This window comes from Telopea speciosissima, chromosome 5 (assembly GCF_018873765.1).
Source record: "Telopea speciosissima isolate NSW1024214 ecotype Mountain lineage chromosome 5, Tspe_v1, whole genome shotgun sequence".
NCBI lineage: Eukaryota > Viridiplantae > Streptophyta > Magnoliopsida > Proteales > Proteaceae > Telopea > Telopea speciosissima.
In genome coordinates this window covers 44933728-45077906 of record NC_057920.1, presented here as the reverse complement: position 1 = coordinate 45077906, position 144179 = coordinate 44933728, and the positions used below count along the sequence as shown (strand labels likewise).

General features: G+C 41.9%; 1 protein-coding gene across 1 annotated transcript; it reads left to right on the top strand.

Moving 5' to 3' along the window:
- The first annotated feature begins 36590 nt into the window (after positions 1–36590).
- LOC122662427 lies at positions 36591–98503 on the top strand. The gene is made up of 9 exons (XM_043858056.1): positions 36591–36944; positions 54299–54508; positions 54658–54760; positions 58159–58238; positions 58315–58392; positions 58860–58951; positions 96357–96468; positions 96616–96741; positions 98118–98503. The coding sequence occupies exons 1-9, from the start codon at positions 36663–36665 to the stop codon at positions 98238–98240; spliced, it is 1206 nt and encodes a 401-aa protein (XP_043713991.1). The 5' UTR covers positions 36591–36662; the 3' UTR covers positions 98241–98503.
- The last annotated feature ends 45676 nt before the right edge of the window (positions 98504–144179 follow it).

Below are 144179 nucleotides of genomic sequence, written 5' to 3'. Positions count from 1 at the left end.
TATAACTACGTATTAATTGTGTTTAATATTTTTAACTTGAAATATTTTTATGTAAAAAAAATAAATAAATAAATAAAACTAAAGGTAAAGTGAGAACACGCAAAACCCCTTCAGTTCGCAAAAAGCAAAAAAAAAAGCTCTGGTCTTCTCTTCACTCTTTGAACCCTAGCCATTTGCTGCCGTGCAGCTTGATCACCTGCTTCGTCTCTGTCTCCGTTCAACGGCGGCCGGCGAGACTTCATATAAGGTTCAATACCCCCTAGCCCCTGCCCCCTTCTTATTCTCCGTCTCCATTCAAGGTTAATTGCAGAGGTGGAGTGGCGGACAAGCTCTGTTCCTCTTCCATTCGTTGCCCCTTTCTCCTCCTTTTGCTCCTATAAGTTTATACTATCTGCTGTGAATGTAAATAGCATTATTGAATGTTAAGCCCTTTGTTATTTTTTTTTTTTTTTTGTCATGTGACCATGTCTTTCTGACGATTCTTATTTCTTTACTCCCCAACCCCCCCCCCCTTCTTTTTTCTCTTGGTTCCATTGTTGTGTTAGTCAATATAACATCTTTTGTATTTTTCAATTCGAAACCCATAAGTGAAATAATGAAAGAACCCAAGTTCTGATCATCATTTCAAAGCCAATAAGTTCTTCAATCTTAAAATAGCTTTCGGTTTGGGGAGTTTGAAGCTCAAGTAATGGGAATAGGTGGTGGTGGCCAGAGTGTTTTGACTAATTTCTAATCAATTATGTTCAAATCAAGCACCATTGCTTTAGAGATTTGGAAATGGCAATTGCAGGTTTTAAGATTTATATAGAACAAATAACCCTGCTAAGCTATGCTACAAGACAAGGATTCTAGAAGAACCACCCACTTTAACCCAGAATAAAGGTGTACTTGCATTGGTTCGATTTGCTTCTTGTTTTTTTAAGTACATTGAATGTTCATCTGAAGATTTAAGTTTAGCTATCTAATTAAGGCTGTAATTAGTGGAAGTAACACACAAGTTGAGATTAGAGAATGATAGAAAATTCTGGTTTCCCAATGCTTCAATTATCTTGGAGATATGATGATCGTTTCTTATTTTGGTTAAAGATTCTAAAAGAACAACCCACTAAAATCATTGTGTATTAGGTGGTGAATGTTTGTTACATGGTGAATATATGCCTGTATTTTTGCTTATAGAGTGGTTGTATTAAACTCGTATTAAATGTGTATCGTATTATTGTCGTATGCGTTTTATTACTTCGGATTTTTAAAAATATTATTTCCGTCTACTCCGTTTAATTGCCGTACGTATCCGTTCTCATTCAATTGCCATTCTCGAACTTACTAAATAAGGTAAGAATCCATTGTCCAGGACATTCCAATTTAATGCCCTATATATAGACCATCTAATATCGATTATTAGAGGCCCACCATATAGCCCACATTAAAGATTAAAGGTTTAAAAAACACCCATCAAAAGTTAGGCCTGGGTTGGACCCTGGGTCTGGACTCTGGCCTTGGGCTGGACCCCTTGGGTCCCATATGGTTGCCCTTGGAACTAATGGGCTGGGTTGGGCGGTGGTTCGGTCTCAGCTCAGGCACATTTCGGTTTTTAAATAAAACTCAATTGAAATTGTAGAAAACAAAAAAGGGTCCAACCCGGGTGGTTTTTTTAACAAAAAAGAAACTAAAGGCCATATGATAGACAAAATTAATGGTCGACAAACACTAACACCTGAGAAGACAATGATTTTAGGAAAAGATTTGGAAAAACCTAGTGCCCGCTTGATAACCTTACGAGTGTTTCTATTCTGGTTATGTGCTGAGAAACAGCAAAACAGTTTTTTCATTTTTTTGTGCTGAGAAATCGTTTTTGACCCGCTTGGTAAACCTGTTCTTGGAAACAAGCAAAACCTTTTCTTTTTTCTTTTTTTTTTTAAATTTAACAAAAGGATATGTTTGGCACACTTTTTCAATTTTACAAAAGAGCATAGTGAATGAATATAGGAATTTTTATCGGGCACACTTTTCCAATTTTCAGCCAAGAAACGACAGAAGGATATGTTTGGCACACTATTTCTCGTAAGGTTATCAAGCGGGCTCCTAGTGTTTACGAATCTCTTTTTATGAGGAAATAGGGTAAATTTTTTTATCTAATTGAAGTAAATTGGGTTATGTGACGACATGCATCCCGGGAATAGGGAATGGTGTAGTCTTCACATGCGGAGATCGTAAGATTGTAAAGTCTCAACTAATATATTACATCATGCCATCAATATATATAGCAATCTCATATAAGACACAAAAATCCAGTTAGAGTGTGCATAACATCATCCGTAACATGTTATATGTAATATTGGTCTTCACCTAATTGCTTACATGGTTCTGTATAAATATACAAATAGTTCTTTACAAACCCACTTATATTCAACAACATAACCGTAAAACAAAAGCTTTTTAAAATAATAAAAAGAAAGCTTCTTCATCCGCTCCTCAGTCGGTGAACTCTTCACCTTCCTACTGTGAAGGCTCTGAAAATGGAGGTCCACAATGGGATGAGCTACAACAGCCCAGTGAGTAAAATCTACTCAAACTACTCACACCGATACACTCACACACACACATACACACACCAATATACCATGTTCTTACAATTTCAAAGGTAAAGAAAATAAACATTCTCATGCTCATTCATAAATAGAATACACAATTGTCGTTCCCAATACAATTCAACACTTCATATCAATGCCATAACCACACAATGGTGGAATGGCCTCCATGTTGAATCTCGACTCCTCTCCCGTTAAGTGAGAACAACTAGTGTACCCTCACTCCTCCCCCGCTAAGTGAGGTACACCAAATCCACTACTCATCACGACCCTCCATACCCCACTCCCACTAAGTAAGATATGCCATAATCCATTATCCATCGCATATACTCACTCCTCCTCCCCCTCCCCCTGCTAAGTGAGGTACATCACAAGCACCATCTTACACACACAAGTGCATACATTGCATAAGCTCAATAAATGCAATTCATGCCAATAATTCATGATTCATCATTTTACAATTTTCCCAATGTCACATCATTTCTCAAGGTAACAACCATAAATGCACTCAATTTCACCGCATAAAAATTTCATTCATATAATTCACGCTCAGTAAGAAAACCATTAACACACAATTCAAGAAGTAAATTTAAGTAAATCCCACTCACCTCAACATGCACGGTCAAGGATTGATCACCTACGATCAAGCAATTTAGGTTCCAAACAATCACCGAGATTGTGTTATTAATCTTAAAGAAGTCAATGATTTGAATCCCAATGGATTCAGCTTGTTAATACAGGAAAAATAACCAAATAGAGGTGATCGGGTCTTGTCGGATCCCTGCTGGCTTTGCCGGATCCCTTTCGGTTTGCAGCGTGCTTGCTACACCCGAACTCAAACCTGGCCTAATTTGAACTTGGTATATAGATCCGCTCCAACAACTGTCAACACCGGAGACTTGTGGGCTGTGTGCTTGTGTAACAATTGAGGCACCAGGTAGATACTTGGACTGTGGTACGGTGTTTGAGTTTCTCCACGTACCTGCTCATGGTGTGAAGAGAGTAGGAATAGATATCCAAATCCCTTTCCGAATGACTAGTGGTAAGTAATCTAACCATGTGAATTGAACCTACAAATGCATAGTAGGATACATCATTTTATCATGTACAACCTCTACTTAAACACCCTAAAGGAGAGGTAAGAGAACTGGAGAAAACCCAGTTTGAATTCAACATTTATGATCAGCTGATTGATCAGTACCGGCAGATCAGGATCTACCTGTAGTGATTTGCCGGTGAATCTGAACAGGCCAGAATTTATTTGATGTCTGTGGGGCACAGTACATTGGGGTAAGATCCTCACCCTCATGTCCCCACGTGTTGTGAAACCTATCCACAACTCCATACTCCATATGGAATCAAGGTGGTGGATCCACATGGATTAAATGAGTATTAATGTAATTTATGAGTTGTGAGGCCCAAGCCAAACAAGCCTTAGTTGCCTTGGCCTATAAATATGAGATATGACTTCACTCCTTCATTATTTACAAATCATAAAAGAAAGAAGAGAAGAGAAGAAGGAGAAGAAGACCTGGAAAAGGGGAAGGATCATCACCTATTGCTACTTATTTGAGCTCGAGTGACTTAGGTAAGTTTCATTTCCTCTTTCTTTTCATTTCTAAAAGAAGTTGTGACCTTGGGTTAGTGTTGTTGTTGGATTTTTTTTTGTAAAAATCCGGTAATATCCTAAGTGTAACCTAAGATGGGTGTGTGAGGATCCGCACTGGGATCAGGGGTATTTTCCTTCCCCTTCCCCTAGGATGTGGGTATATCGGGGTTCCTCTCGAGAGATGGTCCTCCCTTCTAACACCTAGACTAAAGGTAGAGGAGATTGCACAATTATTGAGGGTTTGGGATCATATAATATGAAAAATGGAGTCACCACCTAGGGTTAGGGCCTAGGACCCAATTAATGTAGCCCTATAAAGGGCTACATGATTCCATATGGTCAAAGATTCTGGGTAAGTGGCAAGGTGTAAAGCACCCACCTCGCCTGGTTAAATCGGTCTTCCTACTAGATGCTTGATTTCGAATATTCTCCCATAATAAGGTGTCCTATACCAACATGCATGGCTAAAGTGAGAGGTGGAGGGCCGGGGATGCTACCTAGGATGTTGTAGGAGCACTACACCTGACTTGTACGTTCCCTAATTGCATTTAGATGTATGTTGGTTAGGATGACACTATACCCATTGCTACGACACTTGCCAACAGGGGTTTATGTGTTGGATAATCCCACATGGGGAAACCAGTGAGACCGACGTGAGGACCGAAACCATGGTAGTGGGATTAGCTTTGGGGGTTTGTCGTACAGAACTAACATGTGTATGGCAGGCTCCCACCGCAACTCGAGTTTGACATTGCCGGATAGGCCATCCATGTGTGAGAGGTGGAGGGTCGGGGATGCTACCTTGGGTGTTGCAATAGCACTAGATCAGACTTAGGCAATTGTTTGTTAGGTGGATAATAATAAAATTGAACCCATGTGGCATGACTGTAAATCAAACAAGATGTACGAATTATCTTGGTGGTATGGGATGCTGTGGGATTCATTTATTATGTTTGATTTGCGTCCTTATGATTGCATTTATAAATGTTGTAGCCATTTGCATGATTTAATTTGCTCATTGGGCTCGGTGGAGCTCATTCCTCGTGAAAATCCTCTTTTTAGATGTTGATGCAGATATGGAGGAGCCGAGTGGCTTGGAGTACGTTGCCCCTGAGGGCAGTAGTGGAGAGGACTGATGGACCCGTGAAGAAGAGGAGTATGGACTAGACTGTTACTGCGAGATGTGCTACCAGGGAGAGTAGTGTTATTAGATACTGGGTCGTGTGCCACCTTTTGATATATTTTTATGTTGATACTTTATCATTTTGGGCCCCATCATGAGAGATATATTATCTAAATATTAAGTAATATATAATTCCTGATGGAAATGATCGATAATTGTTAATGTTTTATTGTGGTGGAACAATAACCTTAGATAAACTGCTACAGTTAATGTATCTATGTTATCACATAGTTTTCGCTACTCTGAATATGATTACATATATTTCAACTTGTCTTTTGATTTATCACGTGTGGTATGGATGAGTTGGCTTCAATATTGCATTAGTGATCCTGGTAGGAGTATGGAGTGTATTTATACGCTCTGATCATGGATTTTGGTGGTACAGGAATCTAGGCATGACAACTTGGTATCAGAGCACGATGCTCTACCTTAAGCTAACTCATGATCCAACCGATTTGATTTACTCTATGATAGGATTGATTAAAAACTTATAAAAACACATCAATTAATAATGAGGTAAGTAAAAAAGCGAGAACACTGAATTAAGTAAGTACTGAAAGATGCTAATCAAGATAATGTTAGGTTTGGGATTATGCCCAAGCCCACGACAAGTACAAGAAATAGAAGACTACATCACAAACTGAAAAAGTCAAGACAAATGTTTGGGGTTCTAAGCCGTATAGGTAGCAAAAAAAAAAGAAATATAGTTGTGTTGTCATCACTGCTTAGGTGGTGGCAGTGTATCGGGAGAATCGACACGCCTCGTACGACGATCAATGCAAACAACTCAGGGATGCAGGTCATAGAACATCTTGTGCATATCACGGTACATGTCCCTTCAACTCTGTCAGCTGACCAGCGAGGAACCGGAGACTAGGCTCAGATGCCCTAGAAGAAGTGGCATCGGCATCATATGCACCAGTGAAGTGAGCTTGTCCTCCACCATGACGACCAGCAGAAGGGGCAGTCGCTCTAATACATCGACCACTCTCCCAGGCGTGCTGACTACCCTAATGTTCATCGATCGTGGCACCCTCCTAGTTTCCTAAGTGGACATCCGCACCAATATCCCTTTGACTATCATGAGGCTCATCCTTAGTTGATGGCCCTCCCTCCTCGTCACTCTTCTCGAGAGCATCACCTCACCGCTCTCCTCGTCCTCTTCACCACTGTATTCAGGGTCTTCGTTACTACCCTCCGTCCCGTTCAATATCATCTTCAAAATGGTGGTCGTGTTGATTCTCTTCCCAAACTTGCCTCGTACATCATCATACTCGTACTCCACCCCGAGGTGTAAGAAAATCCATGTCAATAACCTCCTATATGGGAAATTACTCTCCTTAGGCTTATGGGCTTTGAAATCCATATTGTGCATGAGGATGTTTGGCAGGTTGAGTAGATGCCAGTGCATAGACAGTACATTATGTGTGCATGCATCAATCCAACCTGGTTGAGGTGACCCGTGATCGACAATAGGTTGACTTGCACCAACCTAGCTAACACCTTCGTGGTGGGATGAAATTTGGGAAACTTAAACCCTTTGCCAGCACCATCCTCCCTCAAAGTGTGGCTAATACGCCTATGCTCCACCAATGTTAGGCACAAGTGTGGCTTGGACTTGGAAGGGTAATACGTCTTCTCCCCATCATTAGAGATCTCAAGGATTTTTACTAGTTCCATGGATGTGAAGGAGAGTTCGCAACCCTTAACCATACTTGTAACGCGAAGGGTGCCATCATTAAGTTCTTCCGAAGAGAGATTACAATAGAAGTGCCTCACAAAGGCCCGGAATACATACTCTTCATATCACAACATGGATAACCAACCTTGATCTTGAAACCACTCATAGGCCTTGTACAATGAGAGGTCGCCGGCATCGACATCCCTCTCGCATAGCACCGACTTGTTGGCATACTGGTGCCACTTAGCTTCATACTTCGCCAATCGAAATAAATAATCATCAAAAGGAGGTGGTGGTGCATTCCCACCTTTACCTCACCACTCTCCTCTTCCTCTTCCCTCTCCTTGGGCTCAAGCCCTAGCTCAATGGCCTTTAGTTCTCGGAGGTATGGTGGCACCTACATACCAAAGGATAGAAACAAAAAGAATCCTAATGAGAAAATGAGATAAAATAGAATGGCATTATAGAAAACACCGAGATTATATTAAGAAAATTTTAGCTCTAAAATCGATCAGAGTATTGTATATATCAAAACCAATTGAATCCAATCATGGTTAGAACGAGTCGACCATATACAATGAGGATGCGTTCATACATATATAGGCACATATCAAAGCATGCATATGCAAAGGGTATGGAGGAATCAAATTTTATTTATGGCACATCAAATATGAGAGGCAATGTGATGGCCATCACACACTCCTCAAAGAAAAGAAAATTCATAACTAAAAAGAAGGGGAATGAGGGGTTTAAGCATAAGGACACCCATTTGGACAATTTCACAAACACCTTACATGCATAATTCCAAAATCATGTTATGAACCCAAAAGAGAAGGGGATCTTGGGCAAAATCATGAGAAGTTATTCACATTTATCTACAAAGCTAAATTTATGGTGAATCACACAAATTAACAAGCATGCATAGAACGTACCCATTGCAAGATATAAAAACCCCAAATTCCAAACCCTAGGATTGAATAATCAAATGGGGCAACTGGGAGATTTTGAAATGTTGTGTGGATAGGTGTTGTGTGATAGTTATGCAAGGCATAGGAACTAGTAAAGGTAGAAGAAGCATGAAGAATAGTATGATTCCATAGGCATAAGAAGAAAAATGGAATGGGTAAGGAGTGAAACCTCAAGAGCATGTTCAAATTTCAAAAGAATTTTTAGCTGTGGTGAAAGAACTCACCTTGGATCGGATGTAGGAGATGGAGTATGGTTGCAAGTGCTCTAGGAAGCCTTGGGGAAATAAGAAGTCCTCAGATTAGCACCTTAGAAGCACCCCCCACAAAGTTTGGTAGAGTTTTTAAATGGAGAAAATGAAACCCATAAGGGTATTTTAAGTGGATTCCATATAGGCAGATGCACATGTGTCTGTCAGTTCTCCCCTCATGTGCTTGTGTTCTTGGGTATACACAGGCACATGCACACAGGCATCTGCAATTGAGAAAACCCATCCTCCTGTCTGTGAGAAAATGCATGTGCCTATGTGTCTCTGTGTGAAATCGAATTGGGCTTGTGTGTGTTTTAATGTGGGACCCACCCTCATGGTATGGGACACATATTGACCAAAAAAAAGTTTGTGTTTCTAATGGGCATTGAACTAAACTTATGCATACATGATTATGGGGTCATTTCCCATCGTCATTGGGCGGGCGTAGGCAATGGGATTTATAGTTATGAATGAAAGAATGCACTAATGCCCTAAGCCTTCCCAAGTGCAAATACAAACGGAATCATGAGAAAATGACCCACATATTTATATGCAACCTAATTGGGCATTTTGTCCTTCCATGTAACCTTAATTATATCAATTATACATATGGATGTTTGGGATTGGATGAATTTGTACCAAAATTATTGACAACCATGTCATTAATCTGCACCTGAATCAAGTGCTAAAAATTGATTTTAAAAACTTCCTTTGAGTCATTCAGAATTTAATGAGAGGTTATGCATGCCTTAAATACTTATCGTGCGTAATACACAAAGGAGTGCGTATTACTTACGACTCAAGTACATGTGCTCATGTCTACATGGTTCCTCTCCAGGTATCAAGAATGGTTCACACTCAAAATCAAGCTAGTGGAGACCAGCCATCCCCACCAAAGGAGACAGTCAGGGTTTTTAGTCCTACCATGCCTGCGGTCCAACCTCCCCTCACCACACATGATGTCACCAACATAGTGGGTCATAGGATGAGGAGTTTTCGGCTGCAGCAAAATAAATATCTGAAGGATATGTGTGTTGACATGAGAAAGCAACAAGAAGAGATGGCTAACATGAACGCACGGATCCAAGTGGCGCAACAAACGCAAACCATGCCAGAGAATTCCTCTGTAGCTACTACACTACTTACAGTCGATACATTGTAGGTTCAGTCAGTAGTGCCATCTTGAATATAGGGGTCTAAGAAGAGACCTGCGAGTTCACAAGAGTCAGTGGAACTCAATAAGAATTCTAAAGGATCCTATTCTGATTTAATTACGATGCAGTCTAGGAGACAGAATGCTACTCAGCCTACCCGACTATCACAACCCACAACTACATCTCAGGCACATAACCCGAACATTCATTGCTTCAGCTGCAAGAGGCAGGGCATAGATCAAGGATAATCCATACCGTAGGCCCGTGTATGTACCATATTTATAGGCCATCAGTCCCATATAGCCACAGCTAAGCAGCGAGCCCCTGGGAAGCGTGGTCATCATACCTGAAGGGAATGCAAAGTCATCATCAGACACAGTGATAGATACCTTACTTAGCTTCCTAATGTCAGGCATGCACTATTTTTGTCACACCCCAAACCACCCCCTGGGAGGATTAGATAGGTGACCCGAATTGCACGGTAGCAATCCGCCAAACCCTAAGGATCCAAAAGCTGTTAATACCATTCACAGGCACACACATCCACAATAATGAATATGATAGAACTCAGCGTGCTACGGAAACTAATATTTACATTAAACATTTAACAAATATTTACATCATGGTTTTAGTTCATACTCTCTCTCTCTCTCTCTCTCTCTCTAGACATAACTTGGCAGTCCCAACTCTTCCAATCGAAGCTTTACAAAATAAAAAAAGGGCCAAGGCAACCCGAGCCCCAAACAAAGCTATACAAAAAAAGGGATTGGTTAGTAGATTCCTATCTACAACAAAAGAATCCCAAGTTCAGAAGAAAAGTCAGATGTCTGCCCATCACGGGTCCTCATCAACCATCACAGAAAAGACTCGCACTAGAGGTATGACCTCCGTTTGGGTCCACACCTACATAGTCATAATAATCATGGCCTGTCTCCGTGAGATGAGCCTCCCCGCTACTGAAACATCCACCTGTAAGATCATCTAACAAAAGACAGACAAGAGTGTGAGCTCCACCGAGCCCGTGAATGAAACATAACCATGCACGTACATGCAAGCACAACCAGATGAGTCCTACATCCAATGCAATTCATTTTATTTATTAGCCACCTAACATCACAACTAAGGCAGGTGAATGTGCTACTACAATGCCCAATACATGTATCCCTGGTGCGGGCTTCTAACCCCTTCCTGCGATATACCCATTGAGTTGTCGGAGAGGACCGGTCAGCTCCAACATGATCTCCATGGTCAGCCTGACCAGCCCTCTAGGATTAGTCTATGAGACACCCATCATCATTTCAATATAACATTTTCCTTTTTCTGGCATTAAGCCATATAATCACCTTTTCAGTGTAAAATAATTCTATTCCTTTTTCTCTTTCATATAGGTACTCCCACAGACATCCAACACCTTAACCCCTGTTGGCAAGGGTTCGTAGCACTGGTGATGATACTCTAGCCCAATGCACTCTATATGGCACTGCATCATCCATTCTACGAGCTACCACATGCCTCATTTCCAAGCCGGCTACGACATCTAATCTATCAGTTTCACATACAAGCATCATTGTCCATTCTCATTGTTCATCAGTCAAGAACTCAGTATTGAACAGAGTAACAATTGAAATAAATGTGCACAGTAAATAATATTGTTGTATTTGTCATGACTCGTTATTCATGTTACATTTACACACATGGTGTTATTCCACTCACCTTGTACTAGTCCCGCTTGCTCAGCAATCAGCTCGGTCCCGGCCGGTATCTGACACTGCACCTCGAGCTCGGGATCAAAACCTAAGTTAACCGGATCATTAAAGCTTGTCAAACAAAGTTCAAATTTATATTATTGTCTTAGGGTTGGTCTAGGCTTAGTTGGACTCAACTCTAATTGCATAAGTATCATTTACAATTCTTTGGGTCTTGCATTAGGTTTTTGGGTCAAACTCCCGTGCATCATCCAGAGATGCAAGGTTCATCTTTCCAAGTATTTTTACAGCAAGGTCTATCTATGCATGGCCCTACCAATCCCATAAATCAATACAAAGGTTCATAGCCCAAGAGAGACTAGGTCTATGTGTGGGTTCCTGGCTCTATGGGTCCCACTTGAGCACCCGAGGTGTGAATGATAGCAAGGACCAATGGGGAAGGGTTTTTAAGTCATTTTCATTCTCCCCATGTTGTACTAGACCTGTTGGTGAAGGTCCAAAAAGCTGGAATCACATCTGAGCCCAAACAGCAACATTGGGCATTTGACTGGGCGTTTGGGTCAATTGCCCAGTGCATCGCCCAGTGCCTGTTAAACACAAGATTTGGCTCCAAATCTTGATTTTGGTTGCAGGCTTGGACATGATTTCGATCAAGGATGATCCTAGGAGGTTTGTGGTCCTAAAATGGAGCTAAATGAACTGGTTCTAATGGATTTAAAGTCTGGTTATCCATTTGGAAGTTGGGTTGAGTTCTGACAGCACATAGAATGGCTGCCATGGCTAAGCTCAAGCTTTGGATTTCGGTTTTGGCTGCATACAAGGCATGTATCATCAATATTTACCTTTAACAAATATGGTTCTAAGCTAAGGCATGAGGAAAACCATTTGCATGCAAAGATCCATGCCCATACAGCATGATCAGAGTGCAACTCAGCAGTTCAGCTCATCTCTGAGACTAACATCCATTCCAGTATTGTAACAGCTTTAGATCCTACTTCAAATGACTAGATCTTGCATGCCATGCTCATGCATGCAAGATCCAGAGCCCCACTAGGCATCCAGGTGATGCTCTGAGCATTACTGGCTAGAGATAGATAGCAGTGTTAAGGGCTGAAACACATACCTATAAGCTTGTAGAGATGCCCAAACCAAGTTCAAACCCAGCCCTACTCTCTTCTTCCTTCCTTCTCCTTCTCTTTCTTTCTCTTCTTCTTCGTTCTCCTTCTCTTTCTTTCTTTCTCTTACTATAGAGGCATCAAACGAAATAAGAGGGCTGGGCCCTCCTATTTATAACTTTTAAGCTCTTAAGGCCTATTTGGCCATGAGCTCCCTCTTCCAAGAATGCATTTTTAAGTACATTCTGGGTCTTTCTGCTGCATTGGTGGGGTCCACTTGGTTCCAGAGGTGGGTAATGGTTTCTAAAATTCACATCTACCTCTACAGGGTATCCATAAGTTATATGCATTGTTCCCAGGTGTCTAGAAATACATGTTTCAGACACTCTGGGCGTTTCACTGGGCATTTGGGTCAATCGCCCAGTACATCGCCCAGAGAATGAAATTTATGCTGTTTTACCTTGGACTTGCACAGGGGTTGAGGCTATCACTTGGGCACTTCACCAATACCCTTTCTAGGACCAAATACACATCTGAATGGGTATGGCCCCTATGTATTTGTCACAGAGAAAGATTACCTGGGGTTGAAGTTGTACATCAGGCTGTGGGCTGAGCAGTTGCATGGGTCCCAACCCACCTTCTCACAGGTATACTGGATGACATCCTTGGAGGTTCTCCACTGAATTCAACCATAGGGGTGACACACCACAGTGTGCTTGGGTGATTGGTCACAAGCTCCTTTCCTTTAGAAAAAATTTTCAGTCAGTTTGGGGCAGGTTTAACAGTTTTCCTTACATTCTAATGTGACCTTAAGATGAATTTCATTGTGCCAAGTACCTTATGTCTATATCTATCATCTGCATGTGCATTGTCGATCTTAGAATTTAGGATTCAGTTTAGTCGACCACCACCATTAGTAGGAGTCCCTTAGTACATAATCTAACTGTCAGTGAGAGACTCATAAAAGGACTACTTACGTAGTCTAGTAACTAGAGGGATGGTATTTCTTTTTTCACGGCCTCAATGATTGACCATGACTTCCTTGGGAAACACCTAGAGATTCTGAGTTTTGGTTTCGAGTACTCTTTGGTGAACCTTTGGCCCCACGTGTCTCTTGGGAATGTCGTTCTTTGGACTTGATGGTAACCCTGCCGGGAATGCTGGGATTGGCTTGGTGTATGGGCCTAGTCCATGGACCTTATCCTGTAGGAAATCTCAGATTTGTATCTAAATTCTGGAGGGATGGTAAAAGACTATAGGTACGTAGTTGAATCTCGGTATGACTAAACACCCGCAAACCAATTGATATTGAGAAGCGACAAGTCAAGACGGACGCAGGGAGGTATGGATTATACCATGTAATTGGGAGTGAACAATAGATCTGGAGATTCAAGTTTTGAATAGTATTATATCGGGTGTTACTGTAGCCAAGTGTAGCCAAGGACTAAAAGGAACCGGAACTGAAGGATTTGACAAAACTTTGCTCAACAATAGGTATGAGTAGAGTAATGGGTCACCGAATGTCCTCTCCATTATTCGGAGTGAACAATACGGATTCCATCAATATTCCAATTCATTCTAAAGTTGAGTTAGGTATTGGAGAAATAGAAGTGAAAGTCATCATAGGAAAAGCTATATAGGCAAAAGTAGTACAATCTTATGGCATTCAACCCAAAATTTTAGGAGTATAGATACTGGGCGAATTATATGGAGATAATTGGATCTTTCAATTTTTTTGAGGTATATGCTCAAAGTTTGATTTTCACTAGGTCCTTATACATACTAAACTTTATATTAACGAAACCCAGAACTGAGTTATACCATTGTGGAAGGTGGATATTATTAGGGGACTGATCAATACAGATGTTCAAGCAAAATAACTAAGCATATTCAAAGTGGAAATTGAGCACAACCCCAAGTTTGACTCTTCTATCCGGCACAGAGGGGATAACTGTCTATAATGATGCATCCAAGCTGGGAATCGATTGTGTATTGATGCAAGATGGCAAGTAGTCGCCTACGTTTCTAGGAAGCTGAAGGACTATGAGAAGAATTATCCCACCTATGACCTTGAGTTTGCAGGGGTGGTATTTACATTGAAAACATTGCACCATTACTAGTATGGCGAGAAAAGTAAAATCTTCAGTGACCACAAAAGCTTGAAGTACTTTTTCACCCAAAAGGAGTTAAATATAAGGTAGAGAAGGTGGTTGGGATGTATGAAGGATTATGACTGCATCATCCACTATCATCCGGGTAAAGAGAATGTTGTAGCTAATGCACTTAGCTGAAAATCACATACTCTAACCTTAGCATCCCTGGCTATTAGTGAACAACACATCAAAGAAGCCATGAGAATAGACTTGGAACTATCGATAGAGGGCATCACTATGTCACTGGCAGTTTTTGTGATACAACCATCACTGGTGGGGAAGATTAAAGAAACCCAACCTACCAATGCAGAATTACAAAAATTGATAGATGGCATCCAGGAGGAGAAACAGCGATATCTAGACTTCACTTTACAAAGGATGGTATCCTTCGATTCAAGGGTGGATTGTATACCTAGTGATGATTAGAAGAGAAGAGACATATTGAGTGAAGCTCATTGTTTATCATACTGCGTACATCATAGTACATCTCGGCAGTACCAAGATGTACAAGGATTTAAAGTTACACTATTGGTGGACTAGAATGAAGGCCGATGTGGCAAAGTGCCTTACTAGCTAGCAAGTTAGGGCGGAGAAGTAGCGACCACATGGGCTATTGCAATCACTTTCTATTCCAAAATGGAAGTGGGAAGACATCACCATGGATTTTATCACTGGATTGCCCCATACAACTAAAGGTGTTGATGCTATTTGGATCATTGTTGACCGGCTTACCAAGTCATTACATTTTATTCCTATAAAGGTGACATATCCAGTGGCAATATAGTTCGCTTGCATAGAGTCCCAGTGAGTATCATCTCTGATCGTGATCCCAGGTTCACATCAAAATTTTGGGATGGTATCCAGAAGGCCATGAGTATACTGCTAGATTTTAGAGCAGCTTTTCCACCCTCAGACTAACGGTCAGTCAGAGAGGACCATACAGACCTTAGCAGACATGCTCAGGGTTTGTGCCATCGATATAAGGGGTAGTTAAGATGAGCACATGTCATTCATAGAGTTTGCCTATAACAACAGCTACCAGGCTACTATTGGCATGGCACCATTCGAAGCACAGTATGGTAGAAAATGCCAAACACCACTGTATTGGGATGAATTGGTAAGCGAAGAATATTGGGGCTCGAATTGATACAGGACACATGTGAGAAGGTAGACTTGATTCGAAACCGAATCAAGGCGGCTCAATCAACGTAGAAAAACTATGCTGACTTGAAGCGGAAGAACCTAGAGTTTACAGTGGATGATAAGGCATTCCTTTGGGTGTTGCCAATAAAAGGGGCATTGCAATTCGGTAAGAAGGGATAGCTGAGCCCTAGATACATTGGGACATATGAAATCCTAGCAAGAATCGGACCCATGGCGTACAGTCTGGCCCAGTAAGGATCCTTGAGAGGAACGAGCACAATCTTCGCAATCGTGTCATTTCTTACGTGAAGGGACAATGAAGGAACAACTCTGAAGAACAAGCATCTTGGGAACATAAGAGCAAAGTTTAAGCAAAGCACCCTCACTTATTTGATATGATAGATAAATCCCAATTTCGAGGACGAATTTCTTATAAGGTGGGGGGAATGTTAAACCCTTGCCAAAAACCCGATTTAAAATCCAATCTAATCGGTCTAGTTTGAATTTGTGTAGAATCGGCGGTGGCGTACTCTAGGGAACTGTGGGCAATGATACTTAAGCCATCTCATAAAGTCATCAACCGTAGCACAGATGAAGTCGTCGAGGATAAATTCATCAACAGAGATAGGGGAAGTTTGTCGATAAAGGAGTATGCTAGGCATTCCCTCTGCAGGCGAACCTGCAAGGTCCGTACTAGTTCCCTATACCACTTTACGATGATTCGGGTAAGCCATTATTCCCTTATTCTAGTATCATATAAGTGTTAAAGTTAGGCTTAGGACCTTATAACTTTCTTCTTTAGAACTAGTATCTAGGCTATAGGCTTAGGTGGATTAAAGGCCCAATGACTTAAGTTAAAGACCTCGGGTAGTGGCTCACCAAACAAGCCCCAACCCAATTGGACCTAAGGGTCTATTAGTAACCCTACACACCCTATTAGGCAAATGGGTAAAGAAAATAGGGAATAAAGCAAATCACTATTCACTTCTCATCCCAAAGACCCTAAATCTATTTGAGAAGAGGAAAGAAGAAGGGAAGAGAAGGAAGGAGAAGAAAGAACAAGAAGGAAAAAGGAGAAGAAGAAGAAGAAGAAAAGGGGAAAGAGGAGTTTGGAATTCTGTGAATACTGGCTTGATCTATGTGATCATAGCCCAGCCTTTATTTATAATATTGAAATCATATGACAAGCATACAACTAAGCAATGTGGGACTAAAACCCATATTATAACACTCTCCCTCAAGTTGGTGCATACATATCAAACATGCCCAACTTGCAAATTATAGGAAAAAATAACTTAGGACTGATTCCTTTGGTGAGAATATCAGCCAGCTGATCACTAGACTGAATAAATGGAATACAGATTAACCTTTGTTCCAACTTTTCTTTGATAAAATGCCAGTCAATCTCAACATGTATGGTACGATCATGTTGAACAGAATTGTGTGCAAAACTGATTGAGGACTTGCTATCACAATAGAGTCGCATAGGAAGATTAGTAACCATCCCCAAAGCTTGAAGAAGCCCCTTGAGCCAAAGAAGTTCACAAATACCCTGGGCTATAGCTCGGAACTCAGCTTCAACACTAGATCGAGCTACAACAAATCGATTTTTGCTTCTTTAAGTAGTTAGGCTTCCTCCACCAAATATGCAATACCTGGATGTGGATTTCCTATCATCAGGACTACCAGTCCAATCTGCATCAGTTTATGATTCTATCTGGAGGTGGTTATGAGGAGAGAAGAAGATTCCTTTTCCAGGAGATGACTTAAGGCAATGAAAAATTCTATACGCTACTTCCAAGTTAAAAGAGTGAGGATCATGCATGTATTGACTGACAAGGCTTACAACAAATGTGATATCCGATCGAGTATGTGAGAGGTAGATCAATCGGCCAACTAACCTCTGATAACTGCCCTTGTCCACCGGGTCACCGTCCTTACTCTTCAAATGTGTGTTGGGCTCAAGGGGGGTATCTGCTGGTTTACACCCAAGCATCCCTGTCTCTTGTAAGAAATCTAAGATATATTTCCTTTGAGAGAGAGATATGCCCTTAGCTGAATAGGCAACCTCAATCCCTAAGAACTACCTTAATCTACCCAATTCCTTGACTTCAAACTCGATGCCCAAATAAGCCTTCAACTTCTGTATTTCCTGTGTATCACTGCCTGTCATCACTATATCATCAACATAGACAATCAGCATTGTCACTTGCTGTCCTACCTTCTTCACAAACAACTTATGATCAGCATTGCTCTGCTTGTACCCATAAGCAATCATAGTCTTATGGAACCAACCAAATCAAGCCCTAGGTGACTGTTTCAGACCATACAGGGCCTTCTTCAGTTTACATAACTTTCCTTGAGTTTTTGAAGAAGTAAAACCAGGAGGTATCTCCATGTAGACATCTTCTTCCAGATCTTCATGCAAAAAGGCATTCTTTACATTAAGTTGCTGGAGTTCCCATCCTCGATTCACAGCACAAGAGATAATAACCCGTACAGTATTCATCTTTGCTATAGGAGAAAAGATCTCTTGGTAGTCAATACCTTAGGTTTGAGTAAATCCTTTGGCAACAAGCCTCGCCTTGTATCTCTCCACTGAGCCATCAACATTGTGCTTCACTACAAAGACCCATTTACAACCAACAGGTCTTTTTCCAAGTGGAGGACTCACCAAATCCCAGGTCTGATTTTTTTCAAGGGCATGCATCTCTTCATTCATCACATCCTTCCATTTCTGTTCGGCTATAGTCTCCTGCCAGTTGTTAGGGACGGAAACAGAGGATAAAGAAGCTATGAAGGCATGGAAAGCAGGAGTTAGTGAGTTATATAACATAAAGTTGGAAATAGGGTGCAATGTACAACTTCTCTTTGATTTCTTAACAACAATGGGTAAATCAAGATTGGGATCAACAGGGGGCTTACCAGAAATCTGACTAGGAGCAAGACTTAGAGCAGGAGCAGATGCCGATTGAGTAGGATCAGGGTGGTGGTCTCTTTGTATAGAGGGCTATCCAGAGGAAAATCAGTACCCCGAGTGTACACAATTTTTTCTTGTTGTAGCTGTCCCACTTCTTGTTGTTGACTAGTAACCCCTTCTTCGAATTCAACAGAGGTATCCTCTATAGGAGGTATTTCAAGGTCTAGAGGAGCAATCAGCGGGACCTCTTCACCACTTATAATCTCCCCCTGCAGAGGTTCCGGCTGTTTAAAGTAAGCTTCAAACTCCCGGAACACTACATCCATAGTGATAAACACTTTCTAGGTAGGAGGACGATAGCATTTATATCCTTTCTGGGTAGCAGAATAACCAAGAAATATGCATCGCAGTCCCTTGGGATCAAATTTTTCGTGTACATGATGATTCCTGGCAAACACGACATAGCCAAAGACTTTGGGAGACACAACAAAGGTTGATTTTGCACATAGCACTTCCAAGGGGCAGCGACCATCCAAAACATGGGAGGGAAGCCAATTGATAAGTTATGTAGCTGTAAGAACAGCATCACCCCAAAAGCGAGGAGGAATAGCCATAGTGAATATAAGAGAACGAGCAACCTCTAGAAGATGGCGGTTCTTACGTTCAGCCACCCCATTTTGAGCGGGAGTGTCAACGCAAACCGTCCATATACTCCTTTCCATTAGCGGACCTGAGAATCTTGACCTTGGCATCAAACTGTGTCTCGATCATCTTATGAAATTAAGTGAAATAGGTAAAGACGTCACTATTACTATACATCAAATATACCCAAGTCATCTGACTGAAACAATCAATGAAGGTGACAAACCATCGAAATCCAGAGCTAGACACACAATGGGCAGGGCCCCATACATCAGAATGTATCAAACCAAAAGGATGTAAGCTTCTATTGTCAGAAATTGGAAAAATGGTTGGAGTTTGCTTTACCAAAGTGCAAGCATCACAAGAAAAATTATGTTTATTACGTCTCTTCACCAAACTAGGAAATAAAGCGGACAAAACACTAAACGGTGGATGGCCCAAATGACGATGCAAATTATTTAATTCAAAGAGTGCATAATCAAAATCAGAAGATGTAGGCTAAGATGTCAAACCTGCCCGGGAATCGTCAAGCACGTATAGACCAACAACCACCTTACCACATGCAATCGTACTGTCCGTTTCCAAGTCCTGAAATAAACAATGGGTTGGAAAAAATATTACTTTGCAGTTTAAATCCTTAGTTATGCTACTAATGCAAAGCAAATTAGCAGTACACTTTGGAACATGTAACACAAATGAAAGGATAAGAGATGAAGAACACTGCACGGATCCCTTTCCTGAGATAGGAGAAAGAGACCCATCAGCAACTCAAACCTTACTATGACTAGATAAAGGAAAATAAGTGGAATAAAAAGAGGAAGAACAGGTCATATGGTCGGTTGCCCCTGAGTCAATTACCCAAGAATCGGGCAAGATCGAGGTGCAGTTCCCACCAAATGAAATACCTGCAGAAGGTGTATTGGGATTAGTAGGTAGAGACAGAGCCGAGGCAGCCATGGAAGGAGACACAGATGTCAAAGAAGACGAGTCCAAACGAGTCACTATATCCCGTAAATTTTGGAAATCCTCCATAACCTGTGATAGAGAATGATCAGGCTAATCCTCAGTAGTTGCCTGATGAGCACGGGTATTATTAGACCGATTGGAACCACCCCTACCACGGTCGTGAGTGTCTGTAGGGTGACCATGAAGTTTCCAACAGTGGTCCTTCATATGCCATTCCTTCCCACAGTAATCGCATTTAATGGGAGAGCGATCACCAGATTACTGATCAATGCTAGCAGAACGGGAAGAGCCCCCACGGGCAGACTGTGACCCAAAAATAAGAGCCGATCTCTCCTGAGTAACGGGGTGAACCATGGCTGTTCATCGACTGTCCTCAGCCAAAAGGATCGCATAGGCCTGTTCAAGAGTGGGGAGAGGTTCCCGATTCAAAATATTTAATCGGATATGATCAAACTCAATATTCAGCCCTGCCAAGAAATCAAAGACGTGTAAACAATCTTCCCTCTTGCAGTAGGCCGTGACATCAACATTAGTGGTGGCAGTGAGTGTGCCCAAAAATCCAACTAATGCCACATCGTACACATAGTATTGTAATACTGAGAAAGTGTTAACTCCATTTGTTTGGTAGAATGAATTTTTTGACGGAGTTCATAGCATTGGGCAGCATTCCCAACTTGAGAATAAGTATCTTTACTTGTCTTCCATATTTTCGTAGCCGAGTCAAGAAAAAGGTACCGCCCAGCAATGTCTTGGTCCATGGAATTAACCAGATATGACATGACCAAGAAATTAAAACTCATCCAGTGATCCTGTGCAGAACCAGTCTCTGTAGGCTTGACTGTGGCACCCGTGATGTAGCCAAACAAGCTACGGGAACCAATTGCAAATAAACAGGAACGAGACCACATAAGATAATTGTCTCCATTCAACTTGATGGTGTTCACAGGAAACGGAAAATGAACTATCAGATCCAGAAGAAGCAGAGGTGATCTCCGAAGCGTCAGGCATAGTGGCTGGAAAAAATCACAAAACTCAAAAAATAAGGCCTCCAAAAATAATTAAATTATACGGAGGAAAAAAATGACCCTTGGCGGGAGTCAACTCACCACCAAGGGTGGGAAAAAAATAATGGCAAGGTGAGGGATACCCTCTCGTGAGAAAGAAACGAAGGCGAGAGGTGGGGGGCTAGCGGTGGAGGCGAAAGAAGGGGGGTGGCCCTGGGAGGGCTGGCGGTAGTGGCGAAAGGAGTGGGAGGGTCTAGCTGGAGAAAAAGAAGGGCCGACGGAGGTGGTGGAGGGTGGCTAGTGGTGGCGGAAGGCTATCGATGGTGGTGGAGGTGGAGGAGGCTGGTGGTGGTGGTTGGCCTTAGGGCAGAAACACGGAGGAGAAGAGAGAGAGAAAAAAGAAAAAAAGGAAAAAAAATTTAATTCCCATATCCTCGGAATATTTTTTGCTCTGATACCATGTGGAATTCTGTGAACACTGACTTGATCTATATGATCATAGCCCAGCCTTTATTTATAATATTGAAATCATATGACAAGAATACAACTAAGCAATGTGGGATTAAAACCCATATTACAACAAGGAGAAAACACTTACCCCAACTCATCCTACCTTGGTGATCACTTCCATTCTCTTACCTCTCTTTCTTCCTCCTTGCTTATTTATGTTTTGGACTTAGAATGCTTGACCTTTAATGGAACTCACCAACTTAATAGAGGAAGCCATTATGGGATGCATTGATGCCATTAATGTAAGGCTAAGTGAACCCATGAGACCTTCATCCCCTTTTCAATCATCAACCAAACCCATTTATGGTGAAACCCTAGGTTTAGAACAATAGATTAAAGGTGATTCTTGAAGATTCACAAATGGTTCTCTTGTGGTGTTGTACTAAGCCACATTTGTGGAATTGAATGAGTCCTTATGCCTTTATGTTCATCTCGACATACTCATCTCCCCTTGATGTGTTAAAGAATCCATCAAAACCCTAGAGTTTATACAATCAAATGATTGGGACCCATTAAACCCTAGATTAAGGTGTTCCTCATGACTAGGAAGTCTCATGAAGCCATTAGGTATGACTCATTAGAGCCAAGAACCAAGGGATTCAAAACCAAAATGGGATTTAGAACTCAGCATTAGACAGGCTGATGCCATCAGGCTGACAGGCAGATACTACCCATAAGTGCATCTGCCTGTCTAGCAGCCTTCCATGTGCCTATGTCCTCGGGAAGACACAGGTACATATACACAGGCATGTGTACATCCGCCGGTCAGGGTGGAATCCATGTGCCTGTGTCCTCGGGAAGGCATAGGCACATGTGCACAGGTACATGTATATGTACATGTACACATGTAAACAGGCAGATGTACACATGCAGATGTGCATCTGCCAGTTTGTAATTGTGACATGTGCCTGTGTCCTGTTTTGTACTTATGAAACTTTGATGGTTTCCTCCATTTATGGGGACTTATGTATCGATTATTTACTTGCTTTGGTGTGTATCTAGGGCACCCCAACCATAGGGATCGTACCATATTTTAGAGCACCGGAGACTTATCGTAAAATCAAATCGAAACTCAAGGTGAGGAAATCAGATACCTCGACCTTAATTTGGAAATGTTGTAAATCTCATTGTGTTATTACCATACAGGTACCTATTTGTTTAATGGTCGAGAGTGTATGACTAATAATGCCTATTTTGTTAGAGATAATTTGGTAGAAATTTCTCATGTTGATTATAGATGCTAGGATGTATTTTACCCCTAATTTCTAATGTGATGAGATTTTGTATGAGAACATAGTTTTGTGATGAGACTGAGAATGTGAATGTGATTGAACGAAGAGATGGACATGTGCGATGAGAATATGTGGTGGATACAAGGAATGTGAGATTGATGGGATCCAAGTGCCGTAGTATGCGCCCGACTTAGGATCGATGATTGAAATTCACTCTATGTGCGCGTGTAAGCTAGAGGGGACGAGAGGATAGCAAGCCCGACGTGGAGGGACTATGGACTCAACCTCTGGCCTACATGTGTATGTATCGTAATATGCATTTAGATGCATATGGTTAGGATCATACTTCTCCAGTGCTACACCCCTTACCAACAGGGGGTAAGGTGTTGGGTAACCGGTGGTGACTCAGACTGGGGTGTCATTCTTAATAGATCGGTTCTGTAAGTGAGCGCCAGAACCGGGTGAGAGCTAGGGTTATAGCTGGGGTTTATCGTATAGGACATAAACGTGTATGGCAGGCTTCCAACCGTAACTCTGGTTTGACATCGCCAGATAGGCCACCCATGTGTGAGAGGTGGAGGGTCGGAGATGCTACCTAGGGTGTTGCAGTAGCACTATACCTGACTTGTACATTCCCTAATATGCATTTAGATGTATGTTGGTTAGGATGACACTATACCCACTACTAGGACCCTTGCCAATAGGGATTTATGTGTTGGATAATCCCCCATAGGGAAACTAGTGAGACTGACGTCAGGTACTGGGAGCGGCGATTCCAACGTGAGGACTAGAACTGTAATACCCTGATTTTGGATTAGGGGTAATTTGATCTTTTACCTAATGCAGGATTAAAGCAAACTGAAGTGTAAGAACTTGGACTAGCTGGAGGGGCATACATGCATGCATGGTAAGTAGTGTGTCCTAGTGTAACACCCTCATTTTGAGTTTATTCCTTGCCTAAGTGTAGAATTAGGGTTTTATTTATAACATATATAATCTGATTTGAAAAGTAATTCATAGTTAGTAACCTAGCCTAGTATTTAGACATTTAATCCAATTTGTTAGAGGTCTAAGGTTCTATTCTTTAGAGGAGCAATTAAATATTGTATTTTATTTTTTTAATTTTATAGGGCTTAGAATAGGCTTCCACGATTCTAACTTGGGAGGTCTTAGATTTTAATTAGGAAAGAATTATGGATTGATAAGGAAAGGTGAGGTGACAATCTCCAATTGGTTGGAAACCCAAACTTGAAAAAAGAAAGTCTTCATAAAATCAAATCCCAAAAAAAAAGAAATTTTAGCTAAAATTAAATTACCTAATCTAAAATTTTAATTTAAAAAATTTAAGTCAAGATTCCTTTTAAAATATTTTCGTTGGAGGGCAAGTAAATAGATGCAGTTAGAGACAAAATTGGATTCTTCCCACCTTCTTTCTTATTAGGATTAAATCCCCATAAATAAATCCCAATCCTCATTCCCTTTATCATAAATTTGAGAGAGAGAGACAGAGGGAGAGAGGAAAATTCATGCACTATAGAGAAGAAGAAGAAGGAGATTCAGACTGTACAGAATTAGAAATTTGGCATCCAATTTTGACTTTTTTTAAGCCGAATTAGAAAAATATTATTTCATAATAAAACGTAGCCCCATCTCTTATCTTCGCAACCCAACTTGAATCAGTCCAAACGGAGATTGGACCAGAGAGATATCGCTGATTTACTGAAGGTAGATCATTCTGTCAAAAATCTGTGTTTCCCAAATCTGAGTTTATGCAATATATTGACGTTGATTTCATCATTACCTTAATCATAGGACTCCATTAGAGTGGTTCTAAATTAAGAAGACATATATCAACATTATTGAAGCATTGATTTGAGGCTACTTATAGAAACCCTAGTCCCTTCACATAAGGTGAGTAGATCTTCAACCATTATACTTGATATTTTCTCTTCATATAAAAGTTGTTTTGAAACATTGTCTTAAATCTGAAATTTAGTTTTAGATTGAGATTTATCATGTCGAAAACATATTTTATTCATATTTTTACTCAATTAAATTGTTCACACATGATTGCTTGCAAGGAATGGTGATTTTCTTATGATTTAATTCACATATATGTGTGCAGAATTTTTAATAATGTCATGTTTATAGACAAATGAATCCAATGCCTATTTGTTGATAGTATGATGAAGGTCTATGAATGATTCTTCATGATTATAACTTAATGCACGATGTTTTTGGATGATGCATAAAAATCCGATTTTGTTTAGGATTTATTTTTAAATTTTCATTGATGTTATTGTTGAATAAGTGATTGGGAAGATTTTGCCCATCTTCCCTATTATTGTTTTTCACTTTATGTATTGATATGTTGATGAAAGTTACTGTTTTCAAATGTTATTTTTATTCTTTTTCAATAGTATGTGTTAGGGTGGAATTGAGGAGTCATGACCCTAAGTTCCGAACTTGGATGTATAGCTTTAAATTATAAGCAAACCCTTGATTGTTATTTTGTTGTTTATCTTACCGACATTGATGAATATGTTAGGGTAAAGATAAGTTTGCGAGTTTTTGAGCTACGGGCTTACCCTTATTGGAGCTATATGGGCTACTAGAAAGAGGAGTGATGATCAAAAACTCTCCAGGAGGGTTGGAGCAAGTTTGGTCACTAGTTTCTCCATTAGTTTCTTGATGTTGAGAGGGGACAGTGTTGTTATGGTTTATCATAGCTGGAGTTCATACGCCGCTATTATGAGGACCTTGACCAATGTATGGTAACTAGCTCACACTAGTCTATTAGGGAGTGATGTATTTATTTTTTTACATTCTTTCGATATATCTTTCATTGATTGTTGTCATATATACTTTTCATTACAGTAGTGGTGATAAGAAAATATGGTTATGATCATTTTGTTTTGTTTTCTCGGATCTATATATATATACTATTGTATGTCTTTACATTTTGTATTACTTGTGCATGTTTTCACACTTGTATAGTTTTTGTGGATTTACTTGCTAAGCTTTTCCTAGAGCTTACCCTCACCATTTTTTAGATGAACAACTTTATGAATGCAAACCTGAATGTGAGGATGTACTAAAGGAGGAGGTCCAAGAGGACGAAGCATTTGGATTAGAAGAAGACAACTATTATTAGAAACTTTACACTTTCTTTCAATTTTAGAAGAACTTATTATTTGTTTCAGTTTAATTTAATTTTGGGAATTGTAACCTTTATTTTAGAATTTTAAGTTTAAATTAGAAAGTGTAATAGCTTAATTTAATTACCCTACTTTATTTGAATTCTTAATCTATACATTTTAGACATGTGTTTGTTTTTTTATTCTACTCTGGTTCATATCTCCTTGACATAACGATATTGTGGACCGTCAATGTCCCTAAACCGCTAAGGTGATTTTGGGGGCGTTACAAGAGTCGTGGCTGTGGGATTAACTTTGGGGATTTATCATACAGGACGTACACGTGTATGGCAGGCTCCCACCATAACTCGGGTTTGACATCGCTGGATAGGTCATCCGTGTGTGAGAGGTGGAGGGTCAGAGATGCTACCTAGGGTGTTGTAGTAGCACTAGACCAGACTTAGACATCTGTTTGTTAGATGGATAATAATAAAGTTGAACTCATGTTGCATGACTGTAAATTATACCTGATGTACGAATTGTCCTGGTGGTATGGGAAACTATGGGATTCGTTTATCATATTTAGTTTGCATCTTTGTGATTGCATTTATAAATGTTGTAGCCATTTGCATGATTCAATTTGCTCATTGGGCTCAGTGGAGCTCATTCCTCGTGGAAACTCTCTTTTTAGATATTGATGCAAATGTGGAGGAGCCGAGTGACTCAGAGTACGTTGCCCCCGAGGGTGGTAGTGGCGAGGACTGATGGACCCCTGAGGAAGCGGAGTATGGACCAAACTGTTACTACGAGATGTGTTACCAAAGAGAGTAGCGTTATTGGATACTGGGCCATGGGTCACCTTTTGATATATTTTTTTGTTGATACTTTATCATTTTGGGTCCTGTCATGAGAGATATATTATCTAAATATTAAGTAATATATAAGTCCTGATGGGAATGATCGATAACTGTTCATGTTTTGTTGTGGTGGAACGATAACCTTGGATAAACTTCTACAGTTAATGTATCTATGTTATCACATAGTTTCTGCTACTCTGAATATGATTATATATATTTCATCTTGTCTTTTGATTTATCACATGTGGTGTGGATGAGTTAGCTCAAATACTGCATCAGTGATCTTGGTGGGAGTGGGGAGTGGAGTGTATTTGTATGCTCTGAGCATGGATTTTGGTGGTACAAGAATTTGGGCGTGACACCAACCTAGTGTTACTAGGTATGAAGGATTTTATTGTAATACTAGGGATGGATTTGCTGGTAGGTTATCATGCCAGTGTACTAAATTATGAGAAGTTGGTGGTACTTTAACTGATTGGAGAACCAGAATTTAAATTTTTAGGAGTAAAGATAGCAGTACCACCATCAATGATGATTTTAGTCTTACAGGCTAAGAAGTTGCTAAGGCAAGGTTGTTAAGGATTCTTGGCAGTTGTTCATGACACCACAACTAAGGATACAATGATCACAGATGTACCTATGGTGTGTGATTTCATAGATGTTTTTCCAGAGGATTTGCAAGGAATACCTCTAGTTAGAGTGGTGGAGTTCAGTATTGATCTTCTACTCGACACAACACTGATTTCAAAGGCATCTTATAGGATGGCTCCTATTGAGCTAAAGGATGAAAGAGCAATTACAAGAGTTATTGGACAAGGGTTTTATAAGACCAAGTGTTTCCCCCTAGGGAGCTAGAGTACTAATTGTAAAGAAAAAAGATGGTACTATGAGGATGTGCATCGACTATAAGGAATTGAACAAGATGACTTGAACAAGATGACAGCGAAGAACAAGTACCCATTACCCTGTATTGATGATTTCTTTGACCAATTGTAAGGAGCTAAGGTATTTTCCAAGATCGAACTTAGATCAGGGTACCATCAACTGAAGGTTAGAGAGGAGGATATTCCAACAACGGTGTTCTAGACACGGTAAGGCCATTATGAATTTCTTGTCATGCCTTTTGGGTTGACAATGCACCAGTAACATTTATGGACCTAATGAATAGAGTGTTCCATGATGTACTGGATCAGTATGTGATTATGTTCATAAATGATATCTTAGTTTATTCTAAGAGCAAAGAGGAACATGAGGAACATTTAAAAGCAATTTTGCAACCTTTGAAGAAAGAAATGTTGTTTGCAAAATTCAAGAAATGTGAGTTTTGGCTCAACAGAGTCATTTTCTTAGGCCATGTGATATCAAGGGAAGGCATAATGGTGGATCTAGGAAAAGTACAAGTAGTAATGGATTGGGCAAGACCAATATATGTTATAGAAATAAGGAGCTTTTTGGGTCTAGCCGGTTATTACAGATGGTTCATTGAGGGATTCTCTAGTATTGTTGTTCCATTGGCAAAGTTAACAAGAAAGGGAGTTTGTTTCATATGGTCTGAGGAATGTGAAAGGAGCTTCGAGGAAGTGAAGCACAAGCTTGTAATAGCCCTGATTTTGACTATTCCTACAGAATCAGGGGTTTTTGTTATTTACAGCGATGCCTCAAGGAAAGGATTAGGCTATGTACTTATGCAACATGGCAAGGTGGTGGCTTATGCTTCTAGACAGTTGAAGTCACATGAGTAAAACTACCCCACTCATGATTTAGAGTTGGCAGCAGTAATTTTTGCACTTAAGATATGGAGGCATTATTTGTATGGTGAGAGATGTGAAATCTATACAGACCATAAGAGTTTGAAGTACATCTTCACCCAGAAGGAATTAAACTTGAGGCAAAGAAGGTGGTTAGAACTAATGAACGATTATGACTGCAGTATTAACTATCATCCTGGTAAGGCTAATGTAGTAGCTGATGCCCTAAGCAGAAAATCTCAAAGTTATACAGCAGTACTATTGCCTAACCAGCCTCACATTATAGAAGATGCAAGGAAGGTGAATTTGGAAGTTGCACTATCCAATGCTACAGGGATGTTAGCTAGTTTGTAGGTACAACTATGAAAGGATTAAGGAAGAATAGTTCAAGGTATTCCTTGAAAAAGTAAAGAAATAAATTGGTGAAGGTAAGCGGGTCAATTTCCATATTGATGATGATGGAACCCTAAGGTTTGGAACCGACTTGTGTGTGCCCAATGACAGTAAACTAAAGTAGATTTTGATGAAAAAAGCACACTACAACTCGTACATCATTCACTCAGGTGGTACTAAGATGTATCACGAACTTAAGGAAGTCTATTGGTGGAATAACATGAAGAGAGAGATAGCGGAGTATGTACAGAAGTGCTTGACATGTTAGCAAGTGAAAGTTGAGCACCAATGATCTGTAGGTCTATTGCAACCACTCTCCTTATCTGAATGGAAGTGGGAGAGGATTCCTATGGATTTTGTTACAACATTGCCTAAGACTCTGCAAGGTTATGATGTAGTTTGGGTGATTGTAGACAGATTGTCAAAGTCAGTCCATTTTCTCCCCATCAAGATTAGCTACTTAATGGATAAGCTTGTAGAGCTATATGTGAAAGAGATATTGAGGCTGCATCGAGTGCCAATTTTTATCGTTTCAGACAGAGATCTAAGGTTCACCTCTCTCCTTTGGAAGAGTTTACAGAAGGCCTTGGGTACTCAATTACATTTCAGAACAGCGTTCCATACTCAAACTGATGGTCATCAAAAAGGACCATCCAGATTTTAGAAGATATGTTGAGAGTGTGCATGATCGACTTCAAAGGAAATTGGAGTAATCACTTAGCATTGATCGAGTTTGCTTACAACAATAGCTATCAATCCACACTCGAGATGGCACCCTATGAAGCACTCTATAGAAGGATGTGTCAATCACCTATTTGCTGGACTGAGCTAGAAGAAAGGAAGATTTTGAGGCTAGATATTGTGCAACAGATATATGAAAAGGTGGAGTTGATACAGAAAAGATTGAAGGTTGCCCAGAGTAGGTAGAAGAGTTATGCAGATTTGAGAAGGAAGCTCCTTGAATTTGAAGAAGGCAACAAGGTATTTGTAAAGGTAGCTCCAATGAAAGGAATTATGAGATTCGACAAGAAAGAAAAATTGAGTCTAAGGTACGTAGGACGCTTCGAGATTCTTGAAAGGTTTGGTTCAGTGGCATAAAGGCTTGCTTTACCACTGGAATTGTCCAATGTCTATGGTGTTATCCATGTATCTATGTTAAAGAATTTCTTCACATGTTTTGATTTATCAACTACTACAACTGAAGGAAGACTTATCGTATGTGGAAGAACTAGTGGAGATCCTAGACCGAAAGGATAAAGTGTTACAAAACCAAGTTGTCCCATTGGGAAAAGTCCTATGGAAAAATCATACAAGCAAAGAAGCATCATGGGAGCTTGAGTCTAACATGCAAGCAAAGTTTTTTCAATTGTTTTATAATCAAGGTACGTCAATTTCGAGGATGAAATCTTTATAAGGAAGGGAGGATTTAATACCCTGATCCTAGAATTGTCGATTTAATATTTGTTGTTGTTGAATTAAGAATGACTAGAGTAGACGGTAGGGGACCGATCGTATTGGTTGATATTGCTTAAGTATGGTAAGATTATCATGTATTTATGATTTTACATGTTTTATGATGATTTTTGGGTATATGTATGATGGTCCTATGTGCACATTTATGTTGGTTTATAGACCATGATTCTATTTTTATAGACTATGATGTGATTTTATAAACTATGATTATATTTTATAGACTATAGTTTATGATGGGATATATGTATTTTGTGACCTATGTATATATTATATTATTGGGTTCACTTATGATTATGGTTCAATGGTGGTTCTATGTCTTGGTTCAATCTAAGTGATTTGGTCTAGTTTATTATTAGGCTAGAGAATCAAGGACTTAATAGGAAAAACCCTAAGTAGATACCTTAAAGTGGTTCACTATTGGTAGAGGGATTTAGGGTAAAGATTATTGGTTTGGTTTTATGGGTATTCCCTTGAGAAGCTCAAGTATTTACAAGTTTGCTACTAGGTACAAGTATTCTTTATGGAAAGTTTAGTCTCACAACAAAGTTTCTTCTCCACTTACCAAATTAGGGTGAATGAGTGAATAGAGAGAGGAAATGGCCTGAAGATGATGGAATGAAGTTGGAACTGGTGGAATGAAGACTTATGAATGAAGATTTGTAATGAAGGATTAGAGCAAAGGATTGAGGAGGTGAAGCCATTCAAGGGAATTGAGGTAATAGAACCTTGATTTTTGTTTGGTTTTATCATAGGTAGCTTAAGTATGTTTTGGTTTCTTAGATTGTTACTAGAACAACTTAATGAAGAGGATTATTGGTTGTATTTATCCCATTTTTGGGAGGTTTTTGAAGTAATTTTCAAGGTAAAGGTCATGAAAGTTGTAAATTCATAACTTTACTTATCAAAAAAAAAAAAACAAAAGGTCATGGAAGTGATTTGGTTTTGCAACCAAGTGAGAGTTCATTCTATTAAGGGGAAATATCATCCCCCTCCCCTCTAAGTATCCATAATATCAACCCAACATCCAAGTTTTGAATAATTATAATGCCCTCTCCTACTTCTGAAAGATTCTATCAACCATACCCTAAGTAGCTAACGTTGTTAAAATAGTAGTTCAAAAGACGATATTACCCTTCTTCTTCTATCACTGTTAAGTGATGACATCACCCTAAAAATATTCATTTAAACCCCAAAATGCCCTTATTTTTGTGATATTTCAATAATACCCCCTAACCCAATCAAAACCTTAACAACATCTCTAGAAACCCTAGTTTCTCCATCTTGAGTAACAGTCACCACCACCACTTCCATAGCCACGGTCACCACCACCTCCATTCTCCTCTTTTGAAACCATTTTCCAAATACTATCAAAAGCTTTTGTTAAAGCATCACTATTATTTATTTCATTTTTTTTGTTAGCACTTCTTTGATCACTTGTCCTCGGCTTCGATCGACATCTACGGACTGCCCAACATCTGTTCTCAATCTTCCAAGTTTATCTATTTTTCAGCTAATACCCAGCATAAAACTTAATATGAACACGAAAAAATCACTTAATTAAGCCAATAAAAATCTGATCTTTATGATCACGCAGTAGTTTGTGGTTGTTAACTTCTAAGCGAAGTCTTTTTCTAGAAAGTGCAGCAATAATAGAGGCAGGAGAAAAGGAAGCATCATCAGCAAGAGAGAGAGATGTACTTTTACTTTCCCTCTACTTTTCTCCTGGGTTTAGCTCTGCCTTGGAAAGAGGACAAGATAAAAACAACCCAGATATCACTAAGATGCAGAGGTTGGAATGAGTAATTTAGCATATTCTATGTGAATCCTCAACCTCCTATATGAGAAATGAGAATTTATTACTTTTAGTTACTTTCCATTTGAAACCGAGAATAGTAGAGTGGGAATAAATCAGAAAAAACGCTAATGATTAGGTCTTATCAAAGAAGCAATTTTTGTGGGCTCCTCGGCCCTATAGAAGAAAAAAGAAAAAAGAAAGCGGGACAAAGCTTGCAAATGGAAAATAGAGCAATAGACTCTATAGATCAAAAAGTTTTCTTTTCACCTACGCATCCAACTGCTCGATTGAGAGAGATCCATCATATAACACCGAGCTGCAACTTTGGGTGGGTGATCTCCACTCATATTCCTCATGATTCCACCCAACAATAGACCCAAAGATCAAGGATTCAAGTAAAAAAATCTCTGGAAGTTAGGTCTGATAGTAGAGGAAGACCTAGCCTGATTTGTAGGTTTGGTTTTCCAATAGAAAGGGGTTTCGGATATGAGATTAGGGGGTTTGAATCGCATATGAAATGGTAATCTAAGCTGGTAATATTAAACCAAACCAACCCAAGATGGCAAGTCGGTGTTCATATAAGGCGAGTAGAGAGCATGAGTGGGGGCGGTGAGATGAGTTGCAAGAAATGAGAAATGTTTGGCATTCTGGCATAATCGAGGGGAGGGGGGGGAGTAATTTACTCTCTTTTTTAATATATAGGCTCACGATAATGGAAGCCATGATTGCAGAGGAGTGGGGGCGGGTGGGGTTGCAGGAGGAAGAAGAAGGAAAGAAAGAAAGAAAGAAAAAGGGTATGAGGTAAGAGATGAGGGTATTATTGTCTTTTTCATTTGTCTCTTGTTATTATGGGTAATATTGGAATATCACTTTATATAAAGGTATTTTGGGGTTTAAATGAATATATTAAGGCTGATGTCATCATTTAACAGCGTTTTTTAACGGAATGGGTACAGTTGATTGAATCTTTCAAAAGTAAGGGAGGGCATTATCATTATTCAAAATTTGGGTACTGGATTGATATTATGGATACACAGAGGGGAGGGGGACGATATTTCCCCTTCTATTAATGGTTTGAATGTCTTATTTAGGTTGTGTTGAAGCTAGGACTGTAATGGATTGAAGAGATTCCACATTTTGATTGAGGATTTAAGTGAAGAACCCTAAGTTTTGGAGATTTTCATTGAAGAAGGTATGTATAATTGATTTGGTTTCTTTAGTAGTTCATGAATGAGTTAATTGAGCTTTCAAGAGTGATTAGGTCCTTAGGATGCATGTTATTATTGGATTGTATAGTTACTTTCATACATTAAAGTTTGGGGACGAAATCCCCATGTTTGGGCATGAGTTCCATGACTATTTTGCTCTTACGAGCAGAATTTTTTAGGTGTTGGTTCCTACAGCTGTAGGTTGGAGTGTTGGTCGACCGATGATTGATCGACAACTTTCTATTTCTGTAGGCCAATGCGACGATCGATCGACTGCATCGACCGATATAGTTAAAGTTGGGATGTATAAAGATGTTTTTGCATGATTTTGTTCCATAATTTGATCAATCTTTGGACACCAAAAATCACATATTGATTTGATGTTTTGGTGACCCGTAGGGCCACTCAAAGTTGACTAAAAATTGAAAGATTGGAAAGCGTTTTAAAGGTGAGTAACGATACTCAATTATGTTAGGACATCTAGCTATTAGATTATGCATGTATGATTGATGATTAGAATGAATGAATACTATGTTTTATGCTAACAATGAGTTATGCACGCATAATAGATTTAAAAGATGCATGTTAGAATGTGAGTATGAAGACTCAATATGATAAGAGATGCTAGTTATGTGTTATGTGTACGGCGAATTGATTAAAATGATAAGAATACATGTTTGAAGGACTATGAGTGGGAATCTAAATGCAAAGTTATAATTGATGATGATACGATGCTTATTTCTCTCATGTCTATTATAATGTGAATGGATGAATGAATGCATGATCATATAGGACTATGAATCAACAAAGGGATGAAATGAATGTCATGTGCTTATATTGTACATCCAAGTATGTTATGTTTTCTATGTGCCATGTACATGTTTATGATGTTAAGGATGGTTTATGAAATGATATTGTAGTACACAATAAAAGTTTAAGAAAGAAGAAAGAAAGTCATTTGATGCCTAAATCAATAGACTACTCGGGAAAGTATGACTAGTGTTATGAAAGGCATTGAGGCTAAGGCAAAGACATGGCCCGACATATATGCTATAAGAGGCGTTGATGCTTTACTCAAGACACGATCCGACATAAAGGGATACAACACCCAAAGAGGGGTTGAGTTTAAGGCTAAGAATGGAACTGAATAACACATGTAGGATTCAATGCATGATGGAAATGATGTAAGATACATGTTGCCATAGGAATGGTTATGAAGTATGTATATGTATAGTTATGCATGATTGTTTATCTTGCTCATTGGACTATAAAGCTTATCCTATTATTGTTAAATGTTTCCACAGAGCAAAGAGCTAAGGATAAAGGGAAAGGAATTGTGATCGAGCATGATCACTCGGACTGAGGAAGACCTTGCTATTCTTTGAAGTGTACTTAATGTCAATATTATGGATGTTAGAATTTTGTTTTGAACAATGTATTATGTTATGTTTTGAAGGATGACTGTAAATATTGAGGTTAAATGCCAATAGTGTTACTACCCATGAATGTTTCCGTTGGACTCTAATGGATATTATGTTTATGGATCTTTTGATAGATTACCTATGATGGTAGCGGAGCTTTAGACTCCAAGAATGTTTATGATTCATACATAGTAGATGTTTTATGTGAATGTCTAAATATAACTTGCACGGACCCCAGCTAGATCCGGTGTCATGGGCCCCATTGGGTCTAGGCGTTCCGGGGTGTGACAGAACAAGTTCCTAAAAGTCAGACTGTCAAAATTCAAGCAGGATAGTTTGTCGGTCAATCCACTAGTCAACCGGTCCATAGGGCATTTTTTATCGGAACTGGCAGAAGCCTACCGGATCATACCAGTACGCCTGTCCGGTTGATCGGATCGTGCTGGTCGATCCACCGGTCGACCGGATGGTCCAGCACATGCCATAACAAATACTTTTCCCCAACAACTATATTATTCGGTTGACCATTAAGATCCTCAGGTCAACCAGCAAGACAAAAATAGATTTGTTAGAGCTATTTTTGCACATGTTTTTAGAGAATTAATTGAGCTCTATAAATAGTGAACATGTCAGACCTTTCACTATCCACTATAGTCCAAAAATTAGCTTTATTGAGAAGTGAAAAAGGCATAATTCAAGTCTCCATTCTATTGAAGTCAAGAAGTCTCTTTCAAGACCATTCAAGGCTGATTTCAATGATCAAGATCTTCACATTATTGAAGCATTTATTCTAGATAGAAGCTCTAAAGAAGGTCAACTTTACTTGCACTCATTTGCATATAATTCATCACTTGCAAGGAGTATATTTCACACTCCTTGCTTAGATAATTCTTATCTTTCTCTATTTGTATTTATGTTTGTTCTTGTTCTTGAGTTGGGTTAACTCTAGATGAGCAATGTAGTTTTGTAGTATCCTAAATTGTATTTAGGATTGTGCAAATGATTCTCTTAAAAGATTTAGGATCCTCTTATCCTGGTAAAAGGATTTGTAAAATTGTTCTTCCCGCACCTATTCTATTGAAAGGGAAAATTAATGAAATTCTCTCAAGATTAAGAGGAACTAATGAAATTCTCTCAAGATTAAGAAGAGTGAATGTAGACTTAGTTAGTAAAACTATTATAAAATCCTGTCTCCTTCTTTTATGCATTTTTATTTTATCGTACTTTGCTTTAAGTTAAGATCAAATCAAAAGAATTAAAAAAAAGCTTATGTCCCACACAAACAAAATTTTTTTTTTTCATAAAACAATAATAATTTTTTAAATAGATTATAAAGAAAAATAAAAATGATACTAAAGAGGTTCTAAATCACGATTTTCTTTTCCTTTCTAGACAACCAAACACAGTCAATTAATTGGTAAGTAGTTTTTTTGTTTGGTAGAATTGGTACGTGGTTAGGTCCTTTCGGACGGGTAAATATACAAACACACTATTTTGGGTAAAATACAAACAGATTTACCCAAAGAAAAAGGCGCAATATTTCCGTTTTGTTCCATTGTACTTCACTGAAATGTTGACGCGTGCTAGAAATCTAGAATCCATATTATTACCGTTATATATTTTTTTTGGTAGAACTGTCTCTTGTTTCAAAACCTTAAATTTGCAGTTGCTCCAAATTTGGAATCCATAATGGGACCGATTCCAACAATCCTCTCCAACCCCATCAAACCATCTTTAGAGGAGGCTTTTTTGATGGCTTCCCTTTTCTAGGGTTTTCTACTTTCTCTCTTCGAAGTTTCTTTTCTGCCATGGAAGCACTTTCGAGTTCAGTTTTCTCATCTAGGTTCACAGAGACTTACCCAGCGGTTCATTCGATCAAATACTCGATTAGGCGAAGTGGGTTTCTGAAAATCTATGAAACTACGGAAACTAGACGGTTTTCTGGTTTGGATTTGAGTACGGAGAGGGTATGGCCTTGTGGGCTTCAAGTTCGAGCCCTTGCCCGTGAGATTTCAGATGCAGGCGGCGAGGAAGAAACGTCAGAAGGTGGGCCTGGTTTGGTTCCCGTGCAGGGTTCTTCGTGTTTGGAGGTAATCGTAATGCTTTCAATCTCTTGCTCTGTTACTTACTTTTCGGATTGTTATGATCCCTTGCTTTCAGAGGATTGGGTATCTGATTGCGTGTCGTTTTTTATTTTTTATTTTCAATAAGATCTTATCGGAAGTCTGTTACTGATAATTCTAGGATTTTGAGTGCATATAGTGGCTCAAAGGTTATGGATTGAACGGAAGAGCACAGTTGATTCCAGTTTGTTATTCTTTTTCTCTTAAATTTTTTGTGCTTCGATGTATGGAAATATATATGGTTTGGAATATGCTGAAGAGATCAATCAAGCCATCAACTGTTTCTATTTTTTTGATAGGTAATATCAATTTATTGCCAAAAGAAAGGAAGAGAAAAAAATGGGGTGGGGGGAGGATATACAACAAACCTAGCCTTAGGGCTTAGGCTTACAAGAACCAACTAGAAAGAGTTAGGCTCAAAGAGTAGGAACTACAAAGCACCAAAGCTAAACAAACAACATTACAAACACTTTCTACCACAAGATAGAAAAAAGCGGCTAGCAGCTACTTCCCAATCAGCCAAGTAACTTGGATGTCTCATTTGCTAACAAGGAATATATTCCGACTTCTTCTCGGTCCTTTGAGATAGGAGACCTTACATTTTTCCCGAACATCAAGCTTAATATCTCAAATAATCAACGGTTTAGGTTGGGTCTTGTTTGGAAAAGTAATGTAATTCCAGATGGGTGTAAAATCAACTAGATCCAGAACAAAAATCTGCAAGGGTTTAATGTAATTGGCTAGGGTAGAATGGGATGAAATACTGAAATTAGGGTTAGGGTTTAATGAAGTTTAGGTTTTGATGTTAGGGTTAGGGTAAGTTAATGCAGGATTGGCATCAAATTGGGATGACATGAACTTCTCCCCCTCCCTCCTCCCTTCTCCATCTTCGAACCCCCCCACCTCCACCACCCTCTCCTCAGCTGCACCCACCACCACCATCCCCTGCTCCTCCCCCACCTCTACTCCCTGCACCTCCTTCGCCCCCTCCATCACCACCATTCCCCCTCCCACTATCTACACCACCTCCACCACCACCACTCCCTCAACCATCACCACTCCCAGCACCATCATTCCCCCCTCCACCACCACCTGTCCCCTCTCCCCTCTCCCGTCTTGCTGGCCCCAAAACCTGGGCCTCGATCATCTCGCAAACCCCCCCTGCACCTTCCTCGAGTTCTGACATTGCTCTTCAATTCGTTAAGCCTTCTTTTTTTGAAAATGGTTCCCCCTTCGCCCTCTGTCCAAACAACATTTTATCACTTGAAATTTCCAAATGGCAGTCTTGCCTTGTTGGACACTTCTTGGGCACTCGGCCTTCCTTCAACATTGTCAAAGCTTCCCTAACCAAACAGTGGAAAGCCCAAGGCTCTTTGGATTTCTACCTCCTTGACAATGGTGTCTTCATATTCAAGTTCTTCTCTAAGGAGGCGAAAGCTCGAGCTTTTGATGGCGCTCCCTGGATGGTCGGTACCAAGCCCATCTTCCTCCGCCAATGGTCTCCCTACATTCTGCTCCACAAGGTCGACCTCAGCTCCATTCCCTTGTGGATTGCCCTGCCTGGCCTCCCTCTTCAGTACTGGAGCCAAGACAGTCTCAGCAGAATCGGTTCCGTCGTGGGTTATCCCCTTTACTCTGATGCTCGCACCAGACGCTTGGATAGGCTTTCGTTTGCGAGGCTTTGCATCGACGTCTCAGCTGATCATCCACCTCCTTCCTCCATAACAACCGAGGAAGAAGACGGATTCTCCTTTGAACAGCTAGTGAAGTATGATTGGCTCCCCCCTCACTGCATCCACTGCAAGGTCTTTGGCCATGGATCAATAGAATGCTCAGGTAAAGCTCCCATCGTCGATCCTGCAGTGGCTATTGCCCCCTCGACGTTGCTAGATTCTCTGGTTTTTCCCTCTGTTCCATCGTCGACTTCAGCAAATCTTCCGATGGAACACCGGGCAATATTAGCTTCTCTGGTTCTTATCCCCGCTCCATCGTCGACCCCAGCATCTCTTCCGATGGAGCCTGCCGGACCTACTTCTGTTGGCCCCTCCTCCTCTAGTAACTCCCCTGGAGTGAAAGTTCACGCCGCTGCTTCTTCGTCCGTTGGATTTTCTAAAACCCCTAGCAGAGGTAGGACGAGGGGTCGCAACCGCCCCTCACGACGTCGCCGAGAGCTTCCTCCTCCTGCCTCTCCACCGCGATGCGTAGCCCCTCTGTCCACCTGCGACGCTGAAGCTCTGACTTTTTGCAACTCCTCAGGACCCAGAGACTTTTCGCACACTGAGAGCCTGCCTTCTGCACCACCTACCTCGTCTGATTCTCTGAGGGCTGAGGCGATTCTGGAAACCTCAGGTCTTGCTGCTGGCTCTGCTTCCTCTCTCGACAATCGCTCCGGTCAACCTGAAAAAGGCGCTGCCGTTGTTAGCCTGCTGTTGTCTGAGAACCTTGATCTGTCGCTGTTGTCGCCTCTCCCTTTGCCTTTGGAGGATATGGAGGAGCTCGGTATCCACATCGATGATACTCCCCTTTCCATTTTGGATGCCTGCGATCCTGCTATGGTCTCAGCGAGTTCCTTGAGAGAGGACTTTTGCCATTCGCGTGAAAAGGTGTTAGGCCCTGAGAAAAGGTTTAACCCCCCCTCTTTGTCGTTTTTTAAGCCCCCACCCCCTTTACAACCCGCATTTACATCTTTACCCCCCTCCTTCCTAATCCCCACCCCCCACGTGGCTCCTCACACGTGACTCTTCAACCCTCTCACCCTCCCTTTTTGGACCCCCGTCAGCCAACCCTCCCCCAAATCCCTCTTCACGTCCCACTTCCAACTCCCAGCCCAATTCATTGGCCCACCCTCCTTTAAACCCAACACCTTGGTTCTCCTCCCAGCCCAGCCCAAGTGCTCGTACCCAGTCTAACTCCTTCTTTACCTACAACCTTCCCATTTTTCAACCCCCAGCCCACCTTTACCGAAAATCCTACCCCAATCCCCTTCCCTACCCCTTCTCCTCCCACCCTATCCTCTCTCGATCCACTTTGGAACCCCTCTTTTCTCCTTTAGAGCCCCCTCTTCCCCCCCTGTCTCTCCTCCCTCGTCCCCCCCTCCCCTACCCAGCTGGCCTTATCCGCTAGATTCCACCCTTTCCTTCCTGGGGTGGCGCTGCCCCTCCCCTCTCGCAGGCCTTTAGTTCGCAGCCCGGTGGTCGCCTATACTCGTAGGCGATACAAGAGCTCTCCTCCAAGTTTTGAGCTGCCCCCTTTCACCTAGTTCCCATGTTGTCTGGTTTTATCTGGAATGTCCGTGGCCTCAATTCCTTGGCCAAACATCTTGAGCTTCGCTCTTTCATCAAATCCTCCTCTTCCTCCTTCTGTGCTCTCCTTGAGACTTGTGTTCTCCAGGAAAACGCCCCCCGCATCATTGCTTCTATCGTTCCCTCCTGGTCCTTCGTCTCCAATTACATCCACTCTCCTTCTGGTCGGATCTGGGTTCTTTGGGATCCCTCCAAACTTCATATTTCTTCTTCCCATTCTTCGTCCTAGTTTATCCATCTTCGCCTCTCCTTTCATAGCTCCCCCTCTCCCTTCCTTCTTACTGTGGTTTATGCTCTCAACCAAGCCATCGACCGTCTCCCCCTTTGGGCTGACCTCTCCCTCCTCGGGCCCGGCTCAGGTTCCCTCCCTTGGGGGATCGATGGGGATTTTATTGTTGTCCGCTCTCATCTCGAGAAGTTGGGTGGCAGGCCCACCGATCTCATTGCGGTCAACTCTTTCAATGACTGCATTAAGAATCTCGATCTAGATGACCTTCGGTGGTCAGGTTCCCTCCTAACTTGGCATAACCGTCGGGTGGGCCCTGATCGCATCGCCTGCAAGCTAGACCGATTTCTAGTCAACGAAAATTGGATATCCTCTCTTCCCCATTCCCATGCCTCCTTCCTTGTCCAAGGCCTTGCTGACCATTGCCCTTGTCTTATTTCCCTCCAGCCCTACTCCTCCTTTGGCCCAAAACCCTTCAAGTTCTTTGATATGTGGACCTCCCATCCCCTCTTCTTGCCCACCATCAAGAAAGCTTGGTATATCCCTGTCTCTTCTCCCTCTCTCCCCTTGGTAGCCCTAGCCCGCAAGCTTCATAATACCAAATCTGCTCTCCGTAGGTGGAACCTCTCTACCTTTGGTAACATCTCCTCCAGGCTGTCTTCCTGCTGTTCTGATCTCTCCTAGGTCCAATTCAAGCTTCAATCCGACCCTCTTAATCCTTCGTTAGCTGTTGATGAGAAGCGCCTCGCCGAAGAGTTTTCCTCCCTCTCCCTCTCTGAGGAAAGCTTTCTTCGCCAGAAATCCCGCTCCAAATGGTTGGAGCTTGGCGACTCGAACTCTGCCTATTTCCACTGCTCCATTAAAGCTAGGCACAACTCCAATTCCATCACCCTCCTTCTGGCTTCTGATGGATCTTCCCTCTCATCTCCCTCTGACATTAAAGAGGCTGCCTCCTCTCACTTCTCCTTCCTATTCAATCCCTCTCTCCCCCCCCTTCCCCTATCCCCCCAGCTCTCATCGATAAGATCATTCCCCCCTCCCTCTGTCATTCTCTCATCGCCATTCTCACTGATGACGAGATCTCCCAAGCTATCCTCTCCCATAAATCTAATAAGGCTCCGGGCCCTGATGGCTTCAGTATGGGCTTTTTCCTTAGTTGTTGGGACTCTTCTAAAGGAGAGTTCATTAAAGCTATCCGTAGTTTCTTCTTCAAGCCTGGTCAGCTAGCCCAGATCAATCAAACCTTCATCTGCCTTATCCCTAAAAAGGACGTGGCCTCTTCCCTGATTGACTTCCGGCCAATCTCCCTCTGTAATCTCATTTACAAGTTCATTGCCAAAATCCTGGCCAACCGGAGTAAGTCGGTCATCCCCTCCCTCGTTAGTCCCAACCAATCGATGCGGGCAATATCATCCTCTGTTCTGAGATTGTCAGCGGCTTCGAGCGCAAATCGCACTCCCCGGCTGCTCTCTTAAAAATCGATCTCCACCAAGCATTTGATTCCATTCGCTGGGATTTTATATGTGATGTGCTCTCCCTCATGGGCTTCCTTGCTGTTTTCATTCGCTGGATTTATGCCTGTATCTCCACCCCTTCCTTCTCAGTCTTGGTTCATGGCTCTGCCGCTGGCTTTTTCCGATCCAAATTCGGAATTCGCCTGGGTTGCCCTCTTTCCCCTTTCCTCTTCTCCCTTGCCCTGAAGTCCTATCTAGGAGCCTCCAATCCGAAACCGACCTCTACCTCATCTCCCTCCTTCCCAAATGCAAGCAGATTAATCTATCCCATCTGGCCTTTGCTGATGACTTGATGATCTTCTCTAAAGCCTCCCACTCCTCCATCTCTGCCATCATGAACTCCCTTCATCTTTTTGAGTCTCTCTCTGGCCTCAGGGTCTATCTCCTTAAATCTAAAATTTCTCTCTGGTATTCCGGACTGCTCAAAAGAAGCTCTCCGCCTCCTGACAGGTTTCTCCTTAGGGACTCTTCCTGTCACCTATCTTGGTCTCCCCTTGATCCCGGCCAGGCTCTCCTCCCACCACTGCACTCCCATGCTTGACAACATTCGGAAACGTCTCTAGCTTTGGAAAGGCAAGCTTCTATCTTATGCTGGTAGACTCGAATGTATCCGTTCGGTTCTCCAAGCAACCTACATCTACTGGACTGGTATCTTCCACATCCCTAAGGCCACTACCTAGTCCATTGAGCGCCTATTCTGCGCCTTCCTTTGGAAAGGTTGCGATACTTCGAGATTCCTCCACCCTGTGAGTTGGAAATCCATCTGCCTCCCTAAATCTGAGGGTGGCCTGGGCATTCGTCGTATCCGTGACTCCAACAAAGCGGGCATTCTCAAACTTATATGGAGAATCTCTTCTTGCCAGGATTCCATCTGGGTTTCTTGGGTCCACTCTCACCTTCTTAAATTGGACTCCATCTGGACTGTTCCCATCCACGCCAATTCCTCTTGGATTTGGTGCAAGATCCTCTCCCTTCGGCCTCTGGCCCTCCGCGGCATCTCCTCTTCCAATTCGGACGGATCCTCCACCTCTCTTTGGTTGGATCCTTGGCACCCTTTAGGAATTCTCTTTAATTTGCTGGGCCCCAGGGCCATCCATTACTCTGGCCTCCCTATGGATGCCACTGTCTCCTCCCTCATTTCCTCGGCTTCTTGGTCCCCGAACCCTTCCCTCAACCCTGCCATCTCCGCTCTTTTATGGGCTAATCTCCCCCCGCTGTCTCAACATCCCCCAAATCATGCGGATAAGGTCACCTGGCTCCCCTCCCCCAACGGCATCTTCTCTTCCTCCTCTGCCTGGAACCTTTCCAGGGACCTGAACTCCTCTGTCCCCTGGCATAAGTTAATCTGGTTTAAAGGCCACATCCCCCGTTACAGCCTAAATGTTTGGAGAGCCCTTAGACTTTGCCTGCCCACACAAGCCTTTTTGATCCACCGCAATATCCCAGCTCCCCCCTCTTGCAACCTTTGTTGGATAGGCCGTGAAGATATCCCTCATCTCTTCTTTGAATGCACCTTTACCTCCACCATTTGGCATAAGGCTTTATCCTCCATCTGGCCGCGTAACCGTAGGATCAGAACCTTTGAGCGCGAATGGCAATGGTTGATTACCTCTTTTTCTGGGAACCCCATATGTGACACTATTGGGAAGCTCGTCTATAACGCTGCTATTCATTATATTTGGATGGAAAGGAACCTCAGGAGATGGACTTCCAACTCTAGATCGTTTGATGTGATTTGGAAAGCCATCTCCTTTGATGTGTCCTCCAAGCTCAGTTGTATCCGCCAGAGGCACTGCCAAGACAGCCATAGAAATAGGCACATTTTGACTTTCTGGGGCCTTGATTCTGCCCTTCTGCGGTCCTCCTCCTCTGCGTAGGCTGGATTTCTGCCCCTCCTCTCTTTCTCCTTTCTTCTTCCTTCCCTCTTCCTTCTTGGGTTGTACATTGGTTCTTTGGTTCGGTCTTCCCTACCCCCTCTTGGGGCTCGGTAATATATTTATTTACCAAAAAAAAAAAAAAAAAAAAAAAAAAAAGGTAATGCAGGGAAGTTTTCCAGTAAAGGTCTTGATAAACTTTAATGGACTCAAGTGTGTAAACTAAGATGGTTAGAGAATTAGGGTTTGGGTTTTTGGATTTTGGGAAAATGAAAAGAGAAGAGATCTAGGGTTTAGAGTTAGGATTATGGGCAAGGGTTCAGGTTAAGTTCTACTAAGGTGGTAGTGGTTGCTCGATCCAAGTTTGGTTGGATTCTGGTGGCTAGATTGACCTAGGCAGGAATTAGGGTGTGGGGAATGTAGCTTTTGATCGTGTCGTTATGAGATAAAAAAATAGATATTAATTAACCCTATTGCTACTACTAGAACAGTGGTAAGAAGGGATCAAATCCATAGGGAACTGGAAGGCTAAGTTACTTAAAATGATGTAAAGTGATTTCGAAAACAATTATCTAGAGTGCAATTAAAAATAAACTATGAACTAATGAACAAATAAAAATCGATGAAGAAAAAGAAAACGATGAAAGAAGACTGCCTTCAGGTTTCGAATCCACATTGATCTTTATTAATTAATTACTGGGGCATACTTCGGTTTATTACAGCTACAAGCTTAATGATACCACATAATAATAATTGCAATTCATCCTAGTTATAGCCTATCTTGTCGATCGCTATCGTCTTTCGCATACGCTTAACACGCTTAGTTCAGTTAGATATAGGCCATCATCGGTACAACCACAATCACAATAAAAACCATTGCTTGAATAGAGAATATAAATCACAGAAATAAATCCTCTAACTAGATTAATAAATTAAAATCATTCACATTGAATGGTCTACACATCAAGCAATCAAGTGTAATAAAAACCAGAATTTAATTAACAACGTTCAATGCTTCATTTACACCCATAAATAGAAGATACTTAGCCACTCATGGGGCTAATTGACAGGGGAGAGCAAGTATTCTTCATGGTGATGTAACTCAGGTGGAGAGCTGGAGCGGCTGCAACGATGGATGAAGCTGCTGGTTTGTGATGGGGCTGTTGTGCAGTGAAGATGAGGCTGCTGAAACGGTGATGGCAAGGCTGCTCTGCCCCTGGGCTCTCTTTGCTGGTTCTAAGGTAAAAACGTGAGACTGTCGAAACAATGAGCCCACCTTGCTTGTTTCCAGATCCAAAAATAAAAGAAAAATGAGAGAGATAGAGACCAAAGAGAGAGAGTTCTTTTTGTAAAAATCGTGAAGGGGTTTGGGGAAGAGAACGAGAGATGGGAGAAAAAGGAAACCGTGGAAGGATTTTTTGGAGATAGGAGAGAGATAGAGTCGTAGAGGGAGAGAGAGATTTTAGGAGAGAGAAGGATTTTAGAATAGATTGGGAAGGAGAAAACGTGGAATGTTTTAGAATAAAGAAACTGTGGAGAGATTAGAGGGAAAAAGGGGGGGTTTTAGGAGAGATAGGATTCTTAGAATAAAATAGGATTTTAGGAAAGATTGGGAAAGCGTGGGCAGCATGTGAGAGAAGAGAGAGATTTTAGGGAAAGATAGGATTTTTGGAAAGATGGGGGATTAAAGGAAAGATGGAAATCGTGGGCAGCACATGGCTCCCCCCTCTTCTCTTAAAAACCTCATTCCCCTCTCTAAATCCCTTTTTTGCCCTCAATTATTTATTTATTTATTTATTTTTATATCTTCTTCCCCATAACTTCTAAACCCAAATCTGGCCCGTCATTAAACTGACTTCTCACGCTTGTATCATCTCCATGCAACTTTGATGTCGACTCCTTAAAGGCTCGTAAATATTTTAAGCACTCAATTACCGTTAAAACCAATAAATATTCGGGTTGTCATCGTTTGCCTGGAACCATAGAAAATTACAAAGTGTTATCAATTAATCATGAATAAAAAATTAAAATCATAAATTAAATAACATTTTTCATGCCCCAACTTGTACTTTTACTCATCTTCAAGTGGAAGAAAACAAAAAGTACTCTGCTATCTCAAGAAAGCAACTTAATTCAACCACTGCAAAGCAGATAAAATTTCAATCAATGAGTTTATGACAAGGATCCTTAAGACTGCCAATGAAGTTCAACACAAACTTAAACTAAGAACAAGAAATTCTCCTATGGTCAACCAACTTCTACTTTTACACTCAAGTCCACTCATCTTAAGCCAAGCCATGATGTTCAAGCGCTATACAAGCCCACTAGACATGCAACCATTATCACGCTTTTTTTTTTGGTTTTTTTTAGCACCTACTACTCTAATCCGTGCAATGTCTTGACCTCTTAAGCTTTCTAGATGGCTCTTGTAACGAGCTTTAGGCCAATCACTCTCAAATTAGATGGCTTTAAGGATTTAGGTGTAAAACACCCCTCAGGTTTATTTACTCGAGTCAAATAGGCTACAAGCCAAGACTGGATCAAAGAGCAATTTTCTTTCATCATGTTTTAGACATTTCATCCGTTTGACGCGAAACTCAATGCTGGTGGCAAAGAGGCCCAGTTACTAAGAAGGAAGTCGCAGACTCGCAGGTGCTTGTTTTTTTTTTTGTTTAAGACATGATAAAAATTAAAATTTTAGGTTTGTATAATTACACATGAATCATCTTAGCATTCACAAAAGATGGGAAATTTATATCTCAAGTGGAAAAATTTAACAAACAATGAGAGAAAAATAGTGTTCTATGTTTAACTAATTGTTGAAGTGATCAACAATCTTTCAGAATCTCATGCTACGACTTTTGACAACAACATTGTATGCTCTAAAGGTGAAAAATTAAGCATGAATTTGAAAAAAAAAATAAAAATCAGAGTTGTTCTCATTGTTCGTCCCTCCCCGACTGAAATGACATTGTCCCCAATGGCATGCAAAAGATTATGACAATATAAAACAAGGGGAAACAAATGAAAACAAGGGGAAGGAGTAATACAACCTTTTGAACTGGAGTGCTACGACTAGCAACCGGCGCTTGCCATAGCTATTTACTGTCTACCTAAAAAAATAAGAAAAACAAAAACTGAAGTAAAATGGTGGGTTGCCTCCCACAAGCGCTAAGTTTGCTGTCTTCAGCCAGACAAAGGGTGGGACTCAAGAAAACTCATAAATCGGGTCAATTAAGTCAACCTTGGCCCTATCAACCTCTATTCCACGTTGGGAAACAATATGACCTAAAACAATCCATTCTTGAACCATAAAATGGCTCTTCTCCCAACTTAAGATAAGATTTGTCTCCATGCAACGTTTCAAAACTCTAGTCAATTTGGGGAGACAATCATCAAAAGAGGAGCAAAAAACAGAGAAGTCATCTATGAAAACTTCGAGAAACTCCCCCACTATGTCAGAAAAAATCGACATCATACATCTTTGGAAGGTGTCGGGTGCGTTACACAACTCAAAGGGCATCTCTCTGAAAGCGAATGTACCATAAGGGCATGTGAAAGTTGTTTTCTCTTAGTCTTCGTAGCAAACATGCACTTAATTATAACCTGAATAGCCATCTAGTTAACAATAATGGCTTTGGCCTACTAATTTCTCAAGGATTTGATCAATAAAAGGCAATGGGAAGTGATCCTTGCGGGTGACGGAATTCAGTTTCCTATAATCAATGCATACACGCCAACCTGTGGTTGTGCGAGTCGGGACCATGTCACCCTAGTCGTTCTCAACGACAGTGATGCCAGATTTCTTAGGCACAACTTGAGTAGGACTCACCCACTTGCTGTCTGAGATGGGATAGATAATACCTGCATCTAACCATTTCACCACCTCATTCTTAACAACCTTGCACATTTTAGGATTCAATCTACTTTGTGCATCCCTGAAAGGCTTAGCACCATCGTCACAATAGATACGATGCATACAAATCGATGGGCTAATTCCTTTCAAATCTGCCACAGACTACCCAATGGCAGCCCTATGTTCTTTGAGAACGCCCAACAATTGGCTTTCTTGATCAGATGTCAAACTGGAAGTAATGATGACAAGTAGCGTCTCATTTGATTCCAAGAAAGCATATTTCAATGAATCAGGCAATGGTTTCAACTCCAACACCGGTGAGGACTCAACAGAACTCAATGTTGGCTTCTTAGCTAGGGGAGGAAGTGAGTCATACTTGGCAGTCCAATAGGGATGATTTGAAGAAATAGGGGCATCCAATAAAGCATTGACTGTAGCAGTGTCAGCCTCAACATCCAAATCGTTATCGTCGAAGGAGGTCAAACACAACTGCAATGGGTTGCCTGCTAAAATTGTTGGAATGCAGCCTGTTACTTCTTCATCTATGACATCTATGGAGAAACACTCTTCCTCACGCTGGGGACCTAAGGAAGCATTGGAGATGTTTAAACGGAGCTTCTTGGTACCAAAGGAAATGTCCATTGCACTTGATCTACAGTTGATACATGCATTGGTGGTGGCCAGGAATGGACGTCCTAAGATAATTGGTTGTTGTTTCCCATTGTTTTCCATGTCAAGGACTAGGAAATCAACGGAAAAATAAAGCTCATCTACTTTCACCAGAACATCCTCAATTAGACCTCTAGGTATCTTAATGGACCGATCGACAAGTTGGAGAATAACCTCTGTGGTCTTCAACTCTCCAAAACGAAATTGGTCATAAACTGAGCTAGGTAAAAGATTGACACTCGCCCCTAGATTAAGGAGTGCTTGCTCAAAGGAAAGGTTTCCAATGACATATGATATAAGAGGAGCTCCAAGGTCCTTAAGCTTAGGGGGAAGTCGATTTGATAGCACTGCACTTACTTGCTCAGTCAAATGGACTGGTTTTGGAACATGGGTCTTCCGCTTACGCTTTTGTGTGTATAAATCTTTCAAAAATTTAGCATAAGCTGGAACTTGTTTGATTGCATCAAGAAGGGGAAGATTAATTTGGACTTGTTTGAACAATTCTAACTGTTAACAGAACACGATGGGATGTAATGCTTGAGTGAGTAATGATCACCCCAAACTCTTCTATTTATAATATTGAAAAGAGAGGACAGAATTACAAATAGGCGATGTGGGACTAAAACCCATATGGCTGACTAAACAACTTAAGAATATAAAAGACAAATATACCTTTCGGGTCTCACTCAACACTCCTCCTCAAGTTGGTGTATAGATATCACACATGCCCAAGTGAACCTAGAATAGCAGTCAATAAAAGTGACATACCACCGATGGCCAGACAGGGAAGCTTTCCTACTAGGACCCCACACATCAGTATGAACAACATGAAATAAGGAAGAGGATATTTTATTAGAAATAGGATAAGTTGAACGTATCTGTTTAGCCAAGACACAAGGCTCACAAAAAAAGTCTTCCTTATTACAGTCTTTAACTAATGCTGGAAATAAATTTGATAAAGTACCTAAAGGAGGATGGCCTAGTCTAGAGTGCCATTTATGTAAGTCAGAAGAGAAAGATGCCGAAGGTAAAGCCTGGGTAGTTGTAGGATCACCATCAAGTAGGTACAATCTGCCATGCACTTTACCCGATCCAATCGTCTTCCCCGAGTCCAGTTCCTGAAAAACACAGTAAGTGGGAAAAAATGTCACTTTACAATTCAGGGATTTAGTGATACTGCTAATGGAAAGAAGGTTAGTTGTAAATTTGGGAATATATAACACAGATGACAGGGTAAGGGAAGGAGAACAACCAATGGATCCTTTCCCTGAGATGGAGGAGAGGGACCCATCAGCAATTTTGACTTTATCCTTACCTGAAGCAGGAGAATATGTATTAAAAAGGCTGGAAGAACCTGCCATGTGATCAGGAGCACTGGAGTCTATGATCCATGGAGTGGAAACTACTGATGCACAATGTCCAAAGAAAGGAAATACATGCGACGGGCAAAGAAGGAGCCTGAATTGGCGCGAGATGTAGTAGAGGCAGCGGATGTGTTCAACATTCGACGTAGAGCCTAGAGTTCTTCCTGGGAGAAACCGATATTAACAGTGGGAGTTGGAGCTACACTTTCTGTGTGATTGGCTTTGTTTTTAGATTTAGCACGACCACGTTTGGCCTCAAAATCCATAGGCTTCCCATGTAATTTCCAACACTGAGCCTTAGTGTGATATGGTTTGTGACAATGCTCACACTTCACAGGCTCTTTGGTGGTAGTAATAGTAGCAACACTGTCAAAAGAAGTAACAAGGGTGAAGCCAACAGTCTGTAAGGCTGATCTCTCAACTTTAGGAGTAAGCATCATGGCAGCCCTTCGTGTCTCTTCACTGTGAACATAAGAAAAGGTCTCCTCTAAAGTGGGGAAAGGAACCCGACCAAGGACTTGTATCCAGATAGGGTCATAATCATCATTGAGTCCAGCTAGGAAATCATAGACCCGAAACTGATCAACATAAGAATGATAGGCAGTAATGTCAGTAGTAGTAGTAGGTTGAAACCTAGTATAATGATCGAATTGCTGCCATAAACACTTGAGGGCAGCATAGAATTTAGTGACAGACATCTCTTTCTGAGTAGTGTTTTGGAGTGTCTTCCTTATTTCATAAACTTGAGCACCACTTCCTGATTGACCATAAGTTCCCTTGACAGCAGTCCATAGCTGAGTAGCAGTGTTAAGGAGGAGATGTTGACTGGAAAGGTCAGTGGTCATAGAATTTAGAACAAATGACATCACCATAGCATCGTTGGCAGCCCATTTAGTACGGGCAGCACTTTCTTCAGCAGGCTGTTTGGTGGTGCCGGTAAGATGGCCAGTCAGTCCCCTACCAGCCACAGTCAAGGATAATGATCTGGCCCAAATTAAGTAATTCGTACCATCAAGCTTAATGGCAGCAGCATAGGGAAGGAAGTCATTCCTAGTCTGACCATCCCCTCCAGAAGTAGCAGTAGTTGTCTCTGAATCACCCATAGTTCAGGTAGAAACCGATCCACAAATTTGAAAAAAACAAATCTTCAAAAACTGAATCAGATCTGAAGTATGGGTTTTGAAGTTGCTGCAATTTCAGCCGTATTTCAGCCGTCAGAATAGGCTAAAACTGGGATCGAATTCCCTGCAGGTGGTGGGGAATAAGCCTTCAAAAAATCAGAAAATTCTGATGGTGGAATAAGAAACCCTAATAGGGCTGGTTACACAATCGAGTAGAACCTTGGGTTTTGAAACTGTATGAGTTTCAGCCGTCAGAACAGGCTGCAACAGTGATCGAATAGTTCCCTTGTAGTGGAGAAGGTACCCTCCAAAAATTGACCCCTTCTGATGAGCCAATAAGAAGCCCTAAATTTGAAGAAATTTAGGAATAGTTGAATGCAAAGGAATTGCAGGTTTGAATCTGATGTAGTTTGGATTCAAATCTGCAGTCTTGAAAATGAGTAAGGTGTAGATCAATAAGGGCAGGGATCAATCTCCAAAAAAATAATACAGAAATCCAGCTTGTAAAAGACAGCAGCTCGATCTCCAAGGTTTGGAAGAAACCTGCGGCAGATTCTGATCACACCAATTTGTAGAAGCTTCAGTGAGGTGTCATTGAGGGCAGCAGCTAAATCTTCACTGGATCACCTCAAAGTTGCTGCCCTGAATGAGATAGAGAGTCCGAGAGAGTTGGAGAGGAAGAAAACCAGTGGCGAGAGAGTTGAGAAGAAAACCAAAAAAATCGTGGGGGTGGGGGCTGCTCTTGGATCAGATGAGGCTCGATACCATGTAAGCAGCTTTGAATATGAATGCTTGAGTGTCTTAGATCAATCACCCAGCCCCTTATTTATAACAATACCAAGTTACAATCAAAGTATGAATCCCCAATCCTATTCCTATTAGGAATTCCTAGTACAACTAGGACTCCCAAACAGAGATCGGATAGAAGGGATAAAAAACAAAAAAAAGGAAGAATTAAAGTATAAAATAACTAAACTAATAAGGACTAAATTACCCCTATTGGGTAAAGTAGTCAATCTCAACAATAATGATACCAACAATTAACACAATCAGTGGTCTAATGGAAAGAGGGCTAACCAGCACAGAATCCGTTTGAGCTTAAGCACTCACAGAGTCAGTTTGAGGGATCACCAAAGCCCCTCGAAGGTTCCTTATCTTCGGACTCCTTTGGTGTTTGTCACACAGTCACTTTTTTTTTTTTTTTTGAAGAAGGCACTTACCTCGATCGATAGGGGAGGTTGGAGGATGTGTCACCAGAAAACCTCGGCTGAACCTCAGCAGAGAGAGGTTGGAAATGGTCTAATCCCCTTTATTTTTTTTTTTATTATTAATTTTTTTAACCTTATAACACCTTGCGATGGTGTAGGGAAAGGTTCAGAGTTCAGACAAGAATCAGGGGAGGGGTGATGGAAGTGGGGTCAGAGGGGGCTTAATATACTCGGAGGTGGGGTATAGCGAAGAGGTTGAGTGGGATTAAACTCTTGTTTGGGAAAGGGATTTGGGAAGGGAATGGGTAAAGTGAGGGAAAGGGAAGGGGTGTGGCGATTTGAGAAAAAAGCCAAAGATGATAAATAAAACAAGTATAGAGAAAGGAGCACAACAACAACAACTCAGCGATCACCTACCTAAATGGGGTTGGCTACATGGATCCTTGTCCTCCAATCAGCTCTATTCGAGATCATACTTGAAACAAGACCTAAACTTTGCATGTCTTTCCTCACAACTTCTCCTAGGGTCATTTTCGACCTGTCCCTACCTCTTTTGGTTCCTTCGATCTGGATTAGATCACTTCTCTGTACTGGGACATCCCAAGGCCTCCGGCACCTCAAACGACTTTCTTGCAGCTTGTTGTGTATCAGGGTAACTCCCAACTCAACTCTAATATGGCCATTCCTTACTTTATCCTTCCTAGTTTTACTGCACATCCATCTCAACATCTTCATCTCTGCTACAATATAAATGCTTTAAAATTATCGTACTTGCCCATGTTGTGCCCTTGGCATGTTGAATACATTCATGGGGTAGAGGAGGAGAATTAGATCTTCTTCCAACTTGGTTGGGATATAATGTTGTGGTTGTAAATCTAAGAAGGGTAATTTAGAAGAATTGTGGAATAATTATGTAACTATGCAATAACAATCTCTCCTCAAAAGGGGGATTTTTCAAACTGGACAATCTCTTTGGGATGATGAGAGTTTATATCTTCATATGCTTTTGGGTTCATAGATTCCCCCACCTTTTTCTCTCAACAAAGGCTTATACTGATAAAAAATTTTCCCAGTTCTTGTGCAGGGAGGAGGTTCTTCCTCAAAAAGTACACATTATTCTTTAAAATTATTTATTAAGGGAGGTACATTGCCTAGAAATTTGAGGCTCAATCATCCGAAATTCCCTTTTGTCTGTCCCTCTGGAGTCTGGATTCCTTGAAAAGAGAAAATTGCCAATCCAGTATGATGTATAATAATCAAAAAAAGGGGGGGGGGGGGGAGGGGTACGTGAAGGAATGAACTCTAACTAGAGAAGCCCACATAACCTGAGTCCAATCAGATCTTCCCAAAAAAGAAAAAAAATTGACAACTGTGGCTGGTATTATATTCAATAAAAGTATGTCACTTATCTTTCTATTGATCTCCATCCATAAACCTGTATCTCTTTCAAAATACTGTTGGCTGCAAGCTTGCAACCATCAACCCTTAAATGAAAAGCAGCGTCAAACAATAGCCCAAAACTTCAGAAAGATTAAACTGATAAGAAAATAAACAAAAATTTATTGGGCTTTGACCAAATTCCTTGAGCAACAAGTATGTGTGGATAAGATAGGGCCTTTCTATAGTTCACGACTGAATAGCTTGCTTCACTTTCTTGACCTATTACCCAACTTAGCCATGTGAGGAATAGGATAGAAATAATTATGAGGTTATTGATAAGCTCCTGGTAATACCATTGGAACATCAAGACACCATGGCTGAAGGACATAAAATAATCCCCTCAAAATAAGAGGTCCTTAACTTGGTTTTCCTTGTTTAGCCAAGAATCAGAATTCATTTTTTTTCAGTAGTTTGTGATGGATTTCCTCCCTGCACTGCCACCTTACTCTCGCTATTTCTCTTTCAAATTATTCTGGAAGTTAGTTTTTACATACTGAGATTTCTATGCCTGTTGAATGCACACAACTAGTTGTCATTGAGTCTACACAGGACTTGTGGCCCTTCTGTGTCTGTGCTAAACTGTGGGAATTTAACATTGTCGTTCATTCTTCTTGGGATGCTGAAGTTTCTGTAGCTTGTGATATCTTTTGATCAGTCTATAGTTTGTCCTATCTGGAAAATTTAATGATAGTATATAGCAAATGGCTTCTTCTACACTATTGTGATGGAATCCCTTGTATTCTGAAGGGTAACTCAATCCACAGTGGAAATAATGAAAAGGCTTTGGATGAAAACTCAAGTATGGCATCACCTCAAATGGTTTCAGGTGGAAGTGGAACTGGTGGGGGTACAAGGGCAGGGCTTTTCAGAACACCAATTTCTGGTGGTGTGCAGAGTGCAACCTCTGCTCATGATCTACCTCGACCAGCGTTGGCCGTTCGCAATCTGATGGAGCAGGTAGAATGGTGTTCTGGTTTCAAGGTTTAATCACGACTTTTTCTTTGGCCATTTTTATGATAGTTGCTATTGTTAAGAGTTTATCAGTGACCTCACATTTTTCTTTGTTCTGAGTTCTATGCCTGTTTGTTTCTTTATCATCATTGAAGGCCAGATTTGCCCATTTGTGCACGGTAATGTCCCGGATGCACCACCGTCGGGAGGGATACCCATTTGGTTCGTTAGTAGATTTTGCACCCGACTCAATGGGCCGTAAGTAATTCGACTTGAAAACTTGCTTTTGGGAGACTTTCCTCTTTCCCCAATCTTTCTCTCTCTTTCGTTTTCTATGTCTACATGCACATGTGCACATACATAAATGTTGAACCATGAAACCAAGCTTAGTAGATGGCCCTTTGATTTGAGCCACACAGGTTTGCTTAGGTCATTCTTGAGTCTTGATCATTGATAGGGGACCCGGTGGATTTATTCACATGGCTAATTTGGTTGTCATTTCTATCATATGGCTCACCACATATTGGACTTTTCACTGTGCATTTTAGTTATCCAACTGTTGTGGAAGAAATTGACTTTTTTGATAATTTGTCTAGTAGTAAGCTCTTTCTGGGATGAAGCTTACCACATTAACTGTGAATGATGTGGGCCATGTGTTCAAAGACACCAGCTGAGCTGCCATGGCACTGGAAATAACTCGTCAAGCCAAGCTTGGCTATCTGGGCCATCCATAAAACCAGCACCCATATATCTATATTCTTTCTCTAAATATATGCATATGCATGCACATAGACGCACAAACATGACCTGTTGTTTCCCTTATATGGGCACATGTGTACACTCACACATCTTGAAGTAATCTTCAAGGATATCTTAAGCACCAATTTACTTGTGGCATGCTGATTCATTTGACTCACATGGGAGGGATTGTGGCAGCTACTTGGTAGAGTTCCAACTAAGAAGGCTTATTTATATAATCTCAATGATTGCATATTTGCATGATCTTAACTCCCCAGAATCTGAAGAGTTCTATAACATAGGTAGTTAAAATCTTAGAGGGTAGTTTAGTTTGGCCCATTTAATCTTGTAGCTAGTACCGATAAATCGTTGGATCAGCCTGTTTGTAATTTGTTTTACATCTATTGGATCATCATGAGTAGACTATGGCAAGGTTCCAGGTTTCGGTTAAACTAGGTTCGAAACCGAAATTTCGGTTGAAACCTTCATTTTTTTCTGCGAGTTTTGTTGGTTGGTTTTGAGGGCTAAATGGCCAAATTAGGTCCTGAAACTTCTAGGGAACCCTATTTTAGGCCTTTAAACATAATAGAACCCTTTTAAAAAATCACTCCCAAAATTGTAGTTTGATTTCAGACCCTAGGTTGGTAGTGTAAGATGTATACACAATGTTTAGTACTCATATAATTCAAGCGAAACAACTTAAATATGCATTAGGAATGAATAGACGTCAAATTATAAACCATATCATAGATCTTACATGGTTTGTTACAAAGAGTGATATACCTTCAACTTTGAATCCTGCACAAATTTTCCAACAACACAGCAAATCGTCTCTTCCACTGCATTCCTTTATTTCCCAAGTACTTGTTCCAACCTTGTACAATGGTGATACACCCAAGCACAACAAATTGGGTTTTATACTGAAGGCTTTGAATAGTATGGAATTTCGACCCATTTTGCTCAAAGTATGAGAATTTATACTAAAGGCTTTGAATAATTTCGACCGAAATGTTGGCAAAATGAAACAAAAGATCGAAATTTCGTTGAAACATTGCAATCCTTCAGTATGCAGGCTGTGTTTCGTTTCTACAGCTTGCGAAACTTGAAATATTTCGGTTAGTTTTGTGAAATTTCGTCGAAACCTTGTATCATGGACTGTGCTACCCAAACCCATTTGGGTATCCATGCGAAGATGAACCGGGTCCAACTGGGTCTTTGGGTTCAGTAGGATTTATTTATTAGGGTTTTTATTAATTGGATTTTTTCTTGTAATCTTTTATTTAATATGGGCTACCTAGTGGTAGAGTCCTTTCCATACTTTAGTTTTTAGGTTAAATAAAGATAGAGTTGATTTAGGATTTTATTTCAATTAGGAGTTTTTATGTTTAATTTCAGTTTTAGATTAGGGGTCTTTATTTTCTCCTTAAGTACAAGCTTGTAATTGTTGTTTTAGGAAGATTTGACTAATGAAATTTTGAATTGTTTGTTACCCTATGGCACGAATGAATCAGGTTGTGTGACCTCTTCTCCCCTCCTCTGATATTTTCTTCTATTCTTCTTCTTCTACTGCTGCTTTTTATTACATATTCTTTTCACGTAGTTTCCTCCCCATCCCCTGTTCTGGCGTAGGAACAGACCATCACGATTGAGGACTGCTCTCTCTCATCTCCTCTTCCTTCCGCCTCATATTCTGGGCATAAGTTCACCTCCATTGGGCTTCTCTACCTGTACAATCTAGTGGCTGGAAATCATGTGGACTGTGAGTTGCAAGGCTGATTCCAGATTCTGTTCTTACCCTACCGCCAGATCTGGTTTCAGGCGTCTCCAGTTCCTCTTCAGCTAGCTTGTTCCAACCAATTACTTATGCAGTTGAGAGGCTTTGAGGTATGGTTGCTACCCCAGAATTTCAGAATAAAAAACCTTCAAATGAGAGATCTCTCTCAAATGATTGAAACCTGCCTTCTGCCTGGTTCTGTTGGCCAAAGGTTGAAGACAACCTCACGAATGTGCTTCTAATTCTTTTTACCAATTTGTTTTCCAAATATACCCCTTCCCGTATTGCTAATTCTTATTCCATCCTTATTTTATCCTAAGGTCAACATTACCCCTATCCTTTGATTCTTAATCCCCATCATATCCTCCCTGCTTTGGCTACCAGATTTCTCCCTAAAGATTCTAGGTAATTTACCAGATTGCCACCATCCCTTGTAAACATTGAAATATTTACTATCTTGCCACTTAATCTTGGATTTGGGTGTTTCCTTGCTTGGGTGGGCCCTCAAGCAACCCATTAAGGGTTATTCCAACCCGGGTCTGCATTAGAAAGTGTGTGATTGTAGGATTAGAAGAAGAAAGTTGAAGCCATGATTCAATTCCAAGGCCTGGCCACAACCTACTAGAGTCCTTTTTCAATCGAGAAAAGGTGTTGATTTTCATATAGCACTTCACATCTCATAGGTAAGAAGGAAGCGGGCTACTCCCCGAAAATGCGCCGCCCGTAGGTTCATTTATCGTGGGGGCTAAGCAGCAAAGAAGAAAGTCCTTCCGAGTTCTGCCCCTAGGGTTGTCTATGATCACCAGAACAAGCAAGCAACGGAGGGAGCCCCTATTTGAGTAAGCTGATCTACAACCACTGTTGATCGTAGACCCTTGGGGGTTTTGGTTTGATTGCTGGATGTTTCCGATCAATAGAACAGGAAGAGAGTAGTCCGCCAAAAACAAACACCACCAAAAGTAATGACCACCAAGATACACATAGTGATTCGATCTTTTGATCACCCATTTTTGGAAAACCTTTTTTGGGGGCTTCTGCTTTACACACGGAAGATTGGATTGCCTGAATCACGAGTCTTATATACTGAGTTACGATCACCTCATAATTATCTATCATCTTATTTTGTTTTCATTTTCTTATTCAGACCCAATCTTTTCATTTTCACCGTTGGCTATCCATACAAGGAATCTTTTGGCAGATCCAAGGTGCACACTTGTTGTGCAGGTTAGTGCTGTAAAATTTTGCTCACTTTTATCTTCTGTGGATTAGTGCTGTGATTTATTGATAGATGGCTTTACAGATTCCCGGATGGAGTGGACTATCAAATGCAAGGGTAACAATTTTTGGTGATGTCTTTCCTCTTCCTGATCATCAACAGGTACCTTCCCCCCTGAATCATTTAATTGGAAAATTGGTTTATTATTGAGAAGTGAAGTTACTGTCCTAGCTTTCCCTAAGCCATGCACATATATGGTTGTGTAACATTGAGTTCAGGACGAAATAGTGGGTTCTAACTATATGATCTCCTTGGTTTTATGCCAGCTTAATAGTATGGCACAATTACTAGCATTATCGACTCTTCTTTTATCTTTGTTTCCCTTTTCCCCCAAAGCTGCCTTTTTTGGGGGGTGGGGTTGGGGGGGGGGGGGGCGGTTGCTTGTGTCTTATCAAATTGATTTCGACATTCTAGGAAATCTCCTTGTTATTGGGGGACCCAATGAATGGTGTTCACACCAAATAAAATATTTTAAATGTTTATGATTTCCAAGGAAGATGGAAAATTTTCAATTGAGGCAACAAGGATATTTCCAACGGTGCTATTTATATTATTGATTATATTGCTAGGAATGGGCTCATAAACAGTACATAGCAAAACATCAACAGGGAGCTTCACAGCAATGGGGAAACTTCTACTACTTCAGGATGCAAAGCATAAGGTTTGTTTCTGAATTTATTATAGCGTGGAAGTCATATGATACTGCCATGAGATATTTCGTTTTTTTTTACTTTATGAGATATTTTGTTTTATGTCTTCTCCTTGTCACAATAATCTATTGAATTAACAAGTCAAGATTTCATTTTGTTTTCTTCCTTCAATTAGAAGTTTAATATTCAGCGCAGAAAGTTGGAAAAGAACCTCTAGAACATTGTTGTCATGACAACAAGGAAATCCAAGGCAGTGGTGGAGGGGAAAAGACCAAGACGACACCAACAAGGCGCCTAGGCACCACCTAGGCAATGCCTTGACAACTATTGTCACACCTCACTCCCTACACCTGGGCAGTGTGACTAGGATACACCCTTATATCCTACACTAACGCCAGGATCTACATTTGTAGTACCATGTTCACCAACCCAACATTGTTAATATGATCAGAGTACTAGCGGAAGCATATAATATTATACATAATTACAGAGTGCAGAAGCTAATTATATATTTATATTTGGTGGAAGTTTATCTCAACATCACATGGTTTGTCCAAACATACTAAGTATATATAAGTAAAAGACGATCAAAAGTAATTGTAAATGTATTTAATTACAACCCAAAGATAAAGTAAAGTAAATGTCCGGTCGGGCCTCCAGCCCTAAGTCCTACTGTGCCCCGTAGGCACACACCTTTTAGGTGCACTTTTCTCCGTGCTCCTCGTTGTCGGGAGCATTCCAAACATTGAGTCCATTAACATGCTGGTAAGAAGAAGGGTCCGCCTCAGTCGGCACTGACATATCGGCATCCACATCTAAAAAGAGAGAACCCTTGAGGGATGAGCTTCACTAAGCCTAGTGAGCAATTAGATCATGCAAGCAAGCATAATTATTCATGAATGCGCAAAACATATGATGCGTGTATGCAATGTTTCATTTTCCACCTAACATCACAACTAAGTCTAGTACTATTGCAACACCATAGGTAGCATCCTTGGTCCCGAAAATGGCGGAGCCCAACGATGTCAAACCCGAGTTGCACGGGTAGCCTGTGGTACCAGACTCTAGTAAGATTATCCGCAAACACCCTTTACAAACCCCGTCCTGGAGTTCAGTCCAAAAATACAGCCGGCACCTAAACTTTCGGCGGGACTCACCCGTGGGTTTGCTGGACATCTAAACCCCTATTAGTAAGGGTAATAGTACTAGGTACAACATCATCCTACCCAGCATACAACTATATGCATGATAGGGTACGCATATGCGTAGGGTAGAGGTTGAGTCCATTGTATCGAAATAATGGTCGGTCTGACTATCCTCTTGCCTCCTCTAGCTTACTCATACACATACAAGAGTACGACGAATGTGATACCGAAGTCACGGTCGGCCGGTCACAATCCCGTTTCCAATCCCGTTTTCATCCTAATGCAACTATTATTTCTAATGCAATATTTATCTTTACATGAGCATATAAGTAAATAACACATGGCAATCCCAAGTCCGACACCCACTCACGGCAGTTGGATCCCATCAGCCAAATTCATTTCATAACCATCATTTACATCAATATCTCGCCGCATATCCAATATCCACAATTACATTCCATTCATAGCAACTCAAGTATAAGCATAAAACCTTAAGCATCTATTTCAACTTGATAGGCATCACTCTAAACTAACATTTAATAAGGAATCAAATCTAATTTAACATTCATAGTGAGTATAGCAGATCAACATGTTAGGCATAGCATATGCATGAATGGCATTCATAAGATACATATGAGAAACACTAATATGTATCTTATGAGAAACACTCATATGTATCCAATATCCACAATCACATTCCATTCATAGCAACTCAAGTATAAGCATAAAACCCTAAGCATCTATCGTTCAACATGATAGGCATCCTAGCATAGCTAACTCTAAACTAACATTTAATAAGGAATCAAATCTAATTTAACATTCATAGTGAGTATAGCATATCAACATGTTAGGCATAGCGTATGCATGAATGGCATTCATAATATACATTTGAAAAACAATCCACAATTAAGTTCGAATATCTAATCCACTCACCAAAATTGTTGTCAGTAAAAGATTATAAGTTCCCGTGTACGCGTACGCCTTCACAGTAGGTAGAGGATACCCTAGAATGTCAGGTTACAAAGGTACATTTGTCGGGAAAAGATCTGAAGGTCAAATCCTAGGTCAAACTTCTTGAACAACACCTTTTAAGCATGTGCAGTCGATGGTGCGGTCTGTGCAGGCAGGAGCCCTTTTCCTACAAGATTCCATTCGTGCGGTTGATGGTGCGGTCAATGTTCCATCATCTGTACCCATGGACCGCACAAACCATTTTTTGCTGATTTTCAGCAATGGCTTGGGTTGTGGGTGGTCTTCGAGCATGGGGCCTACATGGGATCAATTGGGGAGTATTTCTAGCCTCCTAGGGTTGCAATTGGTCATTGATGCACGACCCAATTGGGGTTCTATATAGAAATGGGCTCCTAGACCCAAGAAACCCACAAATTTTGGGTGCATTGATGGTGGTTTGATCATGGGGCTGGGAAATGGTCAATTGGGGATTTGAATTGATGCTTCCAGCATTCAATTGAGTAGATTAATCAATAGAAATGAAAAACCCTATGATCTAAATCCAGATTCAAACAATCACCTAATTCCTAAGGAAATCAATAGAGATTGAGAAGTAGAAGGGTGCTCACAATGGCAAAAAGATTGGATCAGTAAGGGGAAGTGTTCCTGAGCTTGGATCAGTTCCTTCCTTCTCGCGTTCTCCTTGCTTAGGCTGAGCTTCCAATTAGCTAGGTTGATGGTGGAGCTCAAGAACAGCTCAGATTTGGGATTAGGGCAGCAAAGGGCTCACTTCTTCTTCCTTCATCTCTTGCTCTCCATGTTTTCCTCCTCTCTCCCTTACTGGAAATGGTGAAATGAGGGTGGAGGCTAGGGTTTATCAATTATAGGATAATATACTTAGAGTCTGTTTGGCTGGGACAGTTTATTTGCCTTAAAAGGTATTTAAAAGTAATTAAACAGTAGTTGTGCTTAGGTGGACTTTAGATTAGGTGTCCCAATGACTAGGATAGGTCAAATAGGTCCAAAGCCACCTAGGAATGCCAAGTGCCAAGTCCCTAGGTCGAACCATGTGGGGTCCATACTCAAAGATTCCATTTTTTGGACAATATAAGCCTGTGCGGATGATCTGTGTGGTCTGTGTATTCGATCGACCGCAGGGTCATTTGCATGATCTGCACAGGGCAAAACTTGTTGAAATTGACTCCGATTGTCTCGGGGTTTTCTCTGGGGTCTTCATACATGCAAGTGGATTAAGTCTAAGTGGTTTATATAATCCAAATGCACATGTTACAAAGCTTAATTCATCCAATTGGATTAAGATCAGTCACCTACTCCCAGACTTCCGGAAGTAGCTTGGCATGAAGTCCAGTCACTTAGCTGGCGGTCCTACATGCACAGTTCATATTAGTCTAGGTTTTGGGTGTGGTTGTAACATCTATGCTCTAGAATGACTGTGAGGAATAGAAACTGATCACAGGACCATATCTTCTGCTTATTCATATTGTACTTGATGTTTCTTCTTGTGTTCCAGAGATATGGAAGCTTTAACATCTCTGAGATATAATATGGTCCCATGTTCGTGGTTGTTGATTACATACAGGCATCCTTGTTAGGGTCCTAAACTCCTGAGTATATATTATATATGGATCTTGATCTTTTTGTTGTTGAGACACATTTTGGATGAGTTATAGATGCAAGTCATATGTGGGCATAATTAAAGGTATGTATGATGGTGTGGTGACAAGTGTAAGAACTGTGGAAGGTCAAAGTAGTGAATTCCCAATTACGTTTGGGTTACATCAAGGATAAGGTTTTAGCCCTTATTTGTTTGTGGTTATTATGGATGATTTCACCAGAGACATTCAAGAAGAGGTTCCCTGGTGTTATACTTTTTGCTGATGATATTGTTTTGGTGGATGAGACAAAAGCAGGGATTAACACCAAGTTAGAGTTATGGAGATCAACCTTAGAATCAAAAGGTTTTAAGATAAGTCGAATGAAGATGGAGTATATGGTGTGTAACTTTGGTTGCACTAGGACGGATAATGAGGTGGTGAAAATTGATGAGAGGAAGATTTGACAAAGTAATTATTTTAGGTAACTTGGTTCAGTCATGAGTTGGAGTTTGGCAAACAAAGCTGATTTCCTCTCTACCGCCAGTCCACCACCTGCAAATCCTGCAATTTTTGGGAATTTTCTTTAAGTTAGTTGTTTGTACTTTGTAGCAGCTTGCCAGCTTGAGCCATTGAAGATTCTATTTGATATTTTGATTTCAGCACTGCCACTTCCCCTTAAGAGTTAAGACTTGATATATTTACAGAAATAGAATTGCCACTCTTGTTTTTTTGGATGAATAAAAATTTCATTAACAAGAAGAAAGAACTACAAAGGGCCCCCAAAAGGGAGAAAGAAAAAGGAAAAGAAATACACAAATACACAAGCAGCCTCTACCTCAAGAAGAGGAGGAAGAAGGCTGGAGAGAGGAAGAGGGAAATCCCCAAGACACAACAATATGTCTGTTCCTTGGGGAATCAGCACAAACAAACTGAACAGAAGAAAGCTTTGATCTAATATCAAAAGCAATGGCATCCCAAATCTATCTAAGAGACGTAGAGTTGGAGGTCCATTTCCTGATGTTACGCTCCATCCAAATGTGATTGATGACAGTGCAAAAAGCAAGCTTCCCCACAGAGTCGCAAATAGAAGAACCACCAAAAGTCATGTCGACCCAAATCCATTCTCGATCAAAAGAAAGGATTCTCCTTCGACGGGGCCAGCATTTATTGAGAATACCTTGCCAAATGGAGCGGGGGAGAGGACAATCAAAAAAGAGATGATCTTTGTCCTCCACAACATTCCAACAAAGGCAGCATTAAAGGGAGACTTGGATCTGCCGATGGCGAAGAAAGGACTGCGTTGGAAGGCAGTTAGATAGAGCTCTTCATGCTGTAAAACAGTGCTTAGGGATATGATATTTGAACCAGAGAAGCTTCCTCCAAGGAACCAGAGGACCTCTGACCCTGACAAGATTCCAGGCAGATTTGTAGCTGAAGAGACCTGAAGATGCAGGAATCCAAAAAACACAATCATCCCTCCCAGAGGGTCTTCTACGAATGGAAGGCAAAACATCCCACACTGAGTTGAGAACTGGATGGGAGTAGGGAGGATCCTGTGAAAGACGGATCGAACTGAGAGGGGGGGTGAATCAGTTCCCTTAAATTTTACGGCGTCTTCTGCAAACGACACAGTCGTTTATAGTCTCACCTCGCACCACCAGAACGTGGCCAGGTCTACTAAGACTATAAACCCACTTTGCAAAACAGGGATTAGTCTCCAACAAAAAAAATTAGACACAGAGACACAATTTACGTGGTTTACCTCACAGTATGTGAAAGCTACGTCCACTGAGCAATACCCCTCAGGGTTTCGTATATGCCCAATACTCAACAACAGTACAATTAGCCGCCCCTACGGCCAGGATACCCATTACCCTGCTTCAACCTCTCACCTCAGTGAGGTCAAGGACTTCAATCCCCAATATAAAATGGCCTCAGCCTTACAATCAATCAACCCAATAATCAGATTTCAATCACAAACCCAACCTTTAACAGATTACACAGAGACAATGATTTGTGAACATGTTTACCTTCTCAAAGGAAAACTCCCAACTCCAAATGAATGGTGTGAGATCTTCAACCGGACGAATCAAGCACTCGAATCCATCACTAACAACCAAACCGATGCTTTCTGACGATTTCCTTCGCGCCTCTGCTCTCGAATCACGTCGGAATGGTAAAAGATGACTTCTCCTCGATTTCCTTCTTCACTAGGGCTCCAAAGATGCGCTTTTGGTCCTTTAACGAGAATATATATACAATGCTAAAAGATACCCTTCGGACCAATGAGAAAGAAGCTAGAAAACGCAAAATCCTTGTTGCCAACATTGACAACACTGCCAAGAGCACCAACAAATTCCCCCTTTGGAATTGTTGGCAACACAACGAACAAACCGACGCCACACCTCTCTTCTCCACCTTTGACAACAAGTACAAATGGACAGCCACCAAAAACACGCTACCCCTAGCTGAGATGCCAAAGAAGAACCGCCACTCCCCCTGTACAAAGGTCTGCTACAAATGGCTAGGCAACACCCAGCTTCTCTCTTAATTTCTCAAATGCCTCTTTGGGAAGAGCCTTTGTAAAGATGTCAGCAACTTGGTCAGTTGTGGGCACAAACTCTAACTGAATGGTCTGCTCAGTCACTTTGTCATTCAAAAAATGATAACGGATGTTGATGTGCTTCGTTTTGGAGTGTTGAACTGGGTTCTTGGAGATGTTGATAGCACTCCCATGGTCACACATTATAGAGACAGACGCATCGATCACAACTCCGAAATCAGCCACTTGTCTTTTCATCTATAGCACTTGGGTACAACATGTTGCCGCTGCAATGTATTCAGCCTCTGCAGTAGACAAGGACACTGAATCTTGCTTCTTGCTATACTATGCAACCAAGCTTGAACCAAGATAGAAAGCACCACCACTTGTGAGTTAGATTTTAGGTTTAGTTAGAAGAGTAGAACAAGGTGAGAGAGAGGAGAAGAGGTGAGAGGAAGAAGGAGACAAGGAGAGAACAAGAGAGAGTATTACGGTTGAATCTTGTGTGTGTGAGAGATCTCTCTCCACACCTATATTGTTTCGCTAATAGGAATAATAGAATTACATACACCTCCCTAAGGAGGTAAAGAGGAAAAAGGAGAAATTACATATTAAGGCAACTAGTCAATAAGCTAGTTCCCAAACTACCCTTAGAACATAACTACTAGTAACTCTAACACTCCCCCTCAAGCTGGAGAATATATATCATGCATTCCCAGCTTACTTAAGAGAGTTCTAAACTAAGGAAAAGCAAGAGCTTTGGTGAAGATGTCTGCCAGCTGATCACCAGTCTGCACAAAAGGAGTACAAATGCAGCCAGAGTCTATCTTCTCCTTGATAAAGTGCCTGTCAACCTCAATGTGTTTAGTTCGGTCATGTTGGACTGGATTGTGGGCAATACTAATGGCAGCCTTCTTGTCACAGTAGAGTCTCATAGGACCTTCTGTATCAAACCCCAGTTCCTGAACAAGCCTTTTCAACCATATGAGTTCACAAACACCATGAGCCATAGCTCGAAATTCTGCCTCTGCACTGGATTTGGCCACAACATGTTGTTTTTTGCTTCTCCAAGTAACCAAATTACCTCCCACAAAGGTACAATAGCCGGAGGTAGATCTCCTGTCTGTAATAGAGCCAGCCCAATCAGCATCATTGAAGCCTTCTACTCGCAAGTGATTGTGTTTGGCATACAACAATCCTTTCCCTGGAGAGGACTTCAAATACCTAAGAATGCGATACACAACATCCAAGTGGCCACTCTTGGGAGCATGCATGAATTGGCTCACCACTCCCACTGCATAGGAGATGTCTGGGCGAGTCATAGCAAGATAGATAAGCTTCCCCACAAGCCTTTGGTACTTTCCCGCATCAACCAGTGGAGAACCACAATCTTCTCCCAGTTTATGATTCTGCTCAATGGGAGAATTTGCTGGTTTGCAGCCTGACATCCCTGTCTCTGTCAACAAATAAAAAACAAACTTCCGTTGACATATGTTGATTCCTTTCTTGGTCCTTGATACTTCAATTCCTAAGAAGTACCGCAAGGGGCCCAGATCTTTGATCTCAAACTGCTGTGCCAGGTAGTTTTTCAGCTTACCTACCTCTGTTATATCATCCCCTGTGACCACAATATCATCAACATACACAATGAGGGCTGTGATAGTACCATTGCCCCGCTTGGTAAAGAGAGTGTGATCAGCTTGACTCTGGGAATACCCATTCTTCAGAATAGCTTGCCGGAAGCGCTCAAACCATGCCTTGGGTGATTGTTTGAGACCATTTAGTGCCTTCTTGAGGAGGCACACTTTCCCTTAGGCATTTTGAAGCCTGGAGGTGTTTGCATGTACACTTCTTCTTCCAAGTCACCATGAAGAAAAGCATTCTTCACATCTAATTGATATAATGGCCAGTCATTATTGGTAGCCAAAGATAAGAGGACTCTTATAGAATTGTGCTTGGCCACTGGAGCAAATGTCTCATGATAGTCAATCCCATAGACCTGACTGTATCCCTTGGCAACTAATCTTGCTTTGTATCTTTCAACACTGCCATAAGATTTATACTTGATTGTATAGACCCATCTGCATCCAACTAGGACATGCCCCTTGGGAAGGTCCACCAATTGCCAAGTACCATTCTTCTCAAAGGCCATCATCTCCTCAGACATAGCTTGTCTCCACTTTGGGTCAGACATAGCATCAGTGCATTCCTGGGAATAGAAGCCGTAGAGAGAACAGTACTAAAGGCCATACTTGTAGGAGAAAGAGCATCATAGTAAATAAACTGTGCTATAGGATTAGTACAAGCTCTTTTCCCTTTTCTAATAGCAATAGGAAGGTCTAAATCACATGGAGGAGGAGGGATGTCACCTGGCTGAGAGTGAGGAACCTTAAGATGTGGATCTGGATCCAAAGAGGATTCTTGGTAGGTCTGCTTTCCTTAATTATGTACACCTTCACCTTTTTTGTAGGTAATGTGGTAATCCTTCTCCTTACTAGGACCACTTTCAACCACCAATTCTGTATTCACATCTGATTGGTCACTAGTATTAACCACATCCACAGTCTTGTGTGTACCAATGTCAAACATGAAAGGAGAGATAGGGAGAGGAGAATGAAGAAAATCAGCAGCCTGTTCACTTCCACACTTCTCCCCCTTGAAGAGGATGCTGAGAAGGGGCAAAGAAAGGAACAGATTCAAGGAAGGTGACATCCTTTGAGATAAGACACCTGCGAGAAGAAGGATGGTAGCACTTGTAACCCTTGGTAATAGAAGAGTACCCAAGGAAGAGACACTTGAGGGCTTTGGGATCAAGTTTAGTACGGGCAGATTTGATTACATGCACATAACACACGCAACCAAAGACCTTAGGGGGGAAGAGAGAAAGCAGAAACCTTGGGAGATAAGATATCCAAGGGAGATTTGTAAGCAAGAAGTTTGGTAGGCATGCGATTGATGAGAAAAGAGGCAGTAAGAAGAGCGGCATACCAAAAGGTCTTGGGGACATGCATACCAAACAAGAGACTACGGGTGACCTCCAATAAATGGCGATTCTTCCTCTCAGCAACCCCATTTTGTTGGGGTGTGTCAACCCATGCTAGCTGATGGAGAATGCCATTATCAGTAAAGAAGGTTTGGAGGCCTCCAAACATGTATTCCCCCCTTTATCAGATTGAACAATTTTGATCCGAGTGTCAAACTGAGTAAGAATCATCAGATAAAAGGTTTTAAATGCATCACAAACATCACTTTTATGTTTCATAAGAACAGTCCAAGTAGCACGAGAAAAATCATCAACAAAGGACACAAAGTAACGATAACCAAATAAAGAGGTAGTAGGGGAAGGTCCCCAAACATCAGTGTGCACAAGATGAAAAGGAGCAGCAGTTCTATTACCATGATATGGATAAGGGGAACGACAATGTTTGGCAAACATACATGGTTCACATTGAAAAACATGAGAAGAAGCAACAGAAGAAAATAAGTGAGGCAACTGTTTCCTCATTACAACAAAAGATGGGTGGCCAAGACGCCGATGCCATAACATAACGGACTCCACAGAACTACTCTCAGTAAGGCCACACACATAAGACTGAGCTGTGGGCAAAAAAGGGTAAAAAAGGTAAAGGCCTTGCTCTTCACGTCCACTACCAATAATCCTCTTCGTCACCAAATCCTGAAAGAGACAGTGAGAAGGGAAAAATGTGACACAACAATTCAAAGATTTCGTCAAGTGACTCACAGATAAAAGATTAACTGTAAGGTTAGGAACATGAAGAACAGAAGTAAGAGAAATAGATGAGGTGACAGGAATACTACCCTTACCAGATATGGAGGATAGGGAGCCATCAGCTATTCTAACCTTATCCATACCAGAACAAATGGTATAGGAATCGTAATTATGGGACGTACCAGTCATATGGTCAGTAGCACCAGAGTCAATGACCCAAGATTGGGCTGCAGTAGAGACCTGTAAGGCTGAGGATGATGAGGGGCTGGCTACAGAAGGTGTAGAAGATGTGCTAAGCTGTGACTTGACCTGGTGAACCACTGTCTCCATAAAGGTGGAGTCATCCTGTATAGTATCTACCTCAGTCATCACAGAGTGAGCTCGAGCTCCCCCTCTACGGCCACCACGGCCACGTGTGCCAGGAGGACGGCCATGAAGAGACCAACACCTATCCTTGGTGTGTCCAGTTCTCCCACAATGATCACATTTAAACCGGTCCCGACTAACTCCACTGGCACCGACTATCTCCACTGCATTGGCTACCTCTCGGGTAGGCCCCGGTCCTCTACCACCTCCACGGGTGTCTCTGGAAGAGCTGGAGTTGAGGGCTGACCTCTCAAGAGTGGATACTGAAGTTGGCTCCATAGCAACACACCGAGTCTCCTCACTCTGTGAGTAACAGACCTCACTAAGAGAAGGAAAGGGAGATCAGCCTAAGATCTGGAGCCTAATGGGCTCATAGTCGGGATTCAGGCCACCAAGTAAAGTGAAGACACGCTCTTTTTCAAGAGTCTGATATACCTTAGCCTCATCCTCTGGGTCCTTTAAGTGGAGATCCCTGTAGTGGTCATATTCTTCCAAAAGGCCAAGAAAGGCATTGTAGTACTCCGAAATGGTCCTATCACCCTGCCTCATGGAGTTAATCTTTTGGTGAAGCTGATAGACCTTGGCAGAGTCACCCATTCTATCAAAAGTCTGTTAAACACTATCCCAGATTGCCTTGGCAGTCTCCTTTCTTATAAACCTTCGTCCAATCTCAGGAGTCATAGAGAATATCAGCCATGTCATGACTGTAGAATTGTCGGCCTCCCATTGGTCATAGGTAGGTGAACTAGGCTCTGGGGCAGTAATAGTGCCTGTAATGTACCCCAATTTCCGTTTGCTTTTCAGTGAAAGCCTCACAGAGTGTGACCAGTCCAAATAGTTGGTACCATCAACCTTCACAAAGGAGATCTGTGTAGGTGTGTTCTCATAAACAATTGGAGGAGCTGTGGGAGGGGGCTGTGAAGCAGCCGAACCAAGCTCAGATGTAGCTGTATCACCCATATTATGTGGGAAGGAACACTTGACCATAAAATAGATAACAAGCAGCAGTTGGGGAGTACACACTCAACCCTAAAAGAAGAGTCCAAACACCAAGCTGAAATTCCAGCAAGGAGAAAAACAGAGAAAAAATGGGCAGAACTTCACCCTAACATTTTTCAAGAAGGAGAATCCACTCAAAAACAGCTCCAAGACCTCATCTAGAGGTGTCCATAATCATCCCACAAGCAAGAAGAAAGCCCATATTACACAAAAAGCAAAATACAAGCAGCTAGTAGCAGTCTCTGTTTTACCTGGGCAGAACAGAAGTTCACGAAACTGAGCTATGCTCAAAGGAACTCAGTAACCAGCAAAGGGGAACCCAAGAGGCATGAAGAAGACCTAAAAACGATCTCAGTGGGCTGCTCCATGGTCCAAATACATGCTGAAATGCAGGTGAAACAAGGACTGCAACAGAGAACTGGCGGAAGCCCTAGCAGGTCTTTGGTTGTCTTCAAAACTCAATAGAACCTTCAAAGCAGCTCAAATAACTTCATCCATCATTGAAACAGGTTGTGTAGAACCTTTCGCAGACCATCTCAACAAACTTTCTTTACATAAGGTCCTTCTCCTTGGAATCTCTTGAGCTTTCGGATTCCAAAGAGAGGAAAAGAATGGGAGGCAAAAAAGGAGTAAAACGACTCTCAAACCCTATGGTAGCTCTGATACCAAGTTAGATTTTAGGTTTAGTTAGAAGAGAAGAACAAGGTGAGAGAGAGGAGAAGAGGTGAGAGGAAGAAGGAGACAAGGAGAGAACAAGAGAGAGTATTACGGTTGAATCTTGTGTGTGTGTGGGAGATCTCTCTCCACACCTATATTGTTTCACTAATAGGAATAATAGAATTACATACACCTCCCTAAGGAGGTAAAAAGAAAAAAGGAGAAATTACATATTAAGGCAACTAGTCAATAAGCTAGTTCCCAAACTACCCTTAGAACATAACTACTAGTAACTCTAACATTGTGCTCTTCCTGTCATCAATTGATCCTGCCCAATCAGCATTTGAAAATGCTGTCAATATGAAACTGTCAGCCTTTGGATACCAGAGTCCATAGTCAACTGTGCCCAGCAAGTATCTCAAGATCCTTTTTACAACCATCAATCGAGCTTCCTTTGGGTCAGCCTTAAATCGAGCAACTAAACACACTGCCTGCAGAATATCTGGCCTGGATGCTGTAAGATAGAGTAACCCTCCTACCATTGACCGATGCATAGTCTGGTCAACTCCTGAAGACTCATCCAACTTGCTCAGTTTACACCCAACTGCCAATGGTGTTCCAACTGGTTTGCTATCATTCAATTGCAAATTTTTTCAGCAACTCCTTTGTGTATTTGGATTGGGAAATAAAAATACCATCTTGCCTCTGTTGCACATGCAAGCCAAGAAAGTAAGTCAGCTCACCAAGCATAGACATCTCAAACTCTGACTTCATCTTCTCTGCAAATCTCTTGCATACATCTTCACAGTGACCTCCAAATATAATGTCGTCCACATAGACTACAACTATCAACTGACTATTACCTTTTGTAGTCACATAAAGATTGCTATCCACTGTAACCTTCTATAGACCCAACTGACACAAATAGCTGTCCAGCCTGGAATACCAAGCTCTAGGTGCCTGCTTCAAGCCATATAATGCCTTCTTTAGCCGACATACAAGATCTGGATCCTCTCCCAACTGAAAACCATCAGGTTGCTCTATCTACACCAGTTCCTCAAGATACCCATTAAGGAATGCAGACTTCACATCCATCTGGTATACTTTGAACCCTCTATACATTGCCAATGCCAAAAACATACGAATGGATTCCAGCCGAGCAACTGGAGCGAAGGTCTCTTCAAAATCAATCCCTTCAACCTGAGAATACCCTTTGCACACTAATCTGGCCTTGTTCCTTATTACCGGACCATGGTCATTCAACTTGTTTCTGAACACCCATTTGGTGCCTATTACATTCTTGTTCATTGGCCTTGGTACCAACTCCCAAGTCTCATTCTTTTCTATTTGATCTAACTCTTCATTCATGGCTTGAACCCAATTATCATCTTTAACTGCTTCTGCAATTGTCTTTGGCTCTACCTTGGATAGTAAAGAGAACACTTGTTTTGGTTTCCTTACTGTCCTTGTTTGAGTTCCAGCATTTGGATCTCCAATTATTTGTTGAGGTGGATGAATCTTCTGTATATGAGTGTCCCTAGGCCTGCCATCATTTTCAACCTTTGTTACAGCCTCATCAACTTCTGTATTTTTCTGTCTGTTGCTCCACATCAGCAGTCTCATCATCACCATCATCAAAGTCTTCATAGTACTGACCATTAGAATTTGAGGTTTTCACTGTGGGAAGCTGTTCATCAAAATTAACATCTGAGCTCTCCACCACTTTGCCCAATCTCTTGTTGAAGCATCTATAAGCCTTGCTTTTAGTGGAATACCCCAGAAATATTCCCTCATCTGACCTTTCATCAAACTTACCCAAGTTTTCATCATTTCACTTGATGTAGCATTTTGAACCAAAACCAAATACTCTCAAGTATTTGGCTGTAGCCTTTCTTTCAAACCAGAGCTCATATGGGGGGTCTTGGACTCATTTGGCCTCAACATGCACCTGTTCTGAATATGTACTGCTGCGTGTACAGCCTCCTTCCAAAATTTCTTAGACACATTGTGCTTACTAAGCATGGTTCTTGCCATTTCTTGGACAGTTCGGTTCTTCCTCTCAACTACTCCATTCTGCTGTGGAGTCCTGGCTGCACTATGCTGCATCTAAATTCCATGATCATTGCAAAATTTAGCAAAGACATTCCAAGTGAATTCTTTGCTTTGGTCAGATCTGAGACACTTTATCCTTCTTCCTGTCTGGTTCTCAACCCTTTCCGTGTAAATTTTAAAACACTGTAATGCCTCTGTCTGGTCTTTCAAGAACATAACACATGGCATTCTTGAGAAATCATCAATAAACAAAATGAAGTACCTTTCTCCACCAATAGCTTCATTTCTCATGAGCCCACAGAGATCTGTATGCACAAAATCAAGTAGCTATCTACTGTTGTGCTCCTTTGCTTTGTAAGAGGCTCTGGTTTGCTTCCCTTTCTGACATGAGCTGCATACATGATCATGGGGACTGTGATCTTGGGAAGATTTCTTACTGCCTTCTTCTTGCTGATTTTGGCAAGATTTCTGAAATTTATATGATCCATCCTCCTGTGCCATAACCAGCTCTCATCTGCCTGACTCATCAAGCAGCTGGGTTCACTTTCTTCTGATAGAGTATGCAAATTTCCAACTGCTCTAGTGCCTCTAGCCACTGTTTTCCCATTCTTGACCTTTCTAATAACACAACCATCTTTGGAGAAGACCACTTCATTTCCCTTTTCACATATTTGGCTTACTGAAAGTAGATTGTGTTTCAGTCTGTTCACATACCAAACATCATGTGACTCAATCTTTCCACTATTCAACTAGACTGTGCCTTTGCCTTCAATTTTCGCTCCTCCTTTATTTCCAAACCTCACATTACCCCCATCAATAGATTTCAGGTTTAGAAATCTGCCTTTGTCTCCAGACATGTGGTTGCTACATCCACTATCTAAGATCCATGGCTTGGTCTTCACATTAGCTTTGAAAGCAGCCTGCACAACAAGTGCCTTGTCACCTTCATCACTAATCTCCTTTTGCTTCTCTACCCACAACTTTTTCAACAACAGTGATAGGCTCTCTTGCTTTTCTTTGCTTTGACTTTGCTTGAGCATTTTGTTTTTGTTCTCTTTCAACTTGTCTTTGCAATGGTAGGACAGCCCTGCACCCCACAGCTGTATGACCTGTCCTTTGACACCTGTAGCACACAACTTCTTCTTCTTCTTCAGTCAATGAAGCAAACCTGTTGAAAGTAACTGTATTAGTAGACTTGGTCCTCTTCTTACATTCTGCAATTTTATTACCGTAGGCATTGCACATTTGCACCCATAGTAATATCCATAAAACCTTTGTTTCTTCTAGTAGCTCCTTGACATATTGTAGCCAACAGATTCAAAGCCTTCATTGTCAACTCTCCTTTTTATGCCCTTGTTGTTCTTGGACTTCTGCTGTTTTTTTGTCTGGATTTGCTTCCCAGATGATGATTCTGGTTCATCCACCTTCGCCTTGCCTTTCTAAGCTTCATTAAATTGACAGTTCCTTGCCCTGTGCCCATAAGCACTACAGATCTTACAGTAGCCTAAGAAATGAGGTTTGAACCTTTGAGTTACATTTGTAGTAAAGGTCTTTTCAAACTCCCCCTCAGTTTGTGCATCTTTTTTGCCTGCAGCAGTATCATCTGTGCTTGTAATGATTGATTCTGGTTCTTTCACTTGAGATGTCAATATGGACATAGGCTCATTGCTACTAGACTCTCTGGTCTTCTTGAGTTCATCAATCTCACTTTGTAAAGACTGTTCCTTTTTAATAGTTCCTTACATTCTCCTGTCTTTGATTCAAGATTAAGGCTGATGTTGTCATTGAAATCTTTCAGTTCCTCCATTGTGGCCTTCAGTTCCTCTACAATTTTCTCCTTCTCTTTTAATTGGCTGTGTAGAGAATTGCACTTTTGCTTAGCAACTTTCAGATCAGGCAGAGCTTCAAATAGCTTGGCTTCTAAATCAAACTGCTACTCTATTATATCCACTTCACTGTCATTTCCTTTCGCTGTTTTTCTCCTTGAAGGCCATAAACAATGTTTCAGTATATTCAGTATCTGATTGCTCTTCTTCAGATGATTCATCAGAGGAGGCTTTGCTCTTCTTTGAAATCAAACCCTTTTTCTTGTAGTTACTCTTTTTGGGAACAAATTTCTTCTTGCCTTTCTTGTATTTGCTTTCCCCTGCATCTTCATCATTGGAGTCAGAATCTTGACTCTTCTTTGGACACTTGGAGGCAAAGTGTCCTGGCTCACCACAATCGAAGCATCTTAGAGGCAACTTTCCTTCGAATTTGCTGCTGCCCTTTTTGAGTCTTCTGGCAAGATAGGCAATCAGTTCATCATCAGAATCTTCTGCTTCAATATTGTCTTCATCAATCTTCATCTTTCTCATAGCCTTGAAGGTTGTTTCCTTCTCTTTGATTACAGGATCAACCATTCTCATCTCATAGGCAGTCAGAGTCCCATGCAACTCATCTAGGCTCAGCTTGTTAAAATCCTTTGACTCTTCAATTGCAGAGACCTTGGCATAGAATTAACTGTCTCACTGACACGACCCATGAACTGCTCGATAGATTCATCTTCTGTCATCTTCAGATTTTCAAACACTATTAAGTAATGCTGTAGCTTTACTTCCTTGATCTTCTCATCACCTTCATGGAAACTAACAAGTTTATCCCAGATTTCTTTAGCTGTAGTGCAACTAGACACTCTAGTTGCTTCAGTGCTGGCTATGGAACCCAGTAGGGCATTAACGGCCTTAGCATCATTCTCCAATTTCTTCACTTATCATCGATCAAGTCTGCCTCTGAATGTGTGTAACCATTTTTCACTGAGATCCATACTCCATAACCCAATGACTTGAGATAGAATTCCATCCTGGTCTTCCAAAGTTTAAAATTCGTACCATCAAAGTAAGGTATTTTGGTTGCCATACTGCTACTCTCACTGGACGCCATCTCTCAGTTAACCACAAATAACCCCGAAGTTGCTAAACTTAAATTCTGGGGAACCGAGCTCTGATACCAAATGTGAAAGCCGGATCGAACTGAGAGGGGGGTGAATCAGTTCCCTTAAATTTTACAGTGTCTTCTGCAAACCACACAGTCGCTTATAGTCTCACCTTACACCACCAGAATGTGGCCAGGTCTACCAAGACGATACACCCACTCTGCAAAACAGGGATTAGTCTCCAACAAACAAAAGTAGACACAGTGTCACGATTTACGTGGTTCACCTCACAGTATGTGAAGGCTACGTCCACGGAGCAATACCCCTCAGGGTTTCGTATATGCCCAATACTCAACAACAGTACAATTAGCCGCCCCTACGGCCAGGATACCTCTTACCCTGCTTCAACCTCTCACCTCAGTGAGGGCAAGGACTTCAATCCCCAATATAAAATGGCCTCAGCCTTGCAATCAATCAACCTAATAATCAGATTTCAATCACAAACCCAACCCTTAACAGATTACACAGAGACAGTGGTTTGTGAACACGTTTACCTTCTCAAAGGAAAACTCCCAACTCCAAACGAATGCTGTGAGATCTTCAACAGGACGAATCAAGCACTCGAATCCATCGCTAACAACCAAACCGATGTTTTCTAACGATTTCCTTCGCGCCTCTGCTCTCAAATCACATCGGAATGGTGGAAGACGACTTCTCCTCGATTTCCTTCTTCACTAGGGCTCCAGAGATGTGTTTTCGGTCCTTTAACGAGAATATATATACAATTCCAAAAGATACCCTTCGGACCAATGAGAAAGAAGCAAGAAAACGCAAAATCCTTGTTGCCAACAATGACAACATTGCCAAGAGCACCAACAAATCCCAATCATTTTCAGAAATGATGTCAGTGCCACACTCTTGTTATTGACACATTTAGAGCAATTTGATGTTATAGGGTATATATTATAGCATACTAAATGACATTAAAAATAGACAATAAAAAATAAAACATGGTCGTTGCCATGGCTGGTGACATGTCGATATATCGATTAGACACCCCTCCACCGACTTGGATTGTCGTGACAACGTGACAATTATGATTGGGAAACCTAAAGAAGAGGCTATTAATCCTATTATTGATATTTGTGATCAAGGAGCTGTTGTTGAAAGTGGTTCTGGCACTGAGAAGGATTACCACATTAAGTTCAAAAAAGGTGAATGCTTGAAGAGTAAATGAAAGAAGATTGTCAAGAGCCCTCTTTGGATCCACATCTTGAGCTCCATCCTCCTCAGTCAGGTGATCTTCCTTTTGATTTAGATCTCTCAATTGCTACTAGAAAGGAAAAAAAAAAAACTTGCACTAATCCTATTTCCCAGTTTGTTTCCTAGGGTTCTATCTCCCCTACAGGTCTTACTTTTACCACTACTCTCTCCTCTACTACTATTCCCAAGAATTTCACTGGGGCTATGTCTGACCCAAAATGAAAGAAGGCCATATCTGAGGAAATGATTGCTCTTGAAAGAATGGAACATGGACTCTTGTTGATCTCCCTAAGGGGAGAGTTCCAGTTGGATGTAGGTGGGTCTATACAATTAAGTACCAATTAGATGGTAAAGTGGTAGATACAAGGCTTGGTTGATAGCCAAAGGGTATAGTCAAGTTTATGGTATTGATTATCAAGAGACTTTAAAGCTCCTGTGGCCAAGAACAACTCAATCAGAGTCCTCTTTTTTTTTTTGGTGAATAAATAAATCTATTACCAACCCCAGGAGGGGGTGGAGGGAGAAAAAGGGGGGGATACAAGGGGGAAAGAGAGGGGAGGGGGAAAGGAGACAAGCCTCAAGCTACCAAGGAGGCTGCAAGAGAGAAATATCAAGACCCCAGGATACAACAATATGCCTGTTCCTTGGGGTATCTAAAATGGGCCTATGAGGGATACAACTGAGCTTGGAGGACTCGTCAAAGGAGATGGCTTTCCAAATCAAATCATAAGATCTTGAGTTGGAGGTCCATCCTCTACGGTTTCGCTCCATCCAAATGTGATAAATTGCAAATCAAAGACAAGCTTGCCAACAGTGTCACAGATGGAGCTACCAGAGAATGTCATGTGAAGCCAGAACCATTCTCTATGAAAAGCAAGAGGTCTCTTGCACCGAGGCTGAATGGTAGTGAGGGCTTTCTTCCAGATGGAGGAGGACAAAGGGCAGTCAAAGAAGAGGTGAGTAATGTCCTCGTCACCATTCCAGCAAAAAACACAGGAAGGGGGGGAGGGCAGGGATGTGTCTGTGGATAAGGAAGGTGTTAACAGCCTTGGAATGAATGCTTGAGTGATTAGAATCGATCACCCAAGCCCCTTTATTTATATTAACTTGAAGTACATTTTATCAAAGTACAAATAGGAATGATAACACCTCAGTCCTAGTCCTACTAGGAATTCCTAATACAACTAGGAATGCCAGAATAGGACTCGGCTGAGTGTAAAACAATAAAAATAAACTAAAAGAAAAGAATCTAATCTGACTAGCACTACTCCTAACATGACTAGGACTAATCCTAATCAGCTAGGACTAGTAGCACTAATCCTAATCAAACTAGGACTGCTTACCCCAATTGTGTAAGCAGCCTATTCCAACACTCCCCCTCAAGTTGGAGCAAAGATGTCGATCATGCCCAACTTGAATAGATTGGGATGGAACAATTTTCCAGACAATCCCTTAGTGAAGATATCAACAAGTTGATCCGCAGATGTCACAAAGGGAATACAAATCAGCCCAGCTTCTAACTTCTCTTTGATGAAATGCCTATCTACCTCAACATGCTTGGTACGATCATGTTGTACTGGGTTGTGTGCTATGCTGATGGCAGCCTTGTTGTTGCAGTACAGCATCATAGGAAGACGAATAGAAACACCAAGATCTTGTAGCAAACCTTTAAGCCATAGTAACTCACAAATACCTTGTGCCATAGCTCGAAACTCAGCTTCGGCACTAGAACGAGCGACCACATTTTGCTTCTTGCTATGCCATGTGACAAGATTTCCACCTACAAAGGAGCAATTAGTGTATGCTTCTATCCGTAGATGACCATGCGTAGACAAAAGAATTCCTTTTCCAGGAGCTGACTTCAATAGTGCAAGATACGAAGAACAACCTCCATATAAGAAGAGTAGGGATCATGCATAAACTGGCTCACAGTACTCACGGCGACAGCAATGTCAGGACGCGTGTGTGAAAGATAAATCAGCTTCCCTACAAGTCTTTGGTACCGGCCTTTATCAACAGGCTCACCCTCTTTCTCCTTGAGTCGAACAGTAGGGTCCATAGGAGTATCTGAAGGATGACAGCCTAGCAACCTAGTCTCAGCCAATAAGTCTAGGGCATACTTCCTTTGGGATAGAAGATCTGGCTACTTTAATCCCAAAAAAGTATCGTAGTTTCCCTAGATCTTTAATCTCAAATTCTTGTCCAAGGAAGGTCTTCAACCGTCTGATCTCATCACCATCATTGCCAGTAACTACTATATCATCAACGTAGACTATAAGAACAGTGAGTTTTTCACCAACCCTCTTTATAAAGAGTGTGTGATCAGCATTACGCTGCTTATAGCCCACAAAAATCATGGCCTTATGGAACCGGCCAAACCATGCTCGAGGTGACTGCTTCAGCCTATAAAGTGCACGCTTCAGTCTACATACTTTTCCTTGGTTTTTGTCACAAGAGAACCCTGGTGGAATGTCCATATACACCTCCTCATCCAGTGTTCCATTTAGGAAGGCATTTTTTACATCTAGCTACTGCAAATCCCATCCAAGGTTGACTGCACAAGATAATAACACACGAACAGTATTTAACTTTGCAACAGGTGCAAAAGTTTCCTGATAATCATTGCTATATGTCTGAGTGAACCCCTTGGCCACGAGTCATGCCTTATACCTATCCACAGTGCCATCCACCTTCTGTTTCACCACAAACACCCATTTACATCCAACGGTTTTCTTCCCAGGTGGAAGAACCACAAGCTCCCATGTGTTATTTTTCTTCAAGGCGTCCATTCTTCCATCATATTTGCCTTCCACTTTCCGTCTGATAAAGTTTCCTGCCAATTGTTAGGAATACGAACAGAAGAAAGAGAGGAAACAAAGGCACGAAAGGATGGGGAAAGGGAATCATAAGAAACAACATGAGATATGGGATGCTGAGTGTAAGTTCTGACACCTTTGCGAAGAGCAATAGGTAAGTCAGGATCATTACCAGGTGGAGAGGCAGGTTCTGGTTCTGGGTCCGGGTCCGACAATTGGATGGGTACTGGAGCAACAGTTGATTGAACCTGCTTATGTTTCCTTGCATAGGTCTTCACATTACTAGCATCAATCCTCCTCTGAAATTCACTAATAGTCTTCTGGATAGGAGTCTGGACCGGGGTAGATTGCTCCCCCTGAATAGAAATGGTCTCCCCCTGACTCAGGGGGAGTACTAGGGGCAGGCCGAACTGGTTTAGACTCATGGTAAACAGACTAAAGTGGAGGTGGAGAGTCAATAGTCAGCACATCTCCACTAATACTCACCCCCTGAAGAGGTGGGGACACAAAATATGGACATTTTCATGAAAGACAACATCCATGCTGACAAAAGTCCTGCGGGATGGAGGGTAGTAGCATTTGTACCCCTAAGAAAATGCAGCGGAGGCTACGTGGGTCCAGTTTACCAGGGGACCTAGTATCCCTAGCATAACAAACGTAGCCAAACACCTTAGGTGGGACTATAAAGGAAAGAGAGCCAAGTAATAGCTCAATAGGGGCTTTTGAAATAAGAACCCGACTGGGCAGCCTATTAATTAAATAGGCTGCAGTAAGGACAGCATCCCCCCAATAAAGGGAAGGGACATTTCGAGCAAACATAAGGGCCCTAGCCACCTCCAAGAGGTGGCGGTTTTTTCTCTCAGTCACACCATTTTGGGCTGGAGTGTCGACACAGTTGGTCTGATGGAGGATTCCATGTGCAGCAAGGTATTTTTGGAACTGACCTTCCATATACTCTTTCCCATTGTCACTCCTCAAAATTTGAAGAGTGGCATTAAACTGGGTCGTAATCATGTGATGAAAGTGTTGAAAACATAAAAAAACTTCACTTTTTGTGTACATAAGGTATACCCAGGTGAACCTAGAATAGCAGTCAATGAAAGTGACATCCCACCAATGGCCAGTTAGGGAAGCTTTCCTACTAGGCCGCCACACATTAGTATGAACAATATAAAATAAAGAAGAGGATCTTTTATTAGAAATAGGATAAGTTGAACGTGTCTGTTTAGCCAAGACACAAGGCTCACAAAAAAAATTCTTCCTTATTACAGTCTTTAACTAATGCTAGAAATAAATTTGATAAAGTACCTAAGGGGGGATGGCCTAGTCTAGAGTGCTATTTATGTAAATCAGAAGAGAGAGATGCCGAAGGTAAAGCCTAAGGAGGATTGCCATCAAGCAGGTACAATCCGCCATGCACTTTACCCGATCCAATCGTCTTCCCCGAGTCCAGTTCCTGAAAAACACAGTGAGTGGGAAAAAAGGTCCCTTTACAATTCAGGGATTTAGTGATACTGCTAATGGAAAGAAGGTTAGTTGTAAATTTGGGAATATGCAACACAGATGACAGTGTAAGGGAAGGAGAACAACCAATGGATCCTTTCCCTGAGATGGAGGAGAGGGAACCATCAGCAATTTTGACTTTATCCTTACCAGAGGTAGGAGAATATGTATTAAAAGGCTAGAAGAACCTGTCATGTGATCAGTAGCACCGGAGTCTATGATCCATGGAGTGGATACTACTGATGGACAATGGCCAGCAAAAGAAATACCTGTACGGGCAAAGAAGAAACCTGAATAGGCAGCAGACGTAGTAGAGGCAGTTGATGTGTTCAACATACGACGCAAAGCCTGGAGTTCTTCCTGGGAGAAACCAATGTCAGCAGTGGGAGTTGGAGCTACACTTTCAGTATGATTGGCTTTGTTTTTAGATTTAGCACGACCACGTTTGGTTTCAAAATCAGCTGGCTTTCCATGTAATTTCCAACACTGAGCCTTAGTGTGATATGGTTTGTGACAATGCTCACACTTAACAGGCTCTTTGGTAGTAGAAGTAGCAACACTGTCAGCAGAAGCAACAGGAGTGGAACCAGTAGTCTGTAAGGCTGATCTCTTAACTTTGGGAGTAATCATCATGGCAGCCCTTCGTGTCTCTTCACTGTGAACATAAGAAAAAGTCTCCTCTAGTGTAGGGAAAGGAACCCGTCCAAGGACTTGCACCCGAATAGGGTCATAGTCATCATTGAGGCCAGCCAGAAAATCATAGACACGGAATTGGTCTACATAGGTGTGGTAAGCAGTAATATGAGTAGTAGTAGTAGGCTGGAACCGAGCATAGTGATCTAATTGCTGCCATAAACACTTGAGGGCAGCATAGTATTTGGTGACAGTCATTTCCTTCTGGGTAGTGGTTTGGAGTGTCTTCTTGATTTCATAAACCTGAGCACCACTACCTGAACGACCATAAGTGCCCTTGACAGCTGTCCATATGTGTAGCAGTGTCAAGGAGAAGATACTGACTAGAGAGGTCAGTGGTCATAGAATTGGGAATAAAGGACATTACCATTGCATCATTGGCAGCCCATTTAGTACGAGCAACCCCTTCTTCAGTAGGTTGTTTGGTGGTGCCAGTAAGATGGCCAGTGAGTCCCCTTCCAGCCATTGTTAGGGATAATGATCTGGCCCAAATTAAGTAGTTTGTACCATCAAGCTTGATGGCAGCAGCATAAGGGAGAAAATCAGACCTAGTTTGATCTCCTCTAGAAGTAGCAGTAGTCATCTCTGAGTCACCCATGATTCAGCCAGGCAGAAAAAATCAGAGTTGCCCTGTGGTAACAAAAACAAAGGCTGGAATACAGCAAGCAACTGCCCTTAAACCAAAACCGAGAAGCAGGGTTTAAGAAAAAAACCCTAAGAAAGGTAATCGATCTGGTTTTAGGGGTCTTCAAGTGCTGAGAAAAAAATCTGCAGATATAAGGTCTTCAAAGGCTGAGAAAAATCTGCATTGATGGTACTGATTGTTGATGAAGTAGCTGTGATAGCAGCTGTCCAATAGAAACTGCAGGAATGGATCCCAATAATCAAACCAGTGTCAAATTGATAGAGGAGACTGATCTGCAGGTGGGGAGAACTCCAAACAAAATCGCAGAGGAAGGTGCAGCAGCTATCGATCCAAAAAGGCTTCTTAAAGCATCAAGGGATGAGGTGATTAATTAGGGCAGCATCTAAACAACAGATCACCTCATTAGATCTGCCCTAATTCAGAAGAAGAAACCAAAAAAAAGTGAAGAAGATCAGGTGGAAGAAGGGGAGGGAAGATGGGATCGAATGAAGGAAAAAAACAGAGAAAACTGAGGAGAGAACTAGAAATCGAGAAAGCTGTTCTTAGATCAGATTCTGCTCTGATACCATGTTAACAGCCTTGGAATGAATGCTTGAGTGATTAGAATCGATCACCCAAGCCCCTTTATTTATATTAACTTGAAGTACATCTGATCAAAGTACAAATAGGAATAATAACACCTCAGTCCTAGTCCTACTAGGAATTCCTAATACAACTAGGAATGCCAGAATAGGACTCGGCTGAGTGTAAAACAATAAAAATAAACTAAAAGAAAAGAATCTAATCTGACTAGCACTACTCCTAACATGACTAGGACTAATCCTAATCAGCTAGGACTAGTAGCACTAATATTAATCAAACTAGGACTGCTTACCCCAATCGTGTAAGCAGCCTATTCGAACAGAAGGCTTGGGTTGGGAGGCAACGACTAAGGGTTCTCCAGGTTGTAAAGCTATGGCGAGGGTTGTGGCCTTTGAACCAGACTAACTTATGCCAAGGGACTAAGGGGCCAGGGTTCCTGGTAAAATTCCAGGCCGTTGGGGGAGGGAAGCCAAATGACCTTACCCGCGTGAGGCGGGGGGGGGGGGGGAGGAAGAAGGGGGGGAAGGGAAGGCCAGATCTGGGAAAGGATGGTGGAATGGAGGGAAGGAGGGGACCAAGAGCCTCGAGAGATGATGGAGGAGAGGGGGGCAGATTTGGGGATGCCTAACAAATAAATCTGCCTAGGGCTAAAGACATTGTAAAGAACCACCAGGGGGTGCCAGGGATCAAGCCAGAGGGAGATGGAGGAGCCATCGACAATGGAGGAGGAGATAGCTCTAAGAGCGAGGGGGCGAAGGAGAAGGATCTTACGCTAAACCCAGGAAGAGTCGGGGGAAATGGGGACAGTCTAGATGAAATCATGCTTTAAGAGGTGGGAGTAAACCCAGTTGACCCAGATGGAGTCGTGCCTAGAGGAGATTTTCCAAATGAGCTTCAAGATGCCCGCGGTATTGGAGTCACGGATGTGATGAATACTAAGGCCTCCTTCAGATGTAGGGAGGCAAATGGATTTCCAACTGATAGGGTGACGGAACTTGGAGGTTTCTTTCCCTTTCCAGAGAAAAGCACAGAAAAGGCGTTCCATAGCTTTGATGGTGGCTTTAGGGATACCATGGACACCACATCAATAGATATAAGAAGCCTAAAGAACCGATCGGATGCATTCAAGCCTGTCCGCATCGGAAAGAAGTTCAGCTTTCTAAAGTTGAAGCCGTTTCTTGATATTGTCAAGCATGGGGGTACAATGGTAACTAGAGAGCCAAGCTGGGATAAGAGGCAGGCCCAGATATTTGACAGGGAGGGCTCCAATGGAAAAGCCTGTCAGCCACAGGAGGGCCTTCTTATCAGACTCAGGGATGCCAGAGAGCCAACAAAGTATGGCCATTGTATCAATTAGATGTGAAGAATGTTTTTCTTCATGGTGATCTAGAAGTGGAGGTGTATATGCAACCTCCACCTGGTTTCAAGTCTCCTTCAGCAGAAGGGAAAGTGTGCCTCCTCAAGAAGGTACTTTATGGTCTCAAACAGTCTCCCAAAGCTTGGTTTGAGTGATTTCGATAGGCCATTCTAAGGAATGGATATTCCTAGAGTCAGACTGACCACACCTTGTTTATCTGGAGAGGAAATGGTACAGTCACTGCTCTTATTGTTTATGTTGATGATATTGTTGTAACTGGGAATGAGAAAGATGAGATAAAGAGATTAAAATCTTACCTGGCCGAACAGTTTAAAACTAAGGAGCTTAGACTTTTGAAGTATTTCTTGGGGATTGAAGTATCAAGGTCAAAGAAGGGAATCAATATTTACCAGCGGAAGTTTGTTCTGGACCTATTCAAAGAGACAAGAATGTTGGGATGTAAACTATCCAACTCCTCAATTGATCAGAATCACAAACTTAGTGAAGATTGTAGTTCTCCTCTTGTAGATGCAGGGAAATATTTGAGGTTGGTTGGGAAATTGATCTATCTCTCCTTGACTCAGCTAGATATCAGTTATGTAGTTGGAGTGGTTAATCTGTTCATGCATGCTCCCAAAAATGGACACCTGGATGCTGTCTATCGCATCATCAGGTACTTGAAATCCTCTCTAGGAAAAGGCCTTCTATATGCCAGACATAGTCATTTGAGGATAGAAGGCTACACTGATGCAGATTGGGCTGGTTCTATTTTTGACAGACGATCTACATCCGGTTACTGTACCCAAGGTTCTAAGACTCGGGTCTCGGTGGCATCTCGGCCAAGCCAGAAACCGAGTTAAGCCGAGATCTCGGCGAGTTGGTGCAAAATTTTTTTTTGTTGACTCGGACCCCCAACTCGGTGGGTTTTACACATATTTTGGGTCTGAAACTTAGTATCCAGCCTATTTCAGGCCATTTAAACACAATGGCATGCCCAGATTTGCCAAAAAACAAGTCCAAATATGGGTTTTACTTTGGACCATAGTTTGGTAGGCGACGAGTCGTACTAAAAGTCTAAAACAAGTGGCAACATATATAATTTAGTAAAACTTAACAAATTAGCAATCAAAACATTCTAATTATTACATATCAATCAAAACATTCAAATAAAAAGTACATTACATCAATGTTCACTGAATTTATTACATAAAATATGATTAAGCAATTAATTCATCCTCATATTGATCCACAAAGAATTCCCATGTCATGGAATTGCTGTAGTGTTGCACATAGTGTGACACAGCTGCCATATAAGTCTTCTGATCAACATATACCAATCTCCCTATCTTAGGGTACATGGGAAGCTATTGGTATGAGGTGGAAGATCCACTGCTACTGTCATATTGAGTTTGAGGCATGTATGGCTGGTTTAGGACTGGGAATATGTACCCAAAACTTGACCCAGAGCTTTGACTGTCATACTCAGTTGCTGATTGCCCATACTGACTATAGCACTATAATCAGAACCGGTGCTCTCCTGGGCCTGGCCATAGTCATAGCCATGATGATGCTAAGATGATTTCCATGACTGATGCTTACTAGTAGTATCTATACTTATGCTTCCGAAACTTGCAAGCATGGTGTTCATACTGTTGTCATCATCCTGAGCATCTGACTGATGTGAGTGTTGGCGACCCTTCTTTCTTTTGTATGTTTTAGGGTGACCACCATGGTCTTGATCTTGAGTGGCATGCGTAAACTGAGAGTCACCGGTGAAACGCACAGGGTCTCCCTGCGTTCCCACCTCATGCTGGTACTGCTCGCGCATCCCCTCATGACGATCATCATAATAACCGCCACTCTGCATGCTACCACCACCACCACCACCATCACCATCATCACCATCACCACTGTCACCACCACCACCATCATCATCATCAGCAGGACTTCCTACAGCAGGCTCAAAAGGTTTTGGTGACTCTGTATGTGCACGCCCCTTTTGCGACGACATATAATCATCAACATTAGTGCCGGTTACAGACACAATGGTGGGGTCGGGCCTACCCCCAAGCTGATCCATATCAGGTGTACCACAATCCCTCACCCACTGGAATAGGAGATCCTCATCGTCATCAGAGTCTTCTTGGAAAATGTTGGATAGTTCAATGGGTTCTTTATCATTGGCCTTAATTCCTTCACGTATGTGCCTCATCCTTAATCTCATATTGTAGTGCACATACACAAGCTGCTCCAGTCGTTCGCTACCCAACCTGTTCCGCCTCTTTGAATGTATCAATGAGAATGTACTCCAGTTGCATTCACATCCGGAGGATGAACAAGTTTGTGAGAGCACTCTCACTGCTACCTTCCTCAGGTTGGGTGAACTTGTACCATAAAGCACCCACCAGTCGGTTGCATTACAAATATAGAATAGTAAGAATATATACATTCTAAAGAGATAAAATTATAATTCATAAATGATTAAATGTAATATCATGCCACCTACTAGGGTCTGACTTTTGTCTACCCTCCACTGCAGCTTGTCGACCGAAACTTGCTGAGGCCTCTCTGAAGTATTTGATCTATTTTCAATTTGAGGCATTAATATTTCTTATTTAGTGCTTACATTCATAAACTAACTACCAAAGTCCTATACTCTCACCTCATCATTGCAAGCAGATTGTGTCTTTGGATTGAGCTCTAACTTCGCAGTAACAGCTTGAACTGCCTCTAACAATTCTATGTCTAGCCCAAGATCATGGGAGTAGTGATACTTTGGATTCAAATAGTATGCTGGTAAAGTAGACACCACAAATATGATTTGTTAGTGACTTAATGCCTTTGGGTTTTGAATATGTAAATGTAAAAAAGTTATAACATTTAAAGTGTAAAGTATGTTGAACTCACCAGCTTTATGCAATGGATGACTCAAGTGCTTCTCCCACCGCTCATCAATGATGTTAGTGTAGGACTTTGCACTTTGAGGTATAGCAGCTCTAACCATTTCCTTCATTTTTTGGATGGCAGCATAAATGTGGGCCAAGGTAGGCTTCTTCTCTGTATCAACCATCCTCAGTACTGCCACCACTGGCTCTAATATGGCAACCACTTTCCCCAAGTCCTTCCAAAATCCATCATTTGTAATGGTCTGTTGTGCTGCCTTTGCATCTTCTGACTTAGAACCTTGCCAACCAAACCATTTGTCACTTGCAAACATAGACCTCAGACCTATCGCCTTAGTCTGAAAGCTCTTCAATGCATTGTAATTGGTGGCAAATCGAGTGACACCAAGCCTCACTAAATCTCCATTGCATTTCTCCCTCAACAAGGCTAAAGCATAAGAATGGTCGTACACAAAAGTTGTCACTTGTCTTGCCCTATTTACCACACCCGCCACCAAAGTCTTTTTCCCCATGTCCTTTAGCATTAAATCAATAGAATGGGCTGCACATGGGGTCCAAAAGAGCCGGATCCTCTTACTCTTCTTATTCATCAACTTCTCTCCAGCCTTTTTAAAGTTGGAACCGTTATCCGTCACAATTTGGATAACGTTCCTTGGTCCTACATCCTCCACCACTTGCTTCAACTCCTTATACAAGTATGATGCATCCTTTACATTATTTGATGCATCAATGGACTTCAAGAATACAGTCCTTCCATTACAACTCACCATGAAATTTATGATGGATAGTCTAGTAGGTCCAGTCCATCCATCAGCCATAAGAGTAACCCTATATGTCTCCCACATTGGCTTTAAACTATCAATGTAATCTTTCAGCTCCTGTACCTCTTGAGGCAAATATACATTGTATAATTCATGTGGTGAAGGTCCCTTCCATCCTGCACCAGACCTCCCTGCAGCATCAAGGAATGCATTATAGTATGTTCCTTGTGCTACATTGGCTGTAATGCCATGGTAAAGCATGAACTTGCTGAAGGCTTTTCGTGCTTCCTCTTGTTTACCACCAAATATTTGCGGGATAGTTGGCTGGTAGGCATCTTGTTGCCTAAAAGTTGTGGGATCCTGCTAAAAAATGGGCTCTGGAGCTTGTACTCGTGGTCGGGTTTGGGGTCGTCGTATATTTCTTGGCCCAGTGCTTTTCCTCTCATCTTCTTGCACTGGTGTAGCTGAGCCAGATCCACCAGCTCCTCTTGTTTGCTCATATGTTCTTATATTCTCAAAGTGAAAACTTTGTCTACTCTCAGCCAAAGTCTGCTGGTAAATTCTCCATTCAGCCTCTGATTGAAACTCACCAGGTGGAGGCCCAATGTCAGTATCATCTTCGCCACGGACCTCTACACCAGTCCTCTCTAGTACTGCCTCATCAAACTCTTGTTACATTCTTTCCCTCTCAGCTTTCTTTAATCTTCCTCTTTTCAAGTGTTGTGCCATTGCCACTTTCACTTGGATAGGAACATTTGGGCATGAGGCAACATCCTTGCCTGTACCAAACAAATGTTGCTTTAACCCAGTGGCTCCTCCAGATAGCAACTTCCCACAATAATTGCATTTGGACTTCTTTTTGTCTGCGGACATGGGGACTCCATGTTGCCATACTATATCAGACATTGTGTATAAAATGTCTTATATTTTACACTGTTACATAAAAAAACATATATTAATAACTATGGATCACTTAAAGTAAGGTATGCAAGACTTAAAGTATGCTATTCATAACTCTTAAACGTATTGTCAAGCAACTAGAACTATGAAATAACTGTCTCTTATTTATCCCCTAACCCTAGTATTTATTTCTTAATTAAAAATAATATTTTGAATATTTTAAAAAAATATATATACCTTAAAGTATAAGAAAAATATAATGTAATGATGTATTTGACACCATTTCAAGTTGAATATTATGTACATATGTTGTACATAATTTTCCATAAGCAACAAGTATTTTTCCTTAATATTATATATATTTTTAAAATTTTTATAATATATTTATTAAATCTGAAAAATAAAATAATTTTTTTAATGGGTGAAAATAAAAAATTAATCCATGGGGCTGTATAGCATCCCAAGTTTAACATATATCAAATTCATTTTCAAACAATCACTATTCATCCTATTTTTTTGCTTTTTTTTTTTCAAATAAATCATTTATTTTTTCAGAAATTATAATAAAAAATTTAATAACTGAAAAATAAATCCGACTCTATCAAGTGATAGATTGGGCAAAGATGTTTAACATATATCAAAACCACATGAATCTAACAAGTATTACACAATTTTTTTTGAAAAAAATAGATTTGGGAAAAATTAGAAAATACCTTTGAAATCCTACAAATAGGTGATGATTTGGAGTTGAATCTTCACTTTACCACTTCAATCTCACTTCAAACATCATAATCCACCAAAGATTTGAGAGAAATAGGAAGAAATTTGAGGGAGAGAGCTCTTGGAGTGTTTTTCTCTGAACTTTAGAGAGCTCTGGATAGAACTCGAGATTTCCGAGTTCTGTCCATTGTTCTCTTTTAATAAAATGGGCATATGGGCACATGGGTCATGAAAACTGGGTAAAAAACCATATAACCCGATACCGAGATCTCGCCAAGACCTCGAGATCTTGGCGAGATCTGGCAACTAAAGAGAAATTGTAGTCTCGCCCAGAAAGTGAGTTTAGGAACCGTAGGCCATCTCGACTCGGTGTCTCACGAAACAGAGAAACTTGGCGAGATCTCGAACCATGACTGTACCCTTGTGGGTGGTAATCTTGTTACATGGAGAAGTAAGAAGCAACCAGTTGTTGCTAGATCCAGCACAAAGGCTGAATTTAGAGCCATGGCTCATGGGGTGTGTGAACTCATACGGTTGAAGCGATTGGTTCAAGAATTGGAGTTCGACTATGAGGGACCTATGTGGCTCTACTGTGATAACAAAGCTGCTATAAGTATTGCTCATAACCCAGTGCAACATGTCCGAACAAAGCACATTGAAGTTGAGAGGTACTTCATCAAAGAGAAGCTGGATTCAGGTTGCATTTATACTCCATTTGTGAAGAACGGTGATCAACTGGCAGATGTTTTCACCAAGGGTCTCATTCTAAACCAGTTCAGTACTCTTCTATGCAAGCGGGGAATGTATGACATTTATTCTCCAGCTTGAGGGGGAGTGTTAGAGTTTATTTGTTAGGGGTATATTAGTCACTGTGTATTATAAGTCATAGAGTTGTAATTTTACCCTTTATTTCTTTTTATCTTTTACCTCCTTAGGGAGGCCTTTGTAATTCCTAAAGAATTATTAGTGATAAGTAAATAAGTGTTAGGGAGACATCACTCCTAATACCCACGATTCTCTCATCGTCTCTTCTTCTTCTTCTTCCTCTCTTCTCTTCCCTCCTTCCTTTCTTCTTTCTTGTTCAGCTACAAATCATTGTTTCCCAACTATAAACAAATCTCCTACATATTCTAACTAGCCGAGGATGTTGAAATGGAATAGTAGCAAAACTAGGAAGAATAAAGTACGGAATGATCATATTAGAGCTGGTTTGGAATAGCTCCGATACATGATAAGCTATGAGAAAGTCATTTGAGGTGGCAGGGCCATGTTCAACGGATGCCTATGGATGCTCCAGTACGGAGGAGTGATTTGATTCAGATTGATGTTAGGTAGTCATGGGGTCATCTCCATGGTTCCACATGGGAAATCAATCAAAGGAAATTTATGGTATAGTAAAAATTTATTACATCGATCTCTCGATCTCTTTTTTCATCCCATAAAAATTAGGGCAGGGAAAGAACCTCTCTTTCTTGTCCCATATCAATTTAGGAAAGCAACAAGAAAAGAAAGAATCATATCTTTCCATCACATGAAAAGAGGAAACCATCCCATACCCGAATGCGCAGCGAAAAGAGATCGATTTGGGTTTTCTTTCGCATCCTATGAATGACAAATAATTAAAACCTTAATGCATGATAATAAAACATCAAGATTTGCTAACTTAGAGAGCCTTAAGTGTTGCTCCTCCTCCAGATAATGGTTCTTCTCCCAACGAGCACTTCATGAAAACAGTTCTTGGACCTTCTTGATGTAACCGAAGATTCCCTAAGTCAAAGCAACAAACTTCTCCACGAAAAGATCTAATCTTTTCTAAAACTAGGGTTTCACAAAACCCAAAACCTCACCACTTAGTATGAGAGCAAGAGAACAAGAGAGAAGAGGGAGGAGAGAGACATTGGGTACAAGGGGGAGGGGAGAAAATTCGGCCAAGAGTGTTGGCTGACTCCCCCCCCCTTGTGATTAAATAGTTGAGAGCCCCTCATGTATTCCTTGTGAGAGTCTGACTCTCTCTCCTTAAGTTTGACTTGAAATTAAAAGACTTTCTTGATGTGTGTTTAATTGGTGAAGAAGGAGAATCTAAAAGGGGAAGTAAATAATTAATTAATTTAATTATTAATTGATAATTAAATATTTGCATCACATCCATTGAAATAAATAAATCAATTATTTATTAGCAATCCCAAAAATACCCTTGTATAATAACAACTTATTATGCACCAACTTTCTACTAATCAACATCATCGTTATGGAATCTAGGGCATGTATATTAATACTGTCAAACCCCATTCCATAGTATATGTCCATATCAGCAAGGTTCTAATACTCAGGTTTCGACCAGCCAGAAACCGAATTTGTCTCGGTTTCGACCATATCTCGGTCCAAACCTGGGAGGCTAACTCGAACCTTGGTTTCGAGGCCCAGAAGTTGTTTCTTTGCCCTGATTCTTGTTGTGCTGCCTATTTTTGACATTTTAAACTCAATCCATGCATTTGTTTCACATAGAGAACACTACAAATTTTACTTGTGGTTTTGATCCAAGTTTGATACTGTCTATTGTTCTTGGACATGGTATCGAATAAGGTTTGACCGGAACATAACTCCTTCAATATAAATGAGATTTAAGCAATCTTGGAATTGTTTGAAAGTCATGTTTTGATAGCTTTCCAACAAGTCCAAGATTTCTTTTAAATCTGATTTATATTGAAGAAGTTATGTACCAGTCAAACTTAATTTGGTGTGCGCAAATGTTGTCAAAATTGCTCTGGATGAAAATATTATTTTGGACATCAAAACAAATGAATAGTTTACCGCACTTTTGGTTTTTAGCAATGTTTTACCATATTAAGATTTATGGAATTTTTAGATTTGAGAAAAACCCCAACATTATAAAGTTGAAAATTGCACTTACCGTTGAAAATCCAGTTTTTAATCTTGAACTGGGTGGTTGACTTTTTTCCTTCTGGAATTTGATTTTTTAACTATTTTTATTGGATTCAAATAGGGGTATTTATTTATTTATGACTAATATCTTAAGAAAATGAAATACAAATACAAAAATATTTACTTAAAATAATATTAGACATAACTAAGTGTCTGTCCTGGTTTCTGGCATAAATACCTGTCTGTCCTAGTTTCGATGGGCATATGTGTCAAAATTGGTCGAAACCATCGAATCCCGATCAAATGCAGGGATGTTATAAAATCCCCCTTAAACTCGTCTCGGAAACTTACGAAACCGAGTTAACTCAGTGGTTTTCACAGGTTTCGATCGAATTTTTCTTCCATGCATATCAGAGCGTTTGTGTACGTGACCGGAATCCACAAAACACGATTAAATATTCTAGTTAAAACATACATATAATATATCATTTATGTGAAAATAAGTTTTGCAAAACCATTTCCAAAACGGTATAAGATCCTGATTCTCATCTGACCATTCACAGACAACCTCTCCTTGATGTTCCCCAATCGGACAGTGGAAACCATGTTGAGTGACTCTTTCACTCACAAAATGTTCATGCGTTCCCAAAATACTGGCTTTGGTTCTCTTAAACCTTAGTCATTGATGAACAAAAGAATGCGTTTACATTTTGCAGTGACAATGCCCTCTCAGGTACTGGGTCTCAGTGACACATGTCTATCCCAAACCTACATTTGGCAATAACATTTGAGGGAATCGACACAAGCAGATTCTTCGCCAACACACAACAATATTTGTACTCGCATTTGTACCATGGTTCGAGAACTCGGTTTTGGTACTGGTTTCGCCTAACCAAAAAACCGAGTTGCACCGAGATCTTGGCGAGTTGGTGCATTTTTTTGTTTCTGAACTCGGTTGATGGTTTCGGTGGATTTTTGACCTAGTTTGGTCATGAAAGTTGGTAAACAGCCTATTTTGGGCCATTTAAACACAATGGCACTTTCAGATTTGAGAAATCAAAGTCCAAATAGGAGTTTACTTAGTGGGAAACTAGGACAGACACTTGTGCCAGAAACAGGACAGACACTTGTGCCAGAAACAGACACTTATTTATGCCTAAATATCATTTAAGTAAATGTTTCATTTACTTAAGATTCATATATAAGCAAATACCTTTTATTTGAATCCAATAAAAATAGTTAAAAAATCAAATTCCATTCCAAAAGGATAAAAAGTCAACCCCCCAGTTCAAGAACAAAATCTGGATTTTCGGAGGTAGGTGCAATTTTCAACTTTCTAATGCTGGGGTTTTTCTCAAATCTAAAAATTCCATAAATCTTAATATGATAAACATTGCTAAAAACCATAAGTGGGGTAAAATATTAATTTGTTTTGTATCCAAAAAAACATTTTTGATTTTGACAAAATTCGTGCACACCAAATTAAGTTTGACCGGTACATAACTCCTTTAATAAAAATCAGATTTAAGCAATATCCACAAGTCCAAGATTGCTTAAATCTGATTTATATTGAAGGAGTTATGTACCGGTCAAACTTAATTTGGTGTGCGTGAATTTTGTCAAAATCGCTTTGAATGAAAATATTTTTTTAGACATCAAAATAAATGAATATTTTACTGCACTTGTGGTTTTTAGCATGTTTTACCATATTAAGATTTATGGAATTTTTAGATTTAAGAAAAACCCCAACAGTAGAAAGTTGAAAATTGCGCCCACCGTTGAAATCCCAATTGGGGGGTTGACTTTTTATCCTTTTGGAATTTGATTTTTTAACTATTTTTATTGGATTCAAATAGAGGGGTATTTGCTTATTTATGAATAATATCTTAAGTAAATGAAATAACAACTGTAGAAACATTTACTTTAATATAAATAAGTGTTTGCCCTGGTTTTTGGCATAAGTGTCTGTCCTGCTTTTAGGCATGAACAAGTGTCTGTATACCAAGGTTTGCATAAATAGGTGTCTATATGCCAAGGTTTCCCACCGAGATCTCGAGATTTTGGCCAAGACATTGTAACTCTTTATTTCGCCTTCAATCTCATCTCGATTTTTTCAAAAACCAAGATCTTAGTGAGTTCTTGAACTATGATTTGTACCCTGACATCAACATGTCTAGGCATACCTAATGCGACAACCATATGATAAGGGTGCCGAGCCCAAACCGGCAAACCCTAGTGGTGACTACCATTTTAAGTGTAAACTTACGGACATACATTGCAAAAAAAGTTTATATCGCATGTGATAACATTAAACCAAAATAGATAAACAGTTCAATAAAGTATAAACCGCAATAAACCGGAACAAAACTGGTTTGATGGACACACATCCAACAATTGAAGGAACTAAAAGAGTCTTGGGGCAGACCTAAAATGACCTTAGGAGAAGTGGTGAGGAAGACATGCATAGCTTAGGCCTTGTATCAATTATGACCTCGAATAAAGCTGATTGGAGGGTAAGGATCCATGTATAGATGCGATAAGGCTCCCATTTCATGATCTCATTGTTCTATGGTATACCTCGACTGAGTTATTGTTGTTGCATAGATGCAAGGCATATAAGAGGACTGACCAACGTTTCCTATTTGTGGAATGCTCTACAAATTGGTGGATCAACTTCCTTTTCTTTCCCCTCTTTCTCTCCCCCACTTGAAGTTCCATCCAAGTTTTAAAACTTCAGTGGATGGTTCCTTGACTTTGGTCTTTAGCCAATCAGGCCTTTCCGCTTCCTGTTTTTACTTGTGTTCCAGAATCATGGCAGCTTTACTGTTTCCCTTAAAATAATTTTATTATCACATGCCTTGGTTATTGAAAGATTGACTCCCATGCCATGATCTCATTGTTCTATGGTATGCCTCGACTGATACTTTCTGATTCCTGCCTTTCTTTTGATGATTTAGCTTGTGAATGAGCTAAGGAACAAAATCATATTTCTAGGATTGTTCAAGCTTTCTATGTCAATGCCTATGTCAATGCCTTTGCCAAATGGTGGGCCTGTTTTCTTTTAAGCCTCATCCAAGTTGTGAACCTTCGGTGAATAATATTCCTTGATTCTTTGGGCTCAGGTAACCAACCCCATTTAGTTGGGATAAGGCTGAGTTGAGTTTTCTTTGGGCTCAGGCCTAATCAATTGTGTGGTTCATTCTTCGTTATTGATGCACTTCTCAGCTTCACTTTTAGTATGGTTTACTGCTGTGTGTATTAGACTTTGCAAGTTGAATTATATTTGTCTATCTTAAAAGTCAGTACACTGCCTTCACAGCTGTTCATAGTGTGTTTGCTGAGTAAGTTAGTAGCTTTAAGTCTTTTGTTTAGCAATTAGCATGCATGGGCTTGATTTTTCCTACTGGTTGTGGCCAGTGACATATATTTCATCGGAGGTTTTGGCACTGTTGCTTGGGTAGATGTCAAGGAATATGAGACCCTCAAACCTGATAAGATTGCGGCTGATGGAGGAGAGCAAAATCTAAAGGTGAGCTATATGGATCATAGTTGTTCTGGCTAACATTATATCCTCTCTGTTATCTCTTTTGGCTCCCTTTTGTTTAATTTTGGAAAGTAATGTGAGTAACCAACTTGAAATTATTCCTAAATATTTGAGTTTATGGTATTTATCTAGGAACTCAATGCAATGTTCTCAAAGCCACTTAGAGAGCTTTTATCCACGGAAATTGAAGTTGATGATGCAGCTTTCATATCAGTAGACAGCAAGGGCACAGATATTCGGGTCCGACAAGGAGCACAGGTAACTCTTCCTCAATTCTCTCGTCTCTGTCCTCCTCCATAAATATATGCTTTGACCTTTGGTGCATGAAATTGCAGTGGCAGACTTTCTTCTTTTCTTTGTGGGTCTAGTCTGACCTTCCAAGTACCTTCCAGTTTCTTGCTCTGTTTTTCCAATTCAGCTACATCATTTCACCGGTCTACGTTGTGCAACATCTTGCAGTGGTCATAGTTCAATTTGTATACACTGAACCTGTGGTCAAACAAAATTGTTGGATAGGCCAAACTGAGTTTCAATTGGTAAAAATGAAAATGACAAATTGAGAAAATAGAGGATTTTGGGGGAAAGAGGAGAATTTAAGAGGAAATAAATATGTGCTTCTCAATCGCCCATTTCTTCTGCCACATGGAGGCTGATTTGGCTAATTCTAACCATTGGATAGTAGATTGAACTTTGATTTGCACTGTATCAAGGTTCTTGCTAATCTTAACTATATTACCCACTTTGAATTGGGCTCTTCCCCTTGGAATCTCTGAGGTCAAAATTTTCCAAGAAGATTGATTTTTAAACTATTTCTCAGTCCATTTCTGTGTATGGCAAAACTTAACGCATGTAAAGGGAGATTTAGATAATATGTCCACAGTTTTGGGACCAACTGAGCTGCCATGGCATAAAACCAAGGCCTTTGGTGGAGTAGTATTTCCATGGCCTGTGTCAGGTGTAGAAACCTCTCCCAAGAAAAATTTTGTAGCAAAAGGAAGAATAGGCAGGTAAAGGAAAAATAAACATGGTACACTTTGTTTTTTTAATGGAAAACTGTTGTTAAATCAAAAAGAAGAAATAAGAGAACAAACCCCCCTTTAGTTCCTCCAACCTAGCTTTTCAGAGTTGGCTTTACGGGCCAATCTGTTCGCCACTACTATTTTGATCCAGTCAACATGTTCTATATTACAGTCTACAAAATTCTTAAATAAACAGTACATATCATGAATTGAATCAAAAAGTTTCCAGTACCAACCATCAAATCATCAGGCTTAAGAGCATCGTCTACCCCTCAAGCAATCCAAGAACACCAGTGTTCGATCTAGTTTGAGCTCATCAATCAAATTGATGCTCATTTGTATACCCTTCAGCATAATACAGTTATTGAAGTAACACGACTGAAACATTAAAGTAGATCATCATGACTGTGACAGCATGTGTGTTCAATTTCTTGTCCCACCCTTCCATGTATGGGGGAATGGGTGGCTGTTCGGGATGCAGATTCTGAATGGGGGAATTGGTGTCCACAGATCATGCTCATGTGTATCCGTTGTCGCACACACATTAAATGAGAGTTGCGCTAGCATTTACCTACATGTTTACGCATCTCACTTGTCTCTGCTCCGCTGTTTCAGTTCAACATTCAGAGGATTTCTTTTGAAGAGGGGCATGCTGTGGAAACATTGGAAGAAGCCAAGGCAGCTCTTCACAAACTAATAAGCAAAGGTTGCAGGATAAGTTTACATAGCAAATCTTAAACCATTCATAGATCATGCTGCTTTTTCCCTCCTAATGGTACAGTGCGATGAAAAGATTTTATTCCAGGAATTGGGAGCAATCAGAAAAGCCACACTACTGAGTTGTGAAAACCCATGAGCTGAAATTCTCAGATTGGGTCTCCTGTGCACATGCACTGATACAAGTATCCATGCTGTTTGTTTTTTTGTCTTCAGATTGTAATTTTGAAGCGTGTTTATGTATTTATATGCAGCCTGATATATGCTTTATTTATGTTTTATGGTAAAAGCACCAACTGCTTTGGGTATTGGTTGAGTAGACTTGGAATGTTAGTCAAGTAAGTCGATTATTGTTAGATATATGAACCATGTTGTATCCTTATCCTCCCTATATTGGAGAGAAGAGGGTGATTTTACTTTCATCAATTGGTATATTAGGATTTTGTGTGTCTGAAGAACTGGAATGATGACCCAAATGTCTCTTGGGTCATCATTTGACAGTATGGGCTCAGGCTATGTTCTACAACCAAGGCTGCTTAATATTTCAGGAGTTTTTGGCCAGTTGAGTAAGGGCTGAAAAGTGAATGCCATGTCCAATGGGTGGCATGGCAGTCTATAGGCGCTGAAAGTATGGTATGACAGATCAATTAGAAAAGAGCTGTTACTATTGCAGGGTTATTTTAGTGAGGGGAAAGTTTTCCTTAAAGGAGAATTCACTTTCATCTAAATATATAATACATGCCATGTATAAATATATACATGTAAAACTAATATAGTATCATTTACTGTTGATATGCCAAAACTAATACAGATGCCATAATATGAACAGACATTACAATATGAGGGAAATTCCAAATTTAGTACATTCCTTTGCATAAAAAATAAATAAATAAAAAAATCTAGTACATTCGTATTTGAGCGGGATTGTTTTTAAATGTGATTGAGCTTACTGTTGAATACTTAGCAAAAAAAAGAGCTTATTGTTGAGTAGCTAAGTTGTTATCGAAAAAGAACGGTATTGTATTTGGAGAAAAAATAAAAATTGTAGCCTCGAGGGTGATTGTTGACAGAGGGAAAGTGTTGTTGAAGGTGTTCTGATGAGTCGGATTCTTAACTTGGATCAGCTTCTTAAGAATCTGGTTCATGTGGATTTGGATTCAGATAAAAAACCTGTTTGGTTACCCTAGGTCTGTCAGGTGGAATTCAGTTGAAAAACTGTTTGGTTGCTCTGGTTCTGTCAGGTGGAATCCAGCTGAATCCATATGTAAGACTGTTTGGTTACCCTGAGTCTGACAGTTGGATTCATCTTGAATTCATATTTAAAATTGTTTGGTTATCCATGAATCCATAGAGGGATTCTACTTGAAGTATGTAATATTTAAATGACTTAAATTTTTTTTTTTGGGTATACAATATGTGCAAAAATTTAATTATACTCTATTAAAAATAAGATTAAAAAAAACGGATTAAAATTGTAAGTGGTGATATGACACTGTAATAAATGGTCTTTTCCAATTTTTCTTGTATACATACTAATATAAAAATTTGTAGTAAGCGGTCATATGGTACTTCAGGTTGTGTTTGGTTGAGGGTTTCTTCGGAGACAGATTCGATGGGATCTGGATTTCGCCCTTTTTTTCGTGTTTGGTTACTCGGAATATGGTTCCGTCTTGGATTCTAAGAATCCACTAAAATCTATTTTACTATGTAATTTTAGAATCTACTAGAATTCACCCCAAGGGGCGAATTCTAAAATGAATCAAGGGTCATAGACCTAGGTATATATAGCTTGACTAAAAAATGGGTTCTATTGGGTTCCAAAAATCGCGACTCAAGTTCGGCTCTACCCGATCGTCACTGTCCTTCATACCAACTGCCAATCGAGACTCTCCTGTACATCTCTCACTCGCAAACGGTAACCTTCCTCTCTCTCTCTCTCTCGGTCTCATCCTAGATCTGTTGTTCTTTTCAGCCCTAACACCATTCAAGATCTGAATCACTTAGTCTTCTTTCGTTGTTGGAGCTTTCTTCTAATAGCTTGAAAAGAATGCTTCGAAGGTATGGTTTTACAGCTTGTTTACTTTAAAGGTGTCGATTATAGGGCTTTTGTATTAATTTTTGTTGAATGCTTGCTGATTTCGTTGTGTGTTGGTGCCTCCTTGAATGATTTCTGTCTCTTCTTGAATGCTTGGTGATTTCGTTCTGCCTCCTTGAAGATCTTTTTAATCTTTATTTATTTCTTTTCTTCCCACAATGAAATGCCAGTTTGAGTTCTTGTGCAAGGCATAAAAATTTTGCAATCGAATTCTCTGGTTTTCTAGGTTTTAAGAATCCTAGCCTTAGAAGGATGCTCTCAATGTCCAAGCCCTCCAGGCCCTCCACCTTCATGGTCAGTGCATACTGCTCTACCAGTCTCTCACTTTCTCTGGCCACTCTGCTCTCTCGTCTCTAGTACGTCCCTGTATTACTACTCTTTTAACCGTTTTAGGGCTTACACTTAAAAGTGCACAAAAGCTCAAAAGTCACTGTTGGAACAAAAACAAAGCTTTGATTGTTCTTGATGGTTGTCTCAATCTGTCTCCCTCAGTTCACTAATCCATGCCCTCCCTCCCTCCAAGGTATCATTCAAATAGAATCGTCCTTTCCTAAGAAGATTAAAAAAAAGTGAGAGAGATATGTATATCAAACCCCACCCCCAAGTCCCCAATCCCCACTCCCCACTCCCCACACACTGGGCAACTTTCTTTTTTGCTGTTGGGCTCCAAAGCACCAAATAAGAAAAAGCACCAGTTATGTGTCCCTAAACTAGCCAATTTTTCTTTAGTTTACCACAGAAAAATTATGATGTAACAATAAGAATACTTTTTGTTTTCTTTTCTTTCTGAAAAGAAGAAGAAAAATTTTCATGAGAAGGTAATGTTAAAAGGGAGGGTACAAAAACACATCCAGCATCAGACCAAAATAAAGCAATGGATTGAAGTTTTGAGTGTTGTTTAGCCTTGAGAATCTATGAGAGTTAGAACGGGTGAGATACCCTAGCCTGCGATAGGCTTCTTTCCCCCTTCTGCTGCCAACCCTGATTTATGATTAACTTCTGCCCTATAGCTTCAATTTGTACTAGTGTTTATCTTCTGATTTCAAGAGAGCATATTGTCCTTCACTTCCTGTTTAATTCCCAAATACAGGTAAGAGCTAATCAAAATTTAATTTCAGTTTAAATCAACCTGTGGCATACTTTGTTTTCAGACCTGTTTCAGCATTATTGTCTAATCCATATAATCCTAACCCCTCTGATTTGAGTTTGATACAAATTTTCATGTTTAATTAAGCATTTAACCTTATTGTTACTGTTTAATTGTGAGTCTTCTAACCTAGGTTTTGATGCTTTGTGTTGTGTTAAGAAATCGCTCAGTGGTCCTTCGAGTGCCGTAACCTGCAAAAGACCCTGGGTGACAAAGGAGAACTAGTGTGGTTCCGGCCTAGGACTCTCCGATGCCTAAGTTAGATCTCTCTGAGCAAACAGATGAGTGAATAGAATTCAAGATGGCCTTGAGAGGGTAGATTACCTTCCCTTTTATAATAGAGCATGGCGGTGTGGAGAGTCCCAGTTGATGTAGAGTGTCCGTCGTAGGTGATAGAGTCCCTGAGTAGCAAGGTTCCTCCTTGATTGGTTGTCTTCCTGTGAAACGTGGTGTCACGATAGACTTGGTAATCGTCCTCCTGAGAGACGTAGTGTCATGATAGACTTGGTATCCATGGCGGATAGTCCTACCTTCGTGGTAGATGAGGTTCTTAGCATATGAGTCCATTCGGACTACGTGGCTTGATAGGCGGTGGCCTAGAGTCCTTGGTGATGCGGTCTGTGTCTTGTTGATGTCTTGTTGATGGTGGTGATCGCTGTGTTCGAGGGAGACCGCACCCGAAGGAGTTGTCGCCTAAGGGGGTTGGCGCCCCGAGGGAGATCCACGCCCCAAGGGGGTTGGCACCCCAAGGGAGGTCCACACCCAAGGGGGTTGGCACCTAGGGAAGTCCACGCCCAAGGGGGTTGGCGCCCAGGGAGGTCCACGCCCCCAAGGGGGTTGGCGCCCAAGGGTGGCCGCGCTCGATAGGGTTGGCACCTAAGGGTGGCGCACCCAAGGGGGTTCGCGCCCGTGGGTATTGGTGATCGGCGCCTGCGGTTGGTCCTTCATTGGCTCTGTCTTGGCCCCCTTCCTTAGGCCGCGACACATGGCGACCTCTGATTGGTTGGTGTGAATTTGGGTTCATCATTTGCCCCCCACTCTCTTGGAACGGAGGGCTCTGGAGAGTATCCTTTGCATTCTTGTACCAATTAGGGGGTTACCTGCAAATAATCTCTTCTTTGAGGATCTGTTTGTGAATTGCTTGGTGAGGGAGAGGTTGTGGGTTCAAATCTCTCTTCTCCCATCTTTTTTGTCTCTTTTTCTTCTTTCCTTCTTTTTGTAGATAGATGCTCTTGTCTCATTCTCCCTTTTCACTTCTTCCTTTTCCATTTCTCTTCCTCTCTCTCTTGCTTTTCCACTCTTTACTTTTTGCATCTTCCACTTTTGCTTGGGCTTTGAGTTTGGTTACTATTTATTATGCCCCCCATGTGTTTGTTCTTGGGTCACAATGAAGAGTAGTATCTTCCACTTGCTTGCTTGACTCTTCTTGGCTATTAGTCTTGTCTTTGGCCTTGACTTGCTCTACCACGTTCATGGCTTGGTGCTTGACCTGTGCCTTGTGCTTACATGGTGCCTGTGTTTAGCTCGCCCTAGTCTAGGCTCGTCTGTTGTTCAATATCTACGCACCCGGCCCACGTCTAGCTCAATTGACGCTCGCCCGAATCCACGCCTGTCACTTGATCAGTGTCCATCCACGATCCACGCCTTGCTCGGATTCACGCCTGCCTGATCGGCGCCCATCCGCTGCGGTTCACGCCCGTCTTGGGTCCGCACCTACTTCAATCGGTGCCTACTTGCGATCCGCGCCCCTCTAGGGGTCCACGTCCATCGGCGCCCATCCGTTGCTATTCGTGCCCATCTCAGGTCCGCGCCCACCTAGGGGTCTACGCCCCCTGCTCTCTTCGATCGATGCCCATCGCGCCTGTCATCACGGTCTGCGTGCGCATACATAGCGCTCAATCTGCGCCCTTCTAGGGATCTATGCCCCTGCTCTCTTCGATCGACGCGGTCGGCGCCCATACATAGCGCTCGATTCTCGCCTGCCCTCGGTCGGCATCCCTGACCACGCCTTGGGCTGTGTCTGGTATGTGTCGTCTTCAGTTTCTCTTCTCTTCTCTCTTTTTTTTTTTTTTTTGATTGAATCTGCATTGATGGTTGCAGGTTGGCATCCCTCTCTTTGCGTTGGTTGCTTGGCTTTGGGGAGACCATTGTTCTAAGTAAGTAGCTAGTCTGCCTCCTTGTTTATCCATGTCATCATCAGACGACTCTGATCCGACTATGGCCGTGGTTGGATCCGCTGAGGAGTCTTCTTCGGGGTCGTCATCCCCCGCGGATACTTCTTCTTCTTTGCCTTCCCCTGTCGCTAGTGATGGGGAGGAGTGGGTTTCTGGAGGTTCCGCCCCTCGTAGGGGTTGTAAGGCCTCCAGAGCTTCTACCTTAGTTGGTGACCCTAGGAGTAAGTTGGCTCACATTCCTAGCATCTTGGCTTCTTCGGACTTGGCATCACTCCGCCAGGAGTACCATATACCCTTCGAGGTCGTGCTTCGCGTCCCTAGACCTGATGATCGTGCTCACTCCCATCGAGTGGATGAGGTTTGCTTAACTCTTTGCGCAGTTTCATAATGTTCCTCACCAACGATCCGAGGTTGGAGCATAGTTACCGTATTTTTTTGCCCATGGTCTTCGTTTCCCTATCTCTCATTTTGTGGAGTTGGTGTTGGAGCACTAGTGTCTCATCCCTGGGCAGGTGTTGCCCAACTCTTGGCGTGTCATTCTGGGTTTCTATGTGTTCTTCGCTCGGATGGGGCGTGCTGCCACCATTCCCCTGTTCTCTTACTTCTATGTGTTGAAGAAGGGGGAAGGTGGGTGTTACCACTTCGCCCGTCGTCTCCCTAGGGGGTCTCTCGCCGAGCTCGATCCTCTGATGGGGATCACTAGCTCGGTGAAGTATTGGAGGAATCGCTTCTTTTTTGTTATGGTCCCCCGTTGTGCACTGCGATCTACCTGGGAGGTCATTGATGTCAAAGGGGTGAACCGCCCTCTTGAGTTGAGCGACTTTGAGCGCGACTCCCTCCAGCAATGTCAGGGATGCGACCCGTTCGATGTCCGTCAATTGGATTTTGAGGCCTTCCTATGCCTTTGGAAGTTGAGTCCTGTCTAACTTGTCTTGTGTTCTTGATTGGATGTCGTCGTGCAGTGCACATACGATCAGATCTCAGTGTCTTCCGCTCTAACCTGCGAAAGAGATGTGCTTAGATGGCTCCCCCTAGGGATGGTTCTTCTGGGGTGGTTCCTCCAGTTTCTACTTCTCCTCCGATGGTCGCTGGGACCAAGAGGAAGGGGGGTCTTGATCCCCCTAGTTTAGTGAGGACTGAGCCACGTGTTATCCTTCCGCGGTCGTCTCCTACCGCTACTGCTTCTGGATCTTCTGCTCCACCCCCCTCGAGAGGCAAAGGGGTGGTCTCCTCTTCTGGTGGCATGATTGTTGATCCGCCAACCTCCTCCCCTTTGGTGCTACCTTGGGATCTTCAGGAGGGAGCGATGTTGACCAGCCACGGATTATGCAGAGAGTGGCTGGATATGGGGAGGCTTCCCGGGGAGCGTTCAGTCCTACAGGGATTTAGCGACGCATTCTTGATGTAGTCCCTCTACCAGGACATGGCTTCTGTGAGTTGTGCTTCTCACTCTTTTACTTTTCATGTTGTTGCTTTTCTTGTACTTGGGATGATTCTTTGTGGGTATGTTAATTGTAGGTCCAGCATCGTGTCACGGAGACGGTGCTTCGCCTGGAGAGTCATGCTTTCTGAGAGATCCAGCTGAACCGCAAGCTGCAGGGCTTGGAGAAGGAGCTTCAGGGGCACAAGGTCGCCCAGGAGGAGACCGTGGCACGTGAGAGGAGTATGGCTGAGGAGCTCAGGGTGGCGTCTGCTACGGCGGCCGAGAGCTCATCTAGAGTTCGTGCCCTGGAGGAGGAGCTTCGCGCCTTATGGCGGAGTCATGAGGTTGAGGTGTCTGAGGCCGGGGAGCGAGTAGTGGTAGCTTATCAGCAATCTCCTGAGATCATTGCGTATTTCTATAAGTACAACCAGGAGATATATGATGTAGGCATTCAAGACTTGGCGGTCCGCATTCTGGAGAAGACCCCTGACTATGATTTCTCAGGGTTCCCGGAGGTCACCACGCTGTTGCCTATGACTGCTGCTGTGGCTCGTGTTTCTCCTGAGGATGGTGCTGTGGCAACGGAGGAGGGTGTGGTCTTGCTAGAGAAGAGTGTTGCTCGTCCAGCGGTGGCCGATATGATGTCCCCTGCTGGGTCAGATGTCGCTCCTCCGTCAGATGCTCCATGAGTTTGTAGATGCTTTTGGATGTTGAACTTTTTTAACCTTGAACTTTGGATTGTGATCTCTTTTGGATTGTATGTACTTAACTTTTTACCTTCTTCGATGTGGATGTTGCATGTATGTGATCCTTGTTGCTTCGATGGTTCTCTTACTTTTGCAACCCTCAATGGTCTGTAGTCCTTAGTGGTGTTACGTCTTGGCGGTCTATGGACCTTAGTGGCCAACGCGCCTTGGTGGTATTGCGCCTTGGTAGTCGATAGACCTTGGTGGCATTACGCCTTGGTGGGCCAATGGGCCTTGGTGGCATTACGCCTTGGTGGTCAATGAACTTTGGTGGCCAACGGACCTTGGTGGCATTACGCCTTGGTGGTCAACGGACTTTGGTGGCCAACGGGCCTTGGTGGTCAACGGACCTTGGTGGCCGACGGGCCTTGGTGGCATTACGCCTTAGTGGCTTTACGCCTTGGTAGTCAACGGACCTTAGTGGCCAATGGACTTTGGTGGCATTACCCCTAGGTGGTCAACGGACCTTGGTGTGGTGGCAGTGATTCGATTGAGTAGTAAAAGACGAGTATTTCCGAAACCAACTCTTTACTTCAATAAAAAAATTTTAAATTATTCTTGAAACAGTGATGCCATCTACTACTCCTACTGCTACTACTTTACTGCTACTGTTGGTGGTGCTGCTGTTACTTCTACTGATAGTACTTCTTCAGGTGTTCTGAGTTCCAGGTACGGTCTACCTTCTTGCCCCCTGGAGTTTTCAAGCAGTATGTCCCTGGACATATCTGCTTGAAAACTATGTAAGGTCCTTCCCAGTTTGCTGATAGCTTCCCTTCCTTTCGTGGCTGCGATGCACTTGCCCTCCTTAGGACTAGATTCCCCTGGTGGAATAATCGTTCTCGCACCTTGGCATTGTAGTACTTGGTTGTGCACCGCTAGTATGCCACGTTTCTCAATAGTGCCTTCTCTCGTACCTCATCCAGGAAGTCCAGGTTTGCTCGCAGTCCATCTGTGTATGTCCTTTCATTGAAGTGTAGTACTCTGTGGAACATGACGAGCACTTCTACCGGTGCTAGTGCCTCTGTGCCATATGCTAGGCTGAATGGGCTTTCCCCTGTAGGTGTTCTTACTATGGTGCGGTATGCCCACTGGACACTCAGTAGTTCTTCGACCCACTTCCCTTTGGCTCCTTCCAGTCTTTTCTTTATTCCATCCAGTAGGGTTCGGTTTGTTACCTCCACCTGACCATTGGCCTGTGGGTATGCTACCGAAACATGCCGATAGTCAATGTTGTAGCTTTAGAAGAAGGCTCTGAACTTGGGATTGTTAAATTGCTTCCCATTGTCGGAGATTATGATTTTTGGCATACCGAACCTGTGTATGATGTCGTCATGGACAAACTTCTTCATCTCATTCTCTATGATCTTGGCCAATGGTCTGGCCTCTACCCACTTAGAGAAGTAGTCGATGGCGACCACCAAGTACTTGCGATTGCCTGATGCTGCTGTGAAGTCCCCCAAGATGTCCACCCCCCACATGGCAAAGTGAATAAGGATGAGGATCGATGTCAATTTGGTGGTGGGTAGATGGGGTACTATGGCGAACAATTGACATTGTTCGCAAGCCTTGACGTACTGTATTGCTTCCTTTTGCATTCTTGGCCAGTAGAGTCCTTGTTGGAGGATTTTGTAGGCTGGATTTCGTCCTCCCATGTGGCTTCCACAGATCCCGTCATGTACCTCTGCCAGGGCATATTGGGCTCCCTTGGGTCCTAGGCACCGAAGCAGTGGTGCTGTGGCCCTCCTCTTGTACAGCACTCCGTCCAGGACGGTGTACTTTGCAGCTCTCATCCTTATCTTCCTTGCTTCGACCTTGTCTTCTGGTATGACGTCGTTCTGTAGATAGTTTAGTATAGGGTCTATCCAGCTAGGCCCTTCCTCAATTTCGTTGACTTGCTTCTCTTGGTATGTTGGCTCATACAATATTTCCACGTACACTGCACTGGCCAGGTTTTTGAGTTCATCATTGGCTAACCTGGATAGTGCGTCGATAGTGGCATTCTCGATCTGGGGAACCCGGACCATCTCGAACTTCATGAACTGTCCGATCAACTCTCGAGCACGTGCTAGGTATGACGCCATTCGATCGACCTTCACTTCATACTCTCCATTTGCCTGGTTCACTACAAGCTGGGAGTCACTCCGGATGGATAGGTGTGTGACTTGAATGGCCTTGGCCACCCGGAGTCCAACGAGTAATGCCTCGTACTCTGCTTCATTATTGGATGCTGGGAAGGCGAATCGGAGAGCATACTGGATTCAAAATCCTTCAGGGCTGGTGAATATGAAACCATCTCCGCTTCCTGTGGCGTTACTCGAACCGTCCATGAACTTCTCCCATGATCCTCGGTCCTGGTCTTTGGTTCCTCTGCTTCTAACTCAGTCTCAGGTAGGGTGCATACGGCGATGAAGTTTGCCAAGGCTTGGCCTTTAATGGCCATCCTGGGTTGGTACCTGATGTCGTGTTTGCTCAGTTCAACCGCCCAGGCGATCAACCATCCGAAGATGTCTGGCTTGTGCAGTCTTCTTCAATGGTAGGTTGGTGAGGACTGTGATGGTATGGGCTTGGAAGTAAGGTCTGAGCTTCCTAGCCGCGATTACCAGTGCGTATGCTACCTTCTCAATCCTTGTGTACCTAGTCTCTGCATCAATTAAGACATGGCTAACATAATAGATGGGTCTCTGTATCTTACCCTATTCTTTCAGTAGCACTGTGCTCACCGCGACGGGAGTCGCTACCAAGTAGATCTGCAACTCTTCGTTGGGTTCTGGGCGCCCAAGCAATGGTGGATTCTCGAGGTATACCTTCAATTCTTCAAATGCCTTCTGGCACTCCTCTATCCATGCAAAGTCTTTAGGACTTCGGAGGTTCTTCAACGTCTTGAAGAATGACAAGCACTTATCTCCTGACCTTGACACGAACCTTGAAAGGGCAGCGATCCTTCCATTCAATCTCTTTATTTCTCTGACTGTCCGAGGTGGTGCCATTTCTTGGATGGCCTTGATCTTGGATGGGTTGGCTTCTATTCCCCGTACTGAGACCATGAACCCCAGGAATTTTCCTGACGTCATCCCGAAGGTGCACTTTGTAGGGTTTAGCTTCATCTGGTTCCTTCTCAGCACGGCGAACAATTCTTCCAAGTCGGTCAGGTGTTGATGGGCTTGGACACTTTTCATGAGCATGTCATCCACGTACACCTCCATATTGCACCCAATCTGTTCCTTGAACATCTTGTTGACCATCCTCTGGTAGGTAGCCCCTGCATTCCTCAATCCGAACGGCATGCCGTGATAGCAGTAGTTCTCCTTGTCCGTTCGAAAGGCGGTGTAAGACTCGTCATCCTCGTGTATGAGGATCTGATTGTAGCCAGAATAGGCATCCATGAAACTCAACATCTCATGTCCGGCAGTGGCGTCGATCAGCAGATCAATCCTGGGTAGTGGGTACTCGTCTTTTGGGCATGCCTTGTTCAAGTCAGTGTAGTCGACTCACATTCTCCACTTCCCATTAGGCTTGGGTACCATGACCACGTTCACGAGCCAGGTAGGGAATTTCTCCTTCTTGATGAACCCTGCTCGGCTCAACTTTTTGACCTCTTCTTTGATAGCTGCCTGTCGATCGAGGGTAAAATTCTGCCTCTTCTGCTGGACGGGCTTCCTGGTAGGATCTACATGCAGTTTGTGCTCTGCTATTGATCTGGGTATGCCTGGCATGTCTGCAGTTGACCATGCGAAGACATCCATGTTAGTCTGGAGGAGGTGCCCCAGTTCTTCTTTTTGTTTATCGCTCAATAATGAGCCAACCTGTACGTCCTTGGAAGGGTCATCTTTGCTGAGTGGCTAGGGGATGAGGTCCTCCACCGGTCTTCCTCTCTTTTCTGTTAATTCATCTCTCTGGTCGTTGACCAGGTTCTCCATGCACAACGCCATCCCTCGTGTGTTGCCATTGTTCTTCTTCACAAAGGTGGCATATCAGTCTCTGGCCTTCTTTTGATCCCCGTGGACTTCGCCCACTCCGTTGTTAGTGGGAAACTTCATCTTTAGATGGAGTGGTGATACGACTCCTCTAAGGGCTATTAGGGAAGGTCGCCCTAGGAGGCCATTGAACGACACCATGGACCTGACGACCATGAAGTTTACCATGATGGTCACCTGTTGAGGGTGCTCTCCGAAGGTGACGGGTAGCTCTATAGTGCCTCTGATGGAGGCAGTGGCAAAAATCCATGGAGGTAGGTGGGCTCTGGCTTGAGTTGATCGTCTCCGAATCCGAACTTACGGTAGGCTTCCAGTGAGAGAACATTCACGCACGGACGCCCCTATATCTATCAGCACCCTGTGTACGGGTCGGTTGGCTATCTCCACCTGTACTACCAGGGCATCCTCATGTGGAAAGCTCACACCTTCCAAGTCATCATCCGAGAAGGAGATCACCATCTCGGTCTTTGCCATCTTGTTTGGCTTCTCTGCTACTCCCACGAATCTAGCATGGGCCTTAGCCTTCCTGGTTGATTCTTGCCCTGGTCCTCCCAGTATGGTGAGGATGGGGGCTCCCTTGAGGCCGCTGGGTTCCGGTACATCTCTTCTTTTATCAGTGCGGTCCCTCTCTCTATCTCAGTCCGCCCTTCTTTCTTCCCTCCTTGGTTCTTCTCTTTCTCGATCACATCCTCGATCTCCTTGGCCCGAACGGCCATCACGTCTCCCCTTCACGTACTTGTTCAAACTCCCTGCTTTCATAAGGCCTTCTATCTCCCTTTTCGGTTGGTAGCAGTCTTTTATGTCATGCCCATAGTCTTTGTGGAAGAGACAGTACTTGTTAGGATTGCACTTCTCAAGTCCTACTAGCATGGATCGTGGCCATCGAATTAGGTCACGGTCCTGGATCTGCATAAGGATTTGGGACCTGGTGGTGTTCAGCGGTGTGAACTCTGGATTGCCTGCTCTCTCACTCCTCTCTAGGCGACGATCACTTATCCCTGATGGGCGATCGCCCTTCTCCTGCAGACGCTCGGTCCTAGACCTCTTGCTTTCCTTGCGGTCATCTGGCGCTGACCTCTTGTTGTCCTGTGGTTTGGCTTCGATTGCATTCTTTCGAGCTTGTACTATCTCGACCATGTTGGCGAACTCGTTGCATTCCTCCAGGAGCTCCTTCATAGTCCTAGTCTCATGATGTGCCAGGTCCTTGATCAACTCCATGTCTCGGATGCCCCCAGCCAAGGCAGTATGCTGGGTTTGGTCGTTTAGGTCTCTGACTTCTAAGGACTCCTTGGTGAACCTGCTGACATACTCCCTGAGGGACTTCCCAGGGTTTTGTATCACATTCAGTAGATTGACCGTGATCTTCTTTTGCTTGACGTTGCTTTGGAAGCGGGTCACGAACTGTTCGCATAGCTCTGCAAATGACCCAATCGACTACGGTCGCAGTCTGAAAAACCATGAGGTCGCTGCACCCTTGAGGGATGCAGGGAATGCTCGACAGGATACCACGTTCGATCCACCATATAGGGTCATCATCCCGTTGAAATAATTGATATGGTCATTAGGGTCGGTGGTACCACTGTAGAGTTTAAAGGTGGGTAGCCTGAACCTGAATGGGAGTGAGGCTGACATGATCTCTTCTGAGAAGGGCTGTTGTCCAAGGATTGAGTGTGTCTCACCCTTGGTCTGCTTCTTCAACCCTTCCAGCTTCTCATCCAACTCTCGGAGTCTCTTGTCTAACTCTTCATCCAGTGCTTGTCCTTCACGTCTGAATGGTCGTTCACTACGAGCTCGTTTGCGTCCTCTCCTGGAAGTCCCTTCCCGTCTCGACTGTTGGCAAGATGGTGAAGGGTCATGTCGTGACAAATCTTGTCTTGACCACGAGGGGCTTGGTCCACGGTAAGTCCGACTTTGCTCTGGTACATAGCTTCCTCCTAGTCAACCACCAAACACCAACCTCCGGATGGACCCTTCAGGGTTAGGTACTACGGATTGGTGTGATGGTGTTCTCCCCTAATTCGATCGTGCTGGAGGATCCGCGAATCTCCCCCTAGGTTGGGAAGGCTCTCCCTACTGCCTGGTGTGCCTCTCTGATCTGTCACCCCTAGGAGGGGACCTCCTGGGGCTCTGTTCCTATCAAGGGTCTGTCCTGCGACGGTGTGATGTTGCACGCTGCCTCAGGTAGTCGCAGAAGAGTCGTTGATCCTCGAGGATCTGTCGCTGTAGGTCATTGATCTGACCCATAGTTGCTGGGGCATTGGGGTCAGGTACCACCTCCACCACCACTTCATTGTTGGGTTCGACTACCGCAACTTGATCATCGTCTGGGATCTCCCTCTCCAGAGAGACATGGTCCTGGTCATTGGCTCTACGACGTGAGCTCTTGGGGCATTGTTGGTGGAGGGAGCGGTCTTCTTACCTCGTGGTGCCATGGTTGAACAGATATGGAAATTGGCTAGTAAAGGTGATAGCTAGCGTTGTTCCCACAGATGGTGCCAATCTGTTGCGTCAAGAAATCGCTTAGCCGTCCTTCGAGTGTTGTAACCTATAAAAGACCCTAGGTGACAAAGGAGAACCGGTGTGGTTCCGGCCTAGGACTCTTTGATGCCTAAGTTAGATCTCTCTGAGTAAACAGATGAGTGAATAGAATTCAAGATGGCCTTGAGGAGGTAGATTACCTTCCCTTTTATAGTAGAGCATGGCGGTGTGGAGAGTCCCTGTTGATGTAGAGTGTCCGTCGTAGGTGATAGAGTCCCTGAGTAGCAGGGCTCCTCCTTGACTGGTTGTCTTCCCATGAAACGTGGTGTCACGATAGACTTGATAATCGTCCTCCTGAGAGACGTAGTGTCATGATAGACTTGGTATCCATGGCGGATAGTCCTACCTTCGTGGTAGATGAGGTTCTTAGCATATGAGTCCATTCAAACTATGTGACTTGATAGGCGGTGGCCTAGAGTCCTCGGTGATGTGGTCTGTGTCTTGTTGATGTCTTGTTGATGGTGGTGATCACCGTGTTCGAGGGAGACCGCGCTTGAAGGAGTTGTCGCCCAAGGGGGTTGGTGCCCCGAGGGAGATCCATGCCCCAAGGGGGTTGGCGCCCCAAGGGAGGTCCACGCCCAAGGGGGTTGGCGCCTAGGGAAGTCCACGCCCAAGGGGGTTGGCGCCCAGGGAGGTCCATGACCCCAAGGGGGTTGGCGCCCAATGGTGGCCGCGCCCAATAGGGTTGGCACCCAAGGGGGTTCGCGTCCGTGGGTGTTGGTGATTGGTGCCTGCGGTTGGTCCTTTGATGGCTCTGTCTTGGCCCTCTTCCTTGGGCCGCGACACATGGCGACCTTTGATTGGTTGGTGTGAATTTGGGTTCATCACTTTGCATCACTCAAACCTTGTATCACCTAGTAGCAATCTTTTTAATCAACACCTTGACAGGTCAAGTTTGAGATCAAATAGTGTGATTTGTTGTTTCCCTTGTCTGTATGTAAATTCGCTACTACCATTCATGCATCTGGTTCAACTTGAAATCTTTTAACTATAATAAAAGAAATTAAAAAGAAGTATTTATTAAAAAAAAGGAAACTTGTGCATAGTTTGGGCCTACAGTAGGGCAGCCTGATGATTTCTGTATCCTAACCTTAGTACCCAATTGCTGAGCAACTTTCAACATCTAATCTATCTTTTTTAAGTGAAAATGACTGCTAAAAGTTTTAATACCAAACAACACTGAATATAACTCCCATGGCCAATGGAACTCCTGCTTGTTAGTTAGCCAATTCACCATTTGTTGAGAGCCAGTCCAGAACTCTAGATCTCTATGGTATGCATTCCTATTTGCATCACTATCGAGATCAGCAAGGTGTAAAATAGGCATGGATTGCCTGATATCGACAATGTGATACTGATACTTAGAACCATGGTGGAAATCAGGAAATTGCCATTTCCACTTTACCTCCAGACCTCTTATAGGTGTATATTGTTAAAAGGAGTTCTAGCTAGGTAACTTATGATTTTCTTCAAAATTGAACCCCTTCAATTTATTAAGGTCCGAGGCTTCCAACCTGACAAAACTCTCTCTTTCCCTTGTCTGTATGCCCTCAACCTCAGAAATCAGAGTAAAAAAATTGGAAGTTTCCTTGCTCATTTGGAAACTCTTTGTAGGCAACTATAGGACAGTCCCACATAGTTTAGGCAGCCACCAAAAAAAATTCCTCTTGCATCTGCAACAAGTAACAACCCTACACAATATCATCCAAGCACTCCAAATGAATACAGAATAATCATACTTCAGTTGCAAACAGCCTGTCCATAGTGAGATGATTGATGGACTCTGTATGATAGTACCACTGAAGAGTGAGGGCATCTATTGTTAGAAACATCCCTTGATGATTGGAAACTGGTTTTACTTGGAACATACTGCAACAATACTTATTATACTAGAAAGTTGGAGATATAACCGAATGAATGAGACAAAAAGACTTCATTGTGATGTTGCTGATGACCGAGGTTCACATTCCACAAATTTTGCTAGGGTACTGTTGACCCTACAATCTGAATGATCAGCAACTTTAGCCTGCTTCCAATCTATTGACTTATGATTCAATACAAGATATGGCCCTAGATAAAGACGAATTATAGAACATAATATTTGTTTCCAACCCAGAAAGAATAGTTGGGATAAATATACATGAGTTATTAGCTCATTTCTATATATTAATATGATACTTTATTACTCAAAAACTAAGAGCATAAGAGAAATAATCTGAAGGAGAACAAACAAACCAAAACAGACAGTTTCAAGATCCCTTCTATATTTCTAATGCTAATGGGCAGACAATCTCATTCCTATATGTCCTAGTAAAAAGAAAGGCTATAGCTTTGCCAACAAAGTTACTACTAATGACACATCAGAATTCCAAAAGTATATTTCATTTATTGAAGGACTATTTATACAAGAACAGGAATGGTGATCAGCCTGGGTATGTATCAAAGAATGAGATACAATTTGCACCCCCCAAACTAGTATGTGAGGACATGTATTCTGCTTCTCATGTAGCAGATGTGTAAGTTCTCTTGCCCTAAATGTACACATTTTTGTTATTGTCTCAACTATACAAAAACCTGGTGTAGCCCTTGTTGTCTATGTTGTTAAGAATGCATTACTTGTTTCCCCTTTTGATGCAAGAGAGAACATCAGACCCATCAGTGTGCTCCTCACTGAATCAGCTGCTCCTTGTGCCATTTTCTTCTTCTTCTTCCTATTCTTAGGAGTTTTCCAAGATTATTTATATTAAAATTTTGCTTTTGTATTTCATATGGTTAGATTTGTCATAATTGATTTTATCATATTTTGTAATTTCTGTTTTGATACTAGATGGATATTGATCCCGAGAATGAAGAGATGATATTAATCTGGGTACCTACTACTATTGTTCTAGCAGTAGAAAAGTATAACAAATTGTTCCTCACAAAACAACCTTATCGGCTTGAGAGTAATCGTGGATGGATTGAGACAGAGAGAATCATTGGTGTTTCCGACAAGACTTGTAGAGAATTAATAAGAATGAGTAGAAGGGTTTTTTATACCTTATGTCAAAGGCTACAAGATGGTGGCCTATTGTTTCATACCAACTCAGTTCAAGTCAAAGAACAACTGGTCATATTCTTATACACAATTACCCAAAATGTTAAGAACCGAGTTATGAAGCATGATTTTGGATACTCTAGTTAGATAGTAAGTCGGTACTTTAACAAAGTATTACATGCAATTCTTAATCTGTACTTAGTGTTACGGACGCGTCTGAGTACCACAACCCATGAAAAAATATTAAATAATCGAAGAAGCTTTTATCCCTACTTCAAGAACTGCATTGGAGCCATAAATGGGTCACATGTCCCAACTTGGGTTCCAGTTGCTGATCATTGCAGGTTTCGAGATAGAAAAGAAAATATATCTCAAACATTCTAGCTGCATGCGATTATGAGTCTATGACAGAAGGTTTATATACATACTATCTGGTTGGGAAGGATCAGCAGCAGATTCTAGAATATTAAATGAAGCCATTCATAGACATAGTGAAACTAAGTTAGTGGTACCTACAGGTAAATTTTATCTAGTTGATGCTGGGTTTGCCAACAAAACGGGGTTCTTGAAACCGTATCGTAATGTTAAGTACCATTTGAAGGAGTGGAAGAATTCAAAATTGTCACCAACAAATAAACAGGAATTGTTTAATCTGCGACATGCTAGGCTGCGAAACGTTATTTAATGGACATTTTCTAATTTGAAGTCAAGATTCAAGATATTGAAGGTTCAAATGGAATACTAATTCAAGACTCAAACAAAAATTATGTAAGCATATGTTCTCATATATAACCATATCCTTACACAACACAGTGTTGATGAAGAAGAGGAGTGGTTAACTGCAGGGCCTAGTTCCAGTGTTCAACCCAACCAACATATTGACACATCTGCTGAAGATGAAGTTGAGGATGATTATAGTGGTGATGAAGTTGATGCTAATCAATTCAGAGAAGAAATAGCTAACAACATGTGGGCTGACTGAATGACAGGCGATACGGATGATGAAGAAACTTCTGCTTCTGTTGATGATTAGTTTGTTTGATATTGTAATGTATTGGATTATAAACTCAAGACATGTTTTTATGTTGTACTTGTGTTTAAACTTCTGACATGTTTCTTTTATATTTGATTTTTGAACTTATGTCATGCTTATGTTAGGTTTTATGCTTATTATGTTTCATGATCTCAATGTCGAATGGATGATTGGATCTCAATGAGGAATGATTATATTAACACAGTATATCATGAAATTCTTGTTTTTGTGTTTGAAGATTTTTTATTTTTGTATATTAATTTCATTATTAGTCATACTTAGAGTTGAGTTATTGCATTGAGAGTGAACAACAGGGCATAAAAAAGGGCTATACAAGAGGGAACCCAGTCTATATCACAACCCATTGCAAATTGACCACTTAATGTATCTCATTATATGTTGGAATTATGTGTTGTACAACATAAAAGTGGAAAGGGTGGAAACAATGGGTTAAGGAAGGAGATATGACTCGACATATCTAAAAAGTTAATGAGAAGTATGGAATAACATATGATCGGGAACAATGCCGAAACCATTTCAAGATTTGAAAGGGAAGATTTAAAGCGCTTAGTGATAAGCAAAAAAAATAGTGGCATGGGTTGGAATGCTCAAAAGAATAGATTTGAAGTAGGCCAACATGTTTGGAATAAATTCAAAGTAATATTGATGATCATTTCAAAGTTTATAAACTTATGTATATGGTAAGCTGTAATAATAACATATTTGAATGTTTGGCAGAAGAAGGAGCAACGATATTGGAAAGAGCATCTAGATCTACTAATTCATGTAGAAGTAGCTATTTGGCTGGACAATGAAGTAACCACAGGGTTAGAATCGTCACACCCTGCTGATGCATCCCATGATGAAGATCTTGAGTTACTTTTCCAAGAAATGGCATTTGATAATATTAACCTTGAGTCTGAAGACATGGATCTTGAAGAAGGAGAAGGTAATTCCACTCTTAATCAGAGTACTAGCCGTTCACAGAAAGGGCTTCTACGTCTGGCGAAAGACAAAAATCAAAGAAAAAGAAAGCAGGTATTGATAAGGTTGTCAGTCTATTAAAAATGATAGCTAAGGCAACATTTGTTATATCAACCAAGGAGAGTGATTTAGCAACCAAGTTACAAGAAACAATTGATGCCATTCCAGGGATTGACTTTGATAAACAAATAGTTATAAAAGAGTTTTTGCTGGACAAGAAGGATAAGGCTAATCTATTCTTGACTGACCCTTTTGAAAAGAGGCCTCAAATGATTGAGTATTATCTTCGACTGCTAGAGTAGAAGGGCAATTTTATTTGATGCTTTGGGTGAAAGAATAGTCTATGAACTTATGACTGTGTGTTTTTGAGATATTAAGCTTGACATGGATGTTTTAGCTGATCATCTTTATATTTTTTTGGTAGATTGCTTTAGATTGAGATCTTAGAATAATATTACTCTTGATACTGCCTGCTTCACTTTCAGAACAACTGTATGTATTTATTTCATCTCTGTTTCTATTGTTGTTTTATGCTTGACATGGAGGTGATAATTTTGATTATTTCCTTGGTGCTTCATTCACCTTTTTTATGGAGTATTGCTGGTTTAATGAATCTAGAACATATTTACCTACAGATTTTATTCCTCGATGGTTATTCATTTGCAACTCACCTGAATTGTAATTTTTTGGTCTAATTTAAATTTGGCAGATACTCTATTTTTGGGCAATTTTTGGCAGTATTAAGATTTCCTTCTGTTGAGGATCTGACCATCAGATCCTCCTAATATATTGAGGCATTATTGTCCTCCATAATAAGGTCCTTCGACCTTTATTTGAGGCTGATCCAAGCCTTTGCTTATCTGGGGTTTTGAAAAATCTCCTCAAATATTAAATGTGATCTCAGATTCTGGTTTTTTAGTTCTCACCACTTAATCTGCCATTGGACCGTTTGCTATTTACTTATGTTCTTTAATTTCCAATGTACCCAGATGGACATTATTGGTAGACGCAAAATTTGTCAAATTCGATGTAACATATTTACATCAACTATGACGAATAATCCGAGAAGAAAATTCTTTAAATGTCCTGTTCACATGTCTTTTTTTTTTATGTGGGTGGACCACTTAAGAATGTGTGATTATGGAAAAGGTCAGTGCAAGGCCCATAGGTGCACAAGAGGACCAGACATAGGGCGAGATTTTTGGTGTTGCCCAATTCCACTGCAGTATGGCTATTATACATTTATTGTTTTAATATTATTATCATTATAATAATTCATTCTTACTCATTTTTAACAAATTATTTTTTTCATTTACTAGCAGGAAAAATATACTGGTTGTGGATTCTTTAAATTTGTAGATGACGGAGAAACATCATTCTCAAACAACCAAGCGGGGAATACTGACAAATATGAACCAACCATCCCACCAACTTTAAGTTAATCCAAAGAAAATCTAGAGAGAATCCTAACTAGTAAAATCAAAGATTCAAAATAACAAACAAGATTATGTGAGAAGCATACAAAGACGTTGAAGGGGATCCTTGATGCTGTAAAAACATTAGATCTTAACAAGTAATGTATTATGAGAAGATGGAAACAGAAGATGAATATGTATTTTTTTCCATATATATGTATTTCAATGTAATACAATGTATTCCATATTTGGCTGTGACTTATTACTATGCGTTTTGTGGACTTGAAGTACCATATGACCGCTTACTACAAATTTTTATATTAGTATGGATACAAGAAAAATTGGGAAAGACCATTTATTGCAGTGTCATATCACCACTTACAATTTTCATCCATTTTTTATCTTATTTTTAATAAAGTATAATTAAATTTAGGCATATGTTGTATACTAAAAAAAAAAAATTTTAAAGTTATTTAAAAATTACATATTTCAAGTAGAATCCCACTATGGATTCATGGATAACCAAATAATTTAAAATATGGATTCAGGATGAATCCAACTGTCAGACTCAGGGTAACCAAACAGTCTTATATATGGATTCAGCTAGATTCCACCTGACAAAACCAGGGCAACCAAACAATTTTCTAGCTGGATTCCACCTGACAGACCTAGGGTAAGCAAACAGGTTTTTTATCCAAATCCAAATCCACATGACCCAGATTCTTAAGAAGCTGATCCAATTTAAGAATCCGACTCGTCAGACACCTTCAACCAAACTCAACCTAAGGTAAACGGTTCAGAGATGGAGATTCCCAAAGGGGAATATTATTATGGGAGAAGTTCTTGTTGTCTTGCTACCATACTTGCAAGTCCCCTCTTTGTTTCTCTCCCTCATTCTCTCAGCCTATCCCTCATCCTCTTCTCCCCTCCCCCATATCCCTGCAAGTCCTCTCTCTCTCTCTCCCTTACCCTTGTTCCTCTCCCTGTGATAGAATTTGCATTGCCATCTTGAGTAATGAATTCGCAAGTTGAACATGTTTGTTTGTGAGGAAGGAATTCCAAACCTAAGCCATGAGAAGTAAAATCTAAGATTAATGGAAAATGCAATTTTATATATATGAAAAATTAAATACAATGAAATAGAATCATTTGTGTTAAAGAAATGAAATTCTAAAGCAAAATTTTAGTTAATTTACCAAGTGGAATGAAAACTACTTATATATATATATATAAATATAAAAGTAGGAAAGCGAAGAGGAAATGTGGCACCAGAAATTGAGGATCACTTAGTTGTAGCAAGTAGACCGCAACACAAAGTTCTTCCATATGTTTACTTTACAGCGTTGTACCAACAATAAAATTCTAATATATTTCTTTTTCATAAAAAAAAACAATAAAAATCTTCGTCTTAAACTTCCTCTAGGAGCATGGACTCAAGCAGATGGGGAAATTTATAAGGAGGTGCTTGATTTTTATTTTAATCTCTACTCTTCTGAAAGGGTATTGATGGAGAAGCTCTTGGTTTGGTTTTGGGATCAGTTCAACCGGATGTCACTGCAGAGATGAATGAGCTATTATGTGCTATGCCTACGATGGAGGGAACAAAGACAACCCTTTTCGCCATGGCTCCCTTAAGGCGCTAGGGCCAGATGGTCTCCCACCGACATTTTTTCAAAAGTTTTAGGACATCACTAGAACATTACTGCTTGAAAATTGTAATAAGACTTTCCCTTCTCCCTAAAAAACAAAATGCTAAGTGTATTGATCAATATAGGCCAATTAGTCTTTGTGCAGTAGCAGTTAAGGCAGTTACAAAGATTATGGCCTGTAGACTTAAAGAAGTCCTACCCCATTTGATTTCTCCAATGTAGTCTGCTTTTCTTCTAGGGCGATCTATTTCTAATAATATTTTTATTGCTCATGAGCACTTCAACTACATCAACAAGAAAAAGAAAGGCAAACAACTACTTCTATCTTTAAAGTTAGTTATGAAGAAGGCATATGATCGGGTGGAGTGGGATTTGTTAGAAAAATTGCATCTCAAGCTTGGCTTTTGTGATAAATGGGTGATGATGGTGATGTCTTGCCTTCGCTCAGTTTCATATAAAATTATGGTGAATGGGGCGGTGCGAGGGAGTGTTATTCCAACTCTATTCGCCAGGGTGATCCAATGTCAATCACCCTTTTCGTTATTTGTTCATAAGCTTTTAGTAGCTTGCTCTCTCAAGCGAAGTCTGTAGGTTAGTTTGAGGAATACATGTTCGAAATCATGTCATGCCTATATCTCATCTTCTATTTGCAGAGGATTGCCTTTTATTCTCAAAAGTGAAGCCTTCTGAGGTGTGCCCTGAGACAATGCTTGGAATGGTATTGCAAGGCAAGTGGTCAAGTAGTAAACCTTCAAAAGTCAACTCTCTCTTTTAGACCAAATACGACGCTCCGTTTTTGTCATTGGTTCTCTAATATTTTGAAGGTGTTTTATGGAAAAGGACCAGGTAAATATCTTGGGTTGCCAACAGAGTTTGGTGGCTCCAAAGCTCAATTGTTAAGGGCATCTCTAATAAGGCAGGGAAACGGTTCTGTGGGTGGAAGAAGAGATTACTATCTTATTCTGGTAAGGACATCATGCTTAAATCAGTAGCTTTCTCCCTCTCGAATTATGCTTGTTCTCACTTCAAGCTTCCCAAATCACATCATAATCTCTTGAGGACGGTAGCAACCTAATTTTATTCGGGGTGATGATTCCGATAAGAAGAAAATACATTGGATTTCATGTCAAAGACTCTGTCAATCAAAGGGGAAAGGTGGTTTGGGGTTTCGTGATCCTAATTTGCAAAATAAAGCTCTTTTGAGCAAGGTGGCTTGGCGTTTATGGTTTGAACCTGATTCCATGTGGGCAAAATTCATGAAGATGATCTATTTTCCCAATTAGAGCTTTCTTGATGCTAAAGTAGGGTCTAATCCTTCTTGGGCTTGGTGTAGCATTATTCAAGGGAGGGATGTCCTAAAAATGGGAATTATTTGGCATGTGGAGAAGGGTGACAAGACTAAAATTTGGTTGGACAATTGGGTTCCATCTTCGCCAAATTTTGGCATACAATATTCGCCATTGCAAGATTGCTCTCTCCAATTTGTTACAGAGCCTATTGATCCAGATAATAGAGTTTGGAACCAACAACTGCTTGATCAATATTTTCATCCAATAGATCAATTCTTCAAATTTCTCTTGGTTTGTTTGAAAGGGAGGACTGTCAAATTTGGGGTGCTTCGAAGAAAGGTTCCTTCTTTGTTAAGAATGCTTATAATTTGCTATCTAATCAATGGCTTCTTCAGGGTGCTACCCATCCAACACCAGGAAGAGAACATTCTTGGCACCTTGTGTCCACTCAAGTTTGGAGACAGATTTGGGATTGTTTTACTACCCCAAAGATTAAGAACCTGTTATGGAGAATTTGTGCAGGAGGTTTAGCAACTTCTAAGGCGCTCAATCATAGACAAATAACAGTAGAGTCTCTATACCAATGATGTGGGGTGGCAATAGAGTCAAGTGATCACATTTCCTCCATTGTCCTTTTGACTGTTCGGTCTGGTTTGGAAGTAACCTCTCTTTCATAGTTCCTAATGTAGATGAATATCCTAAGCATCGTTGGATACTAGATTGGAAAGCCTTTTCCCAACTCAACACCCAAGATTTCATCTATCCCAACCCCAAAACATATGATTATGTCCATCCCAGATCAAAAGTACATACATCCACCATTTCTAAAAGTTCCCAAATAACATCCATCCAAAGACAAGAAAAGAAAAGTCTGATTAAAACAACTTCAAATTTTTTAGGAGAGAGAACTGGGTTAGTCCTCCGTGCCATCGCCGCCACCACGGCCGAGAAAGGTGTTGATGTCACTCACTCCTTTCTCTATGCTCTCGAGACAACGACCCTGAGTGGAGAACTACTTCTTGACATCATCGAAGCCCTCCATCATCCTCAGGTTCAATCATCTAATGGCCAGTAGAATATCACTACCACCTCCCCCTCGAGCATCAGAAGTCCCTGTAGCAAATGGACCGGATCCCATGAACTCGATGTCATCATCACTGTCCTCATCAACCTCTCTAGGTCCTCCACCCTCCCCATATCTAACCTGCTCCCCAGAACTATCATAATCATAGTACAACCCCATCCTCTGTATGGCATTGAACCCAAAAGGCCCCTCAAAGCTAGTTTCCTTGGGCTCATGGTCAAGGTCTATCCCAAAGTACAGAAAGATCCGGGCAAGTTGTCTACCATGTGGCAAAGTATTCTTGCGGGCAGGATTTACCACCGCATGGGCCATGTGCTGGATGATCACATGTGGTAGACAGATGTGCTGGCCAATGTACAGGGAGTATGCTAATGCTACTGACATCAAAGGAGGCTGAGTGTTGTGTACCTTGGAAGGAGCCAAATTGGTCTTGGCTATGAATGTGAGCACCCGCTGAGAAGGAGGAAATCGGGAGAGATCTTCATTTTCATCGGACTTATTGTTGGTGAGTGTCCTGAACAATTTTTAACTGTCTACTAGGGACAAAGACTTGTTGGGATCACTGCCAGGGGCATGGTAGACCCTATCTCCCTCTGCAGAAACATGTAGAAGAATCCCCAACTCCACCTCATTGAAGGTAATTATGACTCCCTTCACAAAAGAAGTCAACCTGGAGCCATCATCGTCCTCCGTGCCCAACACCAGATTGGAGTAGAATTCTCTTACCAATGTGGGATAATAGAAGTCCTGATGAGTCAGCAAACTACTCTAATTAAGTCTGCTGAATCTGGCACCCACCTTGTAGGCCAGAAGCTCTTCCACCAGTATGCCCCTTTCCACTAAGATCTTCCTGTTGTGGAGATGTTCTCTAAAGATCCCCTCGGTCCTTGCCGAGATGAACCTCCCCACGTTGTATGCTGTAGGAACCGATGTCACTATGGCCAAATCCCTCTTTCTTTTTGGGGCCATGGCTATTTTCCTACACACAAGACACCACCCAAGAAGACAATAATAGTAAGCCAAATTGGAATAATGAGACATGATTGGCAAATAAAATTATAGAAGTGAAATGCCTACATGATATGGAGATTGTAGCATGAAAAGAGTACACAATGAGAAGATAGGACATGGATACCATTAGAATGTGATTTAATTGGAGAAGAGACAAGAATATAAATGTATACAAATCTATGTGAAATTCCTAGGACATGGATGTGAAAGAATGGGATCAATCTGAACAACATGTGCTTTTGACTATTTTACACCCCAATCTATGCCAAACAAACAAGTGATTGAATGAAATACCCCAATAAGAGACAAGGAATTATTTATTATGAAAGAAAAAGGGGATAAATACTAAGGATTGTACTAACAACCATATAATTGAGAAATGTACTTGAGGATATATCAAAGGAATGATTTTCTATGCAAACTTAGGTCATATAAAAAGATAGACATGCTTTTGAGAGTTTTTACCCTAACCAAAAACATAGAGATAATTCAAGTAATCCAACTAGGCATGGCAAACTTGACAAACAATCTCTAAAATTCTTGTAAAGACTTTTAAATTCAATAATAGATACAATATTCATACAAGAAACCACTAAACATAGTGCCATTGATCGATTAGGGTTTGATCCAACCCAAAAACCCTAGTCTCAATCGATTTTGGCATGATTTTGATGGTACATGGCTAAGAAAATACAACCACAAACTTGAGATGTTTATCCCTAATCCATGTGAAAGGAAGAGAAGATGAAGAGACACCATCACAAACCCTAGAAATGGAAAGGAAAAGAGAATGGAAGAGAGAAATAGGGAGAGAATCTTACCTTGAGAATGTGAGAGATGGATTTTAGGGCTTGGATTTGCCAAAAACCACCCAAGAGGAGCAAGGGATGCTTGAACGGAAGTTCCTTGGAGAGCCTTTTCTCCTACGGTTGTGTCACTCTCTTTTGGAGCCAAATTGAGTTTAAAAACTCGTGGCTCTATTTTATTAAAATTCTGGGAACGGACGCACGAATGGATCCATTTATCGTGATTCCGCTCGTGAATCAGCCAAGCACAAAATTGTAAATTTTCGTTCTTAAAACTGCACAGATCAATGAACGGATCCACTCTCATGAGCCTGTCCAAAGATCCGATCGCCTCAGTATTTTTGTAACATCTAGTCTTCTGAGAATGGACGAACGAATGGATTTGCGTTCCACATCTACCTATTAGTCCGCCCTACCTATCTTGCGGAGGACCCACGAACGGACCCATAATACTGATTTCATCCGTGAGTCTGTCCGATTTTTTTTAGGATTTTGAGCCCAGATTTTTAAGACATCTTGGCCACACCTATATGTGATGATTATGTGCCTATACCCTAGATATAAAACCCATGGTTGTTTGACCCATTCGTGAAGACAACTCAAATCTAGTTTAATGCTTTAAATTGAAGGGTTAAGGCCTGCACCAATTGGCTAAGCCAGTAAGAGATGATAGGCTTTAGTGTACACTGTGGCTCCCCTCTTATGAGAAAGGAGGAGAGTTACCCTTGAGGATGAAAACCCTTAAACCCTGTGAATTTAATGAACCAAAATTTATGGATAGGAAGCCTAAATCTATGCGGGTAGAAACCCTTAATGGGGTGCATAGGATCCAAACTTGTAGAACAGACAAGAAGAAAGGAAATAATAAGCTGGTTTAGAATAGCTTAGCTGAGTAATTAATAGAGGTCATGTGTATTTGGAGGTCATTAATGACACCTCATAGGCTAGTGACAACTCTAATTAGAGTTTTGTTTGGTCCATCCGAGCTCTTATTTGGACCAATAGGTGGAGTCCCGAGTCGTGTTTAGACCTTCCAAATGACCTAGTATACCATAACTAAGACTTGCCTACACTGTTGAGTTAACCTAGGTGATAGATACATTCTTAGGGATATGAATGTAATTATTAAATTTATACTTATGTATACGTGTGAATTTAAAGATAAAATAATATATATCCCTTAAACTTTAGTGTGTGGCTAAACTAACTTCCCCATACTACAAATGTGACTTTGCCTTGACCATATTATGTTAGCTAGTTTGAGCCCTGACCTCGGTCAACCAAACCTTAGGTTAATAGGTAATAAATTTAATAATGACTGGGTGGATTAATTATTGGAACCCATTTGAAGGAACTGACTTAGACCGGAACTAGTAAAAGGTTGTTTGGTGCTCGAAAGAGGACCATTGTAGACTTTCTCTGATGAGTTGACCGGCTGTGAAGGCTGAAATTGAAGGATGTAACAAGACCTTCTCCAATAATAGATATGAATGGAGTAATGGGTCACCAAATGCGTTCCCTCTGTACTGGGAGTGAACAAAAGGAGATTCTATCAATATTCCAAATCATTCTAAAGTTGGGTTAGGTAATGAGATAATCCGAAGTGAAAGCATTCAAATATGAACCCTATGATTGGGGACTATACAAGATTAGATCCTATGACTCAAGGATGATAGAGTGTAATCCCGACCTGATCTGGAAGATCTAAGGAACCTTCTGTTCCTTGTGGCTTAACTTAGTATTTGAGGCCCTATTTCCCCTGAGATATTGTAATCATCAGCTCTTAACCCAATGGAGCCCAGGGTTACTATGAACCTCACCTCCTATGGTAATGCGACCCGCTATAGGAAGAGAAATTGTAAAACCTGGCTTATTGTGCCATGTAGGTACTGCCTCACCTCAACAGGACCTTTGACTTAGTCCATGTAGTGGGTGAATAGAGGTGTTGTTATCTAAAAACCCTTGCCCATCAAGACCCTTAGATGCGTCAAATTTCGGGGATGAAAATTTTAATAAGGTTGGGGGGATGTTACACTCGCACCCAAAATATATCCAAGTACCCTGGGGCAAATTGGACCTTATTGAAGGGTAATGCCATGGTGGCTATGGTCAACACTTATGACCATGAATCTAGTATTTTATTATAAGTGTCCCCTCGAAGTCCTGAGAGTACGGGTCAAAGCCCCGCAACTTTTCTCAAAGTTTGGGCCCTGACAGCAGCAACAGAGTCACGAACGGACTCACTTGACTGGTTTCGCTCGCGGATCCGCCGGTGCTATTACTTGCCCTTTTGATTTATTTTCCTGTGGGACCCACATCCCCGTGTCCCGGACACCATAATTAGATCCCCAGACCAGATGAACCCTCATCCATACTCTCTTATGGCTATTTGGGCCATGAAAGTGGGCCCACAAGACTTGACTTAAATAAAATAATGAGTTTTATATCCTAACTTAAACCAAACAAACTTTAGGGACAAATAGGTCCTATGAGACTTAGGGTATACCCAAACATGTCTTAACTAACTAAATGGACCTAATGGTTTATGACTTAGGCCAAACAAGACCTAAGGCCCAATTAAACCTAAAAGACTATTGTGTGTTTTTGGGGCACCTAAACAAACTGGCCCTAAGGCCCATTGTAGTTATATGGGTATGAGCTCTTTAGGTCATTCCCATTTCTCCAATTGCTGAAATCGTAAAAGGAAGAGAAGAAGGAAGAGGGAGAAGGAAAGAGTAAAGAAGGCTCACCTAGCCTTGTCCTCGCTGCCTCCATTGAAGGTAAGCCATCTCTCCTCCATTTCTCTATTTATTAGCTTAGGATTTTGGATTTTGGGGTTGGGGATGACCTAGGGTTCCATTTGGGACTCAAGGTGAAGCTCGGTCCTTAGTTGGAGCTCTAATAGTGATGACCAAACCTTAGTTAAGCTCCTATAAGCTGCCTTGCAGCCATTGCTACTGAACCCTTGGTTCTAAAACATGAAACCCTACCCTTGGACCCAAATAGAACCAAATCCTTATGAGATCTTGGATCCATAAGGTAAGCCTAGGTTCTAGTGACCCTAGGGAGACCTAGATACCCCCTCCATGATCCTGAGTATAGGGTGAACTCCAGCCTTCAAGCTGGAGGAAAAACCTTGAGAAATCTTGGAAAGAACTCCGATAGATGAACGAATGGATTCACCATTGTGGTTTCATCCATTAGTCCATCCAGTGTAATCCCAGTGACTTGACCTGAAAGAATGAAGGAACGGATTTACTCTGTTGCCTCCACCCGTGGGTCCACTTGCTCTAGGGAATGTCTCAGAGATTGAACAGATGTAGGGACAGACTAAGATGGTGCATCCGTCTGTGGATCCGCACGCTCTCTGGTGTGTCTCAGAAATTGAATGGATGCAGGAACGGATCCAAGTAAAAGTTCCGTCCGTGGATCTGCTCCTTGTGTTTTGACCTTTTGGCCTGAACGGAGTCAGGGGTGAACTCACCCTGTTGCTTCCGTCTATGAGTTCGTCTGTGCTGTCTTAGTTGAAACTTGATTTTAACCTTGGGACCTAGCATGGGAGTCACACCCCCATCCCGATGAAGATATTTTATATTAAATAGGGGGTGACTGGGATAACTAGTGTCATCCCAATACTTACCAGGATCATAGATATAGTGTCCTGAGCCACAGTCCACCCTGTCATCAATCGTGATAACAGTAAAGAACGTACCCAAATGGAATAAATCGTTCCAATCACAGAGTTAGCGGAAGCAAAATTTAATTTAAATCATGTGAAATTATAGAACATCGATTCTCTAATGATAACACATAGTACAATATCAATGTGTGTAACCATCCAATATCTCCTTAAAATTAACATAAAGTTTATACATGATTGTGAATGAATACAGAAATTAAATGATAAATAATCGCCACTAGGACACCATTCTTGGGTGTACATCTACATCCAAGTCACAGCCACCGGCTCCACTTGATTTACATCTAACGGTGCTTATTAAGAGGTTACCTGCATATCAACCAAAATGGGGTTGCGCAATGGGGTTAGCTACACTAGCTAGTGAGGGAGCAAAGGGGAATGCACATACATCATACCAAAGAGTTCAAGCAGAATGATGTATGCTAATGTTAGATTCATTTTTCACCTAGCACACAATTCTACAAGTCAAGTGTATGCTACTGTGATAACTCGGGAGACACTGAGGGTCACTTCTTACTTGGATCCGATTGTGCATCCGTTCGATTTTTGAGACACACCTGAGAGCGAGCGGACCCACGGACGGCTACGCCATCTTCATCCGCCACTGCATCCGTTCGATCTCGAAGACATACCCAATGTAGAACCAAGCGCTTGTCAATCCCCCAAAAGACGCCTTGTGAGGAAAGGTGCAACTTTAATTCTTTATTGCACACCAGCCATCGCGCATCGCTCCCTCGCCCGAACCGGAATCTGGGCAGGGCAGTTTAGGTCACTCCCAACAATTCCCCCCCAAATGCATGCCCAATAACAGAGCACCCATGGCACCGGGGAGACTCGAACTCGCGACCACCTGCTCTGATACCAATTGTAGAACTAAGCGCTTGCCAATCCCCTAAAAGATGCCTTGTGAGGGAAGGTGCAACTTTAATTCCTTATTGCACACCAGCCAGCGCGCATCACTCCCTCGCCCGAGCTAAGATCTGGGCAGGGCATTTTGGGTCACTCCCAACACCCAAGAGTGAACTGACCCACGGGCGGAGGCAACAGATTGAATCCGCTCCTTCATCCATTCAGGTCAAGTCATAGGTATCAAACCCTGCCCCTGACTGACTGGAATTTTGATTGAAGGACAGGAACCCTTGACCATGCAACCAGGATCACTGTGGAGCATCAGTCCAGTGACATGGATCAATGAAGAAACCCTGTGCATGTCCTCCTTTATGCCTGTGAGAAGATGGACAGTGGACCCCTGCTCTTGCACAGCTCACAACCTGATGTATGGCTTGAACCCCAGGTAATCTCTCTCCTCCCTATAATGGTGGGACCCACCTCTGAAAAACCATGTAAAAGTCCCTAGGTGGCATGTGGGGACCACACCCTGACCAAGGGTCAAACCCCCGTGCAAGCCCCTTTGAGTTTCAGTTGCTAGAATTCTCTGGGCCATGGCACTGGGCGATGCAGCAAGGCCGAGTGACATCGCCTAGTGACTGATTCTATATATTTTTGATTATTTTAATTATGGGGACCACCCAACATGGACTTGGGAACCCTCCACTGATAGAGGGAAGTCTGAGGGACCACCTCATGCCCTAAGTTCACTATGGACCCCACTAGAGAGCCCAGAATCATTCTGAATTAGTTTAAAAACTGATTTTTAAGGGGAGCCTTAGTGGCCAAACAGACCTTAGTTGGTCTTGGGCCTATAAATAGGCAGGTCTTGGGCTCATTTAGAGCCCTTGGCAGATCTGAAATCCGTAGGAGAGAAAGGAGAGAAAGAAGAGAGAAAGAAGAAGAAGAAGGAGAGGGAAGAAGAGGAGGAGGTGCTGCCACCCCCATCCAAGCCTGAATCCGAGCTGCTCCTACTTATTTCAGGTATAAAAATACCTATTCTCACCTGCTGTTCCCATTCCCTCTCTGTGTATAATGTGTTTTTGCTCCCTGGGAAGCCCAGAATAGCTAGGGTTTACCCAGTTCTGGTCCAAATCTACCATGCAGACCTTGTGCATGGAAGATCTGGAATTTTTATGTAATTTGAGCATTTAGTTGTGCTATTCCTATGGCCAAAATCTGTGTGTGCCCACCTGCACTGCCAGATGGCCCTATTGACCTGTGATTTGGAACCCTGGGTGCAAGCTGGGGCTGCAGAGACCAAACCCTAGATGGTTGCAGCCCTGAACCCTCATTATTCATGCATTTCCAGCCCTGCATGTGGCTGAAACCAGCTCCCAAGCCTGGCCAAAACCTTATGGCACTATTTATCTAGACTGCTTGGGCAGCTCTGGCAACCTGATGGTGGATCTAATGGATGATCTAATTGGACCATTGGGTAGACCATCTCAGGGGCTACCTGATCCCCCAAACATGCAGAGGATCAAGTATAAGCCTAGCCTGCAAAGCCCAACCTTGGGAACTCAGCCCAACATCGATTTGCAACCTCTGGGTGATACACTGGGCGATGCAAACATCGCCCAGAGCCAACGCCCAGTGAAGGGAATTTTGTTGGATTGATGGACAAATCTGGGGGATCTCACCCACAGACCCCTGGACACTGTGGGAAGGTTGTAAATGATTGAAATACCCTTCCCCACATCTATCTTTTATTGGGAATGTTTTGGAACCCTAGTGGGCCCTGCAAGCAGAAGAAGCCCTGCTGTGCTTGGTCCTATAGCACAGACAAGCTATGGACAGCACCGTGGACTTGATCTGACCTAGGGTCAGGTACAACCATTAAAATGACTATGTTACCCTTTGTGCCACTGACACTGGTTGAGGCACCGAGACAAGAGCCTAAGGCCCAGTGCGAGCCCTGTGATCCCCAATGAGTACCAACCAAGTACCGGGTCAACCCAGTAAGATTAGGTTAACCCTAGGACTTCCAGTGACAAACTGGCAACTTAACATGACAACTTTTGATTTACATTTAGGACTTGATCCCATGCTCGAGGACCACCATCAAACTGCTGTGGGAACTAAGTATACAGCTGAGGTCTTAGAACCTAACTTAGGTGAGTGGATAATACTATCATATGTGTAAATGTAATCATAATCTGATGCCGGATAATAAGAATTGAATGTAATTGATGTGTTATTTACTTCTGTTCAAATTACTCAAATCACTGCATAATGACTGTCTGTTGATCAACACTGTGAATTCTTTTATGATGATTGTGAATGTTAGACTAGATGCCATAGTAGGCTTGGAAATGAGGCCCGTGGTAGCCCGTAGTATGGGATGCGATTGACACCACCTGACTCATACGATGCCATATAGACATGGGGTTAGAGTTTCATCACCCGTGCCACGCACCCTTGCCAACAGGGGTTAAGGTGTTGGATGCCTGTGGGGACGACCATCAGAAAATGAGAAAAGAGAAAAAGAAATGAAAAGAATACCGGAATGGTGCATATGGGCTATAAGCCAGAAAAGAAAAGAAAAGAAAGAAAGAAATGGATTGTCCCACGGGTTAATCACAGAGGGCTGGTCGGGCTGACCTAGGTGAAGGAATGCGGGAGTTGACTGGTCCTCTCCGACAACTCAATGGGTGTATCGCGGGAAGGGGTTAGAAGCCCGCACCAGGGATACATGTATTGGGGATTGTAGTGGCACAGACCCCAGTTAGTTGTATTGCTAGGTGGCTAATAATTAAATTGGACTTGCATATCAGACAGGATCATATGAATTGTGAACTTTGATTGCATGTGCATGCATGATTGATGTTATTTGCTCACGAGCTCAGTGGGGCTCACACTCTGTTATATATGTTTTCCTTAGATGATTTTACAGATGGATGCCGCTGTGGCATGGCAGGTCATCTCGAGGAGGAGACTTTTGGTTGTTACGAAGATATTGGTGTGGACCCCTACGGAGGTCATACCGATCCTGCGCACATTTTTGGTGGTTGTTGATGGAGACCATTGAAGTGTTTTCATGACATCTTTTTGACTTGGGATCTCCTTTTGGGTTATCTAGAGTTATCCCCATTCTGATTTGGTCGTTGTAGTTTTTACTTTTTCTTTCTTTTTGGGGCTGAGTTACCTTGCCCTGTATATATTTTTGTATGTAGTCTTGTACTTATCTGCTTTGTATCTTTGTTTTCTTTGTGTGTGGGTTGATGGGAAATGTTAAACTTTTATATGTATATATTATCACTGTTTCCCCATATCGCTACATTTCCTTATGTTTTATCACATTGTAGTTATCTGCAACACTCTGATCTTACCTATGGTAAAGTGATGGTTGTGGTTCCATGATCGTAAGCACTGCTTCTTGATCCATGGGATTTGGCGGATTGCTGTTATGCAATTCGGGTCACCTACCCAATCCTCCTAGGGGGTGGTTTGGGGTGTGGCAGAGCTTGGTATCAGAGCGTGAGGCTGTTCTTAAGATTATGGATTGCAGACTAGGACTAATAAGCTTTAAACAATAAAACATGCAAGAATTAAAAACCATAGGGGAGGTAGATGCAATTCAACAAAGATGCAAGATTTTCATTAATTCAGCAATAATTACAAAAGTTTGATTGCATAATTGCAAAGCATAACTGCAATTCAACAAGTACATAAACTGAAAACAAAGAAAGAAAAATACATAAGCATAGAAAAAATAACTAAGATGATCATGGCCACGTAGCAAGAGAAGGTCCGGAACTGCTGGAACTACTCAGAAGGAGGTACGTCGCTCGGTGGAGGCTGAGTCTGGTGAGAATCAACTCTGTAGAACTTGTTCCAAAAATCTACACGCTGAGACCCTACTCTCGTCTCTAAGGAAGTAAAGCCCCGATCCACTCTAGTTGCCAAGCTAGAGAGCTGAGTGCCAAGACTCTGGAAGTGTGTCATCATCTATGCCCAATCAGAAGGACCTGGAACCTATGAGCTAGTGGCACCGGTCGTCTCGTAAGCAGGTAAGTCTGTAAACTAAGTGCCAAAGCCCTCGAGATCATCTGGACCTATCCCCTACTCCTCTGCGTGAAGACCCTGGGTGTCCCCCTCAATGTCCCTTTGCTCCTCCATACCCTGGACATCCTCATCATGCCCCACTCCCTGCTCTCTACCCTACTGCTCATCCTGTTGCATCCCCATCTGCCCCTCATCCTCTGGTGGATCCTCCCCAAGCACCTTCATCTTTAGAATGGAAGTCTTGTCTATGGGCCTGGATCTAGTCTTATCAACATACTCACCCTCCAATGGGACCCTAAAATACTGAAAGACCAAAGTGAGGAACTTCCCATAAGGAAGGTTCCCATCAGCTGGGTTCCGTGCATGGTAGAGCATCACCTACAGAAGAAGATATGGGAGGTTTATGACTGACCCTACTGCTCATCTTGTTACATCCCCATCTGCCCCTCATCCTCTGGTGGATCCTCCCCAGGTACCTTCATCTTCAGAATGGAAGTCTTGTCTATGGGCCTGGATCTAGTCTTATCGACATACTCACCCTCCAATGGGACCCTAAAATACTGAAAGACCAAAGTGAGGAACTTCCCATAAGGAAGGTTCCATCAGCTGGGTTCCATGCATGGTAGAGCATCACCTACAAAAGAAGATATGGGAGGTTTATGATTGGACCCCCTTCCTAGCTCCTAGAAGATAGTAGGTAATATATGCCCTCATCATAGATATACTGCCCTTATTCCCGCCTATAGGATAAATATTGTAGGTTACACACCTACTAACCACCCTAGCACTGGGCTTGTAAGAAGTCTCAAACTTAGGCATGTCCGGAGAACCTATCAAAGCTTGGAAGACTGTTCTCCTAGTCTCCAAGGAAAACATCTCAGATATGTCCATACGAGGCTGATAGTAAACCCTCTCTCCTGTGTCAGGTAAACCCAGGATCTCTGCCAATAGGGTAGTGGTCAGCCTGATATCCACTCCCTTCACCCTACTCTCCACTCCAAACTCCTGGGCACTAGAAGGCCCCAGGTTACAGTAAAAGTACCGAACCAAGTTGGGATAACAAGGCTCGGTAGGAGACAACATCGATGCCCAACCTAGGGCATTAAACTAGGCATAAAGGTTGTATTGGTGGGAGTCCTCTACCCGTACCACCCGACCATTCACTATCTTTACAGATTCAAAAATTTTCCACTCCTTGGCATATTCGTACCTAGAGAAGAAGAAGTGATCGAAAGTAGGCTCCTCTGAAGAAGAATCGTCTGTGGATGATGAAGGAGGTACCGAAGAATAGGAAGAATCCTCGGACTCAACCCGTAGCCGATTTTGGGCTACCAATTTCCAAATTGTACGACGACTAGTAGACATTTCCTACAAGGAATAGCAAGAAGAACTAGGTTAGGGCAAGGAAAACAACAGAAACCCTAACCCAAGGAAGGATTTAACGAAACAAACAAATATTTAGATAATGTAGAGAAGAAAGCATACCTAGGCACGTGTAGAACCGCAAATAACCCAAAGAATCGCAAGGTTTTGGTATAGAAGTGGTCCCCTCACCCTCCAAGAGCTTCTCCCAAGTGTTTAGAGAAGTTTGGAATGAAATAGGAAACAAATGGGGCCCTCTCGGATATAAAAACCCTACGCCCGATTCTCTGGGCGATGGCACTGGGCAATGTGGCAACGCCCAGAGACATCGCCCAGTGTGTGCAACTTCGCTGTGTTTGGCTATTTACATACAAGTACTTGGGATTTGACCATATTACCCTTAATGAACATAAAAATGTGAACTTTCTCGGATAAAAAAAAAATGAATGATATGAAAAAAAAATAATAATAATAAAATAATAAATTAATTAAGTATTAAGCAAACACAACCGTCTTAAACCCAAAGGGGTGAAATTTCTAATTAGGGGTTGAGTAGAGCATATAGGACTGGGAAAATTTTGTTGACAAGTCATTCATAAGTAAGTAATTTATGTAAACAAATGTGTATAATGATATATGTTATATATTACCTAATTACTACATGCTTGCATATTGTGATGTACAAACTGATTGGAGTGTTGCTATGCAAACAGAACTTAGATATGTAGGTATGTTGTAATAAGGGTTGAGTAAGTACGGGAAGCGTAGATCTCATCCTAACCAAGGCCTAGGATAGCTGAGATTAGGACCTAATAGGGTTTGTAGCAAATCGAACACCTAGATGCTAAGGTACCTCGAGCCAATCCAAGAATTTGTTTCATTGATCTTTAGTTATTTAAGTTTTAGTAGTTGTGTACTTAATTCTTTTAATTAAGTATGCCCTCATGCCTAGAACCATTATATGTGGCAGGACCTATTACCTCAGCCAGCCTGGGAACCCTGACGTCATGCAACTTATTAGGGAATTGAGAAGGAAGTTGATTAGGATACGTGATACCCGAGCCCGTGCCGAGAACCTACTGGTTGTATACTTAGCTCTTGCAGAAGTTACTGAGCAAGGAGAACAGGATTTCTACTTAGCATTAATCGAAGAGGTTACAGTCGACATAGGGTATTTGCACGTGATGGAATTTGTGACCAGGAAGAAGCTGGAGATGCTTGCCTGCTACATCAGGTAAATAACTAAAAATCTTTATTTAAAAATCTGAAAATTTTCATTAGTGCCATGCATAGCATATTGACACATAAAATTCATAAGAAAGAGAAACACAAAGTATTCAATAAAACACATCACCTAAGAAACCAAGACAATGAATCTAACAATCCACCTTACTGGTATGACTCATGATACTCATCGGAACTATGGACTGGATTTGTACCTGCTTAGCTAGAAAACAACTGTTGATCCATGATGAAATTTGAATATTGAACACGCTCCTCTTTTCAGAGAAGCAACAATGGTCAACACTAGAAGTTCTTGTGGTGGTCGTAAAGGTAAACAACCTAGAGTTGTATTGGAGGTTGAGCTGCCTAATGGAAATGAGGCTCAAAACTCTGAGGCATCGGTTGCTTCATCAGGAGCACCAGTGGCTTGTGACTGCCAAGTGTGGTAGCTGGCGATGTGACTGCATTCATGACCACGATGATGCAGACCATGCAACAACAATAAGAGTTGCTTGGTCAGATGTCTACGCAGTTTGCAACCATGATGCATGAGCTCGCTGCACCACCACCACCACTCAATCGACCAATGCTATTTCCACCACCTGTGCCTCAGCATTTAGTAGAAAATTCCACCGCTAAGGATATGGAGCGATTCAAGAAACTTCAACCGCCGACATTTCCAAAATAACCTCTGAAGCAATGCAGCCAGAACGATGGATCAGTGCCCTGGAAAAGGCATTTGAAGTACTTGAGTGCACGGATGCGCAAAAGATTATTTGTGCGGGTTATTAGTTGCAGAATGAAGCCGAAGCTTGGTGGAAGGCAACTAGGCCTAATTTGGAAGCTGCTCACTCAAATCCCACGTGGGCACAATTCAAAGAGATTTTCTTCAAGAACTACTTCCTGAGAGTTTTAAGGACAGGAAAGAAGCAGAATTTATTGCACTGGTGCAAGGAACTAAATCAGTGCTAGACTATCAACAGTGCTTTGAAGATCTATTCCATTTTGCTCTAGAGCACCTGAAAGGGGAATTTAGTAAGGCCAAGAAATTTGAGAAGGGACTCAAAATTGAGATTGGGTCAGTTTTGTCAATTATGGACATTTGGGATTATGCCCAAATGGTTGATAAGGCGAAGACAATGGAGGATAGATTCAAAGAAAAGGAGAAAGAAAAGACTGTGATGTCGTCTGGGTTGAATAAAAGGCCAAATAATTTTCAAACCTCTGGATGGCCGAGTAAATTTTATAGAGGTTCGAGTTCAAGTCCGAATTTGACTTTGTATCGTAGGCTGAGCATGGGCCAGAATTCTTTTCGCCCTACATTTACCTGACCTGCTCAACCTACTACGAGTCAAGCGATGACAGCAGCCTCGCCAGCTCAACCAGCAATGAGTCAACCAAGCAAAGCTTCAACACCTGGAGCTCCACCCTTTAAGTGTTAGCTATGCAACAAGGTAGGGCATATGGCTAGAGATTGTAGCGTGCGTGGGTACAACAAAAATTCGCAAAACAGCCCTACGCTAGGCCATTTGAGCCACGGGACAATCGGACATAAAGAAAGGTGTACGCTTTGACGAATGAAGAAGCAGAGGCAAACCCCGACGTATTGACAGGTATGTTGCTGAACACTACTTGGCTATAGGGAATAATTGGCTTACTTCATGTAACTAAATTACCTAAGAACCCTAGGTACCCTGAATGTCTCAACCATACCCGCATGAGTACTATTCGACTCAGGCACAACCCACTCTTTCATCTCCTCAACCTTTGCAAGTAAGATGAAAGAACAACCAAGAGATATTGGGCATGAGTTAGTAGTCAGCACACCGACAGGGAGTGTCGTGAGTTTGAAGGAGGTCTACGATCCTTGTCAGATTGAAATTTGTGGGAAGAATCTAACCACACAGTTGATAAAGATGGATATAAATGATTTTGACGTAATATTAGACATGGATTGGTTGTCAGCCTATGGTACAAATGTCTTATGTGCGGAGAAAAAGATAAAGTTTAAACTGGAAGATGGGTCAGACTTCACCTATCAAAGTGAACTAAGGAGGAAATCCAGAAGGATAACATTATCCGCCCTCCAGGCGTGGAAGTTGCTTGATGATGGATGCCAAGGCTTTTTGGCCACTGTGATAGACACGGAAGCAAAGATAAAACCCTTGGAGGAACTAGAAGTCATCAGAGAATTTCTTGATGTTTTTCCAGAAGATCTGACGCAGCTACCGCCTGACCGCGATTGATTTGATTCTTGGAGCAGCACCGATATCCAAGGCACCATATTGAATGGCACTCGTCGAATTGAAAGAGTTGCAGACACAACTTCAAGACCTACTAAAGAAGGGATTCATTCGACCCAGTGTATCACCCTGGGGAGCACCTGTGCTGTTCGTAAAGAAGAAAGATGGTAGCATGTGGCTATGTATCGACCACTGTGAGTTGAATAAGCTGACCATCAAGAATCGATATCCGCTACCGCATATCGACGACCTATTTGATCAGCTACAAGGAGCGAGAGTTTTCCCCAAGATTGATCTTTGGTCAGGATACCATCAACTGAAGATCAAGAGCGGCGACATTCATAAAATGGCGTTTCAAACCCGATATGGACTTTATGAATTTTTAGTTTTGTCGTTCAGATTAACCAACGCCCCGACAACGTTCATGGATATGATGAATAGAGTGTTCCATGACGTGCTGGATAAGTTCGTCATAGTATTTATTAATGACATCCTGGTGTACTCTAAGAGTGAGGAAGAGCACGCGCGACACCTTAGTTTTTTGTTGCAACGGATGCGGGAACACCAACTCTTCGCCAAGTTCAGTAAATGTGAATTTTGGCTTCACCAAATTGGGTTCCTAGGGCATATCATCACCAAAGACGGCATTAAAGTAGACCCCGGCAAGGTGAAAGTGGTTCTCGAGTGAGAGACTTCAAAGAATGCCACTGAGATCTGAAGTTTCTTAGGATTGGCCGGCTATTATCGAAGATTTATCGAAAATTTCTCGCGCATTTCAATGCCCCTAACAAAGCTTACAAGGAAGGGTGCTAAGTTTGAATGGAATGAGACATGCGAGAAAACCTTTCAGGAATTGAAAAATCGGTTAGTATCAGCTACAATTCTAACCATTCCGGACGGCACTGGAGGAATGGTAGTATACACTAACGCATCTAGAATAGGTTTAGGTGGCGTCTTGATGTAGAGAGGTAAAGTAGTCGCCTACGCCTCCAGGTAGTTGAAGGAAAATGAGAAGAATTACCCCACTCATGATTTGGAGTTGGCTGCGGTAGTCTTTGCGTTGAAAATTTGGCGACATTACCTATACGGTGAAAAGAGCGAAATCTTCAGCGATCACAAAAGTCTGAAGTATTTCTTCACCCAAAAGGAGCTAAATATAAGACAGAGACGGTGACTGAAATTGGTAAAAGATTATGACTGTGAAATCCAGTACCATCTCAGTAAGGCCAATGTTGTGGCGGATGCTTTAAGCAGAAAGTCTCAAACTGCATCCCTCGCATCTTTAGTCATAAGTGAGCAATTAATAGAAGAAGCTATGGAGCTCGTGATCAAAGAAGCGGCTATGCAATTAGTAGCAATGGACCTGTAGCCGTCGATACGAGAGGAGATAATTGCGAAGCAACCGTTGGATCCCGAGCTGGCCAAGATAATTCGGGAAGTTCAACATGGTGTCCATAAGGACTCAGATTTTTCTTTGGCCTAAGATGGTGCATTGAAGTTTCGAGATAGATTATGCGTGTCAGATGACTATGATGTCCAAGACCGAATTCTTAAAGAGGCGCATAGCTCACCCTATACAATCCACCCCAGAAGTACAAAGATGTACAAAGACTTGAAGAAGTATTACTGGTGGATTGGAATGAAGCAGACCATAGCAATCTACGTGTCCAAGTGCCTGACCTATCAACAAATAAAGGCAGAGAGACACCGACCGTATGGTTTGTTGCAGCCACTTCCCATACCTGAGTAGAAGTGGGAAAGAATCACTATGGATTTCGTAACAAATCTGCCCAACACTAGAAAGGGCATGAACACGATTTGGGTGATCGTAGACGGACTGATAAAGGCAGCTCACTTCATACCAATTAAAACAAGTTATCCAATGGAGAAGCTTGCCCAGATATACATTGAGAACATAGTCCGCTTACATGGTATGCCTGTCAGTATTGTGTTTGACAGAGATCCTCGATTTACTTCAAGGTTTTGGAGAAGTTTACAAAAGGCATTGGGATAATTGAATCTTTGTACAGCTTTCCATCCGTAGACGGACGGACAATCAGAAAGAACCATCCAGACTCTGGAAGACATGCTCCGAGCTTGTGTTCTGGAAATGAATGACAGTTGGGATGCTCACATACCATTGGTGGAATTTGCATACAATAATAGCTACCACTCCACCATTGGCATGGCACCGTTCGAAGCACTCTATGGCAGGAAGTGCCGAACTCCACTATATTGGAACGAAGTTGGTGAGCAAAAATATCTCGGACCCGAAATGATTCAAGCGACTTGCGATAAGGTGGATGTCATAAGAGAGAAGATCAAGGCAGCCCAGTCAAGACAGAAAAGTTATGCGGATAATCGAAGGAGAGATATTAAGTTTGAGGTCGGAGAAAAAGTATTCCTTCAAGTATCTCCAACCAAAGGATTGCTACGTTCAACAAGAAGGACAAATTGAGCCCAAGATTCATTGGTCCATACGAAATACTTAGCAAAGTGGGACCCGTAGCAGACCGACTGGCTCTACCACCATCTTTGTCGGGTGCCCACGATGTTTTTCATGTGTCAATGCTACGAAAGTACTTAAACAATCCGACACATGTACTGTCGACTGAACCTGAATAGTTGGATGTGGATATGACCTACGAAGAATACCCCACAGAGATATTGGACAGAAAGGAGCATAACCTCCGTAACCACACTGTCACTTTTGTGAAAGCTCGATTGGGAAATAACCCCGTAGAAGAAGCTTCATGGGAATGTGAAGAGGAAATGAAAGCGAAGTACCCTCAACTATTTGGATTACAGGGTAAGCAAATTTCAAGGACGAAATTTTTGTAAGGTGGGGAGAAATGTCAAACTCTGCCCCTGACTGACTCCGTTCAAGCTAAAAGGTCAAAATACAAGGAGTGGATCCACGAATGGAACTTCTTACTTGGATCTGGTCATGCATCCGTTCGATTTCTGAGACACACCTGAGAGTGAGCAGACCCATGGGCAGCTATGCCATTTTCATCCGTCCCTACATCCGATCAATCTCTGAGACATACCCAATGTAGAACCAAGCACTTGCCAATCCCCCAAAAGATGCCTTGTGAGGGAAGGTGCAACTTTAATTCTTTATTGCACACCAGCCAGCGCGCATCGCTCCCTCGCCCGAGCCAGGATCTAGGTAGGGCATTTTGGGTCACTCCAAACAATCCTTCCCCTCAAATGCATGCCCAATAACAGAGCACCCATGGCACTAATGCACTCCCAATAATAGAGCACCCATGGCACCAGGGAGACTCGAACTCGCGACCACCTGCTCTGATACCAATTGGAGAACCAAGCGCTTACCAATCCCCCAAAAGATGCCTTGTGAGGGAAGGTGCAACTTTAATTCCTTATCGCACACTAGCCAGCACGCATCGCTCCCTCGCCCAAGCCGGGATCTGGGCAGGGCATTTTGGGTCACTCCCAACACCCAAGAGTGAACTGACCCACGGGTAGAGGCAACAGATTGAATCCGCTCCTTCATCCATTCAGGTCAAGTCACAAGTGTCAAACCCTACCCCTGACTGAATGGAATTTTGATTGAAGGACAGTAACCCCTGACCATGCAACTAGGATCACTGTGGAGCATCAATCCAGTGACATGGATCAATGAAGAAACCCTATGCATGTCCTCCTTTATGCCTGTGAGAAGATGGACAGTGGACCCCTGCTCTTGCACAGCTCACAGCCTGATGTATGGCTTGAACCCCAGGTAATCTCTCTCCTCCCTATAATGGTGGGACCCACCTTTGAAAAATCATGTAAAAGTCCCTAGGTGGCATGTGGGGACCACACCCTGACCAAGGGTCAAACCCCTGTGCAAGCCCCTTTGAGTTTCAGTTGCTGGAATTCTCTGGGCCATGGCACTGGGCGATGCAGCAAGGCCTAGTGACATCGCCCAGCGACTGATTCTACATATTTTTGATTATTTTAATTATGGGGACCACCCAACATGGACTTGGGAACCCTCCACTGATAGAGGGAAGTCTGAGGGACCACCTCATGCCCTCAGTTTACTGTGGACCCCACCAGAGAGCCCTAAATCAGTCTGAATTAGTTCAAAAACTGATTTTTAAAGGGAGCCTTAGTGGCCAAACAGACCGTAGTTGGTCTTGGGCCTATAAATAGGTTAGTCTTGGGCTCATTTAGAGCCCTTGGCAGATCTGAAATCCGTAGGAGAGAAAGGAGAGAAAGAAGAGAGAAAGAAGAAGAAGAAGAAGGAGAGGGAAGAAGAGGAGGAGGTGCTGCCACCCTCATCCAAGCCTGAATCCGAGCTGCTCCTACTTATTTCAGGTATAAAAATACCTATTCTCACCTGCTGTTCCCATTCCCTCTCTGTGTATAATGTATTTTTGCTCCCTGGGAAGCCCAGTATAGCTAGGGTTTGCCCAGTTCTGGTCCAGATCTACCATGCAGACCTTGTGCATGGAAGATCTGGAATTTTTATGTAATTTGAGCATTTAATTATGCTGTTCCTATGGCTGAAATCTGTGTGTGCCCACCTGCACTACCAGATGGCCCTATTGACCTGTGATTTGGAACCCTGGGGGCAAGCTGGGGCTGCAGAGACCAAACCCTAGATGGTTGCAGCCCTGAACCCTCATTATTCATGCATTTCCAGCCCTGTATGTGGCTGAAACCAGCTCCCAAGTCTGGCCAAAAACTTGTGGCACTATTTATCTGGACTACTTGGGCAGCTCTGGCAGCCTGATGGTGGATCTGATGGATGATCCAATTGGACCATTGGGTAGACCATCTTAGGGGCTACCTGATCCCCCAAACATGCAAAGGATCAAGTATAAGCCTAGCCTGAAAAGCCCAGCCTTGGGAACTTAGCCCAGCATCGATTTGCAGCCTCTGGGCGATGCAGACATCGCCCAGAGCCAACGCCCAGTGAAGGGAATTTGGCTGGATTGATGGACAGACCTGGGGGATCTCACCCACAGACCCCTGGACACTGTGGGAAGGTTGTAAATGACTGAAATACCCTTCCACACCTAGTGGGCCCCGCAAGTGGAAGAATCCCTGCTGTGCTTAGTCCTACAGCATAGACAAGCTGTGGGCAGCACCGTGGACTTGATCTGACCTAGGGTCAAGTACAACCACTAAAATGACTATTTTACCCTTTGTGCCACTGACACTGGTTGAGGCACCGGGACAAGAACCTGAGGCCCAGTGCAAGCCCTGTGATCCCAAATGAGTACCAACCAAGTACCGGGTCAACCCAGTAAGATTAGGTTATCCCTAGGACTTCTAGTGATAGACTGGCAACTTAACATGACAACTTTTGATTTACATTTAGGACTTGATCCCGTGCTCGAGGACCACCATCAAACTGCTATAGGAACTGAGTATACAACTGTGGTCTTAGAACCTAACTCAGGTGAGTGGATAATACTATCATATGTGTAAATGTAATCATAATCTGATGCCGGCTAATAAGAATTGAATATAATTGCTATGTTATTTTCTTCTGTTCAAATTACTCAAATCACTACATAATGACTGTCTGTTGATCAACACTGTGAATTCTTTTATGATGATTGTGAATGTTAGACTAGATGCCGTAGTCAGCTTGGAAATGAGGCCCGTGGTAGCCCGTAGTATGGGATACGGTTGACACCACCTGACTCATACGATACCATATAGACATGGGGTTAGAGTTTCATCACCCATACCACGCACCCTTACCAACAGGGTTAAGGTGTTGGATGCCTGTGGGGACGACCATCAAAAAATGAGAAAAGAGAACAGGAAATGAAAAGAACACCGGAATGGTGCATATGGGCTTTGAGCCAGAAAAGAAAAGAAAAGAAAGAAATAAATGGATTGCCCCATGGGTTAATCACAGAGGGTTGGTCGGGCTGACCTTGGTGAATGAATGCGGGAGCTAACTGGTCCTGTCCGACAACTCAATGGGTGTATCGTGGGAAGGGGTTAGAAGCCCACACCAAGGATACATATATTGGGGATTGTAGTGGCACAGACCTGACTTAGTTGTATTGCTAGGTGGCTAATAATTAAACTGAACTTGCATATCATGTAGGATCATATGAATTGTGAATTATGATTGCATGTGCATGCATGATTGATG

Excerpts from the sequence above, each read along its gene's own strand:
- LOC122662427 (XM_043858056.1), top strand. The coding sequence starts at position 36,663 with ATGGAAGCACTTTCGAGTTCAGTTTTCTCATCTAGGTTCACAGAGACT. Across the intron at positions 54,509-54,657 it reads TTCGCAATCTGATGGAGCAG|GCCAGATTTGCCCATTTGTG; the intron begins GTAGAATGGTGT and ends TCATCATTGAAG. Across the intron at positions 96,469-96,615 it reads GAGGAGAGCAAAATCTAAAG|GAACTCAATGCAATGTTCTC; the intron begins GTGAGCTATATG and ends GTATTTATCTAG.